Raw genomic sequence first — 119928 nt, 5'->3', positions numbered from 1 at the left:
GAGCCCCTCGCACGCCAGGAGCACCCGTCAGCCAGGGCCCACAGCTTCCGCTTCTGCACCAAGAGCACCCATTGTCCTAGGGCTCACAGACCCCCCCCAGGGCACCCATTACCCAGGTTCACTCCTACAGCCCCCCCCACCAAGAGCGCCCATTGTCCTAGATCTCACAGCCCCCCCAGGGCACCCATTACCCAGGTTCACTCCTACAGCCCCCCCCCACCAAGAGCACCCATTGTCCTAGATCTCACAGCCCCCCCCCAGGGCACCCCGGGCTCCACAGCCCCCCCCCACCAAGAACACCCATTGTCCTAGGGCTCACAGACCCCCCCCCAGGGCACCCATTACCCAGGTTCACTCCTACAGCCCCCCCCACCAAGAGCGCCCATTGTCCTAGATCTCACAGCCCCCCCAGGGCACCCATTACCCAGGTTCACTCCTACAGCCCCCCCCCACCAAGAACACCCATTGTCCTAGGGCTCACAGACCCCCCCCAGGGCACCCATTACCCAGGTTCACTCCTACAGCACCCCCCACCAAGAGCACCCATTGCCCTAGATCTCACAGCCCCCCCCAGGGCACCCCGGGTCCCACAGCCCCCCCCACCAAGAACACCCATTGTCCTAGGGCTCACAGACCCCCCGGGCACCCATTACCCAGGTTCACTCCTACAGCCCCCCCCACCAAGAGCGCCCATTGTCCTAGGGCTCACAGACCCCCCCCCCAGGGCACCCATTACCCAGGTTCACTCCTACAGCCCCCCTCCACCAAGAGCACCCATTGCCCTAGATCTCACAGCCCCCCCAGAGCACCTCAGGTCCCACAGCCCCCCCCCACCAAGAGCACCCCTTGCCCTAAATCTCACAGCCCCCCCAGGGCACCCTGGATTCCACAGCCCCCCTCCCACCAAGAGCACCCCTAGCCCTAGATCTCACAGCCCCCCCAGAGCACCCCAGGTCCCACAGCCCCCCCCACCAAGAGCACCCCTTGCCCTAAATCTCACAGCCGCTCCAGGGCACCCCAGGTCCCACAGCCCCCTCCCACCAAGAGCACCCCTTGCCCTAGATCTCACAGCCCCCCCAGAGCACCCCAAGTCCCACAGCCCCCCCCACCAAGAGCACCCCTTGCCCTAAATCTCACAGCCGCTCCAGGGCACCCCAGGTCCCACAGCCCCCTCCCACCAAGAGCACCCCTTGCCCTAGATCTCACAGCCCCCCCAGAGCACCCCAAGTCCCACAGCCCCCCCACTAAGAGCACCCCTTTCCCTAGATCTCACAGCCCCCCCAGGGAACCCCGGGTCCCACAGCCCTCCCCCCCCAAGAGCACCCATCACCCAGGTCCCATAGCACCCGCCCTTCAAGGACATCCATTGCCCTAGGCCACACAGCCCCCCAAGGGCACCCATCATCCTGGTTCCAAAGACTCCAACCACCCCCCACCAATGGCATCCGTGGCTGGATCCTGTGTGTTTTAAGGTTATAAAAGGACTCCGGAGGGGAGAGAAAGGCACAGGATGTTTAGGAAGAAGGTCAAGGTCAGAGTAACTGAGCTTGGCAGACTGCTCCATGTTATGTCATGCAAGCCAGAAGGGCCCCAGAGGGGCAAACAGGACTCAGACCACAGCCCAAAGGGTGCTTCAGAGCAATGAGGAAACTGAGGCAGGGAAATGCATGCAGGGCTTGTGATTTTGATATGGATCTGTGTATTTCTCAAGTGATTAAGTGAAGACAATGCTGCGTATGACTCCTGTGCAAAGTCCGGATGTGCGTTTCATGCTTTATGCCTGGCACTTGCCCCCTGAGAGAGTTACAGCTGGAGTTCTGCAAGATGGGGTGTTCAAGCCCCAGGAGGTGAGTCCGAGGGGTATGGTCTAAGCTCTCAGGACAAGATCAAGGGCACGCCTAGGGACCTCAAGCCAGGGTCACTGCCTGGATTCTGCTCAGACCCCAGAGACATAAAACACATAGGTTCCAGCAGCTGGATCCCTCCCCAGCAGTGCAGTGAGTAGCCAAAAGGGGACCTCTGACAATTCCCTTGAGGGGGTAGAAGATAGATCACCTACTGTGGCCCAAACAGACATTGGCCTCTGCAGAGATTGCCAACAAAGGGCCAGTTAGTACCAGCTGTGATGGGAGGGGACCTCTACCCTCTCGGAAATGGAAGGAAACCCCCAAACAAGGGCCACTAAAGGGCCATCGGAAAGGAACAATTTATGGCCCCTGCATGGGGCTGCCATGGCACCTTCATCCCCCACATTTCCACGGATCCATTTGTCTCCACATTTTTCTAGACATAAGTCTTGATGATTTTCAGGCACTTTTTGCTTCGTGATCCCCTCACCCACATCTTGACTGTTGGCTGATACCAAATAAGCAACAGGAGAGCTGGCAAAGACTAAACCAAGTGTGGGAGGCAGTGTGGCCTGTCAAGTGGAGCAGGGGATCGGGAGCCAGAACTCCTGGGTTCTGCAGCTGATTGGGAGGGATCATGGTGGTCTAGTGGTTAGAAAAGCAGATTGGGAACCAGGATTTTGGGAGTATGCTTCATGGTTAGAGCAGGGGACTGGGAAGCAAGATTTTCCCAGTTGGGCTGCTGGCTCGCTGTGTGACCTGGGGCAAGCCGCATTACCGCTGCCTCAGTTTACTTGTCTGTAAAATGGGTGTAATTGTGGCACAAGAAGTGGGTGAGGTTTGTGTAACGTGTCAAGCACTCTGTGATCCTCTGATGAAAGGCCATGTGTCATGGCCTAGTTGTGTGCTGGCTAAGCTGCCGGACGTGTGGGGTAAAACAGGTGTTAGCCCACTTCACTAGTGGTAGGACTGGTAATTCCTGGCTCTTATCAAGCTTCTTATCAGCAGAGCTCAATGCATTTGACAAAGGAATTCAGCATTATGAAGAGGCATTGCCAGGTGCTGCAGTCCCTCTGGCTCGGGCAGATTTGGACAGGCTTTTCAGACTGCAATGAGCTCTTTGGGACAGAAAGCATGGCCCAGCATCTGAGCTCAGTTACACCAAGGCAGACCCATTCATTTGCACCAGAGTAACTGAGCTCCAAATCTGGCCCTGTGTTTTCGTACTTAAGTGGCTACCACATCCTCTGTCCTGCGATGCAGGAGCTGACCTGCCTCAGAGTGGGGAAGGAGGAGCTGGTTGGCAGAAAACGTTTAGAAATACAGGTTCTGCTGCTGGAAGATGACGCACAGTGATTTCATCTCCAGCTTTCCAGGATGGAGAAAGCCTGCCAGGAAAGAGATGGGTGGTCTCAGAAGTTACTGCAGGAAGAGCTGGAGGAGTGGCAGGTTGAGAAACAGACCATTTGGGCCCAAAGAGGGTAACTCATGCAAGAGCAGTCTGGTTATTGTGGGGAGTGAATTGCTTGCACGTGCCCTGGCCTAGGGAAGCACTGGTTGATCACCAGGACAGCAAGTGAGGAGAAGGGGCCATCCTTGTTCTGGGAATGGCATATTCAGTGCAAGGTTAGAGATTCATAAATTCCAAGCCCAGAAAGGACCATTATGGTCATTTAGTCTGACCTCCTGTATGGTACAGGCCAGAGAACTTCCCTGGGTTTATTTCTCTTTGAATTAGAGCAGATCTTTGAGAAAACATCCCAAGCTGGAGGCCTGTAGGTAGGTATAGCGGTCAGTAGGTTTCTGGTATAGGGTGATGTTTATGTGACCATCGCTTATTAGCACTGTAGTGTCCAGGAAGTGGATCTCTTGTGTGGACTGGTCCAGGCTGAGGTTGATGGTGGGGTGGAAATTGTTGAAATCCTGGTGGAATTCCTCAAGGTCCTCCTTCCCATGGGCCCAAATGATGAAGATGTCATCAGTGTAGCGCAAGTAGAGTAGGGGCGTTAGGGGAAGCCTCAAGGACAATCCCTCACTCTCACAGCTATATTAACCTACATGCCTCTAGCTTTCCTCCAGACCACACCACACGATCCATTGTCTACAGCCAAGCTCTAAGATACAACCGAATTTGCTCCAACCCCTCAGACAGAGACAAACACATACAGGATCTCTATCAAGCGTTCTTAAAACTACAGTACCCACCTGGTGAAGTGAATAAACAGACTGACAGAGCCAGAAGGATACCCAGAAGTCACCTACTAGAGGACAGGCCCAATAAAGAAAGTAACAGAACGCCACTAGCCATCACCTACAGCCCCAACTAAAACGTCTCCAGCACATCATCGAGGATCTACAACCTATCCCGAAGGACGATCCTTCACTCTCACAGATCTTGGGAATCAGGCCAGTCCTTGCTTACAGACAGCCCCCCAACCTGAAGCAAATACTCACCAGCAACTACACACCACACAACAAAAACACTGACCCAGGAACCAAACCCTGCAACAAACCCCAGTGCCAACCAGTACCAGATTTACCATAGTGCCACGGGCGCCGGGCCCACGGCCCAAAGAGGCCCCGGCCCGGCCACTCTTCTCTGCCTCCTGCACCCCCCCCCTTGCTGTCTCCTTTTGGGGGCAGGAGCTTGATGCTGCCGGCTCCTGGGGCTCCTGCTGCAGCAGGACAGGTTCTGCCGGCAGCCAGGCTCCTCTGCCTCCAGTGTGCTACCCTCCCTCGCCTCCCCCTCTCCCTTCCGCCAATCAGCTCTTTGCTGGCAGGAGGGAGGGGGAAGAGTGGAGCCTCAGCACTCTCGCTGCCACCTCCAGCCCCCTGCCGTGAGCACCACCATGACCCCAGCCCACACCTCCAGCTCTCTGCCCACCTGACCCCTGCACCCCCTCACATCTCCCAGCACCCCCTCACTCCCTCCAGCCCCCTGTCCTGACTCCAGAAACCCCCCCCCCCCCACAGACAGCCCCCTGCCCTGACCCCTGCACCACTCTGACACCTCCCCAGCCACTAGCCCTGACTTCTGCACCCCCCCACATACCCGGTCCCCTCCAGACCCCATGCCCTGACTCCTGCACCCCTCCTACATCTTCACCCCCATCCTGAGCACCAAACGGAAGCTCCTGCACTCCCCCATTCTTACCTGCACCTGCCCCAGGTAAGCGCTCCACACTCCTACCTCTTGCCCCAACCCTGAGCCCCCTCCCTTACCCTACCTTCTGGCCAGACCTTGCTCCCCAACATTTTTTACAATATTTGGAAAGATCATTAAGTGGTCCATCGAGACCCTCTGTGATTCTCAAGTGGTCTGTGGAAAAATAAGTTAGACTACAAGAACAATCAAGGTATTTTCATTTACTTCTTATTACTTATAGGAGGAGGATGAAGAAAAAAAGAATGAAAAATGGGGCTGGAGGGAGATAAGAGAGAATGTTCTTTTTCTTGGCTGGCTCCCAAGGAGGGGCCCCAGAAATGAAGCTGAGCACAGGGCCGGGAGGCCCTACTACCTCTAAATCCACCACTGGCTGTAATGTCACCTGGGCTGGGGATACTGTGTCGACTGATCCCCACAGTCTCCAACCTACCTGGGCAGTACAGCAGACATGGCCCTGCTTATTAGCTCCTCTCCACTCCCTAGCCCACCCACCACTTGCTTACCATGCCCCCCCACCGCTTAAGGCTTAGCCCTCTCACTTTTAAAAATGAGTGCTTGCCCCTTCCCCTCCCCTGGTTTTTCTGGCAGCCCTGTTGCCAGGTATCCAGTTTTAGACTGGAAACTCCAGTAGAAAACGGGACCTGAGTGTCCGGTTAGCAGTGCTGACTGAAAACTGAAAGTCTGGTTATAGGAGTAACCACATTAGCCTCTGCTCCTCCCACTCCCAACACCCACCCCAGAGAGCTGGAAGAGAACCTGTCCTGCTGCTGCGGGAGGAGCAGCTCAGTGCAGAGAGAGGCTAAGAGAATGGGCTAGAACCAGGTAGGTGCCCAGTCTGTGTGAGCAGAGGCGGGGGGTGGGGGAATCCTGTTTACCCCCTCCCCAGCCCTGCTGCGCTTGCAGTTTACCCTGGCCCCGCCCTTGCTCCTGGGACCAACCCTGGCTCCTGCCCCACTGTGCTTTTGCCCCCAGCCCCTTTTACAATCATTCCCCAGGGGGACCACAAATGTATTTGGCACCGGGCCCACAAAAAGTTAATCCGGCCCTGGTGCCAGCTCTGTCTGCATATCTATTCAAGGGACACCATCACAGGACCTAACCACATCAGGTACACCATCAGGGGCTCGTTCACCTGCACATCTACCAATGTGATATATGCCATCATGTGCCAGCAATGTCCCACTGCCATGTACATTGGCCAAACCGGACAGTCTCTACGTAAAAGAATAAATGGACACAAATCTGACATCAGGAATTATAACATTCAAAAACCAGTTGGAAAACACTTCCATCTCCCTGGTCACTCAATTACAGACCTAGAAGTAGCATTTCTTCAACCAAAAAAACTCCAAAACAGATTCCAATGAGAAACTACAGAACTGGAATTAATTTGCAAACTGGACACCATCAAATTAGGCCTGAATAAAGACTAGAAGTGGATGGGTCACTACAAAAACTAATTTCCCCCTGTTGATACTCTCACCTTCTTGTCAGCTGTTTGAAATGGGTCACCTTGTTTACATTGGCCTTATTAGCACAACAAAAGTGATTTCCACCCCTTCCTGTCAACTGTTGAGAATAGCCCACTTCCACCTTCATTGAATTGGCTTGTTAGCACTGACCCCCCCACTTGGTAAGGCAACTCGCATCTTTTCATATGCTGTATATTTATACCTCCCTGCTATGTTGCACTCCATGCATCTGATGAAGTGGGTTTTAGCCCACGAAAGCTTATGCCCAAATAAATGTGTTAGTCTCTACAGTGCCACAAGGACGCCTCATTGTTTTTTCTGAGATTTAGGGACACCTGAAGCATGGGGTTGCATACCTGACCATCTTGGTCATCGATGAACCTACCCTCCAGGAACTTATTTCATTCTTTTTTGAACCCAGCTATACTCATGGCCTTCATGATACCCCTGATAGCATGTTTCACATGCTAACTGTGCCTTGTGTGAAGAATGTTTGTCTTCAATCTGCTGCCTAGTAAGGTTATTCTGGATTCTATACTTGGCTCTGGGTGAGGGGTGGGTCTAGTGAATAGAACATGGGTGGCCAGGAGGCAGGACTCCTGTGTTCTATCCTTGGCTGTAGAAGCGGGTATATCTGATGGTTAGAGCAAGAAACTGGTCATCTCTACAGCTTGAGTTAAAGAGATCCGATCCCATAGTGATGGGCATGGTATAAGAACTGAGGAGAGAATACTAAAAAGGGCTCAGGGAGGGAAGAATTGGTGAGTGACGTGTTGAGGTGGGTAATTTTGACCTCGTTGCTCTGGTAGCTGGAAGGCGCAGAGAGGATCTTTGGGTTGCAGGCTCCTGGCCTGCAGACCCAGCCATCTCTGCCTTCCCAGAGTGATCCCTGCAGGAGGTTGTAGGTTTTTTTCCTCATCTCTTTGCAATGCACAAGCTTGGCTGTCATGCACCCAAGCTTTTCACTATCTCGCATGTGGGTGCAGAACTGCCTGCTGCATCTCCAGAGGGTGTGGGCTCTGAGCACCAGGGCTTGGAATCTTTTACCAGCATTAAAGTCACTTTGAACAGAATATGACCGGGGAGCAAAATGCAGAAATGTGGTTGGGGTGGGGGGGAGGGGAAAGGACGGAAGGTGAAGTCGCAGCAGCTTGTTTAAACAAAACACATTTTTAAAAGTGAGACTGAAACAGAGACTAGAGCTCATGGGGTGGGAAAGTGATCCTTAGCAAACTATAATATTGTCAGCATATATTCCGGGCAGTCTTTTTCTTCCTGGTCACTTTATCTGACTGACTCCCACCTCTGCTGCAGTGCTCTAACCCCTCGATACCACTCTCCTCCCAAAGCTGGAAATGGAACCCAGGAGTCCGGACTTCCAGCCCCCTGTTCTAATTAGACACCCTGCCGTACTATTAGGCTGTAAATCCCAGCCTCACCATCTCTGTTTGTTTGGTACAAATGTTACAGTGAAACAACCAGACATGGCTGGGCACATGTCTGAAAACAGTTCTCTGGTGCCTTGGGTGGTTGCCTCCATTGTCCGCAGCAGTTTCATACATAAAGGGATTTGATCACTCCTTCTGTTGAGCCTTACCAAGCTTGACCACCCATTGGCTTCAAGGAGATTTGTGACTGTCTTTGGATCCCATTAGCACTGTCTAGTGTAATGGTGTCAATCAGTTCTTGCTCCTGTTAGCCTTGTGGAGCCAGCCCAGCTAGGGAGAGTGACAGATTCTACTTCAGAGCAACAGATTTGTTTACCAAGGCCCAGACCCTCAATGGGAGTTGGGCCCCTAAGAGAATCTGGGCCTCAGGACTTGCCTACATGGAGGATTTATTTCGGAATAAGGCAGTGTGACTATAGCAATAGCTATTCAGCAACAGCTGGCCATCTGGACACTCTTATTCTAGAGTTATTTAGCCTGCAGAAGAGAAGAGTGTGTGTGTGTGTGGGGGGGGGGGATTTGATAGCAGCCTTCTACTACCTGAAGGGGGGTTCCAAAGAGGATGGACCTTGGCTGTTCTCAGTGGTGGCAGATGACAGAACATGGAGCAATGGTCTCAAGTTGCAGTGGGGGAGGTCTAGGTTAGATATTAGGAAACACCATTTCACTAGGAGGGTGGTGAAGCACTGGAATGGGTTATCTAGGGAGGTGGTGGAATCTCCATCCTTAGAGATTTTTAAGGCCCAGCTTGACAAAGTCCTGGCTGGCCTGATTTAGTTGGTGGTGGTCCTACTCTGAGCAGTGGATTAGACTAGATGACCTGAAGGTCTCTTCCAACTCTAAGATTCTATGATTCTGCAATAGCTTTTCCCATCCATTTCACCAGGCAGACAAGCCCTTAACTGCAATCTTTGTGTAAAAATCACTGTGGACAACAGGACGCTAGAGGGGTCACTAAGAGCACAATCTGAAGACAACAGCGCTGCATGTTTTTAAATCATGAAGGAATCTGCTCCAGTTCATCCAGGAATTACTCTGGGGCAGGTCTCTGGCCTGTGTTATACAGGATGTCAGACTAGATGATCACACTGGGCCCCTCTGGCCTTGGAATCGACCAACCCCAAGGATTTGCATTCCTGGAAAAGATGCAGAATAGTCCAGCTTGACTCTCAGATTCCAGCATTAGTTTATGATGTCAGAAATGGAAGTTGACTCTGCAAATTAGAGCCATTGAGGCAATAAATGCGGAACCCCTCAAGGGCAGATTTAGAGTCACTGTGCAAGGCAGGGCTGTGCTTTAGCCTTGCAGATTTGAATCTAAAGGGAGGAAACGCACTAAGCGGGAGATCCACTAGCAGAGTTAGCTTGGCTGCATATCCTGGTCTGTATTACTGGTCAGCTAGTCACACAGGTGACTGAATATGACAGAACACCGCCTCTCCCTTTCTCCATTACACTGTAGACACTGGAGCTGCCTTGCCTCATTGTCTCTCTACTCAGAGTCAGGACTCATGGGTTCTATTCCTGGCTCTGGAAGGGGAGTGTGGTTTAGTGATTAAAGCAGGGGGTGTCCCAGGAATCAGGACTCCTGGGTTCTACGCCTGGCCCCGGAAGGGAGTACAGACACTCCCTGACTTACACGTTCCCTTGCGTAACTCAAATTTTGTGTAAGTCGGAAATGTATCTACGACCATTATGCAAAAAACAAACAAAACAAAAACAAACAAACAACCCCCCCTCCTATTTCTAGTTTATGGAACTTTTTCCATAAGCTCGGATTTGCGTACGTCAGGTTTACGTAACTCGGGGAGCGTCTGTATACTGGTTAAAGCATGAAATGGGAAAATGCTGCAGCACTTTTTTATGCCCAGTTTAGGAGGAGCATGTGCTAGTTTGCAGGGGAAAAGTAGCTAAGGCTGGTGGTTCTGTCAGTCACTCCCTGCATGACTTTAGGGAAGACATGTTGTCACTCTGTGAATTCTCTCCATGGGGAAGTTTCCCCATGAATACAAATGGGGTGTTTGTGAAGCTGACTAAATGATTGAAAGGCCATTTCGGAGCCTTGCCAGTAAGGGGTTATTACAGAACCAAGTATTATTCCATTGTAATCCCACTGTGCGGCGTGAGTCACTGAGGTGCAGTCTTGGGTGTGCCCCAGCAGCTGAACTAGACAGACATTTTGCAGCTCACTAGGTCAGGGGTACATTTAATTAATAACAACTATAGAGAAAGATAATCCCAGGAAGATGCTGACTTCCCACTGGCACCATTGCTGCAGACAGAAAAACACATTCACTCAGGCAGAAGAGGACATTAGCTCCTCCTCTGAGTTGCAGCCAAACAGTCATGCTGAAACTCTAAGCTTGACAGAATTGGATTTCTGTATAATTTAGATGGAAAATATTGATGTTTAATCTTAAGCATTTTTTTAGATATCAATTAATGTTCACAGTTGTGAGAAATTATAGGGAGGTCAGACAATTATCTAACATCAATAGACACAGATTCAAAAAATTAAAGCTGTATAGACAGGTCAAACACAAATTGTCACCATCACACGTCAATATATACAAAGACAATAGCCTTAAGTCAACAGATCATACCTGCTTTTGCTAGTCATTCGCTAGTCATTTGTAACAAGCCTAATTCAGAAGAATAAATTACTGGCTTTTGCCTCCAATGAATTCTCAAGCAGCCTTTGTCTTACTTTGCCCCTCTGCCAATTTCAGTTATTAGCAATGGAAATATTTTTTGTAGGTTTGTGTGTCTGGTAAAATTGCCATTTACCAACAAAAACTGAATCCTGCCAAGGCTATAGAGAATGTAGAGATTTTCATATCATGCCATGATCTTAGGCACAAAACGGGGTAGGCCAGGTCTGGGATGGGGACAAACCATTAATGGCTGTTGTGAATAAAGGTATCTGATGGGCAGTAGGAGGTGCTGGGCTGTTGGAAACCTCACATCCTGCCATCCTGTTTATATTTAACTTTCAAGAGTTGGGCAGTTAAACGTTATTTTTGCCAGTTTCCAACAAGCCCATTTCTGTCCCACCAACCTCAATTTCCTCTGGTGGTTTCAAAGTAGGGTGATCAGATGTCCCAATTTTATAGGGACAGTCCTGATTTTGGGGTCTTTTTCTTATATAGACTCCTATTACCCCCCACCCTGTTCTGATTTTTCACACTTGCTGTCTGGTCACCCTATTGCAAAGGGATAGAGTAGTTTTCACTGCTTGTGTTGTTGCTGTGCACTTTTAAACAGCTGTTGTGGCCCTAACCGAGAGGTGGCTGCATTTTGATGACTGCTGCAAAGCATCCTGGGAGAGAGAAGCGCATATGCCTTGTTTTTTCCAGCTGTCACAGGATGGAGTTTTGAAGTTCAGCAGTGAGGAGCAAGCACCCAAACTGCAGACCATGGATTTAAAAATCAACAACCACATCTTTAGAAAGATAGTAAATGTAAGACCCACGCATTTGTCATTGCATTCTTCTGCCTCTCTCCTCTCCTGCTCCACCTCCCCAAACCATCTGGGTTGTTCATACAATCTCAGCCAGAAACTAAGCAAGTGAAATTCCTTAGGGGTTAGTGTAAAACTAGATTGGGCAACCCCCTGCTGGCTCATCACCTTCCAAATGTATCTGCAATGAGCTGAGCTGGCTCAGCAGCCCCCACCCTATCCGTGACAGCCCCCAACAAGCTGGAGTTAGCTAAAGCTTGGGGGTTCTGGGCACGTGAGGATAGGAGCACAAATAACCAGCAAGTTTGGTCCTGCACATGGGACCACATGCATTTCTGGGATGCTCCAAACACAGAGTTAGGCCTCTGCTGCAGGCCCGCCCGGGGCAGGAGGGAAGTGACGCTTGGCCAAGCATGAACACCTGGCACAGCTGCAGCAGGGGCACAGGGCTGGTTATGGAAGAGGGCCCGGTCCTGCCTCCTTTTAGAGGTTGGATTTGGGCCAAGGTTAACCAGGTGGGGCTCCCACGGGGTCCTCTGAACTCTTCCTTCCACTATAGGGGCTCCCACTGGCAGGAGGGATGCTGGGATCCTTGCCCCCTTCTCCTAAGCTTCCACAAGGCTCTGGCTTTGCTGGGGTGACTCTCACATGATAATTCCCCCCAGACACTCCCAGCCCTGCACCCATATGAGTCACCGGGCTGCCGTGGTGCATTTCTTTCAGGGTGGATTTGATTTAAATCACTAGACAGGAAGATTCTATTTAATCATGGATTTCTATATTTCTTGTTGGTTGTTATAACCTTAATACATAGTCTTCACAACTCAGAGATAGATGTACGTTTCATTTTTAGAAGGTACACACTATATATTTTAAAGTGACTTATTCTGAAAACATTTCAGATTAGTTTTACAGCTATGTCAGAAAGTAAATGTTTGGTTATTTCATTTACCAAAGGTAACTGAAGCAGCTATTTATGAAGTCATTGGGAGGTGAACTATCTCCAGTTCAACAGGTTAATCATTAATATTTGGAGGATTTTCTTGCCATGCTATATTAGGAGGAGAACATCATCAGACAGACATTTAAATTGTTTTATTTAACTAAAACAACATTATATATTCTGGATTTTTTTCTTCAACAGCAAACATATTTTAACAAAACAAGCATATGAATTTAGTTAAACATTCAAGTTTTTTTTAAAATCAGGTTTGTTTTTGTTAAAATTGTTTTTAACTAAAATAGTTAAAGCACAGCAGCCAGCAAACAGAGCTGTAAACAGGGGAGTTTCAGAGGGAGTTTACTGGGGGAGGTTGCGGGGGAGACTAAGACAGAGGAACTGACAGGCTAGTTAAGGGATTGGGTGGTGGTCTGGTGCCTGCTGGGGGTTTGTGTTGTGTTGTGTTCCGTGGACTACCAGGCTTTAGGTGGGAAGGCTATGACTGATACAGAGGCAATAGTGAAAGACATAGTGAGGATGACTGGATGTGGAAGCTGCGGCATGTACATGGTCCTGGAGGAGGTGCCTGAAAAGAGTTTTGTCTGCATGAAGTGCCACCTGATAGAGCTGATGGAAGAAAAGATCGAGGACTGGAGATGCAGGTAGAAACTCTGGCTGAGTTTAGAAGAGGGTTTGAGCAGATGATGGAGCACAGACACAAGGGGGCTGAAGGGATAAGCTCAGACGTGCAGATGGAAGCAGGACCAAAGAATTCAGAGGAGAGACTGCTGGGTGAGGAAAGTGGACGGTGGAAGCATGTGACTAAGAGAACCAGGCAGAGGAAAAGACGGGCCAGTGAAGGAGAAATAGAACTCAGGAACAGGTTTGCAGAGTTGGAAAATGAAGAAGGGGCACAGCAGGTGGTCGCTGAAGGAGAGAGGGCAAGGAAAAAGAGAAGAGCTGATAGTCCTGCAAGAGGAGGGGAGGAATCAATGGAGGCAACACCAAATATGAGCCCCAGGAGGATTGCAAGGGGGAATAGGAACCAAGAGGACTTGCAGCTGGTGGGTGCGGGGGATAGACCGGAGAATCACACTGTCACCAGGAATAGGCAGGTCTACGTGATTGGAGACTCCTTACTGAGAAGAATAGACAGGCCTGTGACTAGAGCTGATCGGCAGAACAGAAGGGTGTGCTGTCTGCCGGGTGCTAAGATACAGGATGTGGACCTGAGGCTGAAAAGGATCCTAGCGGGAGCGGGAAAGAATCCGTTGATTGTCCTTCATGTGGGAACGAATGATACGGCTAGATACTCTCTGGAATGTATCAAGGGAGACTATGCCAGACTGGGGAAGACACTTAAGGAAATCGAGGCTCAGGTGATCTTCAGTGGGATTCTGCCGGTTCCTAGAGAAGGGCAACAAAGGTGTAACAAGATTATGGCGATCAACAGATGGCTCAGACAGTGGTGCTATAAGGAGGGCTTTGGGATCTACGGCCATTGGGAAGCATTTACGGACAGAAGACTGTTCTCTCGGGATGGACTTCACCTGAGTAAGGAGGGAAATAGACTTCTAGGATGGAGGCTTGCCGAACTGATTAAGAGAGCTTTAAACTAGGAATTTGGGGGAGATGGTTGGGAGATGTCCAGGAGATCTCCACGCCGGAATTTAACCTTGAGAGGGAAGTAAACAAAGTAAGAGGGGATACAGCCGTGGACAGAAGAATTGGCATAAGGAGGAAGGGTAGTGTAGATAGCAGACTAACAGGTGATGCTAGTAGTAGAATGTCTGTGCCTAACAGAGTAAAGAATGTCAGTGAAGCCAAACGGCAAAAATTAAGATGTCTGTACACTAATGCGAGGAGCCTAGGGAACAAAATGGAGGAACTAGAGCTACTGGTGCAGGAAGGGAAACCGGATATTATAGGGATAACAGAAACATGGTGGAATAGTAGTCATGACTGGAGTACAGGTATTGAAGGCTATGTGCTGTTTAGGAAAGACAGAAATAAAGGCAAAGGTGGTGGAGTAGCATTGTACATCAATGAGGAGGTTAACTGTAAAGAAATAAGAAGTGATGGAATGGACAAGACAGAGTCTGTCCGGGCAAAAATCACGCTGGGAAAGAAAGCTAGTAGAGCCTCCCCTGAGATAGTGCTTGGGGTGTGCTACAGACCGCCGGGATCTGATTTGGATATGGATAGAGACCTCTTTAATATTTTTAATGAAGTAAACACTAATGGGAAATGTGTGATCATGGGAGACTTTAACTTCCCAGATATAGACTGGAGGACAAGTGCTAGCAAGAATAATAGGGCTCAGATTTTTCTGGATGTGATAGCAGATGGATTTCTTCACCAAGTAGTTGAAGAACCAACAAGAGGGGATGCCATTTTAGATTTGGTTTTGGTAAGTAGTGAGGACCTCATAGAAGAGATGGTTGTAGGGGACAACCTTGGTTCGAGTGATCATGAGCTAATTCAGTTCAAACTAGATGGAAGGATAAACAAAAATAGATCTGGGACTAGGGTTTTTGACTTCTCAAGGGCTAACTTTAAAGAATTAAGGAAATTAGTTAGGGAAGTGGATTGGACTGAAGAACTTGTGGATCTAAAGGCGGAGGAGGCCTGGAATTACTTTAAGTTGCAGCTGCAGAAACTGTCAGAGGCCTGCATCCCAAGAAAGGGGAAAAAAACGATAGGCAGGAGTTGTAGACCAAGCTGGATGAGCAAGCATCTCAGAGAGGTGATTAAGAAAAAGCAGAAAGCCTACAAGGAGTGGAAGAAGGGTGGGATTAGCAAGGCAAGCTACCTTAGTGAAGTCAGAACATGTAGGGATAAAGTGAGAAAGGCTAAAAGCCAAGTAGAGTTGGACCTTGCAAAGGGAATTAAAACCAATAGTAAAAGGTTCTATAACCATATAAATAAGAAGAAAACAAAAAAAGAAGAAGTGGGACCGCTAAACACTGAGGATGGAAAGGAGGTTAAGGATAACCTGGGCATGGCCCAATATCTAAATAAGTACTTTGCCTCAGACTTTAATAAGACTAATGAGGAGCTTAGGGATAATGGAAGGATGACAAACGGGAATGAGGATATGGAGGTGGATATTACCACATCTGAGGTAGAAGCCAAACTTGAACAGCTTAATGGGACAAAATCGGAGGGCCCACACAATCTTCATCCAAGAATATTAAAGGAACTGGCGCATGAAATTGCAAGCCCATTAGCAAGAATTTTTAATGAATCAGTAAACTCAGGGGTTGTACCATACACTGGAGAATTGCTAACATAGTTCCTATCTTTAAGAAAGGGAAAAAAAGTGGTCCAAGTAACTATAGGCCTGTTAGTTTGACATCTGTAGTATGTAAGGTCTTGGAAAAAATTTTGAAGGAGAAAGTAGTTAAGGACTTTGAGGTCAATGGTAATTGGGACAAATTACAACATGGTTTTATTAAAGGTAGATCATGCCAAACCAACCTGATCTCCTTCTTTGAGAAGGTGACAGATTATTTAGACAAAGGAAATGCAGTAGACCTAATTTACCTTGATTTCAGTAAGGCATTTGACATGGTTCCACATGGGGAATTATTAGTCAAATTGGAAAAGATGGGGATCAATATGAAAATTGAAAGGTGGATAAGGAACTGGTTAAAAGGGAGACTACAACGGGTCGTACTAAAGGGTGAACTGTCAGGCTGGAAGAAGGTTACTAGTGGAGTTCCTCAAGCAGCAGTTTTGGGACCAATCTTATTTAACCTTTTTATTACTGACCTTGGCACAAAAAGCAGGAATGTGCTAATAAAGTTTGCGGATGACACAAAGCTTGGGGGGTATTGCTATCACAGAGAAGGACCGGGATATCATACAGGAAGATCTGGATGACCTTGTAAACTGGAGTAATAGTAATAGGATGAAATTCAATAGTGAAAAGTGCAAGGTCATGCACTTAGGGATTAATAATAAGAATTTTAGATATACATTGGGGACACATCAGTTGGAAGCAACAGAGGAGGAGAAGGACCTTGGGGTACTGGTAGATCACAGGATGACTATGAGCCGCCAATGTGATATGGCCGTTAAAAAGCTAATGCGGTTTTAGGATGCATCAGGCGAGGTATTTCCAGCAAAGATAAGGAGGTGTTAGTACCGTTATATAAGGCACTGGTGAGACCTCACCTGGAATACTGTGTGCAGTTCTGGTCTCCCATGTTTAAGAAGGATGAATTCAAACTGGAATAGGTTCAGAGACGGGCTACTAGGATGATCCGAGGAATGGAAAACCTGTCATATGAAAGGAGACTCAAAGAGCTTGGCTTGTTTAGTCTAGCCAAAAGAAGGCTGAGGGGGGATATGCTTGTTCTTTATAAATATATCAGAGGGATTAATATTAGGTAGGGAGAGGAATTATTAAAGCTTAGTACCAATGTAGACACAAGAACAAATGAGTATAAACTGGACACTAGGAAGTTTAGACTTGAAATTAGACGAAGGTTTCTAACCATTAGAGGAGTGAAGTTCTGGAACAGTCTTCCAAGGGGAGTAGTGGGGGCAAAAGACATATCTGGCTTTAAGACTAAGCTTGAAAAGTTTATGGAAGGGATGGTATGATGGGATAGCTTAATTTTGGCAATTGAGCTTTGATATTCAGCATATAAATATGCCTAGTGGTCGGTGATGGGATGGGATCTGAGTTACTGCAGAGAATTCTTTCCTGAGTGCTGGCTGGTGAGTCTTGCCCACATGCTCTGGGTTTAGCTGATTGCCGTATTTGGGGTCGGGAAGGAATTTTCCTCCGGGGCAGATTGGTAGAGGCCGTGGAGGTTTTTTGCCTTCCTCTGCAGCATGGGGCATGGGTCACTTGCTGGTGGATTCTCTGCAGCTTGAAGTCTTCAAACCACAATTTGAAAACTTCAATAACTCGGACATAGGTTAGGGGTTTGTTATAGAAGTGGATGGGTAGGGTTCTGTGGCCTGCTTTGTGCAGGAGGTCACACTAGATGATGACATTGGTCCCTTCTGACCCTAAAGTCTATGAATCTATGAAGTATTTTTAAAAAACAAAACAATAATTAAATCATCTACGTTAGCCAAGTCAACATGAGAAACTTAAAATATTGGCTTCTGCAGCTAACTCAGTCATCTTCACCATTATTTTCCTGTTTGTTCATAATCTGGAAAAGAAAAACAAGCTTTCCTGCTTTTTCAGGATTTTTCAATTTGGAATGAATTAGTCCAAAGGAAGAAAATATTCTTTCTACACCAGCAGAAGTCACTGCTGTTGAAAGTGAGATTAGCACTTCAACAGTCTCTGAATCCAAGGGTTTAAGTGACTTCCACCAGTTTACTGATGAGACTTTCTTTAAAACATCATCATCAGGAAACATTTCTTGAATGGTTTTTATTCCGAAACTGGGTCTCTTTTACAGCATGTTGCCGTTATAGGCTTCCCCTTCTAGTGAGAAAATTGTACGGTAGATCTCAAATCAATGAAGGCTACACTCAGAAAGACCTCAAGACTTCTGGAATATGCTGCTCAAACAGTTTCATTTTTGTTTCTACTGCCTGTCCCTCCCTTCTCACATTTATCTCCAGACTTCTTCTTCTTGTCCAGATCTATTCCGCCCCCAACTATCTTCTATTCATTAAACTTTTTGAAACTTTGCACTTTTAGAGAGAGGTAAGGGATTGATGCTGTGTACATAAATTTGCAGAGGGACAATAAGGTTGAGGTCTGTTATTTCTCACCTCCAGATATTATTTATTTGTTTATTTTAAAAAGTTTTTGCTGTTAACAAGCATGTTATCTCTGAAGACACAAATCCACAGTTTGAGAACTGCAAAACTAAGCATCTCTGATGGTATCTTCTAGATTGAGCACTGAGTCCCATTGCATAGATAGAAAGATTCACCTAAATAATCTACACGGAAGCTCCTGGAACCCCATAAGATTGGGTCCCTAATCCATGAACTATTGGAACTCATTTACAAAACTTTTCTTAAACATGGCATGAATATATTGTCTCATACTATAGAATTAGACTCTATAATCCCTATTCCATGATGAGATATCTTTGAGCTATAATGTATCTTAATTAAAACTATCTTTAGATAGGCTTTTTCCTCACACAGCATTTTATCAAAAAAAAATCTGATTTAAATGAAAAAAACAACAGATTTTTAGCCACTCTGATTTCTTTGCCTGGCTCTGCTTCCTCTACACCTTCCTCACCCGGTGTACCCATCACATAGCTGAGTCTCAGGGTGTCCCTACAGCTAGCTATGCCCTGCGAGATCACAGCTTAGCAGGTGACTTAGTGCTGACTCAGACAATACCAGTGTTAGGCCTGAATAAAGATATAGCAGACAAAACCAGGTATGCCAACCTGACCAAAGTCAGGCTAATAGAGGTTTTGGGTAATCCGTGAGTGGAAAATGCTGAAAAAGCAGCATGTCTCACAAAGCACTGGGAAAAAGTGAGATAAGGAAGGGGCTGCATTCCTGGCATGGTACCAGATGTGCTGTGTTAGGGTAGCTCCTTCGAAGAACTGATAAGAGCCCTAGCTTCCCAGCGTCCTTGTTTTCACTCCCTGGTTTTGTTCTTTGTTTGTTTTTAACTGCCCTACATTTCTAACTTTAGGCATGCATGTATACTAAAGGTGTCTAGTTTCTAGTTGTTAGAAGAAGGCGGTGGGTTGCTCAAGTGAATAATTTATGACACGATGGAACTGTCTGCATAGGCTTATACTAAGATGTAAAGAGCAGGCTGGTTCTCTCTGGAGACGAGCTGCTCTCTATTGATGTGTGCACTTGTCAATATAGAGCTTTTGATCGGACCTTGCTGGTGTTGCCTATCTCTCTCGCGGTCAGACAACAAACTTTGCTGTCTGGGTTAGAATCCCCAATACCAGGAAGGACCGAGTTCCTAGTTCCCAGAATCCTGCCAATGCCCTCCCGGCCCCCTCCCGCTGCCAATGTACTCCCAGGGTCCTCCCCTCCTCAAACCCTGCCAATGCCCTCCCGGCCCCTTCCCCTTCACAAACCCTGCCAATGCCCTCTTGGTCCCCTCCCCTCCCCAAGCCAGGCCAATGCCCTCCCAGCCCCCTCCCCAAGCCCTGCCAATGCCCTCTTGGTCCCCTCCCCTCCTCACCCCTGCCAATGCCCTCCCATCCTTTCCCCCTCTCTGTCCTGCCAATCCCCCCAGGACCCCAAGCCCTCCCAGGCCCCCTTCCCAGCACCCCTCGGTGCTGCTACGGGAGCCCCTTGGGCCACAGGACCCAGGCATACGGCGGGCGGGGCAAGGCCAGGAGGTCACGCCCAGGAACGGAGAGCGGCTGTTTCAAGACCACGTGGGTGAGTACCGGACCCTTCCCTGGAATTGACTGCGAGCCTGTGTCTTGATGAGCTCCAGGAGGGCAAAGCTCTGAGGGGATTGGCGCGCAGGTCCATCATTCCGGCGCACCTGGCTGGCTTCCGATTGGTCGGAGCCTTGTCACGCGTTTCAGTTTCCATGGGGACGCTTGGGGCGGGCTCACAAGCAGAGGGGCGGGAAGTCGAGCCGCCCAAGCGCTGATTGGCTGGATCTCTGCGGCCTGGCTTCTGTGATTGGCCGTTCCGATTGGTCGGACCCCGCCCCCCAGGTGAGAGTGGGGGCAAATCACGTGAGCGGAGCGGGTGCCAGGCGGTGGCAGCGGCGGTTGGTGCGTGAGGAACTATGAAGCACTACGAGGTGAGGAGGCAGCCGTGCCCGCAACGCTCGACCGCAGGGGCCCCCCCTTTGCGGACTCTCACGCAGCCCGACAGCGGAGAGAACCGGCCCCTTAGCGCTCCGCCCTGAGAGGCGGTGGGCGGCCAATGCGCATGCGCTTGCTCGGCCAGAAGGCGCTAATGCGCATGCGTAAAGCGCGAAGAATGTGCCGGGATGTGGGAGTGCGCATGCGCTTAACTGATCTAGAGACGAGCGGGTTTATGCACATGCGCTTAGCGAATGGTGTGGGTGGGACGGGTGAGAGGACGCATGCGCACATGGTGGGAAAAGGGACGTGGGCATGCGCTGGATAGCTGTATTTCTATCGCAGGCAAGTGGGGGGGGGCGCTGGCTAGAGGCACAGCGGGGGGGGGTAGAGCCCCCCCCGTCCTTCGCAGGCTGGTTGCCCTTGATTGTCGCAGCTGCTAGCAGCTTGCGTGCACGTGCCACTCTCTGCACACCCCTTCCCCCAGCGGGGGCATCCCCAGAGTCACAGGTCCCTGCTGGCTGCACCGCCAATTGAGCCTGTTTTCATTCACTGCCCAGCTAACTCACTGACAGGGCACGTGTATCACTCAGAACCATCCCCTGCGTGTGGCGGCATTCAGTGCTGGCTGGACAGCACTAGGCGCCCCGACCCCTAAGCAGGCGCAGCACTGGCAGCCTCAGTGTTTCTCCAGTATCTTCCCTTACCAGTGTAGAGGGGGCTTTGGGCTCTGTGGCTGTTTCAGGCCTTGGGGACACATCAGATGGTAACTGGGCATCTCTGTTGGGCTGGATTTCTGCTTATGTTCCCTTGAACCATCCAGTGTCTCAACCCTGTGACCTACGTCCTCCTGCCCTCTTCAAATAAAAAGTGTACCCTTTCTCAGGAAGAGGAGCAGGTTTCTGTAAACTTCCTGAGCTACTATAAAGAGAGGCTGCTGAAATCAGCTCTGACAGCTATGGGGAGAGGAGGTCACAGCAATTCTTGCTCCTACCTTGTAAACAGACATATACCCAGATATGCAGGGCTATTAATATTGGCTGTAAGTACAGCTCTCCCAGCAAGCTCAGCAGTTTGTCAAACGCTTCACAGGGCAAACTGTCCCACTAGAATATTGAATGTAGGGCATAAAGTAGGGGATGATTTAATAACCCCCACATCTGCTCTTTTGATCTGGGAGGAGAATCTGGAGTGCGACAGGCCATGCTGCAAACTGAACATTGTACTCCTGTCTCTTCCCATCCTGAAGGACAGATGTGTGTGCATGGACATGGTCTTCCTCATTTGCTGACAAGGCCAGAGCTGGTTACCTCGTGCAGGTCAGCTAATGTCAGTTGTGTCTTAACACCCTCTGTTTACCTCTACTGACAATGGCAGCTGAACCGCTTATGCCTATTTAATGATCCTTGGTAGTTATACTAATAAGGATACAGGTATTTGAAAGCTGTAGGCACACCTAGGAATGAGATGACAACCACATGGTGAAAATTAAAAGCTACACAAAGAGGTGTAGGATTTGTGCTGCTCCTAGCAGTTTGGGCTGCTATCTGCATGCATATCAGAGAGGACAAAGGTCTCCTGCATCACACCTGTGTGGGCAATTCTTTGCTTGTCTTATTGCCTTATCACAGCTCTGTGCCCTTTGGGTCACCTCCCTGAACATAGAAAGGGGAAGATCCATCTGTTCCCCAAAGCCTGGGGTTCTGGGATTTCCCCGGCAAGGAGGACTCCCCAAAAGACCACCTGTATTTTCAGTTCAGAAAACAGGTACCTGTGCATTACTTTCTGTCCACTCAATGGAACTAGTTCAGGAATCCTGGCTTGTGTCCTCTGACTGTAGATTATCTCAGTGGGATTGCCACTAAACACCTTTTTATATGGTTCCCAACCTACGTTAATGGGCACCACGGAGTCCAGCAAACATGGAAGGGAAGTGCAGGGGCCTTTGGCACATGGAGTCTGTCACAGCTCTTCCAGTGGAAGGATTCCACACCAAGGGAGAAATAGCCTGAGGCGCCCTCTCTGTTGCTGTATCTTGTGTATTTATAGTGTCAGTCTCTAGTTTCTAAGCCCTGATTTTACTCCCACCACAGAGGAGTTGGGAGAAATCGTGGAAGGCTGGTTGGCTTGGGTGTGGCGTGTGATCTGACTAATCTGATCAGGGCCTCTAAATATACGATGGGAGCTCCTTATTACTTTGCAGCCCTGAAAATGCTTGTTACTGTTCTAGTCTAGTGAGTCTTGTTCTCCCAGTCAGTGGGAGTAAGGGACTCTCCCACCTGCATGTTATAGCTAGCAGAACATTCAGTAGGGGAGTGATAATAGAAGATCGAGTCTTATGCTCCTAGGTGACTGGTTTAAATCCAGCCCTGGTTGGTAGTGACTGAAAAAATCTTATTTGCCATCTTACTAGCTTTTAGTGACCTGTGTGTGAAACAAATTTGTTGGGTTACAGTCCAGTTCCCACGAGTCAAGCATCCATGTCACTGACCCCTATACGGACACTAACTGGTGCCTTAGCTGACATCCTCAACAGAGACAGCAATGATCCATAGATTCCAAGGTCTGAAGGGGCCACCGTGATCATCTAATCTGTGCTCCTGTAGAACACAGGCCAGAGAAAGTCCTCAAAATAATTCAAATCAGCTGCAGAAAACTGACTTCCCTTCTCATCTCAAATAAAGGCTGAGGATGTTTCCAGGAGAGGGAAGCTTGCAGTGCCACTGCCAGGCCTGTTCAGGGCACGTTTACAGTAGCACAAAATGTGCTTCAATAACAATTGTGTATTTAAAAATCTCAAGGTTCCTTTACTCTTGTTCTTAGTCAGCACTTGACTGTGCTGTGAGGATCAGGGAAACCCGCAGAACTCAGTTAGGTAATGAAACCTCTCAAACACCAGTTCAAACTACCTTTTTCGTAAGAGAGGCAAACTTTGAGCGTCCCTGAGAATGTGGAACTTGCAAGGTTATTGTGAGCTCTTTGGAGCTTTCAGTTCTGTGTTTGTGTAGCACCTAGTACAAAGGAGGCCTGGTCCGAGAGGACTGAGGCTGCGAGGTCCTGGCACAATATATATAATGTTGTGTGGTTGCTTTGAGCTGAGGGGATGTATGGAGAGGGAGAAGAGCTCCCAGTAATGGTCCGTTTGTGAGGGCTTGCACTAGGTAATCAGTAAAACAATCTATATCACTGGTTACTGATGAAATTCTTGAAATATACTGAATCTTGCTTCCTTCTTCAAGGTGACACTTCAGCACATCTCACTCATGCTGCCTGTGTATAAATGGCGTAAAGGGATCGCCCAGGCTAGCTTAGATTTTGCAATAAGCGTTCTTTCTCTCTCCTGTTATTGCTAAGAGTGGAGCAATATGATAGAGGCGTGGTAATTGCTCCATAATTAAAGTTGCAGCTGACTTTGCATTTTTGGCCTTGCCATTAAAATCTACCAAGTAACTTACTATATGGGGCCAACGTGACTTTAAGTTTAACTTTTCTACCAGACTGGCAGTGAATTGAATGGGGTTTCTGTGATAAGGAGGTATTCAGAGTTCAAAAAGTCTTTATTTTTTGTGCCATTTCATAGCAAAAAGCAGGAGAGAAACAATTTGGCTGGCTGGACTCCCCTCAATGAGACCTAGTGACCAAATCAATTGAGTTCATTTAAAATCTACTTTCAGGGGATTAGTAAGCTCTTACTCTCGAGTGTGCAGCTTTCTGTAGATTGCTGGTCGCCAACTTTGGTCTAGATCATTCAGTGCCTGCTGGAGAAGACTTAAGCTTTTCATTTTCTTAAGATGTCTCTTGCCCTTTTTCATGCCAGAGGAGCTCAAAATGTAACCTAATCTCTAGGAAGACTTGTCAGTGGAAATGAGGAGTTCCCAGCCAAAGGCACTCATGATGGGGAGACTTCCCACCTTTGCGGGTGTGTGTGTGTGTGTGTGTGTGTGTGTGTGTGTGTGTGTGTGTGTGTGTGTGTGTGTGTGTGTGTGTGTGTGTGTGTGTGTGTGTGTGTGTGTGTGTGTGTGTGTAAACTAGTGCATCTCTTCTGAATGTCCTGTTTCTTGTACCAGTAGAGTCTTGTTGCTGCTGTGAGCCACAGGGAGGGGGTGAGAGCTGGGCATGTGGGGTGGCTTGTCAGGCCTGTAGGAGGGGAGATGGCCCATTGAGCCCTGGAAAGGTTGTTATGCATGCGTGCTTGAGCTTTAGTTGGCTCTGTAGCCCCCTTGCGAGCCTTCTGATGGGAGACTCCTCTTCATGCTGGATCGCCTGCTAGGATCAGCTGGGACTAGCTCACCTAATCAGTTTGCACTTTGGTTTCTCTTGGTCTCCTGAGGACTGAAGTGCTTTGGTCTAACTGAAATCACTGGGCTCAGTACTGAGGTATCTGGGTGAAATGAATAGCTTGTGCTCTCCAGGTCTGACTGGATGATCTAATGGTCCCTTTTGGCCTGAAACTATGAAACTTCCTGGTCTGTGTTTTATCTTCTTGTGTCTTTAGAAGACAGGCTTGTCAGGACAGAGAGGCTGTCAGTTGGGCACATCAGACCCACTGCACAGTTGGATCTAGCTCCAGGGAATTCTAGTGGTGAAGCTGCCTACGTGACTTTACCAGCTAATATTTGAAGTCTTCTGGAGCTAACAGTCAGTGCACTACTTCCCACTTCTGCATACTAATGTACTGCCGGCTTCACCTCTTAGAGACAATGTAAAGGAATAGCTGTTGTGGTAAGGCTGTCAAAGCATATGGGAGTTAAGTAGTGTGGGGAGGAGCAGGAGGGTAATCAGAATGATGTGACTTCCAAGGTTAATGCCTCCTGACCAGCTAGAGGTGGAAGGAAGTGTTATATCAAATCTCATTTGAAAGCTGATGGTCTGGGGATCTCAGCTTGCAAACAACATAAAGCACTTGTTACTAGGCCTGAATGTAGCAATGTATATAGAGGACCAAAAATTAGGTGGGACAGCACACTTCCAGGAGGACAGCATATCCAGTATATAACATATATACATCTGATGAGCGGTGGTAACAGATACTGACCTCCACAGTCTTTGGAGCCATCAGTTAGATAGCTAAGTTTAAACTCCCCAGCATGCGAAGGTCCGGTGCCTGGGTACTAGGAATCCTGGCGCCTCCTGCAAGGACTTTCTTTGCTGAGAGGCCTGGGAATTAAAGTCCTGGATGAATCACAGTGTGCAAACAACTGTCAAACAGTGTCACTTTAACAGACAACTGATGGTCCCTTTGCCTTTGTATTCCTCGAACAACCCCTCCCCTAAGCCAGCGTTCAGAGTGCATGGCAAGAGTTTTAAAATTTTTTTAAAGAGAGAGAAACTGCTTAAGATACCAAATTATTAAGTGTGGAATTGGGTGTCTAACTCTGCTCTAGATGAAAGAAGCAAAGGGTCTTCCAAATATTGAATCTGTTCTCTCTCTGTGCTGCTTTGTGGTGTGTAAAAGCCTGGAAGGTCAGGAGGTTTTGTGTTGGGGTTGGATTATTTTTTTTTTTTTTGAATACTCTATTACCTTCAAAGTATTGGGTACGTCTGTCTGGTCTCCCTTGGTTTTGCTTGAGCACTCACTTTTGGTCCCAGAAATGGGGAGCTTGAAGATTCCTGTGTGAAGGTGTTAAAGAGACCAACCGTCAGAATAAAAATCACTGCCCCTATTAGTCAGTTGGGATTCTCTTTTTTGGTATGTGTGGAGTCCTCATCTGCCCTGTTCCACACTTCTTAGTAGACGTGACCTAACTTGTAATATTAAAACCCGACAGAGCCTCCTGCAGTGTCTCTACATCCCAGAGAAACAAAGGGATCACACATTTCCCCCACTCTTTTCTGGTCACCTTGAAGAATGTTCTGGAGGAGGCAATTTTAATCTTTTCTGTGGCTAGAATATAATAATAATTCTGGAATTTCTTGATGTAAGTGCTGCTTGGTAGCCTCTCCCTAGCTGCTCCACGTTCGGCAGCTCCTGCTAATGCTGCCGAAGGATTAACCTGCTTGTGGGTTGCAGCGGTTGCCTTAGCAATGCGACTTCAAAAGCCAGTGCAATGCCACTGCTCATGGAGAGAGCCGCTGATGAGGCTAGAACTAATGTGGTAAGTGGCGCTAGGAATGCAGTAGAGTAATGAGACAAACTCTCAACTTGTATTACTTCTCCCAGAAGCTTCAACCAGTGTCTCTGTCCTATTGTTAGTGTAGCCAGTCAGAAACTCTGCAGACCAGTGTGGAATTTGAGATCAGGCACCAGACTGGGAGTCAGGAGACTGGCATTGCCTCTGACTCCTCATGTGCCAGTCACTTCACTGTCTTCTTGCCTCCATTTACCCATCTGTTAAATGGGGATAATAGTACCGACCTTTGTAAAGTGTGCTGCAATCCCACGATGTAAAGCCCCTCTAAGTGCCAACTATTAATAGAATTTGGTTGGAGTTTTTGGGGTGAGATTGTCCAAAACGCCTGCTCTAAAAACTAACTCTTAAATCCCCCACTCCTCCTGTATCCAAAATATTGATCAGCTCCTCAAGGAAAGGAGCGATGCACAATGGATGGGATCCCACCTGGGCAAACACAGGGTTCTGGGTTGTTTTGTGATCCCCATGTGCTTCTTGGAAATCTACAAGGAGAGGGTGCTTGTAAATATCAGTGCCCTGTTCATGGGTGGAGATTAGTCTGATAGAGCAGGTAAAACATGGTGCCCACAGCCAGACATGTTTGTTTGGTCTGGCTTACATCTCTTCGGTGGATGCTGTTCTTTTAATGCAGTTGCCCCACAGCAAATAAAGATCAAGTGACGTCCCTTTCTGTGGTTGCCCTCAGTGCTCTGCTCCTGTCCATGCTTCATCTCTGATCCTCTTGCCGACACTGGAACTGCAGGCAGAGGGGTGGGTGCCTTGTGAATCAACCTGCCAGCAGGGGGTTGGTAAACTTCATGTGCTTGTTCCTAGCAGAGAGACCTTGAATTTGGTAAATCAGAGGGACACACTCTCAATTGTTTTTTTTTTTTTTTTTAAATAAGTGCTGTAAACAGAAAGGTCTTTTCCTCGTTGTTATTACTTCCCCCTGGAAGATGTTATTAAATTGCACTTGTCTCTATTCTGTTTCCTTTTGCATTTCTTGTTGCTCAGACAGCAAAAGTGATTTAAATCAGTTTGTGCTGTTCATATAGTCCCTTTCATCTTCAGGTGGTTAGTAGCAATGGCTGGGTTGCAAACGCCACCGGTGATGCACATCCTTAAAACAAGAAGAACGAGGAGTACTTGTGGCACCTTAGAGGCTAACAAATTAAAAACTATTTCCCCATGCTAATTTTTCCCCTATTATTACTCACACCTTCTTGTCAACTGTTTGAAATGGGCCATCCTGATTATCACTACAAAAGTATCAGAGGGGTAACTGTGTTAGTCTGGATCTGTAAAAAGCAACAAAGAGTCCCCTGGCACCTTATAGACTAACAGATGTATTGCAGCATAAGCTTTTGTGGGTGAATACCCACTTCATCAGACGCGACGTATTCACCTATGAAAGCTTATGCTCCAATACGTCTGTTAGCCTATAAGGCGCCACAGGACTCTTTGTTGCTTATCGCTACAAAAGTTTTTTTTTTTTTCTCCTGCTGAGAAAGTGTGTGTGTGTGTGTGTGTGTGTGTGTGTTCCTACTGTATTTTCCACTGCATGCATCTGATGAAGTGGGTTTTAGCCCATGAAAGCTTATACCCAAATAAATGTTAGTCTCTAAGGTGCCACAAGGACTCCTGTTCTTTTTGCTGATACAGACTAACACGGCTACCGCTCTGAAACCATTCTTAAAACAGTTGTTTGCACTTTAATTAACATAAAATGTTTCCATGTTTCTGTAAGTTTTATATAAAAAGCTAGTTGTTATCATATTTAAAATGTTGGGCCTTGTATCACTGGCTGTTTCATAAGTGCTCCCAGCCAGGGATTGTCTCTCGCTTGTGTCTGTAGAGTGCCTACCACAGTGGGGGTCTTATGTACTGCAGTGCCAGCCAAGAATATCTCTGCCTTGCCTCTAGTGGTGCTACTACTTCAGTGATGTGATGGGAAGGTTAGTGTGTAATTACTCCTCAGATCCAGATGAGGGTGTTGGAGTCCCTTTAGCACTAGGTCAGTCATGTGGACGCAAGAGGGTGCTGTTGGCTGTTTGATGCCAATCAGATGTTTTTTGATATATTCTATTTTCAGTTAGGTCATATCATGCCCTGGCTTAGCATGGTATTTAGCAATAAAAGCCTTCCTGAAACAGGAGCCCAGCTTGATAAGCATTTATGTAAACTGTAGAGACGGGCCTGGTTTTTTTTTTTTTTTTTTTTTTTTTTAATGTTGCAACTTAATCGTGCTTTTGGTTATCTGCACTGGTTGGGATCAGTGGCTCCATAGAAAATAGGGTGCGGCTGAAGCTGGGGGGTGGACACAGCTGCCTAATTCCAAAATACAGGTGGGAGGAATAGCTCAGTGGTTTGAGCATTTGGCCTGCTAAACTCAGGGTTGTGAGTTCAGTCCTTGAGGGGGCCACTTAGGGATCTGGGGCAAAATCAGTATTTGGTCCTGCTAGTGAAGGCAGGGGCCTGGACTCTCAATGACCTTTCAGGGTCTCTTCCAGTTCTATGAGATACGTATATCTCCATATGTTAGTTGCGCTTGGATTCTGACATCTTACAAAGCCTCTGAGCCCATTGTCTCCCCAAACACCAGGACTGCCCCTGTTCCAGGGCCCATCTCTGCTGGCTCTGTTTGTTCTGGTTTTCATACCCCCTAAAGGAGCTGCTAGCTGGTGAAATTGACAACTGACTGGCTGAGCACCTATACCTGTCAGGAATGCATCCTTCCCCAAAGCCTGTTAAATGTTAACCTGCTGCTCTCTCCCACCCGAGACCCCCCCCACTTCTGCAAGTGTCCTTGAGCCAGTCCTCTCCTGTCAGCAGAGTCCAGCTGGAGAGGCAGGCACCCTATTCCCTTGCCCTGCCATGGTGCCCACTGAAATCATCCTGAGCATCGGTGGTCCAGCGGTGGCAGGTGCTAGCCGAGAACTTTGGAGACCCCGTTTCATTTCCTTGCACTGCTGCTGACTTTCTGCATAACCTTGGACAAGTCACTTAGTTTCTTAGTGTCTCAGTTCCCCATCTGTATAATGGGGATAATGGCACTGCCCTGCCTCACAGGGGGATGGTGAGGATAAATACATTAAAGATTGTGAGATGCTGGGGTACCATCGTAACAGGGCCAGATAAGTACCAGATAAGATGTCTCCCCACCCCTTGCTTACCATGGACTTCAGGACTCTTTCCACAATCAGTTATGTGATTCCTCAGAAAGACCCTCTTGCCGGAAAATGTCTCTGGCTGTGGCTTGTGAGGAGGTTTCCATTATTGCTGCCCTCTGCAGAGTCATGTAACCGTGCTTTGCTCCCAGGCAAAGCTCCCAAGCTCTGTCAAGACAAACACCTGTTGCTTGCTATAAATTGAGAGCCAGCACTGCTATTAAATAAACATCATAAAGCACAGTCTAAAAGAGCTGCTACTGCCACTTCACTGCATGCAAAATCAAGCTCTGCTGTCAGTTACAATAATCACAGGGCAATTTAAGGGGCTGGATTAATGACTTATTTGGAGCCAGATGATATATTTTTAAAACCAAGGTTTAATTGAGGCACCAAAATAAGGGGCTTGTTTTTTTAAAGCACTCAGCACACGGGGTTGCGAGCACATTGGGTGCTGAACTCTGGCCTGTGGTCCTGTAAACTTTGGACATGATGTTTTGTGCAGCTAGAAAGATACAGTGCAAATCCGAGGGCCACATTCTGCTTTTTTAATTTTTGGTAACTGCTGGAGATGATGGAGTTGCGTCAGATTTTGCAGGGTATAAATGAGAGGAGAATCTGGCTCTAAAAATAAGAACTCAAGACAGTACAGGACAGGACTTCAGAGGGAAAGGAGTCTGGTCTTAAGGAGGAGACTGAGTGACAATGATTGTGAAATGCTCAGGGAGGTTAGAGAGGCTGCAAAAGCAGAAAGTGCAGTAATAATGGGTGACTTCAGCTAGCCTCATATTGACTGGGTAAATGTCCCCTTAAAGCATGATGCAGAGAGAAAATTTCTAGACACCATAAATGACGGCTTCCTGGAGCAGCTAGTCCTGGGAACCCGCAAGGGGGGAGGTAATTCTTGATTCACAGGATCTGGTCTAAGCAGCTACATCTGAACCACTTGGTAATTGTGACCATAAAGTGGTTAAATCTAACATCCCTGTAGGGGAGATGATACCAAAAAATCCCACTATGGTAATGTTTAACTTTAAAAAGGAGAACTGCGCAAGAATGAAGACACGTTAGAAATTAAAAGGAGCTGTCACAGGGTTAAATGCCTGCAAGCAGTATGGGACTATTTAAAAACACCATAATAAAGGCTCAGACTCACTATATATCCCAAATCACAAAAGACTACGAGGACCGAAAAAATGCCATCATGGCTAAACAGTGGAGTACTGAAGGCTGTTAGAGGCTATGGGTATGTCTAACCACAGTTAAAAACCTGCGGCTGGTTCATGCCAACTGGCTCACGCTCATGGGGCTTGGGATAAGGGGCTGTTTAATTGCAGAGTAGATGTTTAGGCTTGGGTTGGAGTCTCAGCTCTAGGACCCTGCAAAGTGGGACAGTCCCAGACCTCTGGGCAGCCTGAGCTGGAAGTCTACACCACAACCAGCTCCATGAGCCTGAACCCTGTGAGCCCAAGTCAGCTGGCACGGGCTAGCCGTGGGTGTCTAACTGCAGTGTAGACATACCCAGAAAGGCACCTTTTAAAACTTGGAACTCAGATCCTGGTGAGGATAACAGGAAGGAGCACAAACTCTGGCAGGGGATGTGTAAAAGTATAAGAAGACAGGGGAAGAAAGAATTTGAGAAGCAACTTGCTAAAGATGCAAAAACTGACAGTAAGAATTTTTTTTAAGAAACAGAAGCCTGCCAAAAAGGCAGTGGGGCCACTAGATGACCAAGGTTTTAAAGGAGTGTTCGGGGAATACAAACAAGGCCACTACAGAGGACATAGCAGAGATCTCCACAAGAGAGCTCTCCTTTTTGGGCAACAGATCTGAAGTGCTGCCCCCATACTGGTGAGTCAATAGCAGAGGTTTTAGAACAAATTGATAAATAGTAATAGAAGTCACCAGGACCGGATGGAATTCACCCAAGAGTTCTGAAGGAAGTCAAATGCAGAATTGCGAAATACTAACTGTAGTATGTAACCTATCACTGAAACAAGCCTCTGTACCAAAGGACTGGAAGGTAGCTAAGGGCTCAAAAGGTGATCCTGATAATTACAGGCTGGTAAACCTAACTTCAGTCCCTGGCTAATTGGTTGAAACTATAGGAAACAACAGAATTATCAGATGCATAGATGAACAGGATTTGTTGGGGGAAGAGTCAACACAGTTTTTGTAAAGGGAAGTGATGACTCACCTATTAGAATTCTTTGAGGGAGTTAACAAGCATGTGGATAAGGCTGATCCAGGGGATATAATGTACTTGGATTTTAAGAAAGCCTTTGACAAAGTGCCTCTCCAAAGGCTCTTAAGGAAACTAAGTAGTCATGGAATAAGAGGGAAGGTCCTGTCATGGATCAGTAACTGGTTAAAAGGTAGGAAATGAAGGGTAGAAATAAATGGGTCAGTTTTCATAAGGGAGAGAGATTAACATTAGGGTCCCCCAAAGATCTGTACTGGGGCCCGTGCTGGTCAACATATTCATTAATGATCTGGAAAAGGCAGTGAATAGTGAAGAGGCAAAATTTGCACATGATCCAAAATTATTCAAGACCGTTAAGTCCAAAGTTGAGTGCAAAGAGTTACAAAGGGATTCCACACAATTGAGTGACTGGGCAACAACCAAATAGCAGATGAAATTCAACACTGATAAGTGAAAAATAATGCACATTGGGAAAAATAATCTCAACAGTGTGATTCCCACTGCCAGTAGATGGAAAAACACTCGTATCGTCATGGAGTCTAGTACTAAGTGACTTGGTTAGATGTCCCTGCTGCCATAACTCAGAGGCTGTTTGCCACATCCCACGAAGGTGGGAGATTAGCATCTTCAAAGACCTATTGTTTTCCCTAATGGCTCTTCCCAAGCCGCTGTCCAGACTGATTGCATTGTGTCGAGAGGGCGTTCCCAAGGTGTAAACACATTTGTAATAGATGCATAGACAATATTCCTGACTTCAGATACAAAACTGATACATGCATACAAATAGGATAATCATATTCAGTAAATCATAACCTTTCCAATGATCTCTCAGATCACCCATCTTGCGTAGAATACATCTTAGTTATGCCATAATCATACCATATATAACGATATCTCTAAGAAGAATATAGGGATGTAGCGTCACAGTAAGAGCTCTTGAAAATCTGGCCCTGCAATAATGCTTTCAAAGCACTTTGCAACCGTTAATGAATTAAACTTCAACCCTTTGAGCTAGTTCAGTATCACCACCTCCTTTTTACAGAGGGAGAAACTGAGGCACAGAGCGGTGAAAGGACTTGATCAATGTCAAATCTGGGAGTAGAACCTAGCAGTCTTGACCTCCCCACTCCTGTACTTTAGCCCCAAGCTCATCCCTTCCTTGCGCCCTTAGCAACCGGGGTGGATTTGATTTAAATCACTAGTCAGGAAGACTCAATTTTAATCATGGTTTTCTACATAAAAGTGTATTTGTGTTGGTTGTTATAACCTTAATGCATATTTTTCACAACTCAGAAATAAGATGTAGGTTTCATTTTTAGGAGGTACATACTATGCATTTTTAAACTGTGATTTATTTTGAAAATCTTTCAGATGAGTTTTACAGCTATATCAGAAAATGAATGATTGTTTGGTTATTTCATTTGCCAAAGGTAATTGAAGCAGATATTTATGAAGTCATTGGGAGGTGAACTATCTCCAATTCATCATTAATATTTGGAGGATTTTCTTGCCGTGCTGTATTAGGAGGAGAACATCACCAGACAGATATTTAAATTGTTTTATTTAACTATAACAACAATGTTAAGTATTCTGGATTTTTTTCTTCAACAGCAAACATAATATTTTAACAAAACAAGCCTATGTCCCTCACTTCTCACATTTATCTCCAGACTTCTTCTCCTTGTCCAGATCTACTCCACCCCCAACAATCTTTTATTCATTGAACTTTTTGAAACTTTGCACTTACAGAGTGACGTAAAGAATTGACTCTGTGTACACAAATTTGCAGAGGGACAATAGGGTTGAGGTCTGTTTTCTCACCTCTCTATATTATTGATTTATTTAAAAACATTTTTGCTGTTAACAAGCATGTTACCCCTGGAGACACAAATCCACAGTGTGAGAACTGCAAAACTAAAAATCTCTGATGGTATCTTCTAGACTGAGCACTGAGTCCCAGTGGGTAGATAGAAAGATTAACGTAACTAATCTATACAGAAGCCCCTGGAACCCCATAAGATTGGGTCCCCAATCCATGAACTATTATAACTCATTTACAAAACTGTTCTTAAACATGAATACATGAATATATTGTCTCATACTATAGAATTTATAATCCATTTTCCATGATGAGAGAGATCTTTGAGCTATAATGTATCTTAATTAAAACTATCTTTAGATAGGTCTTTTTCCTCAAAAAGCATTTTATCAAAAACATCCAATTAAAATAAAAAAATTGAATTTTTAAAAAATATTTCTTTTTAAAATCATTGATTTTTATCCACCCTGTCAGAAACTATCTGCCTGACCGTCAAAAGACAGGCTACTGGGATAGATGCAGCATTGACTCAACCCAGCAGGGCTGTTCTTATATGTTCTTTTATAAAGATAATTCCAGCACAAGTTTTTTCTGTATCGGCTCTTTTCTCAAACACCTTCCTCACTCCACTGGCTGATGATTCTACTGTTCTATGATGCTTTTGTCCTCTAAAAATAACTTCTTTTTCTCCTGTTTTAATGGACGAGTTTTCAGAACTAATTTGGGTGTCTATAGCTCTTCCTTCTATCCTGCTGCTATTTCAAACGCACCCACAGGGGATGGGAAAATAACTCTCACTGCCAATATATGTCTGGGATACGTGCCATCCACCTGCCAAGATATAGATCACTGCAAGTCCCCAAACACGTCCAGCGTGCTATAATTCTGATCCCAAGTTCCAAGTTTGTACAGGCTGCGTATGTGTAACATGGGCCAGATTCTGCTCTCACTTATACAGATGTAAATCTAGTATAATCCTGCTGGCTCCAGTGGATTTGCAATGATGTAACTGAGACCATAGCATGGTTGTGGCTTTCCACATGTGGGCTGAGCACAGAGGGAGGAGAAGCAAACTTGAGTCAGAGTGAAAAACGCTATCGTGGGCCCTGAGCGAATGGGATGCAGAACTGTGCTGCTTGTTACACCTCACAAGGTGGAACAGATTACAGGATGATGTCTGCCTTGGAAACAAACCCCGGGCCTTGGCTGTGAGCCCCCCTCTGCGCAGGGGAGGGATTTCTGAGGTTCAGAAGTTCAAGGAGCATCTGATGGTCAGGCACAGACTGAGGCTGTTTATGTTCCCAGTTAGCAGGCGTTAAGGGATAAAGTTCCCACATTCCAGTGCTGTATGTGGTTACCCTTGAAGGGGAGAAGGGGCTGAGTCTGCCCCAGAAGAGGTCTCCCATCTCTGAGCTCACCCAGTACAGAGAGAGTGGCCCCTGCTGCAGCTGTCTGCCTTGTGGGCCGTGACTGGCTCTCGCAGACAAGGATTTTTGATGTGTGTCACTTCCCTGCTTTCTGCTCCATGCCCTTTGGGACTTGTGGATTTTGCAATGCGCGTCCCATTGGCATTAGCAAAGGCAAATAGGAAAGAGCTGAAGTCTAGTGGCCCTTCCTTTAGTGCTTTGAAGGCTGCAGAGCCCACTGTTTGCTGGCATCAGGCCTGTAGTAACATGGCCATGTTGTAGGATCTTCCTTATAAACAGCTCCGCTGCGTTCTTCTGATGAGTCGCTTAACAGGGATCTGCAAGTGGGGATGATTGGGAGGGAGTTGGGCTTGTGCCTTTGTTTGCTTCTTTGAAAGTTTATCTAACACGTTATTTTTCCCACTTAGTGTCCTCACCCCCCCACAAAAATATCATGACTATCTAGCCTTCTCTTCCTGTTTTATGCTGCAGTCCTCACGGAGGACCAGAGAGCTAACCTGGGAGCTTTCTCATTGAACAGGTTGGGGTTTTGGAGGAAGGTGCCAAACAGTTACCAAAGAACGTTACTTCCCACTCTTTGTTCGGCTTTCACGTTAAATTGCTGTTGCGCAAAAGCAACATTTTCAGTGGGCTGAATGCAAATCATTTCTCCGTGCTCAGGTTTCACATCCTTGGTGTTTGTGATGTAGTCCTCTGACAAGTTCTCCATCCATTGTGTCTTCCAGGAAAAGCTGGTAGATTAGACCCAAACTTCTATTGTTAATTTAACACCCTGTTTTTTTCCTTTTAAAGAAGCCATGTACCTCCGGTCTCTACTTTTCCATCCTCCTTTTCTGTAATATACTGGATTCATTGTCTTCTACAACTTTTGCTCTCTCTCCTCATTTGAGCTGATCTTTCTGGGGTCTCTGCTAGTGGAGGAAGATATTTGGGTTTGCACCCCCACATTCAGCCTTCAACTTCTCTCTGTCTCCGCTCTTCAGTTTGGAGCATGGTCTTTGTAGCCCCTTAAAACCAGATTCTTACGGGACAGGTGCAACCGGTGATAAAATGAATTGAATGGTGGAAGGAAGGATCTGTGCAAGGGAGGCTTTGGGAATCGAGCATTGCGTGACTCCACTGCTATCCAGCAACCTAGAGAAGGGTGATTGTGGTGTAGGTCCCTTTTAGGGTACTGGCCTCTGAACAACTCAAGGACTGCTGAGGCTGCTTCTGGAGGGGCGCCTTGACCAGCCCCCCTTGCTGCCAGGAGGGATGTCATGCATGATGGAGCTTCCAAGGCAGGGAGAGCTGGAGACTCCTCCAGGGGGGATCTGGCCTCCAGTTAATTTACCAAAAAGTGTCTCCTGAACCCAGCACTTTATATAGATTGGTCATAGCTTTTCTAGTTGATTCTCGATGCTAAGGTCTGCCCGCTGCTAAGGTCTGCTTGGTGCTACAGCTAGTGAGGCGACTTCTGAGCAGTCGTTGTCACAGCACTAAAGCAACAGTGGCTGGCTGTCTCTATCCTTGTTAGAACACCCTTTCTGGTAGCTGTCAAGAATGTCCTAGAAACAGCAGCTCTGCAGGTGCTCTGCAGTCAGCCTGCCAAAGCAGGCCTTAACCAGTGCTGGGTTTTCCATGGATGGGGCCCCTTCCATCCTGGGGTCTCCAGTTCAGTGGAACTGCCTCTGGGACCCTCTACTCTAGCAGATCAGGGTAAATGAGGCTTTTAGAGATGCAGCTTCCTGATGGCCAAACAGCCCTGTGCACGGGCGCTAAGTGTGCACCACACTCCCTAGCCTAAGGGGACACGGCGTGCTAAAAGGGGCCGGGGTGAAGCTGTGTTTCAGGCGGGAGCATCTCCTGCCCTATGGTAGCTATAACTTGTACTGACCCCCACTAGCTGCTGACAGTTACAATCCTCCAGCAGAAGGGTTCCTTCGTTGTCCAGCCCATGGTACCCAGCAAAGGGAATGCTGCTCCTTTAGGAGAACTTCCCCTGTGCGGATGAGACTGTCCCTATATTAAAGCCCCCACATGCATTGGCCACGAGATCCAGTCCATATCCCAGATGTCCCTGCACCTTTCACCGGTACGGAGATAGCTCGTGCTTCTTACAGGAATATGATCAGCTCATCTCTTCATTCAGTGTTGACTAGAAGAGAGCCTGGTAAATGGGGAAATAGAACTCCCTCCCCATTCTGGCTGTGTCCTGGGCCTTGTCTCCACTCTGGGGAATAGCCCCAGTTCAGCAATTGGTGTAGCTGACCCTTAAGCACAGACAAGAGCACGCTGAGCTTTGCGTCTGGTTCTGAGACTATACATGGATTCTGGGTTCTGCTCCCAGCATACACTGAGCCGCAGCTGCCTGACGCTTTACCACATGCCACGCCCTCCAGTGCTGGCCAGTCTTCCCTGTATAAACACGGTTGAATCAGCCCACAGCTTCCTGAGGGCTTTGGCTCTCTGCCCCGCAGCACGCACTGTTCCAGACACTGTGTGCTGAGCTTATGATCCCCCTGCAACCAGTGTCCGTGGGAATGCTCCAGCCTCTCCCCAACCATGCCTGGATTCTGTCCTTCCCTAAGAATCTCCCTTCTCTGGGTCCTGGGAGGATTAGTATTCAACATAGTGAGCATGCTGGCTGGGCCCAGCAGCGAATCTCTCTCAGAAGCCCACATACCAGACGCTCCCTTCTGAAGCATGTGCCAGTTCTGCTGTCTCCATCCTGGGGAGCAGCACTGTTTCCAGTGGTTAGAGCTGGGTGTGTGTGTGTGTGTGTGTGTGTCTGTGTGTTTGTAAGTTTGTGGCCTCGCCCTGAAGGACTGAGAGACCGTGAGTATGTCATTTTGTGTCTCAGTTTCCCCCTCTGTGAAATGAGGATAATGATACTGACCCACCTTTGAGATTCTCAGATGAAAAATGCTACCTAGGTGAAAATTCCTGTCTTCACTTATGGGGCAGCTGGCTCCTTCCCAGACACCTGTTTGTCCTTCCTAGTCACCAGCCTGGACTTTGGAGTCTGAGTCATAGTGTCAGCTATTGCTGGAAAACCGCAGTCCATCTGTACAGTAATGGCATGTGCCACTTACACCAGAACAGCTTCACCCTACGCCCACCGATGGGCTCTTCAATAATTACAGCAAGCAGAGTTTTGGGCCCTGGGATCATGATGTGTCTGATTATTGGCAAGTTAATAATTGCTTGTGTCCCTCTGGTGTTAAGAGGCCAAAGCCAGTGGCTGGATTTCAGATGGCGCATGCTTCTTTCTGATCCGCTCCAAGTGGCCCTGTGACTGGGGATCTCTTGGGAGAAGTTGTGCAAAAGGAGAAATAACTACATGTGCCCATTTGATCCTGCTAGTAACATTTTAGCCTTTCTCATTGCTAGGGATACATACCCTGCGACATACCAGTGGCTTTTCTCCACATGCTGCTGTTTCTGTCTTCTGCTAGACCTGTTTTGAGGTTCTCGCAAGGAAGCTCAGGCAGTTAGTCCAGACTCAGGGTAAACTTTCTCAGTACCCAGATTGGTGAGCTCAGTCTGTGCCGCATAACCCACCCTGACTGTGTTACAGTTAGCAACTTTTCCTCTGTAGCACGGAGTTATTTAGCAGGGATGTCCCTTACCTTTCTGTGGCCAATGAGCTGTTCCACTGGCCCTCTGCTTTGCTCTTGAAAAGCTCTGTCTCCAGTGGAGAGCCTTTTCTTTCCTGCGGGGATCCCCTGGGGGCCTGCAGGGTCGTGGTGGTTTGAGATCGATTTCTCTGATTCCAACCACTTGCTGATCCAAGCTCTCTTGATCTGTGCCTCTGCCCGACCCCCTTCTGGTGTAAGTCCCCCAGTCTGTCCCTCACGTCCAGGATCGACTGTTTTGTGTTTTCAGATATTGACTGGCTCAATCGTATCTCTCCTGTTGCTTCCCCTGCATGAGATTCCTGTTGTTTCCAGGGTTTAGAGGCATATGATAAACCACCCTAGCCTCTAGAGCCCAGCTTCTATTAATACACCTGCTTGGACTCAGTCCTTCCTATCTGCTGAGAGTGCAGAACACGCACTCCCTGCCCCCTGCAAGCAGCCATGGGCCGCATCCTTATAGAGCCACGGCTTCACAGAGACCCATCAGGAAGGAGAGAGGCTTTCTCCCCTTCTGTTTGTGGATGTGGCTGGGAAGGGGGTTCTGAGGGTGGGGGGGCAGGGGAGGGAAAGGATGAGTTACAAACACATTTGCTCATGTGCACCTCTGTGCCATTTTGATCTGATTTGTGTAGCCTTTCCAGTCCATGCAGCAGGGCCCTGAGGCACAGACTGTTTGTGTTACCTTTGAGACAATGAGTTGTTCACATGTTGGGGAGCCTCCAGGTGCATGTGACACAGTCCCTGTCCCTTTCTTTCCTGGCTTGTCTGGGGGCAGTTTTCAGGAATCCACAAGCTCAGGAATTTGTCACCTTCTCCACCGCTTCAATGCAAAGTGAAAATCATCCCAAGTGTCCCTCGCAGCTCTCCGAGAAGAGCCGCAGGAAATGGTACTCTCTGCCCTCTGAATTCTGCAGATACCCAGAACTCCCCGATGGCTGGGAGAGTGCTAACTGAACCCCCCTACAGCTGTGAACTTTGAACTGTTTCATAATAATTAATGGTTCAGAATGGCAATGAGCAGAAGCAGCAGGAGAAGGAGAGAAACTGTCTGCTAGTTTTTGTAACCCTATAATCTTTGCATGGGCATTTAAGGCTTTTTTTTTTTTTTTCCTGAGGTGCTGAAAACCTGCAAGTCTAGTTGAAGTCAGTGGGAGCTGAGGCAGATTCAGAACAACTACAAATCAGGCCCTAAAGCCTTTACACCCAGTAAATTAGCTTATTCTTATTTGTGTTTATAGTAACATCTAGAGGCTCCAGCTGAGATCAGGGCTCCATTGTGCTAAACCATGTACAGATGCTGAGGCCAGGTCTACACTATGAACTTACATTGGTGTATCTATGTCACTCAAGGGTGTGAAAAATCCACACCCCAAGCAATGCAGTTGTACTGACTTAACCCGTGGTGTAGACAGCACCCTGTTGCCATAGCTACTGCTTCTGATGGAGCTCGATTTAACTATGACAGGAGACGTTCTCTCATATAGGCGTGATAGCATCTCCACTGAAGCGCAACAGTGGCCCAGCTGCACTGGTGCAGCGTTTTAAGTGTAGACCTGCCCATAATAAGACACCTCCTCTTCCCAGATAATCTATAGACCAGACAGACAGAGGGAGGGAAAACAGAGGCACAGAGATTGGAAGCATCTGGCCCATGGTTACAGAGCAGGTTGGTGACAGAGCAAGGAGTAGAACCCAGGTCTCCCTGATGGCTGATTTCAGACTGTGGTTGTAATATTTCACCCAGGAGAGAATTGATAATGTGATCTCTGCTCCGGGCATCCTGCTGCGTTCACTGCTGATGATGCCTTTTTTGGTTCAAGGCTGTTGGGAATCCTTCGTGCAGCTACCAAAGGTAGAAGCTCTTGTACTAACTCCTTGCTGTGTTCCAAGGAGACCTGCTTAGATTTTCTCTGGCCTCGTCCAGACTAGGGGGGGAAAATCGATCTTAGATACGCAACTTCAGCTACGTGAATAACGTAGCTGAAGTCGAATATCTAAGATAGAATTACTCACCCGTCCAGACAGCGCGGGACTGATGTCCGCAGCTCTCCGTGTCGATTCCAGAACTCCGTTCGGGTTGATGGAGTTCCGGAATTGATATAAGCGCGCTCGGGGATCGATATATCGCGTCTAGATTAGACGCGATATATCGATCCCCGAGCAATCGATTTTAACCCGCCGATATGGCGGGGTAGTCTGGACGAGGGCTCTATTTATCTCTTTCCACCATGTGCTCTGATTTCAGAGTAGCAGCGGTGTTAGTCTCTATTGGCAAAAAGAACAGGAGTATTTGTGGCACCTTAGAGACTAACACACTTATTTGAGCATAAGCTTTTGTGGGCTACAGTCCACTTCATCGGATGCATGAGGTGGAAAATACAGTAGGGAAAAAAATATGTATATACACAGAGAACATGAAACAATGGGTGTTACCATACACACTGTAAGGAGAGTGATCAGTTAAGGTGAGCTATTATCAGCAGGAGAGAAAAAGAATTGTTTGTAGTGGTAATGAAAATGTCCCATTTCCAGCAATTGACAAGAAGATGTGAGGAACTGGTGGGGGGAGGGGAAATAAGCATGGGGAAATAGTTTTACTTTGTGCAATGGCCCATTAACTCCCAGTCTTTATTCAAGCCTAATTTAATGGTGTCCAATTTGAAAATTAATTCCAATTCAGCAGTCTCTCATTGTAGTCTGTTTTTGAAGTTTTTTTGTTGTGATATTGCAACTTTTAGGTCTGTAATCAAGTGGCCAGGGAGATTGAAGTGTTCTCTGACTGGGTTTTGAATGTTATAATTCTTGAATGTAATTTGTGTCCATTTATTCTTTGACATAGAGACTGTCCGGTTTGGCCAATGTACATGGCAGAGGGGCATTGCTGGCACATATCACATTGGTAGATGTGCAGGTGAATGAGCCTTTGATAGTGTGGCTGATGTGATTAGGTCCTATGATGGTATCTCCGGAATAGATATGTGGACAGAGTTGGCCATGGGCTTTGTTGCAAGGATAGGTTCCTGGGTTAGTGTTTTTGTTTTGTGGTGTGTGGTTGCTGGTGAGTATTTTGCTTCAGGTTTGGGGACTGTCTGTAAACCAGGACTGGCCTGTCTCCCAAGATCTGTGAGAGTGATGGATTGTCCTTCAAGATAGTGCGCACTGAGTTTGTCGTGGGTAGGAATATGACCCGAGGGTCAGACTTCTTTTCACAGACCATGAGCCCCTGCAGCTCCCGTTGACTGCACTTGGAGTTGCAGGTGGCTGCACCTCTGAAAACTAGACCTATAACTCTCAGGGACAAACTTGGCTGTGTTGTAATTTTGTGATCCCCAGGTTGGTTGGGGGTCACCAAGTGGGGAGAGGAAGAGATCTATCGTCATTATTTAAAACACATAACTAGTGCTGTATCTTCTCCACATTTGAGATCACTACCACCTCCTTAAGTCCCTGAGGGTATGTCTATCCGGCTGGTAGTGATCAATCTATTGGGGGATTGATTTATCATGTCTAGTGTAGACGTGATAAAATTGATCCCCAATCGCTCTGCCATCGAGAACTCCTCCACCGCGCGGAAGAGGCGGAAGCAGAGTTGACCGGGGAGCAGCAGCGGTTGACTCGCTGCTGTCCTCATGGCCAGATAAATCAACCTAAGATACTCCGACTTCAGCTACGCTATTCGTGTAGCTGAAGTTGCGTATCTTAGGTCGACTCCCCCGCAGTGTAGACCTAGCCTATGAGTTGATCTGCAAGTTTCCCAGCTACTCCAACAGAATGATTAAAACTTAACGGCTGGACATCACCCAAGATCTGAAAGCTCCCTGCCTTCCTGGAGCCCAGTTCCCATGCTGCCTGCTCTGAACTCAAACCAGGCCTTCTGCAACTCCTTTAAAAAATGCAGTGTTAGTTCAAGTGTGAACTGCCCACAGACTTCTCACTCTTCTGTGCAAGCCAGTTCTAACTTTTAGCCAGTTCTCAGAAGTTTGCCTAATTGCCTGGGGAGAGGGTGGGGCATATTTCGTATGGTAACGACATTTCATTTTTGCTCTCCAAAGAGCAGTCCCTGTTCTGTTGCTCACAGACTGGGGGTATGTCTACATCTACAATTTTGCAGCGCTGGTTGTTACAGCTGTATTAGTACAGCTGTATAGGACCAGCGCTGCAGAGTGGCCACACTTACAGCAACCAGCACTGCAAGTGGTGTTAGATGTGGCCACACTGCAGCGCTGTTGGGCGGCTTCAAGGGGGGTTCGGGGAACGCGAGAGCAAACCGGGGAAGGAGACCAGCTTCGCCGCGGTTTGCTCTCGCGTTCCCCGAACCCCCCTGCAAACCGCAGGGAAGGAGACCTGCTTGCTCGGGGGTCGGGGAACGCGAGAGCAAACCGCGGCGAAGCTGGTCTCCTTCCCCGGTTTGCTCTCGCGTTCCCCGAACCCCCGAGCAAGCAGGTCTCCTTCCCTGCGGTTTGCAGGGGGGTTCGGGGAACGCGAGAGCAAACCGCGGCGAAGCTGGTCTCCTTCCCTGCGGTTTGCAGGGGGGTTCGGGGAATGCGAGAGCAAACCGCGGCGAAGCTGGTCTCCTTCCCCGGTTTGCTCTCGCGTTCCCCGAACCCCCGAGCAAGCAGGTCTCCTTCCCTGCGGTTTGCTCTCGCGTTCCCCGAACCCCCGAGCAAGCAGGTCTCCTTCCCTGCGGTTTGCAGGGGGGTTCGGGGAACGCGAGAGCAAACCGGGGAAGGAGACCAGCTTCGCCGCGGTTTGCTCTCGCGTTCCCCGAACCCCCCTGCAAACCGCAGGGAAGGAGACCTGCTTGCTCGGGGGGTCGGGGAACGCGAGAGCAAACCGGGGAAGGAGACCTGCTTGATTACCAGAGGCTTCCTCAGGTATGCTGGGATACCTGCTTATTCCACGGAGGTCAAGAAAAGCGCTTGTAAGTGTCTACACTTGATTACCAGCGCTGGATCACCAGCGCTGGATCCTCTACACCCGAGACAAAACGGGAGTACGGCCAGCGCTGCAAACAGGGAGTTGCAGCGCTGGTGATGCCCTGCAGATGTGTACACCTCCTAAGTTGCAGCGCTGTAACCCCCTCACCAGCGCTGCAACTTTGTGATGTAGACAAGCCCTGGGTGTTGAAATATTGTAGGCATCTGTGCTTCTAGCAGGCAAGTCTCAGACAGGCTAGTTGATGCACAATGTCATATCCCGCACCCTTAAGAGTAGGAAACAAATACTTCTTCTTTCGGGGAAAAATCCCTAACCAGGCTTAGCTTTAGGCCTTTCTGCTTAAGCCAAGGGTCAGTGTCACCTGTGTTAGCTGCATCAGAGCCCTAGTGGAGATGGTTTGTCGGCTGGTTTGGGTGTGTTTTAAGCACCATCTCTTCTAACCCTGTTCAGAGGTGATCTAAGGTGTTTAGTGATGAAATGGCAGTGGCAGCCCATCTCTGCAACAGTGGTATTGCTATAATATTTCCCTGGTGGAGTCGAGACTCTAATCTGTCAGTACAAAGCTTCTACTGCTTTGATTTGTTGAAGGTGGTGGTAGGGGGTGCATTAAGAACAGGTAGGTGAGAATAGAGAAATCGAGAGAATGCAGTTACAGTGAAAAAATATACTGCATTTAAAATGCAGTGAGAAGAATAAGTCCTTCCAGCAGAAGATCTCCCCAAAGCCAGGGCCGAGCTTGTCATGTGTGCACCTGGGAATTCAGGAACTGCCGGACTGAGGCAGACCTGGAGTCCATCTAGTCCTGGGTCACGTCACTGAAGCTGGCTAGTGCTAGCTGTCTATACTATACCTACTGTAATGCCATTTCCTGGTGATGGGGATGGAGATGTCTGTGAATGCACTGAGCAGCTTTTGCCTTCAAGTGGGAGGTTTTATCCTAGCCACTGTAGTTTCAAAGACAACTCTTATAAATGCCTAGCTGTGTATTTTAAACCAGGTGGCCCCTTTGTCTCAATTATATCCTGCAGCAGAGAGTTCCACAGATGAATTATGGATGTTATTTTTTTAAGTAGCAGAGGGAAATCCATCAGTCTGTGGGGCTGATACAAACGAAACCATTACCGAGCACCATAGGGGAGATGACTGTTCAGTTCATATCTGTATAGCACTTAATGCGATAGATCCTCCTTCCAGATTGGGCCCTCTGGGCATTGCTATAATGCTGACGGATAGATCTCACAGGAACGCAAACTCTTGCTGTTGTGAGATTCGCACCCGATCAGCTCCTGGGTGCTTGTGGGTACTTCAGGACAGAGAAACTTTCACCAGGCTGGGTATGCTGTAGCCTGCAGTGGCCCATTTAACAACTGGAAAGTCTGAATGTGATTAACGAATCTGGGTGAATGCGGGGGTGGGAGGGGGCGTTTATCCCCTGAGGTGATGGCAGTGCCTTTAAAAAGCTCCCTGGTAGGAGCTGCTTGCTTGTGAGGAGCTAGGCTCAGTTTTATATTTAGCTGGGTACCGTAGTGATTCACCTCCCTGTGCTATCAGGTTATGCCTGTGAATCAGCCTGCAGAGCAGACCTCTGCTCTCCCGGCTGGGTCTGGTTCATGGGGCGGCCCCTGGAATCCTCCCAGAGCAAGGGGAGATCTCACTGAACCTCGCTGAGCCTTGGAGAAGCAGCTCCCTTAGGAATCCGCTGACTGGGACAGCCAGGGCAAAGCTGCAGGGTCGAGTCCCGGGCTCGACACGCTTCCTGGGGTTTGCTTGTAAAACTTGTGGAGAGGCATGGACACGAACATGGTGCCGCTGGAAGGGGGCCAGCCCCTCCTGATGAGTCTGAACGGCATCGGACTCAAGCGTCACCCCAAGGCCATGAAATCTAAAAAGGCTGTTCTTTTCTTTGAGGTGGAGATCCTGGATGCCAAGACCAGGGACAAGCTGTGCTTCCTGGATAAGGTAGGGCCCTGCCCTGTGCCCTGGGAGCTGGGAGGGGTGGTGGCTGCTGTGGTTATTGTAAAGATGCCCCCTGGGCCCTGAGTCATTTCTCAGTGGGGGGTGGGATTGTCCTTTCCAGAGTGAAGCATGGTCTCCCCTCCCTTAAAGCCATCCTGAAGCTCCTGGGTTCAGGGACCCTCGTCTGCCTCCCAGCTACAGCCCCAAGGCAGGTGGTCATGAGCAATAACACCGTACAGCCAGGTCTCAGCCTTGGGTTTCTGAGCAGTGGGGTTTGGCCACTGTGTCCCAGCAGAAGGAAGATCCTTTGGTGCACCAAGGCCCTTATCCTTGTCCCCTTACGTGCCTTGAGAGGTGCATGCTGCCTCTGCTCAGGGCTGGGAACCCCAGTGCCTTGCTGAGCGGTGACGGGGGTTTTCAGTGTGTTCAGAGCGAGCCAGCAGGGGTAGGGATGGACTTTCAAAGGGCCGTGGGAGCGGAGGGCTCAGGGGACTGACTGTGGGGGACATAGACAGTTGGAGCCCTTTGCAGGCTGGCAGTCGTTACGCACCTTGGTTGAATTTGCTGGGTCTGGGCCCAGTGCCTAGCAGACAGGCACCCGCATCCCAAAGAGCTGCCAGTGGGAGTGGCCCTCGCTGGCAGCCTTAGCAGAGAGGGAGGGGGTGTTGGCGTGGGAACAAGCTCCGCTCTGCGTGCTGCCCTGGTGCAGCCTAGGCTGTGAGTACACACAGGCGTTCAGAGTGTAAATCCAGCATCTTTCGGCAGCCTTAATGTAACACAAAATACTCCCACCTGGTGCAGGCTCAGGTGCAGGGACCTCCAGCCATGTGGCTTTGGCACCTGGGCCACATCCAGGGCTGAATTCTCATTCTGAAGAAGAGTGACTACATTCCTGGCCTGCTGACTTTGCATGCATTTCAGGCCTGAGCTGTTTACACACATGGGTTAATTTGCACTGAGCTGGCGGTGTGTGTTGGGGGTTTTCTTAGAGATCAAAACACAAACTCTCGGTTTCTTTAGTTTAACAAGTGCCTGCAGGCTGAGGTGCTTGGTGGAGTTACACAGAATGAAGCCTCGTGCACTGTGGCCGTTTGTGCTGATTCTACCTGCAGTGTGTCGTCCTTCAGCCACTTTATCAAATGAGATGGGGAGCCAGCGGGATCTGATGGTTAGAACCTGGGATGGAGACCGGGGTCCTAACCGGAGCTCTGCTGAAGACTTGCTGTGTGATTTGGGATAGTCCCTTCCCCACTGTGTGCCTCAGTATCCCCCCATAAGATGGGGATAATGCTACTTGCTCGCCTTCAGAAAGTACCTTGGTCTGTGCAAAGGTGGAGGCCGGTTCCTTGGAGCAGGGAAGTGCCTTCCTGTGTGGTTTGTATACCTAGCACAATGGGGGCCTTGATCCTGATTGTAGTCCCCGGGTGCTGGTGCAGCATGAACAGCAGTAACGATGACAGGCACATGTTTTTAGCAGGGGTTAGCCCCAGGACCAGGCTCCCAGGGAAGGGGTGGATTCTCTGTCTCTTGGTGTCTTCGAGATAGGCTGCCTTTCTGGACGATGCTTTATCCAGACAAGTTACTGTGCTCAGTGCAGGGTGACTGGCTGCCGTTCTTTGGCCTATGATCGGCAGGAGGTCACATGAGAGGATCTAATGGTACCTTCTGATCTTAACATCTACGAATGAATCTATGATCCTGTGGCCCTTTTTGGGCCACCTACCAGGAGGACGCATGGAGTCTCCTCTCCAGGCCAGCTACTAGAAGGAGGTGACTGGCTGTGTGGGCAGTACAGGGGGCTGGGTCTGTGAGAAACTCCTCTACCTGAGAACTGCCACCTCACACAGCATGCCTAGGAAGGAGGCCCAAAGGTGCCGTCCACTGCACTTGTGCGGCTGTTCCCTTCCCAGCCTGTGGGTGCTCACACGATCTGCAGCGGCAGCAGCCTAGGTGTAAATACCTCTTCTGCCCCATCACCAGATGCAAAGAAGCTGCAGCGTTTAAAGAGACATGCCAGAGCTGCCCAAACAAACCTTTGTGCTGATTCCATGTGTCTTTCATAGCAGTTGGTGTCAGCTGCCCAGCATCAGAGACCAGCTCTCCCAGATCTGGTGAGACTCACTTCTGTGCCTCCCCCCTGCCTGATCTGAGCTGTTTCCTTTCCCTCTGGAGACCAATCTTTCTGTCCTGCCACTGCAGATCTTCTCTGTTTCTGCCGCCCACCTAGCTGCTTCCCATTTCAAGCCCCACTTCTCTGCTGGCACCCATCAATCACTGGTGCTTGCCCTTACCAAGCTAAATCCCAAAGCATGGAGCAGCCTTGTCCGTGCCCCCAAATCCTAGCTGAATGGACTGACTGCCAGAGCATCGGCGAAGGCTTGGCGTTCCCCAGGGGCTGCCCCTGTGACACCTGCACAGTCGCACTGACACCGCCGCTAGAAGACAGATTTTCCCCTGCCTCGGGGAGGGAAGGGCCTCGGTCAGAACCAGAGCCACCCTGCTGGCCGTGCTGACTGAATCTGTCACCTTGATGGGGTGTCTCCTGGTTGCTGGCTGCCATCTGGGGATCACCAGACACGGCCAGCACCACAACCCTGTGATTTGGTTAGCGTTGCTGCTTTGAAGCGAGCTTCCCCTCGTCTTTTGCAGCATCTTCTGTGCTCAAGCAAAGGAGAGATTAATTCATGAGCTCAGGTGCTCTCCTGCCAAAGCAGGTTGCTGTGAAGTGTCTTGGGAGCAGTGGGTGTTATAACAACCCCTTGCTCTAATCTAGCACTTTTCATGCGTAGATCTCCAAGCACTTTACAAAGGAAGATTGGGAGCACCACCCCCATTTTACACATGGGGAAACTGAGGCACAGAGCAGCGAAGTCACCCACTCAAGGTCACTCAGCAGGCTAGTGTCAGAACCTGGAGTAGAACCCACAGATGAGCCCCAGTCTAGTGCTCTATCCACTAGGCATCACTGCCTCCCTTGATGTCAGGTGCTTTGGCTAGCTATTGGGGAGGGCTAAAGAGGAAAGATTCCCCGTAAACTCAGCAGACTTTGAAATGCAGCAGTGCTGAGGTCAGCAACTGTGCACATGGCACCGCAGGGCCCCCATGCCAACTCTCTCCAGGCCCAATCCTGTGGGCAAACTGGCACTGGTGGTTTAACTTTGTGCCTGAGTATAATGCCCCTCTCTGCATAAACCCAGTGTGAGTTGTAGATCTGTTCAGACTGGCAAGGAGGAAGTGGGAAAACTAAATGTAGAGATGTGATTAAAATAATCCTGTGATGGGAGTGATCAGAACTCCTTCGTGTGCTTTTTGCCCAAAGGGCGACCAGGGGCATTCAGCAGCAAGGCCTGAATCTTTTCCCTCTGCTGAGCTCTGGGCTGGGCGGTGGCACCTGGGAATTCACTGCTCCCTTTGCAGGTCACCCACCAAAGCTGGGAAGCGCTGAGCTTCAGATCTCGCTCTGTCATGCCTGCATATGTGGCAACACAGCAGGGATCAACAGTCCAGGAGCTCCTGTGCCATGCAGGCCACCGTACCTTGCAGAGGTGCAGTGACTGGGATCCCAAACTTGGCTTTTTGTGGGTCCTCTAAAGTGCAGTCTTAAAAAGCGCCTTGCAAAGGGAAATGGGCAGGACCCCTTTTCTCTGCTGCTTTTAATGAAAGGGTGTCTCTGTTCAGTTGAATGATGGGTTAAAAGATTCAGATCTCATCCACCCTGGGAGACTCTGGCTTACTGGGGCTCTGTGGGCATTTTGACAACAAGTATCAAGGAAGTGAAATCTGCTTAACAGAGAGGGGAATTAATTCCTAGACTATTTAAAAGTCTTTGGCTTTGTGGACACTTCTTCAAGGGAGCCATTTGGGAGAAATAAAATCTCTTCCTCAAAGATTCAGCAGCCCTGGCTCTTAAGATTAATTGATATTAAGGCCAACAGGGAGCATTAGATCATTTAGTCTGATCCCCTGTATGACACAGGCCAGAGAACGTCATCCAGCTCTCTTCATAGTGAGCTCAGTCAGTTTGTGTCTGACTAAAGCATCGTCCAGAAAGGGCGTCAGATCAGAAGTGAAGGCATCAAGAGATGGAGCATCCGCCACTCCCGTTGGGACTTTGTTCCAGTGGCTCTCCCACCACCATGTTTAAAGTTAAATGGTGCCTCCTTTCTAATGTGAGTTTGTCTGGCTACAGCTTCCAGGTGTGGGTTCTTGTTCTGTCCTAGGCTGCTGGCTGGGACCTGCTGCAAAAGCAGTCTTGCCTTGCCTCATGTTTATTATTTTTTAAAAAGGGCAGAAAACTTATTTAAGACAAACAAATAAAACTCCCTTCAGAGCATTTTTATCCCTCCTAGAGAAGCGAACCCCAGTGCTTTCCCTTTAGCCCGTCAGATACTGCCACCTTCTGAAATGTCAGGCTGCTGGGGAGGGTGGGGGTCTCTCATGGTTTACTGTTTTCACTTGGCATGTGGGTGCTCTGGATGTGACCCTAGCTGTACAGTTTTTTTGGGGGGGAAGTATGATTGAAAGTCACTCCTGCCATCTTTTGCAAAGGAACCTAGTGATTCCTCCACTTCCCAGCATCTCTGTGAGCAGCACAGACTTGAAGCAGCCCGGCACTGGAAACTAAGACAGGGGAGGACAGTGTCTGAAACTTTCTTTAGCCTGCCCTGGACTTTCTGCAGGGCACCGTGAAGTAGCAGTAGTGATCCACCAGGAACATCCTGATGCTGTGGAGGAAGCAGGCCAGTGAAGCCATCAGCCACCTCCAGAGAGAGAGAACTTCAAGCAGGTCCCTGCCAGCAATAATTACCAGCCCTCCGGCCAGGAGCCGACCATCATGTTACAGTGGAAGAACCGAGGAACGCAGAGGAGGTCGCACAATGAGTCAGTGGTAGAGCTAGAGAGAACCCAGGAGTCCTCTTGTCCCCCCCATCCCCCCAGTCCACTGCTCTCTAACCACTAGCTAACCATGCCCTCAAAGGACTGAGGAGTAAATCTTACTGTAATTTAAAAGGGAGGCTCTGCTCTGAAAATTGGCTGTAAAAACGGCCTTTCTGTACTGCACAGCTGTCCCTGTGTGCGTATCGGACGAAGTCAGAGCTCCTACCAAAAATAAGTTCTGGCTGCTTCTTGGTCCTCTTACCCCTGAAGAGTCACAGCTGCAGGAGAGGCAGCTGAAGTCTGTCTTGTGCATCGTCACCAGCACTGTTCCAATCATTCACGCCTGGACAAACCGCTAATGTGTTGGCGTGGGTGTTGCTGAGGGCAGTCGCAATGACTAGTAGTGATGTATGAGAAGGGAAGAACCAGCTTGATTCTCTGATCCCAGGAGGTGGGGCCTAAAGCCATCTTGTGCCGTGAGCCTGTTGGACCTAGAGTTGCTGAGAGAGAGATGGTGGCTGTGCGGCTGCATGAGGGCCATCTTAGAGTCCCTTTTCAAAGCAGATCTGTCCTTTCTGTGGGTGTCAGTCTCTTACTGACCTCAACGGCGGTCCTGCCCACACAGCTAGGGCAGGAGATAGCCTTATAGCCGAGCACTCTGCCCAGGATTGGTATGGAGGTTGGCTCGGTCCCCTAGCCAGTACCCCGTTTACTTTATTCTTTTCTTTTTTGCACTGTGCCATGTGCTTGAGAAGGCTTTAAGGAACCCACGAGTGCCCACAGCACATTCTGCCTTGCGCTGAGTGCAGCTTTATTTTACTTGTCCTGATTGTTGTGTGCCCCCTTTGTCTGGATACACAGAAGTCAATCTGAGGCAGGACAGGGCACTGCCACCATTTCACTCTGTACCTGCTTCCCCTCCCTGTGTCTCGGTGTCCCACTTGGTGAAATGTGTCTGCTGACGCTGCCCCGCCCAGCTCCCAAGGGTGCTGCGAGGACTAATTCCTGGTTGCAGACAGGGTGCGCTGCAGACGTGCTGAGTGTCCTCCTCCATAGGAGGAGGATCTCTGCTTAGTCACTTCGCTGACTTGTAAATTTCATTAGCCTGGCTGAGTCTAATCCCTCATAAACTTTCAGCCAGGCTGGGCTCTCGCCATTGTCGCAGGATGTAAACCCCTGGCCCACGCTCTGGAGTGCTTGCAGCACAGTCCCGTGAGGGCCAGAACGACTCCTCCGGGCCCCACAACGAAACGCACAAGCCCAGTTCTGCTCTGAGCAGCTTCTGTTTGTTGGGTTCCTTTGATTTACATTGTCTGACTGACAGAGCTTTCTCAGGCGAGAGCCAGGTCTCCCCACTGTGGGAGTGGCCGTCAGCTGTTGTAGACACCCTACACCAGCACCTGTTTGGGTTAGCTGGGTTTGCAGTGGGCACAACCTCCTTAAATGTAAGTGTCTGGTCCTGCAGTGATTCACAGATAAGTTTATGGAGGGGGTGGTATGATGGGGTAGCCTAATTTTGGCAATTAATTTGGCAGTTGATCTTTGATTATCAGCAGGTAAGTATGCCCAGTGGTCTGTGATGGGATGTTAGATGGGATGGGATCTGAGTTACTACAGAGAATTGTTTCCTGGGTGCTGGCTGGTGAGTCTTGCCCACATGCTCAGGGTTTAACTGATCGCCATATTTGGGGTCGGGAAGGAATTTTCCTCCAGGGCAGATTGGCAGAGGCCCTGGAGGTTTTTTCACCTTCCTCTGCAGCGTGGGGCATGGGTCACTTGCAGGAGGATTCTCTGCAGCTTGAGGTCTTCAAACCACGATTTGAGGACTTCAGTAACTCAGGGCTTGGCTACACTCAAAACTCCAAAGCGCTGCCGTGGGAGCGCTCCCTTGGCAGCGCTTTGAAGTGCGAGTGTGGTTGCGGTGCCAGCCCTGGGAGAGAGCTCTCCCAGCACTGCAGGTACTCCACCTCCTCGAGGGGATTAGCTTACAGCACTGGGAGCCACACTCCCAGCGCTGGGGCACTGTTTACACTGGCACTTTACAGCGCTGTAACTTGCTGTGTTCAGGGGGGTGTTTTTTCACACCCCTGAGCAAGAAAGTTGCAGCGCTATAAAGTGCCAGTGTAGCCAAGGCCTCAGACATAGGTTAGGGGTTTGTTATACAAGTGGATGGGTGAGACTCTGTGGCCTGCATTGTGCAGGAGGTCAGACTAGATGGTCATAATGGTTCCTTCTGACCTTAAAGTCTGAGTCTATAATACCCTTTAGCCCAGGCATTGTCAGCATTTTGGGATCCACCCAGGGAGGACATTGGGACTGGAGGTGAGAGGGGTCCTAGAGGAACAGAAGATTCCCAGGAGCTGTGTGTGAAAGCCGTCACTCTGTGAGGGAAACGGATGAACCAGTGTCAGGAGCAGCAGAGTGCTGATCTGTGACCAGCTTCACCCAGCTGCTAACGTGCTGTGTGCACAGTAATACGCAGCACTGCCTCGCATCCGCCCCACTGGGGAGCCGGGCATGGACTCCATGCCTGCCAGGATCGGGCCCAGAGCTAGCATGGGAGAACAACCCTTCTCTTTGAAACCATTTTCCTAACTCGGAGTCATGCAAACCCCGACAGCAGCTGTGCTTCGACCTATGTACAAGGACTATCAGAGAAATGGCCCAGTTAGTCCAGCATCCCAGCTGCTTCAGAGAATGGAGCAGGAAACACCCCAGTGGAATTACTTGCCCTTGAAAGAGGTTCCTTCCTGAGCCCTTTGAGTTGGTACTGACAGCTATTAGATGTGTTATGGTAGCAGCGAGAGGCCCATTGTGTTAATTTAGATGGAATAAAGGGGCCCAAAGAATCAAAGGTATTAACATGACCTGTCACTGTCCAGCACTAAACAATGTTAAACAAGGAGTGGGGTTTGGCAGAGACTTCAGCCTGCATAGTACCCTGGCAAACACGCCGTTAACAATCCTTTTAACATTGTATTAAAGATAGAGAAAAGAAGGAAAAACGGTTAAAGCATTTGAAATGTAAAGTAGTAAGCCAGGCTTTCATTTCAACAGCATCCCTTGTTCCTGTCCCCTTTAGTGGTACAGAGTTTTTAGGAGGAAAAACCCTCTTGTCTGACAGTCTCTTAGATGGTATCAAAATGGTGATAACTGTCCTGTGGGGGGAGAAGAGAATAAGTGAGTTAAGAATGGGCTGGAGCAGTTGGTGAAGCCTGATCTCATTTCCTTGACACCAAAACAAGACAAACAGACAAAAGAGGAGAGAGAAGAACAGCAAAGCTGGAAAATGCAGCTTTGGTCTCTGGGGCTGGCTCTCACTTGTGTCATTGCTGGAGACACACGGGCTCAGCACATGGTCTGATTAGCTGCTCCGAGACCTGGCAGACTTGTACCAGCATCGGGCAGTTCAGGGCATTGCATTTAGTTGCCTCTCTCTGGTCACAGACTCGTGGTTGTGTTGCAAAACAAGCAGTTGTGGCCAGCTAAGCCAGATGCTTATTAGACAGAAGGCAAAAGAAGTGAGAAGGGAAAGAGAAGAGATAAAGTGGGGAGGGGGGACAAAGGGTCTCATCCCAGGTGGTATTTGGGATTCAGCCAGCTGGTGGAATTGGCGATGTCGTCTGGCTGCTCCTCTCTGGCGTAGTCTAGTCAGGACATCTCTCAGGATCCGGAGTCCCAGGAGATGGTGTGGGTGGCAGCTCACTCAATAGCCAATTTTTTTTTCTCCCCAAAATCTTTGAGGACCCCAAAGGGAGTGGTGGGTGGAATAGCCCAGCCCCTCATTATTTTGTCCAATGGTTAGACCTGGTTGGTTCACTGAATTCTGGTCCCTCACTTTTCATGTTTCCCAGGCATGATCTTAACTGTCCTTGAGTTACCTCAGGAGGCCTTTTTGTTTGGATAAGTCAGTGTCTGTCTCTGTTTTTTTGCACCTTTTCCCAGCAGTGCACATTGTTGTAGGTTACTGTGACATCTCATGAACTTCCGCCCCCTTTTGGAGAGGAGCTCCCAGTTAGGGTGCATTTGTAGGCCCAATTATTACAAAAGGCCCTAGCAGAGATCAAGGCCCCATTGTGCTGGGTGCTGCATGAACCCAGAGGGAGAGAGAGTCCCTGCCCCAAAGAGCTTCCAGTCTAAGTAAACAAGATAGGTTGGGTGAGGCGGAAAAGAGCACAGAGCGGGTAAGTGACTGCCCAAGGTCACATGGCAGGTCAGTGGCAGAGCTGGGAATAGAACCCAGGTGGCCTGTGTCCCCACCTTGTTCACTAGCCCGTGCTGCCTGTACCACGCGCTGCCTGTATCGTGCTGCAGCTGGGGGAGAGCTTGTGTATCTGTTTTTTATTTACAGAAGCTCAAAGCATCAGGGCACCTCCCTGCCGTATCAGACCCTCCCCTGGGGAGCAGTTTTGCTGCTGAGCCATGCCTGGCTGCTGCCACTGGGATCCCTCTAGGGTTTTGTTGCTTGCTTTGGACTGGCGGCCAGGTCGAGCGCTTTCTGGCATGTGCACCGTGATCCAAACTGTTAACTGCATTCCGACCCGGGAATCTCTGTTCCCAGGGCAGTGTGAGGCCCATGGGGAGCCTGGCTCGACCTGCGAAGCTTGCCGGGCATTTGTGGTGCGGCAGCAAAGAGAGAAAACTATGAAACAGAGCCTGTTGTATCGGCAAGCTCCAGGGGTAAACACAGGGACCCCAGTGCTGCGCTGTCCCTTTGGTCAGAGCCCTGAGGGTCCAGCAGAACCTTGGCAGAGTTCACGGAGTCTCTTCCCAGACCCCGGGTGTAAGGTTAGGGGGCAGGAGCTTGGCTACAGACTTCCCAGCCAATGTCCGTGGCACAGGATCGGGCCCTCACTCTGTGCCCCTGGGTCTGTGATCACTGCTGTCTGTTCTCTGCAGGTGGAGCCCAATGCCACCATCGCCGAGATCAAGACCCTCTTCACCAAGTCCCGTACGTATGGCATGAGCTCGCTTGTGTCAGCCCTGCCCACCCTCTTCATCAGACTCCCACCCTCTGCTCACTGCCCCCGTGAGACTGACCCCGCCAAGCACCGACCTCCATGGCAGTTGAGGGTGCTTAGTGCCCTGCAACACTGGGCCTTTGCACCCGAGCTGCCTGGCATGTCCCATGCTAGAGCAGAGCCAGGGCTCAGCTGCAATGGTCGTATGGGGCCCCTTGTGGTTCTCCTGACCTTGCTCCTCACCAGTGCTGTCTAGTGTCATCCTGCTGGGCTCCAGGCCTGGCCTGTGCGGCGGTGGAGCAGGCTGTGCCATACGCCTCACAAACGCAGGACGGTATCAAGTATTCAGAGTGGTAACGGGGAAGGTAAGAAAAAATAGCTTCCCACGGGAAGCCGCCACTTCTCCTGAAAATGTTGTTCAGTCAAAAATCCAATTTTTCGCTAACAGCCAGTTTATGATGGCAGACTTTGACCAGCTTCCTAGTGGGTGGTGAGAAACCTCTGCAGCCTGCGGCGTTCGTAGTGAGCCCGTCACCACAGCATCTAGGCCTTGAGATCGCTGTGAGTGAAATTCCTCGTGTGCAGCAGGCCAGCACAAAGCATAGGCACCGCTTGTGTCCCACAGGAGTCCTCAAAATGGGGCATAGCAGGTGTCTGGGCCTTGTGCTGGCTGCCCGCACGGGGGGGCATCCCCTGGCATTTCAGTGCTTGGCCAGTGGGCTTGGAGAGCCATCAACAGCGGGAGCCACCTAGGCAGGAGCCAGCCTGTTGCCTTCTGCCCTTAGCAAGGTGCCTGAAGGCCCAGCTCAGCCTCGTGAGTTTCCATAACAGCAGCGTGCTTTGGTGCTGATCAGTGGCACAGTCAGGGATTTTGGAGCCACAGGGGCGATGCCATTGTCTCTGCTTTTCTTTCTGCAGATCCCCAGTGGTACCCAGCTCGACAGTCCCTTCGCCTTGACCCCAGTAAGTTAGAGCGCCGTGTGGGCTCTGACAGCTGTCACTGCATCTGTTCCCAGGCGCGTCTCTCTGCTGCTGCTGCTGATTGGGTGCCCTGTGGGTGGGGAAAGCGCCCGAGGGGAACATGAGCCCCAGGGGCCTATGGGGCAGGTGCTGACGCTGTTCCGGAGGGCGAGAGATCAGTTCAACCACCAAAGGACTAGGGCTCTAGGAAAACCCAGATTTCTGGGGAAGGGCCCTGTGGGCTTCCCAGCTTGTACACAGGGGAGAGCGAATCTCCGAGATCACAGTCCTCTGACCTGCAGCAGGGGTGGTGGTTCATTCTCCACATGGCTTTCACGGGGGTGTCGCTGTGCTGCAGCGAACAGGGGAGCATTGCCGTGTTTCAGGGAGCTGGGGTCACTCGGGTATGTTCCCATGGAACCAATGCCAGGGTAACATATTGCATTGGCATCCCGGTTGGCACCCCCTCCTCCCCCCCTTTGCCCTCTCTGAGTCTCCGCTCTCTTTCCAGAGGGGAAGTCCCTGAAGGATGAGGATGTGCTACAGAACCTGCCGGTGGGCACCACGGCCACACTGTACTTCCGGGACCTGGGTGCGCAGATCAGCTGGGTGACGGTGAGCGGTGGCAAAGGTCTGCCTGAGAAAGCCCCCCTTGCCCATAGGCACCCCCGTGTGCTCACCGCATGCTCCTGCCTTTCAGGTCTTCCTCACCGAGTACGCTGGACCCCTGCTGATCTACCTGCTCTTCTACTTCCGAGTGCCCTTCATCTATGGCCCCAAGTACGACTTCACCTCCAGCAAGCACTCGGTCGTGCAGTGAGTACCCGTGACTGCGTCTGCTTAGCCTGCGCTGGGGCCGTGCCCTGGGATCTGGGCCTTCTCCTGAGTTGTTGGGGGCAAAGACCCTGTAAAACACCTGAGCCCTAGGAAAACAAACAGATGGGACATGGATCCCGCTCCTGGAGGGGCCCTGTCTCCCAGACCAGGCCTCCAGCCCCCGGGTTGGCCTCCTCTCCAGAGCGGGATGAGTGGGGAAGAGAAAATCTCACCCCTACAGGGACGTCGTGCTGGTCGGATTCCCTGCCGGTGTCTCCAGGCAGGCTGGGATCTGGCCGTCATTGCAGCCATTGGATATTCAGCAATGGGCAGGCCACGGAGAGGGACTAGGGGCGGGTGAGTGCTCTGAGCTGTTGCACTGGAAAAGCGGTTGATTCCTGGCAGGAGGGAACAGTTTACGATCCCCAGAGCATCTCCTTGTGGCTCAGCAAGGGAGCTCTGCTTTAGGCTCCAGCACGGCCCCCATCCCGCCCTGCTGGTGAGCAGCCTTCGGGGGAGCTGGCAGGTGCACTTGTTGGGACACAAGGGACTTGCCTGCTCAGAACAATTCCCTAGTGGGAAATGTACCCCCAGCCCGTGTCCTAGAGGCACTGGTACCCACTAGCACCCTTGTGCCTCCCTTCCAGCCTGGCCTGCATCTGCCACTCGTTCCACTACGTCAAGCGTCTGCTGGAGACCATCTTTGTCCATCGGTTTTCCCATGGGACGATGCCCTTGCGCAACATCTTCAAGGTGAGTGAGCTGGAGGCAGCACCGGGCAGAGGGCAGGGCCTGGGGGCAGGTGAAGTTTAGTGAGGGACGGGGGCTGGGGCAGCGGCTGCCTGGGGGATCCGTTTGACTCGTTTCCTTAGTGGAGCCTGTGTTAAAAGAGTATTTCCTGATTTGTCTCTAGAATTGCACATACTACTGGGGCTTTGCAGCCTGGATGGCGTATTACATCAACCACCCGCTGTACACGCCACCGAGTAAGTGACCCCTTGCCACTCTTGACGTGCGATTCCAGATCTTCTGTCTAACAGACAGCTTGCCTGAGGGGCTGTCCTTCCTTTTCCACTGCCTTGCTTCAGCCCTTCCCCCCCCACCCCCAATTCCACGAGAGGCCTGCAGGTATCCCACAAGGCAGAGCGGCTGCTGCACAACACTCAGTTTCCCACAAGGCAGTGTGTCTGCGTGGCACGTGGAAACACTGGGATCCTACCCACCGTGCACCATGCTTTTGCTGATACAGCCATGTGGTCACAAGGCACCAATGCAAGCAGTCGAGTGTGACCACATGCCACAGAGATAGTGGTGTCGCAGCACTGTGCCGACAGACCTGTCCCTGGCATGGCTTCTTAGCATAGCCACGGTCTTAGAGACATGGGGCAAGTCCAGGCTTCAGGCTAGTCTGGCTTGTGTCTCTGCAGGACGTAGTGGTGACTCGGAGGTCAGATCACCGTAGCCCTGAATGAGGGGAGCTGCATTGTTAACACAGGGGTTAATGTGCTAATTAAATAGCTGTGAGTTACAGCAAACACAGCCCAAGCCGAGGTAAATGGCTGGGAGCTGAACTCAAGCCAGGGAATAGGGTGCAAACGTTTAACAAGGGGGGAACGGCTCGCTCAGCAGCATGTGGAGACTTCAAATCTTGGACGAGTTTCTCAAAGCTCCGCTTTAGCTCGGCCACAGGTTTTGGGCCAGGTGCTGGTGCAGGGGGAGGGTCTCTGGCCTGGGCTAGGCAGGGGTCAGTCTGAATGGGCAGGACGGTTCCTCCTGGCCCTGAAATCTGAGCCATCAGTTTTAAACAAATGGGCAGAAAACTGCTTCCCTCTCAGTCCCATTTCCTCGGCATCTCTAGTCGTAAACTGCCTCCCTCCCCAGCCGTCCCCAGCGCCCCCCTGGGGATCAGACCTGACTTGCTAGGGTAACAGACAAGCAGCAGCCAGTGTTTTGTTTTATTAAAGGCCTTTTGTTTCTTCCTGCATCGCAAGGGGTTAAAAACCCAACTGAACAAGCCCACACTCTCCTGCTTTGCATGTCAGGTTCCATGGAACCTTCCTCCACTCCTGCAGCAGCCCGTAACCTCGATTCCTTCCCTGTATCTCCATGCGCTGATGTGTGTGGTCCAGCCGCCCTACGGCATCTTGTATCGTACCCCCTGCCCAGCAGTTTCACCCCCTTTGCTCGTTCCTGTCCATTACTCCAGCTGGCTCTGACCCTGGAAGAAGTGGCCCCCCTTGGGACTGCCCTGCCCTCACCCTTAGAGAGGTGGGATGAGCAGGGAAGGTCCCTGTGCTGTGGCTCTGGATACGCATCAGCCCTAGGGGTGTTCATCTGGTATCTTTCATGGGCACTTAACAGTTCCACCCCACCCTTGCTATGAATTTTTGTTTCTTTCCGAGCCATTATTGCTGTAGGCCCTGCGAACACCAAAGCCGCGTGCTCCGCGTGCTGACCATGTGCTAGCTTGTTCCTTATGCAAACGCCAGGCTCTGACCCTGTAAACCCACCCCTAGCGCCCCGTGAGATGAGTGTTCATCCCCCGCCCCCCATGCCGGGCTAACCTCTGCCTTTCCCCTCCCCCACAGCCTACGGCGACGAGCAGGTGAAGCTGGCACTCATTATATTCCTGGTAAGAGCTGCCAGTGGCAGGGAGGGGAGCAGGGAAGGAGGCTGCTCAGCTGGGCTTGGGCAGGAGTGCCAAGGGGGGTACTGGGGGTGTTCCCATTGGAGATGGGCATGTGTGCAAAGGTGGGGGGGAATGAGGGTGCCAGAGTGTGGGGCTGGGGAGAGGGAGGGATGAGGCTGCCAGGAGGATGGGTGGTGTGTGGCACAGTTCTCTGCTGCCACTGCAAGAGTGTTGCCAGGCCAATGCCCTTCCAGGCCCACACCCTTCTGAGCTGATAGGGGATCCTGCCACTGCAAGAGGGATTGAACCCCCAGGCCAGGGAGAGGGAAGGGGGTTGTTGGGACCCAGGGCACTGATCGATCTTCTGCTTCCTCCCCAGTTCTGCCAGCTGGGGAACTTCTCCATTCACATCGCTCTGCGGAACCTGCGGCCGGCGGGTGAGTGGGGGCGGGGCCCCACTGGCCCTCCAGGGCCTCAGTCACTCAGGGGTGACTGGGCAAGGATGGTCAGTCCGAGGGCAGCCTGAGGGTGGGGGCGAGGCCTGCCCCATGGGGATTGGGAGCGCGCTCTGGGGCCAGGGTTTAGTCTGAGGGAGAATCTATCCCCCCATGCCCCTGGTGCCCGTTCACAGAGGGGTCTCCTCCTTGGTCTCCATCCTCCCAGCTCCCCAGAGTCTTGCTAATGTTTAATGTAAGAAACACAGGAGAAAACCCCCTCTCTTCCTCAGGCCCCTTGTAAGCATCCTCGGGGGCAGAGATGGGCAGTGATAGACAAGTCTCTCTCTAAACCGCCATGGCTTTCCTGGGTTGTGGAGGACACCTGCGTTCCCAGTGCAGACACCTCTGTCTGGGCGCTGGTGACTGCAGTGACTGGTTCATAGCAGTGTCTGGAACAGCCTGGCTGGCAGATCCTTGGTCTCCAGGCACAACCACCGTAGAGGCCTCAGCCTCTCTGGGCAGGACGTGGCACCCTGACTGGGATATGGCTGTCCCAGATGTGTGTAGTCCCAGCAGCTGGGGATGGGGTGCGAGTGGGGGAACCCTGAATGAGTCCTGGCCAGCCTGGCACGCTGCCTCTTTACTGCCCCATCAGCCCCGATGGTGCCCGGTGCAGCAGGGCAGGGATGGGGGAACATGCCGTTGGCTTAGGCTCCAGTGGGCTGCAGGAAGCCCTGGCCAGTGGGTGAGTGGAGATCTGACGCACCACACCGGGGTGCTGCAGCAGCATCTCCCTGGAGAACGGTGTCTGACAGGGCTGTCTCCCCAGTTCCCGTGGAAAGCTGATCCCACTCCCCGGGGGGGTCTCATTGCTCCTGTGCAATAAATCATGCTGGATTTCTGCTTCTCTCCTTCCCAGGCTCCAAGACTAGGAAGATCCCATATCCCACCAAGAACCCCTTCACGTGGCTCTTCCTGCTAGTGTCATGTCCTAATTATACCTATGAGGTGAGCCCGGCCCCACCAGTCCCCCCACCAGCAGCAAACTGGTGGGTTCCCTGAGCCGAGGGCTGCCTGGCAACAGCCCGCCCTGGTCCACAGATCTTGTTCCTGGTTTCACTGGAAGCGTCTCCATGAGCTGCAGCTGCCTCTCTGAGCCAGGCAGCTAGAGAGTGACCTTCCAGCTGCCTCCTGTTTGCTGTTAATTAATAACGAGCTTGTGTCCTCATCCACATGGGGGCCCCAGGCTCCACAAACTGTCTGTCTCTGTATGATCTCAGCTCTATTGGAACATCACTGTTCACCCCAGAAATGCAACTGTCTCTGGGGTGGAACTCAGCAGTGGCTTAACAGCCACACAGCTGAACCCATTAGGGCAGGAAGCCAAGGAGAATGCCCTTGTCTAACTGAAACTGCAGGGGGAATTCAGAAGGTGGCAGGACTTGAATTTGGCTGGGAAACTGGGAGTTAACAGCCCTGCTTCTGGGAAAAGTGCCAATGATAAATAGCTGGGACCTCACACCCCTAGTGCTATGCTAAGACATTGGGGTCAGCCCTGACTGAGAAGGGAGAGTGCCCCCTACTCAACTTCCCACCCTACTCCCTGCCAGACGCCCCCCGCCCCCAGTGCCACACCGGGGTCAACCCTGACCGAGAAGGAAGAGTGCCCCTGCCTGAGCCCAGCCACCCATCCTCCAACTCAGCTGCTGCCAGGGCTGAGGACTCATTGCTGGGGAGACCAGGTCCCCCAACTGCCCTGATCTCAGCTGGGGGAACCCCTTGCCCTCCCCCAATCCCTGGTGTAGGTGAGGGGGTGAAAGCTCTCCCTGCCAGTCCCGTCATGCCCAGCACCCTTATTCCTGCCCTAGCCTCTCCCTCCCCATAGGGGCACAGTGTAGGGGAAAAATTTCCCCTGGGAACTGGCCCCTTTGACTCCACTTTCCTTCCAGCCCCTGGGCATTAGGATACCCCTTCAGGGAGGCACCTGCACCCCCAGTGCTGGACAGTCCCTCCCCAGGAGGGTCTGAGATGGCTCAGCTCTTAGGGTCTGGGCGGGCCCGGCCCCCCTGCCATTTGAGTCCACGTTAAGGCACGGCAGGCTCCGCACAGAGAATGCAGTAGATGTAGGCGTGCTGGGTCCCATTCAGAGGGAACCCTTCACCGGCTGGGCCAGCATCCCTGCCTTCTACTGCCACGTATGCTCTGGGCACGCGGCTTGGGGCACTGTGGGTTATTAATGGCTCAGGGTATTGCTCTGTGTCACAGGGTCTGCAGGCCCCTGCTCACAACAGCTGAGGTCTAGCAGGGGGTTGCAGGTCAGGATAGAGGGGCACTGGCAGAGCTGGGCAGTGGAGGGAACCCAGGGCTTGGATAGCAGGGGATTGGGTTGGGGTTGAGGGGCACTGGCAGGGCTGCGGGGGGGAAGCCCAGGGCAGGGGCAGCAGGTGGGCACTGGAAGGGAGTTGCCAGCGTTAAATGCATGCCTGGCTGGTGCCGAGGCAGCAGGTTGAGGTGCCCTGCTGGAGCTCAGGATGTGCCTGTCACAGGGCCTGGCCAGAGGCCAGTCCATCTTCCCACGGTCATTCTCCCTGCCCATGAGGGCGTCGCCCCTGCCAGGCCCCAGCTCCCCTTTGCGTGGAGGCGAGTGCAGGGAGTCTCAGCAGCCAGTGTCGTCATGCCCCTCCCCCATGTGCCAGGGCTTGGATTGCACAGCTCAATGTCTTCCACCTCTGCCCCCCCTCAGGGTCAGGTACCCGACATGGGCTGCTCAGCTGGGCGCCCCTAGTGGGTGGCCAGATCTGCTGCTGTGCTGCAAATGGCTCAGTGAACTTGAATGAGCGCCCCCTGTCTGTGAGTGAGTGCCACTCGCCAGGCCTGGCCTCTCCTGTGCCATGCAAGGGAGGGTTCTGCCCAGCCCCTGGCTTCCCCAGCACTAATTGCAGCTGTTTCTCTTCCAGGTGGGCTCCTGGATCGGCTTTGCCATCATGACCCAGTGTCTCCCAGGTGAGCGCAGTGTGGGGGAAGGAGCCAGGGCATGGGGATGCCACATTGTCTCCCCACAATGTCTGGGTGGCATAGGCCAGGCGGGTCTTGCTGCCTTGATGCCAGGGCTACCCTTCCCTGGTCTGTGGGAACAATAAGCCCCTACATGGCCAGCAGTAGGGCTCCCAGCATGTCACAGAGATCATCCCTCTCACGGGGAAACTGAGACATGGGCAGGCCGCAGCACCTGCCTGACTCGTCGTAGACGAGGAATAGAATCCAGGAATCCTGACTCCCAGCCCTGCTCACGTGACCACACTCAAGGAGTTTGGTGGGTGTCAGCCCTGTTCCTGGCTGGCAGGGTGAGCTGGGTTCACAGCCCACCTCCCCAGGCTCCCTGCGCTCGAGGCTCGTCGTGGTGCCCAGCACCGAGAGACTCGCCCCGTCTGCAGGGAGCTGGCGAAGCAAAGATGGCAGCGTGAGCTGCCCTGCAGCCGAGGCTCTTGGATGATTTGCCCTGGTGTGAGCTGCTTTCCCTGGCATCCACTGGCTGCCTTTGCCTTTTCCCAGGGGTGGCAGCGCCCAGGGATCTCCAGCCCATCAGGCGGGAGCCTCCTGCTGTTCCCTTTGGGGGATGCAGGCACCTCATCTTGTGCAATATCTGGTTCTTGGTCCCCTTGGAGGCAGGGGGAGGGGAGCCAGTGGTGGGGGCTGGCCCAAGCGGGCAGCTCTCATTTTAGGCTTGAGCCGAACCAGATCCAAGCCCGAGCGGGTCAAGTCATTTTTCCAACCTGACCTAACCTGACCCTTCGCCCTGAACCTGAGTCAGTGCCGCTGCCACCTCTGGCCGGGAACGGGAGAGGTTGGCTCTCAGCTGGGCCCAGGGCACTTGGCACCATGACTGTGAACCTGGGTCCTACCAGCCCCTGCTGCAGTGGGAGAGCACTGTGACTCGTGGGTGCCCCCCCAGCGCAGCACAGCGAGGTGGCCGACAGGAGCAGGGCACACACTCATGCCAACCCCCCGTGGCAAGAGGAGAGCTGATCTGCAAGGTCCTGTTTCCCTACCCAACCCCTGGAGTAGGGTCCCCTCAGGGCTGTAGGGTGGGGTGATCGGGGGGGGGAGCGCTAAGGGAGTGCCCCCCCCCAATTCCTCACCACTTTCCTCTCTGCCCACAGTGGCCCTGTTCTCTCTGGTCGGCTTCATCCAAATGACCATCTGGGCGAAGGGGAAGCACCGCAGCTACCTGAAGGAGTTCCGGGACTACCCACCCCTGCGCTCGCCTATTGTCCCCTTCCTGCTCTGAGCCGTGGGGTCCTCGGGTATTGGTGCAGTCCAGGAGGAGCCCCCCCGCAGCTGGCACAGGGCTCAGGGGAAGCTGCGCAAACTCACCCAACTCCCCGCTGCTGGGTTTCTGCAGCTGCCCCTGTGCTCCCTTGGGGGCTGCCCTGCCCCCCAGGGAAGCCAACACCCAGCCCTACTCAGAGCCAGGTCCTGTGCTCTCCTCCCGCTGCGTCGTGCGCCCAGATCTAAATTCCTGCCGAACTGGAAACTAACCCAGGGGGAAGCTGGAGCTGCCTCTGCCTGGATGCAGCCACTCAGAGCTGTGGCCTGGAGGAAGGACCCTGGCCCCAGGCACCTGCCAATGCTGCCCGATCCCAGAGGAGCTGAGTGCTTGTGCCTCCAGTGGAGCTGGTGGGAGTGGCAGGTGCTGAGCCGCACCGGAGACCAGGCCCCTTTCTCCAGGTACTGGCTCAGGATCGTAGGAGCCTTATTTCAGGCTCCTGAGCAGGACGAGAAACTTCTTGGCAGGGCCTCAGGGTGAGCACTGGGCTGGGGCATGGGCCCTGTTGAGCACTTCTCTCCTTCGAAAGCTGCCCGGGGGCTGCTGCCCTGCACCCCAGGCTGATGGGAAGAGGGCAGGTTGGTAGCCGAGGCTGGCAGGGTCTGGTCAGGCCCCCAGCCCCAGGCTGCTTTTCCCCTGTGCCCTGCTGGGCCCATGGACAGTCTGTTTAGAATGATGCTCCAGGGTCTCATGCTAGCACAAGCAGGAGTCAGAACTGAGGCATGTTGGTAGGGGGCAGAACTGAGCCAGGAGTAGGGTGACAGGCGAAAAGGGAAGGGGAACAGCACTACTGTGTAGGGAAAGCCAGGGGCGGCAGGTCAGGATTGCGGGGCACAGGCAGGGCTGTGGGGGCAGGGGCAGGATTGAGGTGCAGTAGCAGGGATGTGTGGGGAGCTCAGCTGGCAGCTGCTGGACTCAAGCCAGCACCGTTAATTGTAAGCACAGTAAAGTTTTGTCTTTTGTACCATTCTTCTGTTCCATCCTTCCCTGTGCCGCTGAGCGGCCACCGTTCCAGGCTGTAGCTCCAGCCTGGCTCTGCCAGGATGGCAGGGGGCAGAGCAGGCTATTCTAATAAAGACGTGGGGTGAGGCCCTTCTGGGGCCCAATCCAGCTCCCTCCTGCACTGGCTCCTTGGCAACTTCTGTCTCTTTTGCTCTTACTCTGTGTGACTGCTGGGGAGAGGGAGGGCCCTACATTCCCTGCCCTGGGGACTTGGTGCGTGTTGGTCAAGGCATGGGCCCCTGGGGGGAGGGCTGGGCTAGGTCACCCATCACTGGACAGAGTCCTGGGGAAGGCCCTGGGGTCCCAAGGAGAGAAACCAAGGGGGCAGGGACTGGCCATAGGCCAGGCTCTCCTCTCTGAATGGCTACCCTGGGAGCTCTGAGTCTCCCAGGGGTGCTGTGCCTAGGACAGGGGCTGCCCTGGGTGCCACCACACCTTTCACTGCAGCATGAATGCATCACTGCCCCTGTGCACAGGATTCCCTGCCGCTGAGCCAGGCTCGCTCCCTGGGGCCGCTGGTTTGTCTCAGGGGCTCTGATTTGGGCAGCTGAAATAGTGTATTATCTCTTAGCTCCAGCTGCCCCCGCCCCAAGCAGCAACTGCTACCGAAGTAGGACTGAGAACGGCCCTGCCCCAGCACAGGAGCTGCAATGAGCCTCTGCCCAAGCATGTGTCTGGGATCGTTCCCCCTGTCAAAGTCACAGCGATAAACCAAGCCAGTCACAGCTCATAGCTCCCCCTACCTCGACAAGTGATCAGCTGGGCTTTAGGTGTAGGGGGTGCTCTCTGCATGGGCACTCCCCTGTCACTGAATGGCAGACACTGCACCCCACCTAAGGGCTGGTGCCCTCCATCTCCATGCCATGCATCCAGCCATGCAGCACAGCTGGGGAGGGGCAGCTCTGGCTTCTTTGTACACAGCAGTGACTCGTGCCCATTGCCCTAGGCACTCTGCATGCAGGCTGAAGCAGGACTAGCTCTGCCCTCCGCTGCTGGCATCTCTCCAGGAGAGAGAGTGAGTGAGTGTATGTATGTATATATATATAAATAAAAGTAAGAGAGCGAGAACAGAGCCCCATGAGCAGGTGCAGCACCCCCTAGCTTCTCCAGAGCTGTAGAAGTCCAAGCAGCTGCCAAGGTGCTGCCCCCAAATGCCCTCAAGGGGCAGGGAAGCTGGGCTCAGTGTGGGACAAATCCTGCCCCCACACACCATAGCTGTGCCAACCTAACCCCTGCTGTGGACACAGTTAGCGTGGCTGTCACTCGGCAGGATGGGTGCCATAAAACCCTTCCCTGGCTGAGTGGGTGTTGCCGCTGTGGGGTTACAGGGCCGAAGCTGTGCCATGGCAGCACAGACAGGGCCTCAGCCCAACGGCTCCCCACACGGAGAGCAGAGAGCAAGTGTGAGCAGGTGCCATGCAAGGAGAAGGGGCAGCAGGTAGATTCCCAGCACTGGCTGCCAGGGCAGGAACTGAGCCAAGCACCCATGGGAGCTGGAACTTTCAGCAAAGAGCCCAAGCGTGTCTGGCGCTGTCTGAGCCCAGGGGAGCTTGGCCGTGCTGAGGCTCAGAACTCGGCCCCCATAGGGTGCTGCACACGTCGCATCCACACACACTCCAACCTTGGGAAGGAGCAGAGCATCACCCTGCTCACAGAGAGGGTGGGGGTAGCCCAGGGATGCCTGGCTCTAGTCACTAGACCCTATCCCCTTCCCAGAGCAAGAACAGCACCAGGAGCAGCATTCCCTCCAATTTTTTACATCCATGTGCGGAATGAATTCTGTCATGTGCACAAATATAGAGGTGATCGGTGCACATCACAAAATCCATGTAGGGGTGAGGCCAAGGGGTTGGGAGTGTGGGAGGGGGCTCAGGGCTGGGACAGAGGGTTAGGGTACGGGGGGATGAGGGCTCTGACTGGGGGTGCAGGCTCTGGTGTGGAGCCAGGGATGAGAGGCTTGGAGTGAGCTCAGGGGTGAGGGCTGACTAGGGTGTGGGCTCTAGTGTGGAGCCAGGGATGAGGCATTTGGGGTGCAGGCTGCCCCCAGGCTGTGGTGGGGAGAGAGGACTCCACCCAGCTCTTCCTTGCCACAGCAGCGCAGGGTGAGGCGCCTCTCCCCAGCTCCGGCAGGGCCGGGTTGGACAGGGTGAGGGAGGGGCACCTCCTCCAGCCTTGGAAAGTCCGGGCTGAGGCCAGTGGGGAGGGGCACCTCTTCCCGCCGCAGCCCTGAGCAAGGATTAATAGGTAGCTGCACAGCCACGCAGCTTCATGGGAACTTAGCCCAGGAGTCCTGACTCCTGCTGAAACCACTAGGACATGCCACCGCTCACTGCTCCCCATAACTTCAGGTCCAAGTCTGAAGAAGCCCCGAAGTCGGTCCAGTAAGAGCGATGACCTCACTCACCCTGGCTCCCTATCACGCCCAGCACCTGCATTACAGCCTCAGTGCAGTGTGCACTCATGCCCTGCCGTTCCCCACTCCAGTCACCACTCCAGATCCAGACACAGACAAGCTATTATTTATTCCCTTACACATGACAGCAGGAGAGGATTCCTCCAGCCTCTTCCGCGGATGGGGACCCAGGGCTTTGCTATGCTCCAGCTGCCTCCTTCTGCTCCAACCTCTTCTTCCTCACCAGCAAGCGCCGCTCCCGCTCAAACTCCTTCATACGCATCACGTAGCTGGGGCGAGAGGAGACACCAGTCAGGGGGGTCTACCTGCATCTCCAGCAGGTGCAAGCTCCCCCCTCCCCCCCAGCATGCTGCACCCCACCCTGCAGGGGGCAGGCTGGCGCGCACTGCATTAGGCACAGGCCGATCTCAGAGCTGTTTGACTGCCCCACTTTCCTAGAGGGGGGCCTCACTGAAATTAGAGTCACTGCTTTGAACCAATCCCTATGATCTCTGGTCCCTGTCCTGCCCCACAGCTTCCCCCCTCCAGATCTCTCCTCCAACCCACAATCCCCACAGTGACACAGCCAGGCCAGCCCCATAACCACGTTCCACCTAGTACCCCTCCCTTCACTCTCGGGTCTGCTTGGCCCAGGGCTTGACCCTCTGTGGGAAGGGCCCTACACATATTTCATCACCATCCTGCAGGGTTAGCCGCACCAGTGGGGCCCAGGGATCAGCCAATGGCCCAGAATGCTGCTTTCTGAGATGCCTTCCACAAAGTAAGGGGGAGGGGACAGTTTATTTCTGTGCTAAGCGCCTGCCGTAGCTGGTTACTAGGGACCATCAGCACATTCTTAGGCTTAAATACCCTATATGGGAATGGCAGGTGCCAATCACACGGAGCTCGGCAGCACCTTTCATCAGGAGATCTCAAAGCACTGTGCAAAGGAGGCCAGTTTGCCCCAGGTCACCCACCACACCAGTGGCAGAGCTGGGAATAGAACCGATCTCCTTTGTGCTCTCTCCACTAGGCCATACTGCCTCTCTCTACCCCTAGGGCTGCCACCCCCAGCTCTGTGGCCTTGGCAGTGAAGTAGCCTGCAGACGGTGCCAGGAGCTGCCCAGCACAGGCAGCCTCGTACTCAAGGTGCTCGCAGTAGTCCCACTCGTGCCGCTCATGCTGGCAGGCCAGGAAATTGGGGAAGGTGTCACGCTTGCACTTCATCAGCTTGATGAGATAGTGGGCACAGTAGTCGCGCTGCTCCAGGGGCAGTTGAGCATCATTCATCTGCTGCTGCGTCGCTACCATCACTGCGGGGGGCAGAGGAGGGGCAGAGGTAAGGCTGGGACCAGGACATGGGCGCGACACACCAGGAACTGAACCTGGGACCTCCAGAGCTAAAAGCACAAGTGGCCCTCCACCTCCTGGGCAAAGAGCCAGGCTCTGTCACAGGGCCTAACAGCCTACATGGATCGGGCACAGAGTGGGACTCTGAACACCCTATACATGAGTCCTTCTGATGAAGCCCCATGGGGGAACTGAGGCACAGGAAGCAACCTGTCCAGGCTCACAGGGGGAGAGCTAGGGGATACAAGTCAGGAGCCTTTGGCTCCAAGCTCTCTCTCTATTCACTTCAATTACGTGTTAATACTTACACTTGTCTCAGGATCTATGCAGCTACACAGGGCAGGGGTTCGACTGCCCTCTACTATATAATGATCTTGGGTTTACACAATTCACTGACTGACCCTCGTATGGACAGTTCAGAGAATCAAGATGATTTGGGTTGGAAGAGACCTCAGGTCATCCCCTTGCTCAAACCAGAATCAACCCCAACTCAATCATCCCAGCCAGGGCTTTGTCAAGCCGGGCTCTAGAAACCTCTAAGGACAGAGATTCCACCACCTCCCTAGGTAACCCATTCCAGTGCTTCACTGCCCTCCTAGTGAAATAGTGTTTCCTAATATCCCACTTAAACCTTCCCCATTGCAATTTGAGACCATTGCTCCTTGTTCTGTCATCTGCCACCACTGAGAACAGCTGAGCTCCATCCTCTTTGGAACCCCCCTTCAATTAGTTGAATGAGGGGGGATTTGATAGCAGCCTTCTTCTCTTCTGCACACAAAATACCCCCAATTCCCTCAGCCTCTCCTCCTAAGTCAAATGCCTCATCCCCCTGACTCATCCAGTGTTGAAACGTGGCCACCTCTGGGATGGGACAAGGCAGCTGTTAAACACCCACACAGAACAAGGGATGAAGGGGAATCAGCTGAATCTATAGGCTCAAAGGCACCAGCCTCCACCAAGGCATTTTGCAAGGAAATAGCCACATGGGAGGCTCCTGCCCCAAACATAAGGCCCTAAATTGGTGACATCAACTCTTTTCTCTTGTTCCCCATGTTCAGGGCCAGTGCAGGCCTGTCCCTCATGGGCTATTCCCAGCTCCAACACATCAAACAGTGGGCTCAGCCTGTCGTGTGTGTGGGGCACAGTATCACTGGAGACCTTGCAAGGACCAGACTCTGATCCTGAGCTTTGGCCTAAGTACCCCTCCCAGTAATTATCTGTATTGTGGCAGCTCCTAGAACAGTGGTTCCCAAACTTTTGTACTGGTGACCCCTTCCACACAGCAAGCCTCTGAGTGCAACACCCCGCCCCCTTATAAATTAAAAACACTTTTGTATATATTTAACACCATTATAAATGCTGGAGGCGAAGCGGGGTTTGGGTTGGAGGCTGACAGCTGGCAGCCCACCACGTAATAACCTCATGACCCCCCAAGGGGTCCCAACCCCCAGTTTGAGAGCCCCTGACCTAGAAGCCCAAGCCCCAGCCTTGACCAGCCGCTGCCCAGACAGAGCAGAGAGTCTCTGCCCCACAGAGCTTCCACTGATGTGAAACAACACTCCCCCCCGCGGCCCTGAACCTCCCCTCGGGGTCCCTGATTCCCTCCCCCCCCCGCGGCCCTGAACCTCCCCCGGGGTCCCTGATTCCCTCCCCCCCCCCCCGCGGCCCTGACCCTCCCCCGGGGCCCCTGATTCCCTCCCCCCCCCACGGCCCTGAACCTCCCCCAGGGTCCCTGATTCCCTCCCCCCCCCGCGGCCCTGAACCTCCCCCGGGGTCCCTGATTCCCTCCCCCCCCGCGGCCCTGAACCTCCCCTCGGGGTCCCTGATTCGCCCCCCCGGCTCAACCCTCGCCCCTCCCCCTGGGGACTCACCCCCGTGACCCCCAAGCGCCCGGCCCCGCCCCCCGGCATTCGGGGCTCCCCAGTCCCTGAAGGAGGCAGAAGCCCCCAGGCTCCCGGGCTGGAGCCTCTGAGCTTGAGGAACCCGGCGGGGGCGGGGCCGTGCCCCGGGCTCACCCCGCTCCTTGCGCTCCGCGAAGCCCAGCCCCGGGTCGAAGCTCGGCATGCGGAGCGGGTCCGGCTCCACATCCGCGCCGCCCAGGTAGCGCCGGGCCAGGTGAGCCCCCATCCCCGCCTCGGTCACCTCAGGGCCGCGCCGCCCCGGAAGCACTTCCCCCACCCCCGGAACCGGACGTGAAGGACTGGCTCCGCCCCCCAGGACCATAGAGCTCACAGGGCAGTTCCTAGATAGGGAGGAGGATTTCCGGTTTCTGGGCCTCAGTTAGCCCCGCCTCTTTTCCCATGGGATCCCGGCTTCCGCCCCTCCCTCCTGCGCGTGCGTGCCCCGGAAGGTGTGTTCCCGCTCCCCAGGAGCAGGGACATCTCAGCCAATCACCACCCTTCTGCTCGGGTAAATTTGCATGAAACGATCCTATTGGCCGCCACAGCTCCAGGGATAAGACATGGGCCTCCTGGTGGGTGAGGCCCAAAGAGGCCTAGTATGTGGCCCCACCCCAGGCTGCGGTGGGTGAAAGCCCCTGCCAGGGTGTGCAAGGCCCTGCTGTCTGTGCTCAGACCCCTCGTCTGTGTGTATACAGTGCCTAGCACTACCGCAGTGCACCTAATAAATAATGTACAGCGCCTAGCGCAACAGCGCCCTGTAATACAGCTCAGAAATGTCAGCTAGCCCCAGATTGGCTGGGATGGGATGCAGAGACAAAGTTTTTTGACACCTGAAATGATTGCTTCTTGGAGCAGCCAGTCCTGGAACCCACAAGAGGGGAGACAATTCTTGATTAAGTTCTAAATGGAGCAGACGATCTGGTCCAAGGGGAGAATATAGCTGCACCGCTGGTAACAGTGACCACAATGTAATAAAATTGAACATCTCTGTGGTGGGGAAAACACTATAGCAGCCCACCACGGTAGCACAATTTCAGAAAGGGGAACTACACAAACATGAGGAAGCTAGTTAAAAGGTACAACACCAAAAGTGAAATCCCTGCAAGCTGCATGGAAACTTTTTAAAGACCACCATAATAGAGGCTCAGCTTAAATATATACCCCAAATTAAAAAACATAGTAAGAGGATGTGATGTTATTGAAACAAACTGGGACCATATAGATCATTGCTGCAACCAAGCTTCTGTAGTGGCAGAAAATCTTGGATAAAAGGGGTCAAATATGGTGTCTAAGACAAGGTTATGGTTTGCTGGTTATGATTATGCTATTTCAAGAGTCAGCAACCTTTCAGAAGTGGTGTGCCGAATCTTCATTTATTCACTCTAATTTAAGGTTTCGCGTGCCAGTAATATATTTTAACATTTTTAGAACGTCTCTTTCTGTAAGTCTATAATATATAACTAGACTATTGTTGTATGTAAAGTAAATAAGGTTTTTAAAATATTTAAGAAGCTTCATTTATAATTAAATTAAAATGCAGAGCCCCCCAGACTGGTGGCCAGGACCTGGGCAGTGTGAGTACCACTGAAAATCAGCTCGCATGCTGCCTTCGGCGCACGTGCCATAGGTTGCCTACCTCAGTGCTATTTGTATGCACGTATCATTTTTATATTTAAAGTTATAAATATTGGCTCTATACTCTCTGTATTTCAAACTTGTGCTATGCTTCTGGGTGATACCCCAGACAGTTTGGCATCAGCGCTGCCTAGCCTGCTTGATAGCTCATTAAGGACCATCAGCTATATAATTGACGTATTGAGAGAAGGCAGACACACCTTGTGACTCAGCAAGTCACAAACTGAAACTCTGAACAAAGGACTGAATGCCCCATCCTAGCTGTGAATGTACTCCAGAGACTTGATTTGAACCTGCAGTTTATTCCATCACAGCTACAAGCATGAACAAAGAACTTTGCCATTACTGTATGTAATTGATTCCATGTAGCCAATTCTAGCTCTCATCTCTATCTTTTTCCTTTTATGAATAAACCTTTAGATTTTAAAGGATTGGCAACAGCGTGATTTGTGGGTAAGATCTGAATTGTATATTGACCTGGGTCTGGGGCTTGATCCTTTGGGATCGGGAGAACCCTTTTTCTTTTACTGGGGTATTGATTTTCATAATCATTCGTCCCCATAACGAGTGGCACTGGTGGTGATGTGGGGAAACTGGAGTATCTAAGGTAATTGCTTGTGTGACTTATGGTTAGCCAGTGGGGTGAGGTCAAAGTCTTCTCTGTTACCCATTCCCAGCTTCTGGCAAAGAAACACTAGGGACTGGAGTATCTAAGGGAATTGCTTGTGTGACTTATGGTTAGCCAGTGGGGTGAGACCAAAGTCTTCTCTGTTGCTCATTCCCAGCTTCTGGCAAAGAAACGCTAGGGACATCATCCTTGCCCATCCTGGCTAATAGCCATTGATGGACCTATCCTCCATGAAATTATCTAGTTCTTTTTTGAACTCTGTTATAGTCTTGGCCTTCACAACATCCTCTGGCAAGGAGTTCCACAGGTTGACTGTGCATTGTGTGAAAAAATACTTCCTTTTATTTGTTTTCAACCTGCTGCCTATTAATTTCATTTGGTGACCCCTAGTTCTTGTGTTATGAGAAGGAGTAAATAACACTTTCTTATTTACTTTCTCCACACCAGTCATGATTTTATAGACCTCAATCATACCCCCCCTTAGTTGTCTCTTTTCCAAGCTGAAAAGGCCCAGTCTTACTAATCTCTCCTCATATTGCAGCAGTTACATATCCCTAATCATTTTATTGCTCTTTTCTGTACCTTTTCCAATTCCAATATATCTTTTTTGAGATGGGGTAACCACATGTGCATGCTGTATTCAAGATGTGGACACACCATGGATTTATATGGAGACAATATGATATTTTCTGTCTTATTATCTATCCCTTTCTTAATGATTCACCACATTCTGTTCGCTCTGGCAAGTGAAGTGTAAAAATATAATTAGGAAGGCCAAAAAAGAATTTGAAGAACAGCTAGCCAAAGACTCAAAAAATAACAGCAAATTTTTTTAAAGTACATTAGAAGCAGGAAGCCTCCTAAACCACCAGTGGAGCCACTGGATGATGGAGATGCTAAAGGAACACTCAAGGACAATAAGGCTATTGCAGAGAAACTAAATGAATTCTTTGCATCAGTCTTCACTGCAGAGAATGTGAGGGAGATTCCTAAACCTGAGCCATCCTTTTTAGGTGACAAATCTGAGGAACTGTCCCAGACTGAGGTGTCATTAGAGGAGGTTTTGGAACATATTGATAAATTAAACAGTAATAAGTCACCAGGACCAAATGGTATTCACCCAAGAGTTCTGAAGGAACTAAAATGTGAAATTTCAGAACTAATAACTGTGATATGTAACCTGGAGGATAGCTATTATGATGCCAATTTTTAAAAAAGGCTCCAGAGGTGATCCTTGTAATTACAGGCCGGTAAGCCTGACTTCAGTACCGGCCAGTAGTAGAAACTAGTAGAAACTATAGTAAAGTACAGAAGTGTCAGACACGTAGATGAACACGATTTGTTGGGGAATAGTCAACATGATTTTTGTAAAGGGAAATCATGCATCTCCAATCTACTAGAATTATTTGAGGAGGTCAACAGGCATGTGGACAAGGGGATCCAGTGGATATAGAGTACTTAGATTTTCAGAAAGCCTTTGACAAGGTCCTTCAGCAAAGACTCTTAAGCAAAGTAAGTTGTTATGGAATAAGAGGGAAGATGCTCTCATGGAACAGTAACTAGCTAAAAGATAGAAAGCAAAGGGTAGGAATAAATGGTCAGAATGGAGAGAGGTAAATAGTGGTCTCCCCAGGGATCTGTACTGGGCCCAGTCCTATTCAACACATTCATAAATGATCTGGAAACAAAGGTAAACAGTGAGGTGGCAAAAATTGAAGTTAATACAAAACAACCCAAAATAATTAAGTCCAAAGCTGACTGTGAAGAGTTACAAAGGGATCTCACAAAACTGGGTGACTGGGCAACAAAATGGCAGATGACATTCTATGTTGATAAATGCAAAGTAATGCACATTGGAAAACAGAATCCCAACTATACATGTACAACGATGGGATCTAAATTAGCTGTTACCACTCAAGAAAGAGATCTTGGAGTCATTGTAGATAGTTCTCTGAAAACATCCACTCAATATGCAGCGGCAGTCAAAAATTAATAGAATGTTGGGAATCATTAGGAAAGAGATAGATAATAATAAGAAAGAAAATATTATATTGCCTCTATAAAAGTCAATAGTATGCCCACGTCTTGAATACTGCATGCAGATGTGGTCGCCCCATCTCTAAAAGGATATATTGGACTTGGAAAAGGTACAGAAAAGGACAACAAAAATGATTAGGGGTATGGAACAGCTTCCATATGAGAAGAGATAAATAAGACTAGGCCTTTTCAGCCTGGAAAAGAGTCAACTAAGGGGGGATATGATAGAGGTCTAGAACCGTGGGTCTCAAACTATTTTTACTGGAGACCCCTTTCACATAACAAGCCTCTGATTGCGACCCCCCCCTAATAAATTAAACACCCTTTTAAATATATTTAACATCATTATAAATGCTGGAGGCAAGCATGGTTTGGGGTGGAGGTTGACAGCTCCCGACCTCCCATGTAATGACCTTGCAACTCCCTGAGGGGTCCTGACCTCCAGTTTGAGAACCCCTGGTCTATAAAATCATGACTGATGTGGAGAAAATAAATAACGAAATATTATTTACTCCTTCTCATAACATTAGAACTAAAGGTCTCCAGATGAAATGAATAGGCAGCAGGTTTAAAACAAACAAAAGGAAGTATTTCTTCACACAATGCACAGTCAACCTGTGGAACTCCTTGCCAGAGGATGTGGTGAAAGCCAAGACTATAACAGGGTTCAAAAAAGAACTAGATAAGTTTGTTGGGGGGTGCAGGGCTCCAGGTAACTGGCAATATGGCGTGGGGTCAGAAGTTTACATTCTCAGGCCTACGACTGCCTTTCGAGCTAAACAATATGTTCCTTTAAAGTTAGCATGAGTACATGTAATCATTTATCATTTTCTTGTGTTCTTTTGTTTATGGTGCAAGATGTTATCGATCAAAGGGCGGGGGATCAGTAGTATGGGTTAAGGATATAGTTAATTAAAAGATCCGGAAGTTAATGAATTGTAAATGATGAATTGTAGAACCTGTGAACATCTTTGTAAACAAGTAAGGTATATAAGACATGGCAACGGATAGTGATGCGTGCATGATCTGAGATTGTATATCTCCTTGCACCTTATTTGACTCAAATAAAGATACTTGCTTCTCCACTCCGGTGTGGTCATTGGGGATACGCACACCGGGCAAACGAACCCCCACTGTTGTCCCCCCTGCAACAAGTTCATGGAGGATAGGTCCATCAATGGCTATTAGCCAGGATGGGCAAGGATGATGTCCCTAGCATTTCTTTGCCAGAAGCTGGGAATGGGCAACAGGGAAAGGATCACTTGATGACTGCCTGTTCTGTACATTCTCTCTGGGGCACCTGGCATTGGCCACTGTCAGAAGACAGGATACTGGGCTAGATGGATCTTTGCTCTGACCCAGTATGGCCGTTCTTATGTTCTTATGTAATAAATAACATACATTGCCCTGCACCATGGGGCCCTGGGTGCTGCCAGAATGCCCCTAATTACTAACGTACGGCACCTACCACCATGGGGCACTGGGTGCTACTGTAATACACCTACGTGACTCTCTGTGCCTTGGGGGAATATCCTGCACCCCGCATGTTCATTCTTATAGAATGATTGTGCGGTATCCAGTGCAAAGTTTGTCATGTCACGTGTTTTCGGAAGGCTCATGATGCACTGAGAATTGTTGTTATAATGATGTTATAGCAATGTTATAGGTTGTAATTTCATGTATATAGTTATGAGGCTGAAAATGTGTCCTCATGGCTTAAAACAAGCCCAGGCAAAACCTCTCCAGGAACAGAGGGACAGTTCACACCTCATCAGGGCATGTATGGGACAAACCCAGCCCAGCCTCACAGAGACAAAGGACACTGGCCTAGGCAGCAACAAAGTATCTGTTGGACTCTCGAGTGAGTCACCCCCCTTCCCTTGGTCAGTTAGGGACTGTGATGAGGTAATGCTCACCTGACTCTGAAAGGAGGGGGCAAAACCAAGAGGGAAGAAATAACATGATAAAAGAGAGTGATGTTTGCCTGCTCTTCCTCTCTCTTCCACCTCCATCAACACACATCACCACCAAGCGACTGATCAAAGGGGAGAGCCTGGCTGGCTGAAAGGGCAACCAGCCAGCCTGTGGTGAGACGCATCTAAGTTTGTAAGGGCACTGGAAGTGTTAATATCAGCTTAGAATGCGTTTTGCTTTTATTTCATTTGACCAAATCTGACTTGTTCTGCTTTGACTTATAATCACTTAAAATCTATGTTTATACTTAATAAATGTGTTTGTTTATTCTACCTGAAGCAGTGTGTTTGGTTTGAAGCATGGCAGAGGCTCCCCTTGGGATAATAAGCCTGGTACATAACAATTTCTTTGTTAACTTGATGAACTCATATAAGCTTGCAGTGTCCAGTGGCCATAAATGGACACTGCAAGACAGAGGTTCCCAGGGTTGTGCCTGGGACTGGAGATATTGGCTAGTGCCATTCGGTTGCACAGTCCAAGGAGCAGCTTACATGCCAGAGGCTGTGCGTGAACAGCCCAGGAGTGGGAGTTCTCACTGCAGAGCAGGATAAGGCTGGTCCCAGAGTCAAGGATTGGAGTGACCTAGCAGATCACTGGTCCAGATAACACCAGACTAACGTCACAACCTAATAATTAATATACAGCGCCTAGCACAACGGGGCCCTGGGCACTACCGTAATACAGCTGTCACGGAGTCACCGGGCGATGCTCTGGAACTGCTCCCCACCAAGCCAGGCAGGACTTTGGGGAGCCTCCTCTCCCTTGGAGCAGACTTGTTCAGGGCAAGAAGCTCCCACGGCTTCACCTCCTGGGTCTCTCCTTGGAGCATTCAGCATCCTCTGCCCCTCCGTGCGCTTCCCACAGCGAGTCCACCCCAGCGGGGTCCTGGGGAAGCCACAGGGTCCTGCACCCCCACTTTGCAGTCAGACGTGACTCTCAGCCAGCCAGTAACACAGAGGTTTATTCGATGACAGGAACAGGGTCTAACACAGAGCTTGTAGATACAGTGAACCGGACCCCTCGGCTGGGTCCATTCTGGGGGGCAGTGAGCCAGACCCCCAGGTCTGCCCTCCACCCTTGACCCCAGCCAGCTCCAGACTAACAACCTCTCCCAACCCCTCCTCTCTGCTCAGCCCCTTTCCCGGGCCAGGAGGTCACCTGATCCCTTTGTCTCCAACACCTTCAGCTGGCACCTTTGCAGAGGAGGGGCCCAGGCCATCAGTTGCTAGGAGACAGAGTGTCAGGCATTTAGGTGCACTGGCCCTTTGCTCTGCCAGATACTTAAGAACTGCCATGGGGACACTGAGGCACCAACACAGTACTCAGAGAAAACATTAAGAACTTTCCCAGTTCGTCACATCTCTCCCCCCTTCGAGACCGAACTGAGCGAGGTCACTCCTGCCAGTGACCTGGGGAAGTTCGAACCCACCAGCGTTCCCATGGATGCCCCAGCATCTCTCCCATTCCTCGGTGTGAGTTACACCAGGACAGTCCAGTCTCACGCCCTCCCTTAGGTCGGGTGTGCTTGATGGCACTTGCAGGCCGCATGTGGGAAGGTTTATGCGGCTTGAACCCTTTTGCTACCCCAATACCTCTGGGGTCCAAACTGGGACGGGGTCTTCTCCCAGCACTTAAGAACCCCCATCTTGGCCTTGGCCAGCTCTGGGCTTGGGCAGCCGCTTCCCACTTTGTGGCCCAGACACAACTCCTCTGCCGTCCCCCCTTACACTTTCCAGCTTTTAACGTCAGTCCCACCTCCTTGAGGCAGCCCAGCCTCCTCTTCACCTGGGACACCTGTTCCTCCCAGGTCTGGCTAAAGATGCACATGTTATCAGTGTCTGCCAGGGCCAAGTTCTCCATCTCCCTCCGCTTGTCTAGAATCTCCCCAGGCCTAGGCATGGGGTGGGCATCGGACACTGTGATGGCTTTAAGCTTCTGATAGCCCCCATAAAACCAGATCTTCCTGTCTCCCTTGGGGATCAGCCCCATGGGTGAGGCCCATGGGCTGTAAAATGGCTGGATCCCATCTAAAGCCAGGATGTTCCTGACCTCTCTCTCCAGGATCTGGGTTGCTTTCCCAATGACTCTGAATGGGGAACACCTGATGGGGAGATTGGCTCCCACCTCAGGGAAGAGATCCCCCCGGGGGTCTTCCCCCTTCTCCATCCAATCCTCCCTCTTCAGGTCCAGGGGTCCCCTCACTCTCCTCCCATCCAGCAGCTCAAATGGGAAGAGCCCTGTGGATTCCTGGAGCACCACCAGCTGCCTCCCGATTCCCCCCAGTTCTACTTCCCCTTGGGGAGCCCATTCCCGGTACAGGAATCCCTCCTCCCGCAGGACTCTGTCCGTGCAGCCTTCCCCACGGAGGTTTGCAGTGCTGTGGCCAGCAAGTTCCCTCAGCTTCTCCAAGGAGGGATCCTTTTGCAGCTCGGTCTGGGATTCAGCGGCTGGGGCAGGGAGTGGGACCTGCTCCCTCTCGCTGGCTGGGCCTGGAGTCACAGCCCCCCTGAGCCCTGTCCCTGGTAGCTCCCTTCCTGCTGTGTAATCACTTCCCAGCAGCACGTCTGGACCAGGCAAACCTGTTTGGCAGCTGACCTGCCCTGCCTGGGTGTCCCTGCACTCAGCTGGGGTCTCAGCTTCCCCCGTGCTCAGCGCTGCCCTTGCTGTCCCAGTGGGGGCAGGCAGCGAGCTCTCTGCTCTGGTCACAGCATCAGAGCCAGCGTGAGCCCCCTCTCCGGTGTGCAGGGGGGTGGGGAGCATCTCTCCCTCCCACTCAGCCCCAGGGGGCTGGTTACAGGTAGGCAGGTATCCTGAGCCCAGCAGCCCCTCCCCCCCTGCCAGCCAGGTTATTTGCATTTTCACTGACCATTTCAATCCTAGCCAATTGGTTCCCTGGATTTGAATTCAAACCCTCGGCCGTTACAGGAGCAGGGCCTGGATCCTGTCCCATGGGGAGACAGTCACCCCCCAACAGGGCCTCCCAGCCGATATCCTGGAGAACCCCAACTACCAGCCAGCCCGACCCCTCCTGGGTCTGCACAGGGATCTGGGCCATAGGCAGGGCGAGGGGCTTCACCCCAGGGAACTTCACCCAGGTCCCACAGCTCCTCAGCATCTGGGGCTGCACCACCACAGTTCTCTCTGTCCCAGGGTCTCGCCCCCGCAGGCGTGTTTCCCCACTGACCCCTGGGCAGCCCCCTATGTCTCTCTGCTCCACCATCACCAGTCCACGCTGCTGCTGCTTCTCCTGCAGCTTTTCCTCGGGCTCTTGCTTTCTCTCACGGTCCTCTCGCTCTCTCGGGCTCTGCTCCCATCCCATCCGTCTCCAATCTCCTGATAGGGAACCCAATCGTGAAGACCCTCGTCTGATTGGGGACCAGACTCCCGGGGATGCCTGGCTGATGCTCCAGCTGCTCTCAGATCCTCTTGTAGCCCCATCTGGGCCAGGAATCTGCTCCTCAGAGCGGTCCTTCTCCTCCAACTGCATGATTAACTGTGCCTTGGTGAATTTCCCCATGTGTAACCCTCTCTTTGTGCACAGGATCACAATGTCCTTCTCAAGGAGATGGTGATAGGCCATCACTTCACCGTTCCCAAGTGGCTCTGGACTCACAGGCCTGTGTGCTCTTGGCTCCCCCATGGTTTCCAGGAAGAACCCCTGGTGTGCCAGCCCTTCTCGTGATCACCACCTCTTTGCCAGGGTCGAGCTGCAGACACCTCCGCCCCTGGGACTGCTCCTGCAATCCCCCGGGGAACCCTGCTACTGCAAAAATCCTTCTCTCTCCCAGGGTCGAGCGGCAAGCTCCTCCGCCCCTGAGACTGCTCGCTGCAATCCTCAGGGGGACCCCGTTACTCCAACAGTCCTTCTCGCTGGTCACACACTCCCAGAGGTTAACTGCCCCCTGAAACCGTCCCTCTCTGAGCCTTCAGCACGCCTGGTCCTCATTATCCCTCCTTTGTTTTACTGCTCCCCAGTCACTTACTGCAAGCAGCGCCGGGTGCAGTACATCCCACCGCTGCCACCAGTTGTCACGGAGTCACCGGGCGATGCTCTGGAACTGCTCCCCACCAAGCCAGGCAGGACTTTGGGGAGCCTCCTCTCCCTTGGAGCAGACTTGTTCAGGGCAAGAAGCTCCCATGGCTTCACCTCCTGGGTCTCTCCTTGGAGCATTCAGCATCCTCTGCCCCTCCGTGCGCTTCCCACAGCGAGTCCACCCCAGCGGGGTCCTGGGGAAGCCACAGGGTCCTGCACCCCCACTTTGCAGTCAGACGTGACTCTCAGCCAGCCAGTAACACAGAGGTTTATTCGATGACAGGAACAGGGTCTAACACAGAGCTTGTAGATACAGTGAACCGGACCCCTCGGCTGGGTCCATTCTGGGGGGCAGTGAGCCAGACCCCCAGGTCTGCCCTCCACCCTTGACCCCAGCCAGCTCCAGACTAACAACCTCTCCCAACCCCTCCTCTCTGCTCAGCCCCTTTCCCGGGCCAGGAGGTCACCTGATCCCTTTGTCTCCAACACCTTCAGCTGGCACCTTTGCAGAGGAGGGGCCCAGGCCATCAGTTGCTAGGAGACAGAGTGCCAGGCATTTAGGTGCACTGGCCCTTTGCTCTGCCAGATACTTAAGAACTGCCATGGGGACACTGAGGCACCAACACAGTACTCAGAGAAAACATTAAGAACTTTCCCAGTTCGTCACAAGCTAATAAATAACATACGGGGCCTAGGACTACAGGGCCCTGGGCACTACCATAATACAGCTAATAAATAACATGCGGGGCCTAGCACTATGGGGTTTTGGGCCAGGGTTGAGGTTCCTAGACACTGTTTGTGGAAAAATGCCTCTTTGTGCATTGAAACGCAGCCTTCTCAGATCCCATTACTGAGGCAACCACAGGGCGCCCTCTCGTGCTATGCTTGGGCATTGGCATCTGGGTTAACTAGACAAAACCTCACCCCCATTAAGTCATCTGTTTTGCCCCTCCATCCTCCCCCCAGCACCCTGCCTGTTCTTGGGAGATTGTAGATCTTTAGACCCAGCCTTGTGGGATCTGATGAGCTCTCAGTCCAAGATGGGGTGGCCATGGGCCTTTTACCAGTTCGCTTTCCCCCCACCCCCACCCCCACCCCAATCCTGCTGAGAATATCCCAGTGCCCACACCTCAGGCCTGGCTTCTAATGAGCTGCACTTGTTTTTGTAAAACAGGTGTTTACGCAAACCAGGGTCTCCCCTCCATTGGAGCATGGTGGCTGCAGCTGGTGGGGTTTCTATTCTGGTCGCTGTGGGTATGTTTGCCACCTGCCTGGGGCTCTCAGAGAGAGGAACCTTTAAAGCTTAAAGCCGGTGAGGATGTGGTAATATCTGAAGCCTATAAACTTTGTAATATAGTTTGGGGGAAATAATTTTACCCAGACAACTGGAAGAAAGGTGTGATCTGTAAATTACCAAAGAAAGGCAACTACTTGGTGTTGATAACTGGCCAGAAATAACATTATTTTCAGTACCTGGAAAAGTGTTTTATAGTCTACTGTTGGACGGAATGAAACTGGTGATATATGAAAAACAGTAATGAGTGTGCAGGTTTTAGACTGAAAAAATAGTGTGTGGAGCTCAAAGATTTGCCCTGAGACGACCGAGAAAGGGCTTGCCTGGCAGAGAAAATTAGTCTTGCATTTCATAGAGTGCATCAACATTTTTGGTTGCATTCAGACAGAGTTGCAATGGAAGATCTTGCAACAATATGGCTTCCTAGAAAGATAATATCAGTAGTTACAATGCTGCACAAAGGGTAAAACGCTAGGTAAGGACAGAAAGTGGGGAGATCGACTGAGCTGATTATCTTTGCTGGAGCACAGCACAGTTGCATCTCTTCACCTCTTCTTTTCGGCATGATGCTAGATTATGCGATGCAAAAGCGAAATGCAGCATCAAAGGGAGATACAGGAGTTATGTTAAGCAGAGGAAAACTTCAGGATCTCGATTTTGTTCCATGGGACACAGGTGATGACACCACAGAATAGATCCTCCCCAAAGTCAAACATGAGGCCGCCAAAGCAGGATTAAGAATTAGCCAAAAGAAAACAAAAGTTGTGCGAGTTGAAAGGGGAACCAGCAATGATGGGGCATCTGTGATTGACAGTGAAGAATATGACATGGCTAACAAGTTTGTATATCTTGGAAGCACAACCCGTGTTGATGGCTAAGGAGGTGGAAGTAACATCTAGAAAGGGCAGCGGAGCTGTTCTGAGACTGGCAAATATATGGGAAAATAAGGAGCTTGACTCAAGACCCAAGATGAAGATGTACCATACGGCTGTGATATCCACATTGGGATATGCCTCTGGCACTTGGGAGAGGTGAGCTGCCCCCAGTAGGAAACAACATATTCCATCAGAGACGCTTGCGGAGAATAGTTGGGGTCCACAGGTGGGAAATCATAACAAACGTTGCTGTGTCATAAAGGCCTGACCAACAGCCATAAAGCCAATCATTTGAGAAAGAAGGCTGACATGGTTTGGGCCTATTGCATGGATACCAAGGAAATGTATTCTTAGACGAGCCCTTGACCGCTTGGTAGAAGATGAAAAAGAAGACAACAGCTGCCATATAAGAAATTCCGGCAGCCCAAGCCTCACAAAGTAGAACTCACCTTCAGTCACTCTGTTTTCTGGCACCTAAAGGGCAAAGCTGTGGGCTGGGTTCCTCTTCTGCTAACGGAGCCCACAGCTGGGAGTCGGGCGTGGTACATATGATAATGTGGGCAGTGACCCATGGCTGGTGTAGGGGAGGAAGGAAGGAAGTCACAGGCATGTGAAAATCACAGAGCTCCTGACAGAGCCAGGCTGTTTCTGGTCCCCACAGAAGTCCTTTGAGTCCATCCGCGGGGGATCAGCATGGCTCACCTGAGCGACTACGGGAACTGGATGGGTCATTTGCAGTCAAGAGGCAAGAAACCAGTGGAGCGCAGAGGTAAATGGCCAGTGATCTGAGTGGAGGCCTGGCTACTGGGCCTTCCGGGGGCTGTCAGCTTGGCAGATCTTACGTACTAGCTACTTGGATGGGATAGGAGGCCTCAGAGGAAAACCTAGGCTGCTGTCGGGATCATGGTGGGGAAATAAGTAGGAGCTCTCTCCCCTGCTATGTGCCTACTGATGTCCCGGCATGGTGCTAGGAGATGCTGTGTTGCAGGGTGGGTGCTCACCCACCTTGTCAGGGTTGGCCCCAGTGCCCCAGCATGGTGCTAGAAGGTGCAGGGCTGCCTTTCCCCAAGTTGTATACCCAAAGTCTTGACCACATGTGGTTGTTAAAGATCCCTTGGCCCCTTCCATAAGAGTCAGGGTGTTACCCATTGTGTCCTGGCGAAATTCCAGCCTAGGCAATTCCCACTGTCCCTCCAAAAGCCCCATTGTGGTTCAACTGAACACTGGATTTGTCCTTCCCACCCTGCCTAGCTGTTAAATAGCCCCCAGTGCCCCCACGCCAGAGATGGCTGCATCCCAGTGCTGGGTGAAGAATCCCTGTGTAAACAGCCCCTGAGTCCCACCCCAGAGGTGGCTGCATCTCAGTGATGGATGAAGGATCCCTGTATAAACAGCCTCTATGCCACGTCCTAGAGGCAGTATCATCTCAGTGCTGGGTGAGAGAGCCTTGTATAGACAGCTCTGGTCCCACCCCAGAGGTGGCTGCATCTCAGGGTACGTCTACACTACCTGCTGGATCAGCAGGTAGTGATTGATCTACTGGGGACCAATTTATCGTGTGTAGTGTAGACGCGATAAAGCAATCCCTGATCACTCTCCCGTCGACTGCTGAACTCCGGCAGTGCAAGGGGTGGAAGCAAAGTCGACGGGGGAGCCGCGGCCGTCGATCCAGCGCCGCGAGGACGCAAAGTAAGTAATTTTAATTCGATCTAAGGTAAATTGACTTCAGCTATGCTATTCTCGTAGCTGAAGTTGCGTATCTTAGATCGATTCCACCCCTACACACACACCCCAGTTTAGACTAGGCCTCAGTGCTGGATGAAGGATCTCTGTGTGTAAATAGCCCTACACCCCACCCCAGAGGCGGCTGCAGGATCCCTGTATAAACAGCCTCTATGCCATACCCCAGAGGCAGCATCATCTCAGCACTGGGTGAGAGAGCCTTATATAAACAGCCCTGTGTCCCACCCCAGAGGTGGCTGCATCTCAGGCATGAGTGAGGTGATAGATCAGTAGAAATACATTCAGAGCCCATGAAGTGCCTTGGGATGAAATGGAGAGTCAAGAGACTGTATCACTGTGTGTGAGCACACTCCCACCCTGGGTGAAGCAGCCCCCTCCTCCAGCTTGTCTGCTGCCCAAAAAGAGCCCCCACCCTCCCTCTTCCTTCCCACCCAAGGCAGGGTTTTGACCAGCCGGCCTCTCTTCCCATGGCTAGCTCCCTCCTGTGGAGATCTCCCATTGCTCCCATGCTGGCCCAGCCTGTCCCAGTGAGACTGAGTGGCTCTGTAATCTCCAGGCATGGCTGCTGAGTCCGACAATGAGGACGACTATGAGAACGTGTCCCTGGAGAACTCTCCCAAGCCCCCGCCCCTGCCGCGCGGGAAGAAAGTGAAGGTGGCCACGCCAAACCGGAAGGACAAAGGAGCAGCAGGTACCAGGGAGCCCCAGCTGCCCTGCTCCGCGCGGATTGCTCTTGCCCCACTGCTCAGGGGCTGGGGAGGGGGTATCAGCGCAGAATTTAGCATCCAGCCCCGAGCCACCTTTGGGTCCATGGGAGCTGGTGAATCTGGGCCTGGCTTGACTGCTCACAAACTGGCCTGGCTGGGAATGGCTAGGCAAGCCCACAGTGGGTGGTGGTAGCACAGAACAAGCAGGCTGGTTAAATGGAGGGGAAGGCCAGGCCTGTGGCTCACTTGTGGGCAGGTGGATTCAGTTCCTGACCCCTGGGTACTGCCCGGGTCCCTGCCCCAGATGCACAGACTCAGGTGCCCACCTCTGTTAGGCGCCACCAGCCAGACTCACCCGTCTCTCTTCTCTTCAGGTCGGGCAGCGACACCAGGCAGACCCCCCAAAACAGGTGAGAAACATTCCAGCTTTTTGCTGGGGAGCAAGTGAGGCCTGGGTACGGAGCAGTGCCCCCGTCCAGCTGCTGTTCCACGCAGCTGAGAGTGCGTCACGTATGGGCAGCATTGGGGGACAGAACTCATGACCTTCTGTTCCCACGCTGCTGGCCTAACGCAGCTGTGACATGTCCCGGCCAGCAGGGGGCAGCGTCACATTCCTGAGCTGCTTTGACACATCCCAGCTGTGCAGCCCCTCCCCCCCCCCCCATTTCCAGGACATCGCCGGCTTTACCTTCCTGGCCCCCCGTTTCTCACTACGGCACTGGAAGGAACATCCCCCGCCCCAGAGTTCAGGGCTGCCCCTCCCCCACACAACCCCCCATCCCTGCGCTGGGAGCTCGCACGGTATAATCCCTCCTGTTTCCTTTCAGACCTGGCCATTTCAGTGATCTCGGGGGACCCGGTCCTTAGGCCTGCCAAGCTCGGTGAGGACTCGGAGCTCTGCTCGGCTTGCGGCCGAATGCCCCCTGCTCCCCCCACCCTGGCCCAGGGGCAGGCAGGCGCCGTCCCTGCAGTCTGTTCCCTGGGCTATCAATCCCGGCTAGTCAATCCCTTGGGGCCCCGTTGCTTCCTGGGTGGCGGGGGTAGCTGAGCTCTGGGGAGATGGGGGGTCCCAGAAGGAGCTCCCCAGTAGGGCACAGACTGGCCCAGAGCAGCAAGCCAGAGTGGGTGGGGAGGGTGAAGCCCAGCAAGGTCGGGGCTGTGTGTGCCCTCTGCAGCCCAGGATGGAGAGTAGGATTTCGTGGCCTTTGCAGCAGAGCTGGCAGATTTAATGTTCTTTGTCCTCCACGCCCAGGGCTGGACCTGTCGTCCGCAGCTGTGGCAGCTGCCTTCCAGTCCCCGGGAGGAGGTGAGTAGAGTCTGCCAGGGCAGGGGGGGCGCCCTCATGCACCCCTGGCTCGGGGCACAGGGTGCGTTTGACAGGAGCCTGAAGCTGAACAGAACCAGGCCGGGTGTGGACTTGCAGGGACTTGCAGGGGAGAGTGAAGGAAAATTCACGCTGGTCCTGGATTGGGGACTCAGTTAGGGGCTCTCTTCTCTCCTGGTCAGAGCTGACCCCAATGCAGCACTAGGGGGCGCTATGCTGCAGGGAGTGGGACGGGGGCTCAGTAGGGGGCGCTCTCCCCTCACTGTCAATACTGACCCCCAATACCACAGTGCAGCGCTAGGGGGCTCTCTCCCCGCAGTCAGTGCTGGCTCCAGTGCCATAGGGGGTACTGTGCTCTCTTTTAGGCAAGGCATACAATCAGCCAATTAGCAAAGCTCCTGGGGCAGTTACAGGTAGAGTCGGGATGCTCACCCCAGTGTCCTGCCCAGGGCCGGCGCTTGCATTTAGGTGGCTTAGGCAATCACCTAGGGTGCCAGCATTATTAGGGGGCGGCATTTTGCCGGGGTGGGGGGGGCGCGGCAGGTGGCTCCAGTGGAGCTGCCGCAATGGTGCCTGCGGAGGGTCCGTTGGTCCACGGCTCCAGTGGAGCTGCCGCAGTCCTGCCTGCAGACGGTTGGCTGCTCGCGCGGCTGTGGTGGACCTCCCGCAGGCACAACTGCGGCAGGTCCACCAGAGCCGCAGGAGCAGCTGACCGTCTGCAGCCAGGCTGCAGAGCCGGGGGACCAGCTCACGGGACGGTGAAATGGCCGTGCGCCTAGGGTGCTCAAACCCCTAGCGCTGGTCCTGGTCCTGCCCATTGCAGGGGAATTCCATTCCCTCTCCCTGGATTCCTCCTGCCCTGTCAACTGCTCAGGGAACTCTCCTTCCAGCTGGGCCCTATGTTACACAACTCTCCAATGGCCGCAGCACTCCACCCCAGAGGTGGCTGCACTGAAGTGCTGGGAGAAGCGATCCCTGCATGGACACAGCTGGGCAGAGGGAACTGAGGGTCCGGCTTCTTGCTCTCACCAAATGGAGGTGCTCTCTGTGGAGTTACCCAGCTATCTGGTGGGATGCCCCGTAAACCTCTCCTCCTTTTCATAAACCCATTTGTACCAGCAGGTCCCTCCTGCCGACATTTCAGAGTCACCCACTGGAGGGAGAGTCCTTCGCTATATCCTGCCTTACCCAGCCCTCCTTGCTTAGCTTCCCCACTGTTCTGATCCCTTCTCCCTGCAAAGAGCTAACTGCTGCTATTCCCCATAGATCTTCCCCTCCCTAAACCTGCCTCACGGAGAGGTTTCCCTGAAAGGTCTCTGCTGATCACCTACATCCTGCTGGGGGTTTGCTTTCTCATGTGCAGCGTGTTCCTCATCCTGGCCCTCATGAAACGTGAGTGTGGGGCGGTCCCGGGTGTGTCAGGACAGCTGCAAGTGGGGTCACGTGGGCTGGGCTCTCCAGGCCAGGAACGATTCCTCATGGGGGCGGGGCTGCTCAGGAATTTCCCATTGAGACTCTAGGCCACAAAATTGAGGTTTTGATTCCACTAAATTTCACAAACATGGGTCGGTTTCCACAGCCATTTTTTGCCTCTTCCAGAGAAAAACCAAACACCGGAAAGAAGAAATATTGTGATTCAGAATTGCTGTCATGGTGCCTCAAAGGAGCTGAGTTCAGTTAGCACGTGTCCCCATTTTCCTCTCTGGACTGAGCTCCTCAACTTAGAGATTCATAGATTCTAGGGTCAGAAGGGACCAATGTGATCATCTAGTCTGACCCCCTGCACAAAGCAGGCCACAGAACCCTACCCATCCACTTCTATAACAAACCCCTAACCTATGCCTGAGTTATTGAAGTCTTCAAATTGTGGTTTGAAGACCTCAAGCTGCAGAGAATCCACCAGCAAGTGACCCATGCCCCATGCTGCAGGGGAAGGCGAAAAACCTCCAGGGCCTCTGCCAATCTGCCCTGGAGGAAAATTCCCTCCCGACCCCAAATATGGCGATCAGCTAAACCCTGAGCATGTGGGCAAGACTCACCAGCCAGCACCCAGGAAAGAATTCTCTGCAGTAACTCAGATCCCATCCCATCCAACATCCCATCACCAACCACTGGGCATACTTAATCTGGCGATAATCAAAGATCAATTGCCAAAATTAGGCTCTCCCATATACCATCCCTTCCATAAATTTATCAAGCTTACTCTTAAAGCCAGATATGTCTTTTGCCCCCACTACTCCCCTTGGAAGGCTGTTCCAGAACTTCACTCCTCTAATGGTTAGAAACCTTCATCTAATTTCAAGTCTAAACTTCCTAGTGTCCAGTTTATACCCATTCGTTCTTGTATCTACATTGGTACTAAGCTTAAATAATTCCTCTCCCTCCCTAATATTAATCCCTCTGATATATTTATAAAGAGCAAGCATATCCCCCCTCAGCCTTCTTTTGGCTAGACTAAACAAGCCAAGCTCTTTGAGTTTCCCTTCATTTGACAGGTTTTCCATTCCTCGGATCATCCTAGTAGCCCATCTCTGAATCTGTTCCAGTTTGAATTCATCCTTCTTAAACATGGGAGACCAGAACTGCACACAGTATTCCAGGTGGGGTCTCACCAGCGCCTTATATAACGGTACTAACACCTCCTTATCTTTGCTGGAAATACCTCGCCTGATGCATCCTAAAACCGCATTAGCTTTTTTAACGGCCATATCACATTGGCGGCTCATAGTCATCCTGTGATCTACCAATACTTCAAGGTCCTTCTCCTCCTCTGTTGCTTCCAACTGATACATCCCGAATCTATATCTAAAGTTCTTATTATTAATCCCTAAGTGCATGACCTTGCACTTTTCACTATTAAATTTCATCCTATTACTATTACTCCAATTTACAAGGTCGTCCAGATCTTCCTGTATGATATCCCTGTCCTCCTCCGCGTTAGCAATACCCCCCAGCTTTGTGTCATCCGCGAACTTTATTAGCACATTCCTGCTTTTTGTGCCAAGGTCGGTAATAAAAAGGTTAAATAAGATTGGTCCCAGAACCGATCCTTGAGGAACTCCACTAGTAACCTCCTTCCAGCCTGACAGTTCACCCTTCAGTATGACCCGTTGTAGTCTCCCCTTTAACCAGTTCCTTATCCACCTTTCAATTTTCATATTGATCCCCATCTTTTCCAATTTGACTAATAATTCTGCATTGTGGAACCGTGTCAAATGCCTTACTGAAATCGAGATAAATTAGGTCTACTGAATTTCCTTTGTCTAAATAATCTGTCACCTTCTCAAAGAAGGAGAACAGGTTGGTTTGGCATGATCTACCTTTAGTAAAACCATGTTGTACTTTGTCCCAATTACCATTGACCTCAATATCCTTAACTACTTTCTCCTTCAAAATTTTTTCCAAGACCTTACATACTACAGATGTCAAACTAACAGGCCTATAGTTACTCGGATCACTCTTTCTCCCTTTCTTAAAGATAGGAATTACGTTAGCAATTCTCCAGTCGTACGGTACAACCCGAGTTTACTGATTTATTAAAAATTCTCGCTAACGGGCTTGCAATTTCATGCACCAGTTCCTTTAATATTCTCGGATGAAGATTGTCTGGGACCTCCGATTTTGTCCCATTAAGCTGTTCAAGTATGGCTTCTACCTCAGATATGGTAATATCCACCTCCATATCCTCATTCCCATTTGTCATCCTTCCATTACCCCTAAGCTCCCCATTAGCCTTATTAAAGACTGAGGCAAAGTACTTATTTAGATATTGGGCCATGCCTAGGTTATCCTTAACCTCCTTTCCATCCTCAGTGTGTAGCGGTCCCACTTCTTCTTTCTTTGTTTTCTTCTTATTTATATGGCTATAGAACCTTTTACTATTGGTTTTAATTCCCTTTGCAAGGTCCAACTCTACTTGGCTTTTAGCCTTTCTCACTTTATCCCTACATGTTCTGACTTCACTAAGGTAGCTTGCCTTGCTAATCCCACCCTTCTTCCACTCCTTGTAGGCTTTCTGCTTTTTCTTAATCACCTCTCTGAGATGCTTGCTCATCCAGCTTGGTCTACAACTCCTGCCTATGGTTTTTTTTCCCCCTTTCTTGGAATGCAGACTTCCGATAGTTTCTGCAGCTGCGACTTAAAGTAATTCCAGGCCTCTTCCGCATTTAGATCCACAAGTTCTTCAGTCCAATCCACTTCCCTAACTAATTTCCTTAATTCTTTAAAGTTAGCCCTTTTGAAATAAAAAACCCTAGTCCCAGATCTATTTTTGTTTATCCTTCCATCTAGTTTGAACTGAATTAGCTCATGATCACTCGAACCAAGGTTGTCCCCTACAACCATTTCTTCTATGAGGTTCTCACTGCTCACCAAAACCAAATCTAAAATGGCATCCCCTCTTGTCGGTTCTTCAACTACTTGGTGAAGAAATCCATCAGCTATCACATCCAGAAAAATCTGAGCCCTACTATTCTTGCTAGCACTTGTACTCCAGTCTATATCTGGGAAGTTAATGTCTCCCATGATCACACATTTCCCATTAGTGTTTACTTCCTTAAAAACATTAAAGAGGTCTCTATCCATATCCAAATCAGATCCCGGCGGTCTGTAGCACACCCCAAGCACTATCTCAGGGGAGGCTGTAGCAGCTTTCTTTCCCAGTGTGATTTTTGCCCAGACAGACTCTGTCTTGTCCATTCCATCACTTCTTATTTCTTTACAGTTAACCTCCTCATTGATGTACAATGCTACTCCACCACCTTTGCCTTTATTTCTGTCTTTCCTAAACAGCACATAGCCTTCAATACCTGTACTCCAGTCATGACTACTATTCCACCATGTTTCTGTTATCCCTATAATATCTGGTTTCACTTCCTGCACCAGTAGCTCTAGTTCCTCCATTTTGTTCCCTAGGCTCCTCGCATTAGTGTACAGACATCTTAATTTTTGCCCGTTTGGCTTCACTCACATTCTGTACCCTGTTAGGCACAGACATTCTACCACCAACATCACCTGTTAGTCTGTTATTTACACTACCCTTCCTCCTTATGCCAACTGAACTACACATCCCAGGATGCACCCCTGCCAGGGATTCCCATGATGCATTGTCTCCACTTTCCAAGAGGGGAGACTGCAGTGCGTCATGAGGGAAAGATACCTCATGGTCCTAGTCACTGGTCTAGGGAAGGCTCCCTGGTTGGACCATTTAAATCTCATGTGCGACAGTCTCCCCTCTTGGAGAGGGCAGCCAGTGCATCATGGGGTCCGGTGGTGGTGCATCATGGGAGATGAAGTCTGGGTGGGGAGAAAAGTCCCTACTGGGGAAGAGGGCATGAGGCATCCAAACTACAACTCCCATAAGATGCCAGGGCAGAATTTCCAAATCAAAGTTTTTCAGTATTTGGATTTCCACCATAGGAAGAAAAAAGGACTTAAAAATCAATTTTCCATGAATTTTAGTAAAAAAGTAAGGTTTTTTTTTTGTGTGTATGTCTGTAAAAAAGTCTATGGGATAAGTCTGGCATTTTCCAGCAAGCTCTGTCCACAGACAAGGCCACCGGGACTTGGGCATCACCAGATCTGAAGGGGGTGGGGGATGAATCTCCAGCAACTCTGCATCTCAGGAGCGGAGGCTTTGCCCCAGGGCGAGAATTTGTACCCCAAAACTGTTAGGCTGTGATTCTGCTCTCACTGGCCCTGATGAAAGTCAGATGTCACTCCGCTGAAATCAGTGGAATAGCGGAGCAAGGAGTGTGATTGGAATCCGACCCAGAGGGCAGGATGGGTCCTTGTTCCAAAGTGAAGAGCCGAAACCTGCAAGGGAAGCACTCAGCAGGGCCAGACCCTAAAGGATCAGCACCCGAGGTAAGCAGCAGCGGAGCAAAGTGCAGCAGAAGGAACTGTAACAGCAAGGGAGTAACTCTGGATTTATTCCAATCAGCACTTGATCTATGAATGTGAGGAATCATCACCTAAGAGTAAGGAGGTGGTGTTAATAGTGCTGCCAATGCTCACTATGTTTGGTGTTTTTCCATAAAGCCCCAGCTCCCGGAGTCCTGGGATGATGGGACACTCTTAGTTCATTTCAAAACAACCCAATAAATGCTTAGCCCTCATGGCTGGGAAAGGAATAGCTGGAAAACACACTCACTAAGGGGTCTTGTGCGTTAGACCCTTTCCCCCTACTCTGCATCTCTCTTGGCTATGTAGATTGTAAGCCCTTCAGGGCAGGGACTGTCTACTCCGTGTTTCTGCAGTGCCCAGTCCAGCAGGGTGGCGATTGTGGCTGGTCCCTACGCACTGCCTTTGTACACATGATTACTAATAGCTCAAGAGACCAGAGGGCAAACAAGAAGAATCCCCAAAATTATTTTTTAAAAGATTAATGGGGTTTTTTTGGGGGAGGCATGATTCATAACTTTTTGAATACCTGGCATTGGAAAATCCCTCACTGACAGCACTAAGTGATTCCCCTCCCTCTCCATCAAACCGATTCCCCTAGCACGGGAAGAATCCAAGCCATTGGGGGCTGGAGCAGTTTCTAGTGTAAAGGATGCCCCGGCAGATCACAGCTCTGCTGTTTGCTCTTTGTTCATTTATCAGGCCCAGAGCTGCAGCAGGAGTCAGAAGAGCCGAATTTCCACCTTCCCCAGAGGGCAGCTAATGGTAAGTAAATGCTCCCAAGCTAGCCTAGCATGCTTGTCTCTGGCTCAGCATAGACGCTGGCTGGGTGAGGTCGCTGTAGCTGATCATTTTATTACAGTGAATTGTTTAGCAGCCTGCAACACCAGGCCAGATTCTGATATGTTACAGCCATGGAAATCTGGAATAACCATTGGCTAGCGTGATGGGGATCAGAATCCAATGCAGGGTCAGGAGGCCCCTGTCTAAAGGCTATAGCTGTAATTAACACTGGGTGAGGTTTGGGCTTTGTCATAGGTTTCACCTCCACTCTGGACTTTAAGAGTACAGATATGAGAACCTGCATGTGAACCCTTAAGCTGAATTACCAGGTTAGATCTGGTTTTGCTGCCACCACTCTCAAGTACTAACTCCCTTCCCTGGGTAGTCTTGAGAGACTTCTTCACCAAGCCCCTGGTGAACACCAATCCAACCCCTTGGATCTTAACACAAGGAGAATTTAACCATCTCCCCTCCTTTCCCCCACCAATTCCTGGTGAGTCCAGATCCAATCCCCTTGGATCTTAACACAAGGAGAATTTAACCATCTCCCCTCCTTTCCCCCACCAATTCCTGGTGAGTCCAGATCCAATCCCCTTGGATCTTAACACAAGGAGAATTTAACCATCTCCCCTCCTTTCCCCCACCAATTCCTGGTGAGTCCAGATCCAATCTCCTTGGATCTTAACACAAGGAGAATTTAACCATCTCCCCTCCTTTCCCCCACCAATTCCTGGTGAGTCCAGATCCAATCCTCTTGGATCTTAACACCAGAAAAAAATCAATCAGGTTCTTAAAAATAAGATTTTTAATTAAAGAAAAGAAAAGTAAAAGAAAAAACCTCTGGGAGAGATTAGCATCCCAGCTGCTCTCACAGACAACAGATTCAAAACACAGAGGATGTTCCCCTGGGCAAAAACTTAGTACACAAAAGAATTCCCAATTTGATTATTCCTCTAATTGCACAAGGACAAAGTCACAAAAGAAAACAAACCTATTTATTCGTTTCTAAAACTTACAACTCTGATAAGAGGCTGGTTCCTTGATCTTTTCCACTCCGGCCAAAACTGAAACTGACCAAGACAAAGGGAACTTCCCTCCTTCCTTTTGAAAATCCTGTCCCCCCATTGGTTCCTCTGGTCAGGTGTCGGCTAGGTTAGGTGAACTTCTCAATCCCTTACAGGTAAAAGGTATCAGAGGGTAGCCGTGTTAGTCTGGATCTGTAAAAGCAGCAAAGAATCCTGTGGCACCTTATAGACTAACAGACGTTTTGGAGCATGAGCTTTCGTGGGTGAATACCCACTTCCTCAGATGCATGTCACCCACGAAAGCTCATGCTCCAAAACGTCTGTTAGTCTATAAGGTGCCACAGGATTCTTTGCTGCTTTTACAGGTAAAAGGTGCATTAACCCTTAACTATCTCTTTATGACAGGCTTTTAATGCAAGTTACAAAAAATGTAAAGTCTGAGTTTTGAAATTCTCACTGGGTTTCAAAAAGACACAAACTGGTGGGTTTTTTTGTTCCCATGTTAGTAGTTTTCCCATCAAGGTGTTTGTCTCTCAGAGGTTTCTTAGAAACGAAAAACACCCTCACTTTCCAAAGCCAAAAAGGTTTGATTTTCAAGAAATGCCACTGAGGAGCTAATGTGGCCAGTCAGGTGGGGGTGGGTGAGTAAGAGACACCAGAGGGTGGAGGGGGGCACATGGGCATGTTCACACCAGACCTCTCAAGTAGCCAAACACTGAAAACACATTTTCAGTTAAGAAATTAGAAAACTTCATGAACATTTCAGTGTTTCCCCAAGTTTTCTACTTTTTAAGGCTAATTTTCATTAACAGAATCAAATGAAAACCTGTAACCAGCTCTAACTGCTATTAGTGTCATCAGCTGTAGTAAATAGTTCTGTATCCCAACTCTCACCATCATAGACCCAAATGTGTGACTGTCTTACACACCACCCATAAGCCAGCAATAAGCTTCCCTCCAAAGGTACCATTTGATGACAGACCTCTCCGTAACTCCTGCTGCTCTGAGAGGTCAGGATCAGTTTGTATCCCTGTGACCGGGGGCCTAGTGGGGAGCCAGCTGGGGTCACTCAATTAGGGTGAACTGCACAGAATGGGGCAGCCAAACCCCAAAAGCTGTTGGACATTCCAATACTTAGATTGACCAAGTCAGCACAAAACAGCTGCTTTATTACCTCACTGGTAACTCAGAAGTCCAAACAACACAGTTCCCTTAAAGTGATCCAGCCTCAGGCCTCCATCCAGGTACTCACGTCCAATATGTTGATTTCTGAAAATCTTATTTCATCACATAAAAGAGAAGGTTTTACCAATCCCAAAGGATCGGACACATCACCTCCCAGGTTAATGAATGTTTCAGATCTTACCCCAAGTACATGCTACCGCCAATCCTTATTAACTAAACTAAAATGTATAAAAAACAAGAGAGAGAGTGTATGGTTAGAAGATCAATATACGTACAAACGTGAGTTCAATCCATTGAGGTGCAGATTCACAGCAGAGATGGTGAGCTTTGTATTGGCAAAGAGTTCTTTTAGAAATAGTTCATAGGTTATAGTCCAATGTCCAAATCTCATATTCAGGGCATACTAGAATAACTGGGACCTCAGTCTTATGGCTCAAACTTCCCCTGATGAAGCTTAAGCAGATCTGAGATGACAAAATCAGGATCCAAGGCTCTTTTATACAATTTCATGTCCTTTGACAAGCTGGAATTCCTCTGGGAATAAAAGGTAATTAGGATGACTTTGAAGGAGGTCCATCACCTGTACTTAGCTATACAAATTAAGGTAAGGCCATTTGCTTGTTCCTCCACCATTCATAGTCCATTTCAAAGAGAGATGACTACTGAGATAGCCTGTGTTTACAATTCATTTACATGATTGGATCTTCTTTTGACCTCTGAATTATCAGAATACAGCACAGACAGAGACTGTTAATTACATTGTCCACCCTACTCGTACATCTGTAAATACACAAAAACACAAACATTATCTCCCCACATGCCTTTTGAGGGTTATTTATTTTGCAGAATGTTTAACCCTTTCTAGCCTTGTGTCACACCCCCCAACATGAGACTGGTGGGGAAGGCAGGTGGGATAACTCAGTGGTTTGAGCATTGGCCTGTTAAACCCAGGGTTGTGAAGTCAATCCTTGAGGGGGCCACTTAGGAATCTAGGGCAAAATCAGTACTTGGTCCTAGTATTGAAGGCAGGAGGTTGGACCTAATGACCTCTCACTTCTATGAGATATGGTTCTCTCCATATATTTAAATATTTTTATTTTAAAAGGTTAAAATTAGAGCTCCTGGATATACCTTAAGGATCTCCCCACATGATCCCAGCTGTGTTTACACTGAATTCTTTGTAAGGCCAAATTAACATAGCCATTACTGTTCTTCAGAGAGCCCTTACTTTGGCATTCAGCCATGAAGACTGTTAGCTGTTATACTTCAGTTTCCCTTCGTGTAGTTCAAGCTTGTAGTGGTTTTTCTGCTGTGGAAAGTTTTAGAAACATGTCTATGCATTAGCTGTGAAGCCTCAATGTTATTAGGCGTTTTAACACAAAGTGTGTTCTCGTTGAGCCAAACAGCATAATCAGAAGGGTTTCTCTTATGTACCACTCTTAACATGTTCCAGGGCTTTTCCAAAAGACCCTGCACATTGTACATTTTTACAGTTCTTGGTATCAGCAACAAGTTAGTTACAATCATTAGCAATAACATTGTCAGGGTTCCTTCCCCACTGGGAACTCTAGGGTACAGATGTGGGGACCCGCATGAAAGCCCCCAAAGCTTATTTACCAGCTTAGGTTTACAGTAAACTGCCACCACTAAGTGTGTTCCAAATCTTAGGGAAGAGCCACTTGGAACTCTGCCTTTCCCCAAATATTTCCCAGGTCTCTAACCCCCCCTTTCCTGGGCAGATTTGAGACTAATTCCCCCCCTCCCTAAATCCTTACACTCCTTTTCCTGGGTGAAAAGGAAAGGCTTGAGAGCATACCCTCACCAGTTAGTCCTGGTGAACACAGATCCAAAACTCTTGGATCTTAAAACAATGACAAAATCAATCAGTTTCTTAAAAGAAGAATTTTAATTAAAGAAAAGGTAAAAATCATCTCTGTAAAATCAGGATGGAAAATAACTTTACAGGGTAATCAGATTCATGGAGCCCAGAGGAACCCCCTCTAGCCTTAGGTTCAAAGTTACAGCAAACAGAGGTAAACCCTCTAGCAAAAGGAACATTTACAAGTTGAGGAAACAAAGATAAAACTAACGCGCCTTGCCTGGCTGTTACTTACAAGTTTCAAATATGAGAGACTGGTTGAGAAAGATTTGGAGAGCCTGAATTGATGTCCGGTCCCTCTTCGTCCCGAGAAAGAGGAGAAAACCCAAAACAAAGAGCACACAGACAAAAGCCTTCCCCCCACCAAGATTTGAAAGTATCTTGTCCCCATATTGGTCCTTTGGGTCAGGTGCCAGCCAGGTTACCTGAGCTTCTTAACCCTTTACAGGTAAAATGATTTTGGTGTCTCTAGCCAGGAGGGATTTTATAGTATTGTACACAGGAGGGTTGTTATCCTTCCCTTTATAGTTATGACAAATATTAACATCAGTTCTGTCACAAGGGTACATTTACAAAACGTTTTTGTTGTGCCAAGTCTTTGGTTTAGACAAATCATTCTTTAGGTCAGCTTGTTCAATATCCCTTTTGAATCTTTGCAGCTTTTTCTTGACTTTCCTTAACATAGGCTTTCAGTTTAACCACTTCCTTGGGGGTTTGGTGTTTTAGGGTTAACCTGTGGCTTTATTTGCATGATAAACTTGTCCCCTTTCTCCTTGTTCCAGAGGGTCAAAATCTGAGCTCTTTTGCTTCTGAAGTCTTTTTCCACAGCTCACCATTAGATGTCAGGGGAGAGCTCATTCAGACTCTGCTTACATCTGTAAATACATAAAACCACAAACATTATCTCCCCACATGTCTTTGGAGGGTTATTTATTTTGCAGGATGTTTAACCCTTTCTTGCCGTGTGTCACAATCCCCACGGCACTTTATCCAGCATGCCTTGTCAGCCTCTAACTCCCATGAATCTCTCTAGACTAGAACTCCCAGAATCCCTCTACTCTGGGCAGCAAGCAGCAATGGGGCAGTGCTGGACCTGAAGCTTCTCTTAAAGGGCCACCCACCATACCATGAGCTGCTCCCATTTGCAGTAGATTTGCTGGTCATTTGTAGCTGGGAGCTGCGAATCAATCCTTATGCTGAATCCCATGGCATCTAGGGTTACCACCTGTCTGGTTTTTACCCGATCAGTCTGGTTTTTGGCTTCTGTGCCGGGCCTATTAAAGGTTGTTAGATGACTGGCAGGACCTGGCAGCCCTAAATGGCACCCAAACCAAAAGCCTGGTTGTCACAGAGTGAGGGGGAGGGACAACTCAGTGGTTTGAGCCTTGGCCTGCTAAACCCAGGGTTGTGAGTTCAATCTTTGAGGGGGCAATTTAGAGATGGATGGGAAGGAGTTGGGAATTGGTCTTGCTTTGAGCAGAGGGTTGGATTAGATGACCTTCCAACCCTAAGATTCTACAATTAACTCTTGCCAGCCCCAGCTCCTCCTCAGCTGGGGCAGCCTCCTATTTGCAGGTGGAAGGATCCAGCAAGTGACAGGGAGGGAGAGGAGCAAGTGATAGGGATGGGGCCTTGGGAAAGAGGTGGGGCAGGGGAGGTGCAATAGGGGTTCAGTTACCAACAAGTAGAAAGGTGGCAACCCTAATAGCATCCCTCAGGCTTTTGACTGACTGATGTGGGGTCCCAGCATGAAAATGGCTACACTGGGAACTCACACAGATCCAGCCACACACCAGCTGGCAGTCAGCAACAAACCCCTCCATTACCAAATTATTCCTCTCTGCGAAGGCAGACAGTTGCTGCCATCCCCTAGCGTTACAGGCGGGCTCCCCACACTGCACATGGCCACTCAGGATGCTCAGGCTGGTTGTGGTGACCTTTCCCCTCTCCTAATCCCAAGAGCATTTCTGTTTGCAGTGTCCCAGAACCAAGCAGATTGGGAGAAGATCAGAGCAGAGGTTGCAGCATTGCAGAAAACAGTAGGTGAGAGAATCACAGAGACGCTTCTGCCTCTCATCAGTAGTGAGAGTGAGGGGCTGCGAGGTTGGGGTTGTGGGCTCTGTATCTACCTGGGGCTCTGGACTTGGGTGAGTTCTTTGTTTGGTGTATTATGGTAGCTCCTTGGAGCCCAGTCATGGCCCAGGACCCCAGTATGGTAGGCGCTGTACATTAGTAGGTGTTTTACGGTAGTTCTGAGAAGCCCCAGCTTGTACAAACACAGACCAAAATGCATTCAGCCTAAGCAAGTCACCTCTCAGGACCCAGGTGTCCATGGCATGGAGAGTCTGTAGCCACTGAGGGCTCTGTGGCTGTCCCCAGCCTGCCCAGCTGGGGCTCTCAGAACACTGCAGGAACGATGCAGAGAAGGTCTGCAGGGATCTGCAGCCCAGATGCTCAGAACGGTCCCTTCTGGCCTTAACATATGTGGGTGAAATCCTGGCCCCCCAGAAGCCAGGAGGGGTTTTCCCCGTGCCCTGCCCCTCTATGATTCTCCTTTCTGCTCTGAAAGCACAGTCCCTACCACTCCAGCTGAGCCTGGGCTACACACAAAGGTTGTGCTACTCGAGTTATATTGGTCCATTTAAAGCAGTACAACCCTCCTAGTGGAGATCCAGTTATCCTGGTATAAATGTACTTACACCAACACAGCCATTCCTACACAGGGAGGGAATACACTCGACCTGTAAAAGGCATTTTCGACTCGGTATAACTGGATCTGCTCTAGGAGTTGTACTGGTAAACCTAGACCAGTTTATAAAAGAATTATATCCCTAAACGAAAGAGTTATACCAATACAAAGGCTGGGGTAGGGCAGATCTTAAGGAGAATCTCCATCAGCAGTATAGGGTCTACAACACACAGCTAAACAGTAGAGGGTTCTAGAGGGCAAGGAAGATATAATAATCCCTAGCTCTTGTATGCTGCTGTTCATCAGTAATTCTCAAAGCAGTTTGCAAGGAGGGCAATATCATTATCCCCATTTGAGAGATAGGGGAAACTGAGGCACAGGACAAGGAAATGACTTGCCCTAGTGCACCGAGCAGGTTAGTAGCAGAGATGGGGATTAAACTCAGATGTCCCGAGCCTCAGGTTGGTGTTCTCTCCACTAGCCCATCCTGCCTCCTTTACACATTGCTCAGTTCTGTAGGTTTCATACTCACCCACCTTTGGTGAGGTTCTGCTGAGCAGTGGCTGTCCTGAAGCATTTTAGATGAACTCTTAGGGGCGAGATTCGATGGTTTAATTAGCGCTGAAGCAATTAAAAACCCTTCAGAGAGATCCGTTTTTAAAGAAATACGAACAGAAAATTGTTTTGTTACCAATTCTCGAGTAGCTGGTTTATTTGCCCAGGCTGTCAAAGCCCTATTTGGGGTCTTTAAGTAGGACTTAAGTAGCCTGGTACTGTCCCTCTGCAGTCCCCTAAAGGGACCGATCCTGTGTCACAGTGGCCACACTGGCGGTGTGAAGGGGATGGAAATTGCCCCTGCCCTGGGCACGGGGAATCACAGGTTAGTGTGGAGCTCGTGTCAGAGCCCTGCACCTGCCCGGCTCCCAGCCCCTGGTGTAAGGGATGGATCAGGGGCTTGGCTGGAGTGCACTGCACCATGGGTATTCCCTGCTTCTCAGAGGAGGCAGAGCGTGAGTTAGAGCAGCCCAGAGGCTACTCTGACTGTCGCCAGGGGCCCAGGTTCCAACCATCACAGAGGAGACTTCAAGCAGGGCCCGTGGCATCTGTAAGCGGCCCAGTGTTGGAGGCCGTGCAAGAAGCTCTGAGATGACCATGCTGCACTTTGGCTGCTAACCTCCTTTCCTCCACCAATCCAGACGCTGTCCATCTTTCGGTGTCTGGGGAGCTGGCCGCTGTGAAGGAGCTTCACAGTAAAATGCAAGAGGAGATCACGGCGTTACAGAAAAGAGTAGGTGAGGAGCACAGTGCCAGCTGCCGTGCCCATGCGAGGGCTGCAATCAGAGGGAGGTGGCAGCAGACATGGGCTCGCAGGGCCAGATGCTCAAGGGAACTCTCGGCACACAGCAGCTGCCCTTGCGCGATTCTCTGTTGTTCTCAGTGGGAGCAGGGCCGATGCAAGGATGTTTCGAGTCCTAGGCGAAATTTCCACCTTGGGCCCACCCCTGTCCCCGAGCCCTGCGGCGGCTCCCTGCCCCCCCCGAGGTGCCCCCGCACAGCAGCTCCTCCCCTCCACCCTGAGGCACTCCCCTACGGCAGCTCCCCCCCCGGGGAGCCGTGCAGCAGCTCCTCACCCCAGCTCACTTCTGCTCCACTCCCTCCCTGAGCTCTGCAGCAGCTCCCAATCCCCCCTCCGTCCTGAGGTGCCCCCCTTGTGGCAGCCCTGCCCCCCAGCCTGGGGAGCTGTCCTGCAGCTCCCCGCCCCAGCTCACCCTGCTTTGCCTCTCCCCGAGCACGCTGTCGCTGCTTCACTTCTCTCACCTCCCAGGCTTGCGGTGCCTAACCTGATTGGCAGAGTAGCCCAGGCAGCCCTCCCTGCACCTCTCTGCTCCAGCTCCCTCTGCCTAAATGCCGGCCGCGACTGGGCAGACGAAGATCCGGCTGCTGTGGTTGCTGCCGAAGAAAATACCATCCCCAAAATCCTAGTGCCCTAGGCGACCGCCTAGGTCGCCTAATAGCTTGCACCGGCCCTGAGTGGGAGCTGCGGGATGGGGGATTCTTTGAGCCAACCCCAGGCCCATCGAGGCTGCTGGCTACAGCCATCCCCTGTGGCTTGCTTTCCATGTGTCTACACTGGACTGGGGCGGGAGCCTCACACCTGGGTCGGCAGAGTGGTGCTAGCAAGGCTCACTCTGGCATGCTAAAAAGAGCCATGTGGCTATTGCGTTGGCTCTGCGGCTAGGGCTGCAATCGGGTCCCTGGGCCCTGGGAGAGAAGGGGTTAGAACACGGGGTTGGGAGTCAGGACTCCTGGGTCCTTTTCTTGGCTCTGCCAGATTCCCTGCTTGGCCCTGAATTGGATTATTCTGGGTTTTGCTTTCTAGATTCTGTCTGCGGCCATTGCCCGTGGGGCTGGGCCTGGTTCCAGAGAACCTGTTACCACTTTTCAGAGTCTACCAAAACCTGGCATGAGGCCAAGCAGTTCTGTTCGGATTACGGGGCACACCTGGTGATCATTAACACCAAGGAGGAGCAGGTAAAGCCGCCTGCCACCCTCCTGGTGTACCCCAACCAGGCCAGGGAATTGCACAGCTACCCAGCAATAGCAGCAGGTTTACCCAGGGAATTCCTAGTGGGTGGGACCCAGGTGACCAGGGAGCAGGTGAGACTGACTGGGCCTGGCTCTTAAAACACGGCTTTTTTAAGGGTCACCAGGTTTTTCAAAAGCCACCAGCAAGCCTGGGTCTCAAAGGGAGCCCGGCACTCTGCAAATATGCTGTGTGTTAACCAACCCAGCGTGAGCTCTGAGGCCACCTTGGACTAATATTCCCAGCACAGGAGTAGTGACACCTGAGCACACCAGAAAACAAAACAAAAGCCTAGTGTGGAAAAACCTGCGAGAACTGGAAAATATAAGCAGGGGGAAGGGTTTGAAAGAACAGGCTGGACAAACACTCCTCAGGGAGGGGCTCGGTTTCCTTGGTACTAGGGGAGGGGCTTGTTGACCTCCCAGCATCCCTTCGAGCCCCACAGTTTTAGGAACCTTCCTGGAGTTTTTGCCAGTTCTGTGGGGAAGGGAATTGGAGGGGTGTTTTCAAGCAATCACCCAGACAAACCTTAATTGGCTCCACCCTGAACCTTCCCCCCACACCAAGTTATGTTTCCTTCATGCAGCCATCTGCCCCCCCAAGCTCAGGCTGAGACCACACCCACCAGCTAGGAACAGGCCTCAGTTCCTGCTGGATTTGAGGTGGTGACACATCTATGGCATTTAAGCCCCCCCAAGCATGTCACACTCTTCAGTCTTGTTATCCTGCTAGCACCCTCAGGAGCAGGGCTATTGTTCAGTTGGGTGGAACTGAGGTATAGAGAGATGTAGTGACTTGGCCAGGGCCATACAGGGAGTCAGTAGCAGAGCTGGGACTTGAACCTGGGTTTCCTGAGTCCCAGGCCAGCACCCTGCTCACCAGGCCATCCTTCCTAGCATTGGCAGAGTGCGTGGACTGTCCCCCACCCATTCACCCCCTTAGTCTGTTGTCTATTGCAGGCATTCTTGGTGAAGAACCGCACAAAGTCCCGAGTGTACTGGCTGGGGCTGAGTGACAAGAAAGTGGAAAATCAATGGCTCTGGGTGGATGGCTCCCCTCTGAAACTCAGGTACGTAGGGTGAAAGGTTCCATGCCCCCTTGCTCCCCACTGTGGTCTCCATGGGGCTTTACTCTTCTTCACAGCTTCTGGAGCACTGGGGAGCCCAATGACTCCAGCGACGAGGACTGTGGCACCATGGCGATCGACGGGCGCTGGAACGACATAAACTGCTACTGGACCGACTACTGGATCTGCGAAAAGCCCTGGCTCTGCTAGAGCCTGGCTCGGCCGCCAACCCACGTCCTTCCTGAGCCACGGGCTGACCGGTGGGAACAGGCCCGGCCTCCTCCAGATCGATAGTCTCCCCAAGCTGTGTTCTCTTGGTGATGTGCCCCATTGCATAACTCTTTCTGGGAGCTAGGGGTTGTTCTGAATCCCTAGGGTGATGGTATTTCTGCAGTGTGTCCTAGTGGGTAGGGCAGCAGGCTGGAACACAGCACCCATGGGTTCTCTTCCCTGCTTCATCCTGGGACCTTGGACAACTCCCTTCCCCATGCCTCAGTTTCCCCTTGTAAGGGCTCAGGCTGTATCACTTCTGAATTTTGGATGATTGTATGATACTGTACCATGAAATGACTGGGTCATGGAATGCCTACGTGTGTGTGGATGCCCCAGGAGGTAGCAGGGTTGGCATGTCTCTGCCAGGCCAGACACAACGGGGACGGACCAGCATGCAACATTACGTTAAACACTGTGGGACAATGAGTTTCCTCTGCCTGCGAGACGCTGCTTTCTGCTCTTGTCCAAGGTGAGGGAGGCTTGGAAGTAATGGAAAGTTACCACAAGGCAGAACAAAAGAAGCAGCAGTTTAGAAAGGGACACCCAGGGGGAGCTTTCTCGGGGACAGAGCCACCTTGCACCAGATTAAGGGCTGTGCTACACTAGAAAATCAGACTGATCCACCTACGTGGGTGAATAATCCACTGCCCTGAGCAATGTAGTTAAGCTAACCTAACACTCAGTGTGGACGGCTCAGTCGGTGGAATAATTCTTCCATTGATTTAGCGCTACCCGTCTCGGGGAGGTGCATTTCCTCTAGTGATGGGATAACCCATCCCGGTGCTGTATTATATGGCTGCCCAGAAACTGGTAATACTGTTCAACCTTTCTTCCTGTAGTATATGATTACTCAAAAAGAACAGGAGTCCTTGTGGCCCCTTAGAGACTAACAAATGTATTTGAGCATAAGCTTTCATGGGGCACAGCCCACTCCATGGGATGCATAGAATGGAACATCTAGTGAGGAGATATATATACACATACAGAAAGCATGAAAAGGTGGGAGTTGTCTTACCAACTCTGAGAGGCCAATTAACTCCCACCTTTTCATGCTCTCTGTATGTGTATATATATCTCCTCACTAGATGTTCCATTCTATGCATCCCATGAAGTGGGCTATAGCCCACGAAAGCTTATGCTCAAATAAATATATTAATCTCTAAGGTGCCACAAGGTGCCACTCCTGTTCTTTTTGCAGATACAGACTAACATGGCTGCTACTCTGAAACCCGTCTATATGATTATTGGCTTTTAGCAATAAACTTGACTGGTAATGATTGTTTGGTCTCTTGAATATATTTCATAACGAGCCAAAGTGCGGGCAAGCAATTGACTATACTATTTAGCATCTGCTTTTAGGCTGTTTTATATGTGTATTGTTCGTTTTCGCCAATGAACTCACACAGACAAATGATCAAAGGCAAAACCACCATACACCCGTGTGGGAATGCTTTTCTCCAAGCGATCGCTCCAGAGCTGACCTTTCCATACTTGTCCTCAAAGGCAAACGGCACAACACTTTCAAAAGGCGGGTCTGCTAGACATCAAAAGCCCTGGACTTACCAGGGACACTGGTTTTATGGCTCATTACAACAGTTTGTAACACATCGTGCTGCCCACCTCAAACCATTTATGCATAACACTTTACCCCCCAATTGCCCACTTCATTTCCAGTGACCACCCCCACCGCGTATGACCCCTTCTGCTTAACGATCTGTGCCAGCTTGTATTTTGCTCAGTCTGCCTCCTTCCCCAGAGCTGAAGAAGGGCTCAGAGTTGCATGAAAGCTTGTACCAGAAGTTGGTCCAGTCAAAGATATTAACCTCGCCCTCCCTTTTCTCATTGCTTTGTGTGAGTTGTGCTCTCCTGGGCTTTACATGATTAAATATAATGAACATAAAGCTGATAGACTGAACAAAGAGAGAGAGAGAGAGAGAGAGTGTGTGTGTGTGTAACTGCTCAACAGAGGCGTGTCCCTGAGAGGGTTAAACTGTAGGTCAGAAGCCTGGCACCTTTTGGGCGCAGTTCTGGGGGAGGCTGGATTTAAGTACAGAGGAGTCTGAAGGGTCAGTGCTGTGGCCAGAGGGGGGCAGACAGCTGGACAGCAGGGTCCAACGCTCAGAAGGGGGAGCTACAGGGAACATCTGTGCCCTGAGAGTGAGCCCAGGCACCCCAGGCTTGGGGCAGTGGCTGGTGTCTGTTCAGACTTCCGGAGCTTGAAACCCTTCGGAGATCCAGGTGCAGAGGCTTGGATTCCCCTCAGAGCAGTCCCAGTGGGTGGCCCTTTCCTTGAGTGGCAGCGCTCACCATCTGCACGTGGGTGACTTCTGCTCACCCAGCCCTCGGGCAAGGGTGGACCCGGACTTTGCTGCCTTCCACCCCCGCCCCGTACACCTGGCAACACATCGTTCAAGCTGTGCTCCAGCGGTGTATGGTGAATGGGGCAGGATGGGGCAGGGCGAGCTGCACTCCATGGGTAGGGAGTGAGTGGGGGAGGGGGAGCCATGCTCTGGAGGCCGGGCGGGGGTGAGTGAGGCAGTACAGGGGAGGGGCAACCAGGCTCCAGGGGTGGGGGGTTAGTGGGGGAGGGGGAGCTGCACTCTGGGAGTGGGGAGGTGAAGCCATGCTCCGGGGGTCAGGGGGTGTGAGAGGGGCAGGATGGGGGAGGGGGAACCATGCTCCAGGGATCAGGGGGTGTAGTGGGGCAGGACAGGGCACGAAGAGCTATGCTCCAGGGCTGCGGGCTGGGGGTCAGTGGGGCAGCATGGGGCAAAGAGAGCGCTGCTCCAGGGGTGGGAGGTGATTGGGACTGGATGGGGGAGGAGGAGCCACGCTCCAGGGGTCAAAAGGTGAGTCGGGCAAGATGGAGGAGGGGGAGCCTTGCCCCATGGTTGAGGGTGAGAGGGGCAGGATGGGGAAAGTGGACCTGTGCTCTGGGGTTGGGGGGTGAGTGGGAAGAACAGGGCAGGGGAATCCATGCTCTGGGGATTGGGGGGTGAGTGGGGCAGGCTGAGGGAGGGGAATCCATGCTCTGGGGGTCGGGGGCTGAGTAGGGTAGGGCCGGGGAGGGGGAGTTGCACTCTGGAGTTGGGGGTGAGTGGGACAGGATGAGGGAGGGGGAGCCACGCTCTGGGGATTGGGGGCTGAGTGGGGTAGGGCAGGGGAGGGGGAGCTGTGCTCTGGGGTTAGGGGTGAGTGGGGCAGGATGCGGCAGGGTGAGGGAGGGGGAGCCATGCTCTGGGGATTGGGGGCTGAGTGAGGTAGGGCAGGGGAGAGGGAGCTGTGCTCTGGGGTTAGGGGTGAGTGGGGCAGGATGGGGCAGGACAAGGGAGGGGAACCCGCGCTCCGAAGGTCGGGTGTGAGTGGGACAGGATGAGGGAGGGGGAGCCATGCTCTGGGGATCGGGGGCTGAGTGAGGTAGGGCAGGGGAGAGGGAGCTGTGCTCTGGGGTTAGGGGTGAGTGGGGCAGGATGTGGCAGGATGAGGGAGGGGGAGCCACGCTCTGGGGATTGGGGGCTGAGTGGGGTAGGGCAGGGGAGGGGGAGCTGCGCTTTGGGGTTAGGGGTTGGGGGGCAGGATGGGGCAGGATGAGGGAGGGGGAGCCATGCTCTGGGGGTTGGGGGCTGAGTGAGGTAGGGCAGGGGAGAGGGAGCTGCACTCTGGGGTTAGGGGTGAGTGGGGCAGGATGGGGCAGGACAAGGGAGGGGAACCCGCGCTCCAAAGGTCGGGGGTGAGTGGGGCAGGATGAGGGAGGGGGAGTCACGCTCTGGGGATCGGGGGCTGAGTGGGGTAGGGCAGGGGAGGGGGAGCTGCGCTTTGGGGATTGGGGGATAAGTGGGGTAGGGCAGGGGAGCGGGAGCTGCGCTTTGGGGTTAGGGGTGAGTGGGGCAGGATGCGGCAGGGTGAGGGAGGGGGAGCCATGCTCTGGGGGTCGGGGGCTGAGTGAGGTAGGGCAGGGGAGAGGGAGCTGTGCTCTGGGGTTAGGGGTGAGTGGGGCAGGATGGGGCAGGATGAGGGAGGGGAACCCGCGCTCCGATGGTCGGGTGTGAGTGGGACAGGATGGGGAAGGGGGAGCCACGCTCTGGGGATTGGGGGCTGAGTGGGGTAGGGCCAGGGAGGGGGAGTTGGACTTTGGAGTGGGACAGGATGAGGGAGGGGGAGCCACGCTCTGGGGATTGGGGGCTGAGTGGGGTAGGGCAGGGGAGGGGGAGCTGCGCTTTGGGGTTAGGGGTGAGTGGGGCAGGATGGGGCAGGATGAGGGTGGGGGAGCCATGCTCTGGGGGTCGGGGGCTGAGTGAGGTAGGGCAGGGGAGAGGGAGCTGCGCTCTGGGGTTAGGGGTGAGTGGGGCAGGATGGGGCAGGACAAGGGAGGGAAACCCGCGCTCCGAAGGTCGGGTGTGAGTGGGACAGGATGGGGAAGGGGGAGCCACGCTCTGGGGATCGGGGGCTGAGTGGGGTAAGACGGGGGAGGAAGAGCTGCATTCTGGGGTTGGGGGTAAGTAGGGCAGGATGGGGGCAGGGAAGTTGCGGTCAGGGAGTGAATGGGGCAGGACAGGGGAGCTGCCAGTACCCCGCTCCCCCATTCCCGCGTGCGCCTTCAGGTTCCAGCAGCTTCTGCCCGTCCTGCCCCCAGTGGCGGAGGCTGCTTATTGCCATTAACTGGAGTGTCTGGGGCTACTCAGCACTGCTGGCCGGACACTGCCAGGTTCCCTTTTCGATCGGACTTTCCGGTTGAAAACTAGACACCTGGCAACCCTTACTCAGAAAAACAGGGTGTGATTGAACTGTGCCCTTCTGCCAGCTGGAGTCGGCAGCCACCAGGGCCAGGTTTAATATCCACAGCCCGCACCCAGTAATCTGAGGAAATCAAACTCTACAGGGCGCCTGTAAGAGGCAACACTTCCCCTTTTACACGCACTGAGTCTATGCATGGCAGAGAACATCTAATAAAAAGAGGGAAGGAACCTGGCATTAATTGGGGGAAACACCACAACCATGATTCAAACACATCTGACCGTGAGCAAAACTCCCACCCCAGAGGACACTGGGCCATGTCCTTTGCCTCTGTTTTTCACCATGGTGTGAAAATCCAACAAACAAATGTTCCTTTAACATGCACTCCCCGCTCCCTCTGTCACACCCCACTCACAGCTGCTGTCCTTGGTCTGTGGAGACCCAGAGCCCAGCGCTGCCTTCACGTGAGTTCACACAGGGGCGGGGGGCAGAGGAATTGAGCAATGCCTTCACTGCCCGCTGCTGCTGCTGTGTCGTTCACTCTGCTGCTGTTGTTCGTATCACCGTTCACCACACTGTGCCATCTTCTGCTCCATTGCTGCTGGCCCTGTGCTGTCCCCTTCTGCTGTCTCCTGCCTCTCTACGGTGACCTCAGCGGGGGAACCTCACCACTAGTGCAGGCCGAGCCACCTATTCCGCAGAAATGCTGCCCCACAACAGATCTAAGCAGCCCTTGGACCTGATGAAGTCTAGGTACTTCTATTTTTAAACTGGTCTGGCCCAGCCCTGGCCCTTCTCCCTCACCACTGGGCTCTGGCATCCAACTCCCTGCTTTGTGAGCTCAGTTTGGCAGAGGGGGACCCCGTCGGTCAGGGACGGCTAAGCACAGTTCTGCTGCCTGTTCCTCCCGCAATCAGGATAAAAACATTTCAGTCCCCTGTGTTCTAAGGTGATTTGTAATCCAGCACCAGCCAAAACGGATCATGTGGGCAAAGCAGCTCTGTCTGCTGGATACCCAGGCCAAGCAGGTGTGTCTATGTAAAGACCGTCTGGCCCTGAAACCTCCCCCCACCCCCTGCAGCTCATCACTAGCTGCTTCAGACCTTGCTTCCATAATTATTAATCGGTCTAAGTTATTAACTTACCAGGATGCTTTTACTATGTAATTAACCAATTGTAGTTAATAAAATAGTGATACTTGGTCAGTTATTGTGCGCTGAGAATACATATATGTATAAAACTGACATACTGCTTAAATATCATCATAGAGTCCTCTAGTAAACAAAGCCATGAATTCACCCTACTGTGACCTTCTTGGGTAATGCTGAGTGCTAATTTGGCTCCTGAACCCCTGAGGTCTGAGTATCACTGCCTCAGGTCCAGGGTTTGATCCCAACAACCCACCCAGTTATGTTATCTTTAACACTAGCCTGGGGAGAACAGTCCTGCTCTGGGACGATGGACCAGATGGGACCTAGCAAGGCTCTTCCCTCTTTGAAGCCGTGACTCACTCAGGGTCACCACTGCCCTGTGCAGGAGGCAGGGTGATGGGCGGTGCTCTGACATTGCCCACGCAGGCCGCACCATGGGAGTACTTGAGTCATGCATGTATAAGACACTCCCTTATGGGGCAGGAAGCCCAGCGGGCGATAACAGCAGAGCACACGGGGCACCCACCCAGCCCAGTACCCCTGGCCCCAGAAGGGAAGACGCCTGCATGACTGAGAGATCCGAGGGGACCCAGAGCAGATGCTGAACCCTCCTGGAGAATCTCAGCACGACCATGAGGACCCAGGAACATGGGCTAGGGTCTGTCCCCTCTCTGTGGTGAGACAAACCAGCTCCTTTGCTGGCTGGCTGATCAAGGTCCCTTCCAGTTCTAGGAGATTAGGAACCTGCTGCTCTGTGTGTTGCTCATTTCCTGGGGGTGGCAGTTGAGTTCCTTCCCTTTTTGCTCCTTTGTGGTGCTGGAAGAAAATTCAAAAAGCAGTTTGTTTTTTTCCTCTTTTCAAAACCAGATCAGAAATGAGGGTCTCATCTACCCTGCCATCCCTGGAAACCCCGAGGGTTACTGGGGAGCTGGCAGGACTGACAGGGTCACACCTGGGGAAACGTCACTGCCTGGCAAGTGACGTGATTATTTTCCTTCAAAGGTTTGGAAACTATTTGACTCAATGTCTGTTCCCATTTACACCAGTGTAAATCCTGAGTCACATTGTTGCCTTCAGGCTAGATTTACACTGGTGTAACTGGGAGCAGAGTTTGTCCCTTTGGCTTCATCCTTTTCATTTTTGTGGGTGCACATTTAACTCAAATGCCTGAGACGCAGTGGGGAGAAAAGCTCTTTTAGCTAAAGATGCTACACACTGATCCCTGGCCCTTTAATTATTGTCAAGCTTGATCCAAAGTGTGTCCCATTCAGTGCTAGGGTGGGGTAAAATCTAGGGTGTGGCCAGGACAGGATTATCTGAGCCATGTCCCTCCTTTCCAGATCCCCTCTCTCACGAACTGGCAGCTGGTGATCCCTACCCTGATCATCATGGTCATCAAACTGCTCCTGATGACCCTAGTCCTCCTCTACCTCCTCTACCGTGAGTAGCCATCATGACCTGGGCCTTCTATCCCCACCAGAGCTGGTCTGGTGAGAGCTAGGCACCTTCTGAGACAGCATGGACTAGTAGAGACAGACCGGGACTAAGTCTGAGGAGACCAGGGTTCTATTCCAGCTGTGTGACCTTAAGCAAGTCACATAAATGCCCTGTGCCTCAGTTTCCCCATCTATAAAATGGTGCTCATGAGCCTGACCCCCTTCACAAAGTGCTTTGTATGCTCTACTGATGAGAAGGGGGAGGCATTATTATTAGGGTTTGAGATTCTCTCCTCCCCAAATCCTGCTCATCCCTGCCCCAAGGAGGTGAGAGCCCCAGTGGGCTGGGGGAGCCCCTTGCTGGGATTCCCGCCCCACCCAACTACAGAGTTGACAGACTGGACTGAGAAGATGCCAACCCACCCACTGGGAGAGGCATGTGATGTCCCTGAGGCTCACACTGGGGCTCTGCTCAGTTTCTTAGATGGTCCCATCTTCAGACATGGCCAGGGACCCCAGGCCCACAACCAAGAGAAGCCTGGCAGGTAAGATCAGGGCTGGAGGACAGGGGTAAATGGGAGGTGCTCTCTGGGCTCCTCTTGAATGTGCTTAGTTTTCCTTTCCATAATGTCCCAGCCTGTGCACTGAGAACAGGGATGGCACCACATGGGGTATAGGGAGGGGGATGAGCACCCAGCAGGGACAGGGGTTGGGGGTGCTGCAGTGTCTCCTTCCAATTTAGGAGTGTAGGGATCAGGGGTGGTTCAGCCTGTAGATGAAGTGGGGGAGAAAGATGCTGGAAAGTCTTGATCTGGTTTAGGGGTGCAGGGAGGTGGGGATCAGGCACTAGGCAGAGTTGGGGTGCTGCAGCATCACCCTATGGGGTGCAGGGAGGTGGGGTGATCAGCACCCCGCGGGGATGGGGGGGTTGTGTCCTATCAATGGCCGTGAGACAATCATAGGCCATGCTCAGTTGCACAGGCCCCCCCTTCTCCCACCAAGCCAGGAGACCCTGGCCCCACAACCCAGAGGAGCACAGCAGGTGAGAGCAGAGTGGGGAGAATCCAAATGCAGTGTCATGTTCTAGCTGGGGTTGGGGCTCCCCTTGGGTGGGGTGTGGGGCTGAGGAATCTCCCATTAGTGCCAGGGGTTGGGGCTGGGACCTGGGAATGGGGCCCTGCCACTCGCCCTGTGAGAGCAGAGCCCATAAGGATGGATGGAGGGGCTGCCTGTGCCCCATGTCTCCGCCTGTAGCTTCTGCTTTCACCTGTGGCTTAGGTTTCCTGTGGAGTACCCACATCTGCTGTGGTTTGGCCTGTGCTCTGTGTCTGCAGGGGGAAGGATTGGCCCCTCAGCAGTGCGTGTGGGGGGAGGGATCGGTTGCTGGTTGGCACGTACGGAGGGTGGGATTGGGCCCTTGTCGGCACATAGTGGGGGGTTAGTCCCTCATTGGCATGTTGGGTGGGGGGATTGGCCCGTCATCGCCATGTAGCAGGGAGGGATGAGCCCCTCGTCGGCACCTGGTGTGGCAGGAATTGGCCCCCGCATCGGCACGTGAGGGAGAGGGATCTGCTCTTCGTCAGTACCTGGGGTTGGGAGATCAGCCCCTTGTTGGCACGTGAGATGAGGTGGATAGGCTTCTGATTGGCGCGTGTGACGGAGGGATCGGCCCCTCATGGCACGTGGGGCGGAGGGATCATCCCCTTGTCAGTGTGTGAGAGAGGGGATTGTCCCCTCATTGGCGAGTAACTGGGGAGGGGCTCACAGCTGTGTTGTCTGCGGCAGGCGTTCCCTGGTGCCAGTCGGGCTGGGACCAGGACCAAGGGAGGTGCTACCTTTTCTCCCGGGCTAACCAGACCTGGGAGGCAGCGAGAAACTCCTGCTTAGCCCAGAATGCTGATCTGGTGGTGATCAACGACCAAATGGAACAGGTACGAGACCTCGGCCCCACCCCTCCCTGGGGTGTAATGAACCCTGGGCAGAGGGCAGGCATGAGGCTTCAGCGCTGTTTGGGCCTGACAGGAAGGGTGGGAGTTCCTGGTGCAGGGCTGGAGCAGGACTCCAGGTCTCCAGCAGTGACAAGGGCTAGCCCTGCCCCACCCCCGGGGTGAATTTTGCCTCAGCGGGGGCAGGAGGGGCTTGGGGCAGCAGCACAGAGAAGGGACGATGTGGAGCAAAAGGTGGGGAGGCTTGAGGAGGGCTCGGAAAGCAGAGCTGCTCAGCAGATAAGAGAGGTGGTTACCCGGCAGGGTAGCCAGACTCTCTGGGGGGCTGGGAACACGAAACTATCTTGCCAGAGGTAGATTCCCACCAGACTGCAGAGCCCAGGGGTGTCTGCTGGGAGAAAAGAGCCAGGACTCGACTGTATTGCCACAGGTGATGATTTTAATTTTTCCAGGTGTGTGCCCCACCCCACCTCGGCCCTGCCTCAACTCCACCCCTTCCCCCAAGGCCCTGCCTTACCCCCTGCCTATTTTCTCCCCTGCCCCACACCTTTCCCCAAGACTCTGCCATTGTCCCACCTCATCCCACCCCTGCTCCGCTCCATCCCCTAACCACCTCCCACCAGCTGCCAAACAGCTGATCAGCAGCAGGGTGGCCAAACAACTGATGGATGGGTGGCTGGTGGGTGCTTAGCACCCACTGAGTTTTCCCCATGGATGCTCCAGCCCCAGAGCACCCAGAGTCGGCACCTGTAGTAGTGAATGTATTTCTTTGGTCAGTGATTTCCAGTGCCAGGAATGGGCCAGCAACTTGGCTGGTGCACAGCAGCTGTCATCCATGTGATCCCGGTTGATATCAGCTGGGGATCCAGCCCAAAGATCCTGCAACAGGAACAATTCTGCTGAGGCCTGAACCAGACCAGGTGTGACGATGTGGTTCTGGTGGGACCCAACTGAGAGTGCCAAGTCAGGACCAATTGCTCAAACAGGGCAGTCACAGCCCAAGGCTGGGGTTTTTCCACCTCTAAGGCAAACCAAACCAGCCAGACAAAAATGACTTCGGTTTCACCCCACTGGCTAACCACAAGTCACACAAGCAATTTCCTTAGACACTCCAGTCTCCCAGTATCCCCACCAGTCCCACTCATCCTGGGGATGAATGGTTATGAAAACCAACACCCCAGCAAAAGAAAAGGTTCTCTCAATCCCAAAGGACCAAGCCCCAGACCCAGGTCAATATACACATCAGATCTTACCCACAAATCACACTGTTGCCAATCCTTTAGAATCTAAAATGTAAAGGTTTATTCATAAAAGTAAAAAGATAGAGATGAGAGCTAGAATTGGTTAAATGGAATCAACTACATACAGTAATGGCAAAGTTCTTAGTTCAGGCTTGTAGCAGTGATGGAGTAAACTGCAGGTTCAAATCAAGTCTCTGGAGAACATCCCCAGCTGGGATGGGTCATTCAGTCCTTTGTACAGAGCTTCAGTTTGTAGCAAAGTCCCTCCAGAGGTAAGAAGCAGGATTGAAGACAAGATGGAGATGAGGCATCAGCCTTATATAGGCACTTCCAGGTGTAAGAACACTTCTTTGTTCTTACTGTGGAAAATTACAGCAAAATGGAGTTTGCAGTCACATGGGCCAGTTTCTGCACACCCTGCTGAGTCACAAGGCGTATCTGCCTCCTCTCAATGGGTCAGTTGTGTAGCTGATGGTCCTTAATGGGCCATCAAGCAGGCTAAGCAGAGCTAACACCAACTTGTCTGGGGCGTTTCCCAAAACTGCAGCACCAATTTGAAATACAGACAGTATATAGCCAATACTTATAACATCAACTACATAATGATACAGACATACAGACAGCATAATCATAACCAGTAACTCATAACTTGGTCTTAGACACCTTATATGACCCCCTTTACCTAAGATCTGGTGCCACTACAGGACCTTGGTTGCAACCCATGTTCTATATGGTCCCAGTTTATATCAATAATGTCACACCAGGCCCTGGCTGGCTCTGCTGGGTGTATGGGAGGGAAAAGCAGGAACTGCTTAGTCCCTGCAACCAGCAGCCCTGGCTCTGATACCCAAAGGATGAGGGAGCCCATTTGGGGGCAGGCTTTTTACAGTCATTCTCGAAGTGGAAGAGCCCTTTGGAAAGAAGAACTCAAGATGGTGCTTTTGTAACGTTCACCTTTATCTCCTGCTGCATCCGGTCGTAATAACTGGCCTGACAAATTTACCCTCACTGTGAATGCAGCTGTAAAAATTTGTGAGCGTTCCTAAAATGATACAATGACCGAGAGTAACCAGGACTGATGGGAAAAGGTCCCAAACAGGAGACAGACAGAGTTAGTCCAAACGAAAGAGCCTCCTGCTGTAACTCAACAACTGGGTTCAGATCACGCCTGGCAAACAAGAAACGTGTGGAACCAGAAAGGAGTGAATCCAGTGCTGGAGATTAAACCTACTCGGTGGTCAAAGGAATGAGGGGATGGACTGTTCCACCCTTCGCTCCCTTTTGGGCCCTGAAAGAGACTTTGGGGAGAAAAGTAGGCCACTAGAACGAGCTTCACCATCATGGTTCTCCCCTCCTCCACATCTCCTGGGACCCAAGACCTTTGTCATCCTGAGCCTGAGACATCCTGACCAGATGGGGCCAGAGAAAAGGACCCAGACAGCGTCACCTCTACCGGCTCCAGCTAATCCCAGCCACCAGCTGGGATGAAACGGGTCGGACTGTAACAACAACCGCTGCTCCAGCCTGTCTCAGCAGCAGGATGGTTGTTACCAGCTCTGATATCATCTAAGAGACAGTGCCGGGTTTACAATGGTGCTGGGCCCACACTTAGAAGGGGTCATGGCACCCGGACTGTGGTCTTGCTGTCACGGACTCACAGGTTGTGCCCTCTCTTGGCTCCGTGCAGTCCCTGGGGGAACCCCCTTCAGTGTGACTGCCCTTCTCGGGGGTCCAGTCTCTCTCAGGGATTAAGCCTCTCCACCTCCTGGAACCGCACCTCTCTGAGGCTTAGCACACTTGTTTCTCACCGTGGGCCCCCTTAGGGAGTCCACTCGCTCTGGACCCCCAGGGCCTCCACTCCCAGAGGGAATAATGCAACCCTGTTCTCTAGACCAGAGTGACTCTCAGCCAGCGTAAAACAGGAGGGTTTATTGAGTGTCTGAACACAGCCTAGGAAACTCTCATGGCCCTCAGGCCTGGCCTCCCTCAGCACAGCACATCCAAGTCCCCCCTGCATCCAGGTGGGCTCTGCCTGCTCTCTCTCTCCAGCCCAGAGCCCCCCTGCTTCCCAGCTGGGCATCGGATATACCGGGCCCCAAGCCTCGCCTCTGTCCATTGTCTTATCTCCAGGAAAACAGGGTCTCCTGGGCCTCCTCTCCTCTCCTGTCCTCTGCCTGGAACCACCTGGTCAGGTCACCGGGGTCCTCTCTTCACAGCCCATTGTCCTCCCACTGGCCAGAACTAGCTGCGACTTCTGAGCTGGGCCTCCTGGTGACCATAACCCCAGGTCCCCAGTTGCTGGGGTATCCATTCTCCAGGCTATTGGCCAGGGTCCCAAGTTCAGTCACCGGTCCTCTATAACAACAAACTCCCTCTTCCATCACCTCGTTAAACCAGTAACACCCAGGAAACTGAGTCCCACTCCCTCTGCAGGCAAACCATTGGAAAAAACAAGAAACCTCCCACTTCATCACACCTGCCCCCTTCCGCCCACACTTTGCGCCAAAGCCCCATCCCCACTTGGCCTCTCACCAAGACCCTGCCTGCCACTGACTCTGCTCTCTCCCAACCATGCGAGTGGCGAGTGGGGCCTTGGAGGGGAAGAGATTGATCTGGGCGGGGCCTTTCAGCAAAGCATGGACGGAGCAGGGGGCGGGGCCACAATCCTGGTGCAAGGACTCACAAATGATTAATTTGGCCCTGCTAAGAGTCTGTCACACAAGGGGGGCAGGTTCCTTCTAAAAAATCTGCATCTCAAAGGGGACGGGCCCAAGGGAGACTGGCGGACTGAAAGCCTGGCTCAGTGCTTTACTGTTCAAAGGCTTTCCCTGGTTTTTTCCACCTTCTTTTTGTCTTTGATCAAAGGTTAAAAGGGTTTTTAAGGAAACTGAGCAGGCTGGGTTAGCGCTGTTTAATGTCAGCCAATGGCTGGGTTCTGGTAACATCTTAGGCCCGTATATTCCAGCTAAATTAATACAACAAGCCCTCCTGGACACCCTGTGCATTACCCTTCCCTGCTGGGTTGTGCCCAAGTTTGACTGCAGGATTGGGATCTGTTTGGTGCAGTGCATAGGTGATCTATGCCACAGCCCCCTCTGTCCCACTGCAGGACCCAATACCCTCTTCCCTGGTTCCAACACCATCCATCCCCCGGCTCGGGGCCTCCTTTCCCCACCCCAGGCTGAGACCATCGCCAACCCCTGTTCCTCCACTGATGTCTCTCCATCCCCCCTACCCTTCCCTGGAGGGAGAGGAGAATCGGGTTCCTTGCCTTCTCCTCTGGCGTATGCAGCACTGAGTGCCCAGGCCATCCCTGGGGTTAGTTCCTGCCACGGGAGACACCTCAGGATCTGCTCCAGTTGTAACCACCCAATTCTCTGTGTCATTCTCTCTAGAATTACTTAGCTATTAAAGCTCATTCCATTCGGCACTGGATTGGCTTCACCGACCAAGGGACTGAAGGCATCTGGCGCTGGGTGGACAACACTTCTGCGGTATTTACGTAAGCATGGGGCGATCCTCTGCTCTCCCATTCCTGCCCTGGCCTTCCCCAGCTGCCCCTGCAGGATCTTGTTACGTCAGTATCTCTAAGGCTGAGGCCAGGGATGGAGTCACTCGGGTTTGATTTCATGCCTTGAGGACTGATCTACTCGAGGCATTATCGGTCCCCGCAGGTCACTGTTTGCAATCTGGCCCAGGTCTCTAGTGACCAAATGGCATTGCTGCTGGGTGCCCTCTGTATGAAACGAGCTTGACGGGTCTCAGTCCAGTTCCCAATGGGAAAAGCATCCACAGATCGCACTGGGTGCTCGTTGGCCATCCCAGCCAATGGACTGAGGACGGAATGGGTCACAGGGACAAAGCGCCCCTCTCAAGCTACAGAATGGTATCTCCAAGGCTGGTCTGGTCTGAGACATTGTGGTGAGGGAAAGCTTGTGCTGCCATGGCCTGTGTGGGTAGCAGCCTCTACCCCTGCAGCAGCGCCTTCAACAGCGCAGCCCTCCCCCACTTATGCCATTAACCAGTAGTAGGTTGTTATCCTCTAGTGGTCCAATCATGATGCCTGCCCTGTGAGCAGGTAATGCTGTCTCTGGCCCCACGTTCATTTGGATACTTCAGAATAAAAGATCTGTCTCCTCTAGGAGGAATGTCACAAACCCTTGAGACTGGGGTGCAAATTTTTCAACCCCCCCACTTCCCATGCAGAGAGTATTCAGCCTGGCATCATAGAATCATAGACTTTAAGGTCAGAAGGGACCATTACGATCATCTAGTCTGACCTCCTGCACAAAGCAGGCCACAGAATCTCACCCCCCACTCCTGTAACAAACCCCTAACCTATGTCTGAGCTATTGAAGTCCTCAAATCATGGTTTAAAGACCTCAAGGTGCAGAGAACCTTCCAGCAAGTGACCCATGCCCCACGCTGCAGAGGAAGGCAAAAAACCTCCAGGGCTTCTGCCATCTGCCCTGGAGGAAAATTCCTTCCCAACTCCAACTATGGCGATTAGTTAAACCCTGAGCACGTGGGCAAGACTCACCAGCCTGACACCCAGGAAAGAATTCTCTGTAGTAACTCAGATCCCACCCCATCTACCATCCCATCCCAGGCCATTGGGCATATTTACCGCTAGTAGTCAATGACCATCATGGGCAGCCATATTGGTCCCTCTACTTGCTTTAATCCCCGCTAGCACTGGATTAAAGTAATGGAATGGGTGTAATGGGTTCAGTCACAGAAACCCCCTTGGGACTGTCACCTGATGTGCTGAGACTACCTCTGAGCCCATTTTCTCTGTAAAGTTGGGCCTCCAGAACCCTGCATTG

The 119928-nt window shown here is 51.3% G+C and overlaps 4 protein-coding genes and 1 long non-coding RNA gene across 10 annotated transcripts in view; 3 read left to right on the top strand and 2 right to left on the bottom strand.

Moving 5' to 3' along the window:
* The first annotated feature begins 19886 nt into the window (after positions 1-19886).
* TECR (trans-2,3-enoyl-CoA reductase) lies at positions 19887-65437 on the top strand. Of its 2 annotated transcripts, XM_050925619.1 has the most exons (13): positions 19887-20062; positions 45259-45309; positions 55084-55135; positions 56064-56108; positions 56617-56720; positions 56806-56921; positions 57569-57674; positions 57835-57907; positions 59510-59553; positions 59930-59987; positions 60907-60995; positions 62945-62990; positions 64148-65437. In XM_050925619.1, the coding sequence occupies exons 1-13, from the start codon at positions 20048-20050 to the stop codon at positions 64273-64275; spliced, it is 927 nt and encodes a 308-aa protein (XP_050781576.1). In that variant the 5' UTR covers positions 19887-20047; the 3' UTR covers positions 64276-65437. The 2 variants fall into 2 exon arrangements, with proteins under 2 accessions (XP_050781576.1, XP_050781575.1); XM_050925618.1 differs by lacking the exon at positions 19887-20062 and having other exon boundaries at positions 44890-45309.
* Positions 24082-38831, bottom strand: LOC127035595 (uncharacterized). The gene is made up of 3 exons (XR_007769879.1): positions 38404-38831; positions 25588-25676; positions 24082-25223 (listed from the first exon to the last, which is right to left on the bottom strand). It is a non-coding gene; the product is annotated as an uncharacterized LOC127035595 (long non-coding RNA).
* A 2387-nt stretch (positions 65438-67824) lies between the features above and the next one.
* On the bottom strand, positions 67825-71194 carry NDUFB7 (NADH:ubiquinone oxidoreductase subunit B7). Its single transcript, XM_050924615.1, has 3 exons — positions 71074-71194; positions 68853-69021; positions 67825-67998 (listed from the first exon to the last, which is right to left on the bottom strand). Exons 1-3 carry the CDS (start codon positions 71183-71185, stop codon positions 67908-67910), a joined length of 372 nt encoding a protein of 123 aa, XP_050780572.1. The 5' UTR covers positions 71186-71194; the 3' UTR covers positions 67825-67907.
* Positions 71195-84065: 12871 nt separating this feature from the next.
* Positions 84066-105531, top strand: LOC127035284 (CD209 antigen-like protein A). 5 transcript variants are annotated; one of them, XM_050924988.1, is made up of 12 exons: positions 84066-84204; positions 85735-85869; positions 86260-86295; positions 86713-86766; positions 87138-87191; positions 88476-88601; positions 93813-93875; positions 99960-100025; positions 101868-101963; positions 103052-103203; positions 104215-104324; positions 104399-105531. In XM_050924988.1, the coding sequence occupies exons 1-12, from the start codon at positions 84129-84131 to the stop codon at positions 104529-104531; spliced, it is 1101 nt and encodes a 366-aa protein (XP_050780945.1). In that variant the 5' UTR covers positions 84066-84128; the 3' UTR covers positions 104532-105531. The 5 variants fall into 5 exon arrangements, with proteins under 5 accessions (XP_050780945.1, XP_050780946.1, XP_050780947.1 ...); XM_050924991.1 differs by lacking the exon at positions 84066-84204 and adding an exon at positions 84395-85124; XM_050924989.1 differs by lacking the exon at positions 86713-86766.
* Positions 105532-111138: 5607 nt separating this feature from the next.
* The window catches only part of LOC127035298 (hepatic lectin-like), a 10858-nt gene continuing 2068 nt past the window's right edge, over positions 111139-119928 (top strand). The window contains exons 1-4 of the mRNA XM_050925015.1: positions 111139-111155; positions 111820-111919; positions 113701-113846; positions 118498-118604. Coding sequence (XP_050780972.1) covers positions 111868-111919; positions 113701-113846; positions 118498-118604 — 305 coding nt within the window. The 5' untranslated portion in view covers positions 111139-111155; positions 111820-111867. The remainder of the gene's footprint in view (positions 111156-111819; positions 111920-113700; positions 113847-118497; positions 118605-119928) is intronic.

Source organism: Gopherus flavomarginatus, chromosome 16 (assembly GCF_025201925.1).
Source record: "Gopherus flavomarginatus isolate rGopFla2 chromosome 16, rGopFla2.mat.asm, whole genome shotgun sequence".
NCBI classification, from domain to species: domain Eukaryota; kingdom Metazoa; phylum Chordata; order Testudines; family Testudinidae; genus Gopherus; species Gopherus flavomarginatus.
The sequence above is the reverse complement of the archived record's forward strand: the minus strand, read 5'-3'. Positions and strand labels throughout refer to the sequence as shown.

Bases quoted from the DNA above. Each gene is read 5' to 3' on its own strand.
- TECR (XM_050925618.1), top strand. From the start codon at position 45,139: ATGGACACGAACATGGTGCCGCTGGAAGGGGGCCAGCCCCTCCTGATG. The intron at 55,136-56,063 runs GTACGTATGGCA...TTCTTTCTGCAG, and splicing joins GACCCTCTTCACCAAGTCCC to ATCCCCAGTGGTACCCAGCT. The intron at 62,991-64,147 runs GTGAGCGCAGTG...CTCTGCCCACAG, and splicing joins CATGACCCAGTGTCTCCCAG to TGGCCCTGTTCTCTCTGGTC.
- LOC127035284 (XM_050924988.1), top strand. From the start codon at position 84,129: ATGGCTCACCTGAGCGACTACGGGAACTGGATGGGTCATTTGCAGTCA. The intron at 85,870-86,259 runs GTACCAGGGAGC...TCTTCTCTTCAG, and splicing joins GAAGGACAAAGGAGCAGCAG to GTCGGGCAGCGACACCAGGC. The intron at 86,767-87,137 runs GTGAGGACTCGG...CTCCACGCCCAG, and splicing joins CCTTAGGCCTGCCAAGCTCG to GGCTGGACCTGTCGTCCGCA.
- NDUFB7 (XM_050924615.1), bottom strand. From the start codon at position 71,185: ATGGGGGCTCACCTGGCCCGGCGCTACCTGGGCGGCGCGGATGTGGAG. The intron at 69,022-71,073 runs GTGAGCCCGGGG...TGCCCCCCGCAG, and splicing joins CGCGGAGCGCAAGGAGCGGG to TGATGGTAGCGACGCAGCAG. The intron at 67,999-68,852 runs GTACGAGGCTGC...CTCTCGCCCCAG, and splicing joins GACTACTGCGAGCACCTTGA to CTACGTGATGCGTATGAAGG.